A 144,179-nucleotide genomic window follows, 5' to 3' on the forward strand; every position below is an offset into this window, starting at 1 on the left:
CTACAACCCTACTGTACACCTTTGGGATGAATGTGAACGCTGACTGCACCCCAGGTCTCCTCACCTCACCTACATCAGTTCCTGCCTTTACCAACACCCCCGTGCAGCTTCAAAAATAAAATAAAAAAAATAGCTCAAATCACCACAAGCACGTTCCAAAATCTAGTGAAACAGTGAATTATACCAGAGAATGGAGAGGCAATGTGATATTCAAAAAAAGCATCTATGAATCTTATGCTCAGGTGTCCACAATCTTTTGTCCATATAGAGTATGTTGGTGGTGTTATATACATTAATACATATACAATTGTATTGTTGTGTTTAAAAGGAATAACAGTGATTAACGAGTGAGTTTTCCAGACCCAGTTGGTCATGCAGTGTTATCGTGTTACTCAGAGTAATCCGGGCCCGAGCTCTCGGCTGATGATGGTGCGCGTGTAAGCTTCGAGTCTGTCAGTATGAGCCTACAATATGTTAGCAGTTCTAGCAGAGGCGCAAGCCATCCTGTAGGTCTGCTGTGCGCTCACTAAAGACTAGCTGCATTTTTGTTACTTATCTGCAGTCAGAAAAAAAAATGGAACCGGGTTGTGGAACCTGCCAGGCAGGTAACGGACGAACACAACATGCACGCACACACACATACACACACTCGCACTCGGAGTGCCTGTCCTGCTTCGTCTTCTCCTCGTCAAACTCTTCGCCGGAGAACTCCTGCCTGATTCACAGGGGGATTATGGGGAACATGCAGCGTGAGTAAACTCGTTAATGCCATAAGGAGAGGATAGCTAGGAATCTCGGACTCAAATTCGTTATGGTTCTGAGAAATCCAGAGCGAATCGAGAGCTGTGTGTTTCTCAAGGAAACTAGTGCATGGTGGACCTTAAAATGTCTCCGTATAGAAACTGACTAAAGGATGGAAGTAATGAGGTTTTTTTTTAATGCTCATGTTTGCAAAAAAATATTTTTTTTTTTTACCTTTAAGAAAAACACAGGTGTTTCGAGTTGTGTATTCATCGCTTAAGTACTCACGGAGCGTGCGGCCAGGCTGAACGCGTGTTCTTGCAACACTAAATTCTACTTAACACTCACTTGAACCGCAACATGCAACGATCTGAATGCGTCAAAGAAGATGAGAAAATGTGTGCATGTGCACAAATTAAAGTGCACTTAGCCAAACAAGTCTTCAAATCAGACGTACTTTTGATCTCTCCAGCAGAGCTGAATCACACAGCCTGCGGATGAGAAGGCATAAAGAATGTATAAACGAGAAGGCGTTTGTGCCGACACTTTTAGATCTGTGCTGAAGGTAATGCTTATATCAGACAAATTTGAATGATGAGATAATAAAGCTTTCTTTTCACTCCCCCCTTGAATATTTCTACTCTAAGGTTGAAGTTGTAAATAGTATGTTTGGAGGACATTAAACGAAAAGGATAATTAACGCTATTCTCTCAGCATAGTCGTCTCTGCAGAATTCACTATGTACAGTTCTAATACTGTTTTTGAAGCCTAGCATGTCTTTGGGCAATATTAGCATGGATCCGTGGCCAGAATATATTTTCACAATTCTCAAATCTGATCCGTCAGAAGTCATTGAACTTGATTAACAGCAGCTCGGACAGAGGTTCCTGCTGTAGCATGATGTACACCATTCTAATAAACGATTGTTTCAGAAGATTGTTTCTTAAGACGGAGAAAGGATGTCCTTTTAAGGCAAAACGATTACACCAACTAGCATTTCAATCTGCTGTGCCTTGCAAAAGTGTTTAGACCCCTGACCAATGAACTCATGTTACCGAATTACAAACAGTGCACTGCAATTACATTCTGTTCAGTATTTTACTTTAAAACAACAAATCTTTTTAGGTTATAGTGCTTTTTTTTTTTTGTTGCTTTTTTTTTACAAGATTTTTATGAAAAATGAAAAACCGAAATATCTTTCTTGCATAAGTATTCAGCGCCTGTGATGTGAAAGCTGCCGGGTTACACCAGTGAAAGAACTTGTCTTAATGACAACACTATTACTTTACCACTGGCATCTACCCGTTCCTCATCACAGTTGCTATCACATTTTCTGAATAAAACCCCCATTGTTGAAAGATCAGTGGTCAGGCTGTGAGTAAAAGTGTCAGGAGTTAGAGAAAAAGTAATATAAATGCATAGGGAATGAGAACAAAATAATAGCCAAATGTTTGAGTTGGATCAATAATCAGGAAATGAAAAAACTTCACCACCTTATCCAGGGATTTACAAAATATTTTCCAACAAAGTCACTTTAAAATAATTGAAAGGGGTCTGTACCAGTACGGATACAGGGGACAATTATTTGTATAGCTGTTTATTTTTTTATAGGTATTTGTGACTATAGCGGTAATTTGTAATCATTATCAAAACACTGAATAACGCACCTGTAATGAAAATAAAAGCCCTCAAGCTGAATTAATGTTTTTCTTCTTCTTTTTTTTTTTTTTGTTCTGACCAGACTCTCTAACACGTGTTAGCCAACACATTGCTCTTCTTCCTCATCTAGTGCTGTATAATGGCCCTGTTTCTCACCAGCAGATGCTCTAATGTGTTCGAGGCTGTAAATGATGGCACTTTTATAAGCAGCAGCTTTGAGTCTGTGAGTTATGTGGCACTGTAACTCGTAAATACAACAAATAAGACATTTGTTTAATGTTTGATTCTCTCCCTGCTTTCGAATAATGGCGAGACGGTAGGTACGAGCGGACCTGTGCGCGAGCAGCGGGTTCACACATCGTTTCATTTTATGCTGTTTCTTTATTAGGGAAAGCAAACGAGTTCCATCTCAAGGGTCCTAGGTTGAGATAAAACGACAAAGTCAAGTGCAATATATAGTAGACATAAATAAAAGAATACTGAATAAAGTAGCAAGGGAGCAGCGTTGCAGTGGATGGTTCATGTTTAGGGACATGAACCAAAATAAATTGCCATCCGTGTCGTCTGTTCCTGCTCAGTGACCTTGTCATTTAAGCCATGTTATATTTAGGGTAAATAGTGTCGCTTTGTGACCTGCTTTAAATAAATTGAGCTCTCTGCAGACCTAACAGGCTTCTTAGATAGCCTTGTTTCTACTATTGTTACCACTATTACTACCACTACTACTACTGTTACCATCACAGCTACTACTATTACTATAACCACCACCACTACCATAAATTACTACTACTACTACTACTACTACTACTGTTACCATCACATCTACTATTACTATAACCACCACCACTACCATAAATTACTACTACTACTACTACTACTACTGTTACCATCACATCTACTATTACTATAACCACCACCACTACCATAAATTACTACTATTACTACTACTACCACTACTACTACTGTTACCATCACATCTACTATTACTATAACCACCACCACTACCATAAATTACTACTACTACTACTACTACTACTACTGTTACCATCACATCTACTATTACTATAACCACCACCACTACCATAAATTACTACTACTACTACTACTACTACTGTTACCATCACATCTACTATTACTATAACCACCACCACTACCATAAATTACTACTATTACTACTACTACTACTACTGTTACCATCACATCTACTATTACTATAACCACCACCACTACCATAAATTACTACTATTACTACTACTACTACTACTGTTACCATCACATCTACTATTACTATAACCACTACTACTACTACTACTGTTACCATCACATCTACTATTACTATAACCACCACCACTACTATAAATTACTACTATTACTACTACTACCACTACTACTACTGTTACCATCACATCTACTATTACTATAACCACCACCACTACTATAAATTACTACTATTACTACTACTACCACTACTACTACTGTTACCATCACATCTACTATTACTATAACCACCACCACTACCATAAATTACTACTATTACTACTACTACCACTACTACTACTATTACCATCACATCTACTATTACTATAACCACCACCACTACCATAAATTACTACTACTACTACTACTACTACTACTACTACTACTACTACTACTACTACTACTGTTACCATCACATCTACTATTACTATAACCACCACCACTACCATAAATTACTACTATTACTACTACTACCACTACTACTACTATTACCATCACATCTACTATTACTATAACCACCACCACTACCATAAATTACTACTACTACTACTACTACTACTACTACTACTACTGTTACCATCACATCTACTATTACTATAACCACCACCACTACCATAAATTACTACTACTACTACTACTACTACTACTACTACTGTTACCATCACATCTACTATTACTATAACCACCACCACTACCATAAATTACTACTATTACTACCACTACTACTACTGTTATCACATCTACTATTACTATAACCACCACCACTACCATAAATTACTACTACTACTACTACTACTACTACTACTGTTACCATCACATCTACTATTACTATAACCACCACCACTACCATAAATTACTACTATTACTACCACTACTACTACTGTTACCATCACATCTACTATTACTATAACCACCACCACTACCATAAATTACTACTACTACCACTACTACTACTGTTACCATCACATCTACTATTACTATACCCACCACCACTACCATAAATTACTACTATTACTACTACTACTACTACTACTACTACTACTGTTACCATCACATCTACTATTACTATAACCACCACCACTACTATAAATTACTACTATTACTACTACTACTACTACTACTGTTACCATCACATCTACTATTACTATAACCACCACCACTACCATAAATTACTACTATTACTACTACTACTACTGTTACCATCACATCTACTATTACTATAACCACCACCACTACCATAAATTACTACTATTACTACTACTACTACTGTTACCATCACATCTACTATTACTATAACCACCACCACTACTATAAATTACTACTATTACTACTACTACCACTACTACTACTGTTACCATCACATCTACTATTACTATAACCACCACCACTACTATAAATTACTACTATTACTACTACTACCACTACTGTTACCATCACATCTACTATTACTATAACCACCACCACTACCATAAATTACTACTATTACTACTACTACCACTACTACTACTGTTACCATCACATCTACTATTACTATAACCACCACCACTACTATAAATTATTACTACTATTACTATTACTACTACTGTTACCATCACAGCTACTACTATTACTATAACCACCACCACTACTATAAATTATTACTACTATTACTATTACTATTACTGCTGTTACCACCTCTACTACTACTATTACTACTTCTGCTATTACTTCTAATACTATTACCACCTCTACTACTACTACTACTATTACCACCTATTATTACTAATAAATAGGCACTCTGTGTGTGGGCTGAACAATATGCACATATGAATCTTGTGGTCAGGTGTCCACAAACGTTTGTCCTTAAGAGGTACTTAATATTAAAAATAAGATGGTCCAAGTTGGCACTATCAGGAGTTCTGTGCCACTACTGTGAATGAATGTTGATTATTTCCACCAGTTCTGATTTTTGTTGGGTTGTTGGGGCATATATATATATGAACAGTCTTTACAGGTGTGTGTGTGAGAGAAAAAGAGAAGGAGAGAGAGAAAAACTGCTTGCTTGCCTGTTTGTGAGCTGAGTGGGGTTTGTAGTCTATCATTTAGAAAATTTGTCAGAGTAAATCATCAGTCCTGCGTACAAGATTTAAGGTGTGTGTGTGTGTGTGTGTGTGTGTGTGTGTGTCTCTACCGTCTGAGAAAAAGGGCAAAAGAAACATATGTATTCATTCCAGCTTTCAGCTTGAGCACCTAAATACATTCAGTGGAATGTGTTTTGTGCCTGTGCTTGTATTTAATGTGTGTGTGTGTGTCTGTGTCTGTGTGTATGTGCAGGAGGAATGCCTGCTCCTGAGCAGAGCCCTGTGTCGGAGGAGGGCCTTCTGCTGCCAATCAAAGATCAATTAGCCAATCACAACATGGCATCTGAGAGCACCGCCAACAATATTCTGGCTTCTGTCAAAGAACAAGTAAGTACATTTTCTCTCTCTCTCTCTCTCTCTCTCTCTCTCTCTCTCTCTCTCTCTCTCTCTCTCTCTCTCTCTCTCTCTCTCTCTCTCTCTCTCTCTCTCTCTATCTATCTATCTATCTATCTATCTATCTTTCAGAAACACACACACACAGTCTCTCACTCACTCACTCACTCCGAGCTCCAGTCTCGTCTTGCACATCTGCATTGCACATTTACTTCAAATTAAAGCCATCGTCTTCAATATTTGCTCCACGGATCTCCGGGGATCAGTGAGTTACCATCACGACTTGATTATTTCTTTGGTTTCTTTGGTTGTTTTATAGATATTATAGGTATAAGTCTGATTGGCTGCTCACTTGAATGGATCGAGTTAATGTCATGCTTCTTTTAGGAAGTTCTTTGTTTTTGTTTTTTGTGTTTTTTTCCCCTCACTAAACCTCATTCCCATAACTGCTCTATATCTGTAGCTCCCAAACTACAAAATGAATTCACTGTTGTCCAAAAGATTTAGAAAACAGTTTGAGTGGTTTTTGGGTCTCTGGGTGGAAATATTAAAAAATAAAAAGGTGAAGATGTGCATAAATCAGTAGAGGTTTAAATTTGTCTGGAGTGAAATAGCAGCTAAGGAGAAGGAATGAAATAGCATGTCATGAAGCCAGTAGATTTATTTTTTTTGTTTTGTTTAATTTATCGTCTTGTTTGGAGAAGTCAGGGTCTTTGTGCGTGTCTTTGTGTAGAAAGTACTTCGCTCATGGATTTGCGCAGAAACTCCGTGAACCTGTTGTTTTTGCTGGATTTGTGACACGAGCGGACGGCGAGCTCCCGTTCCGAGCCGCACCCTGTTCATAAATCCCGTGCGGCTGCTGTTGGTTTTGGCCTGAAGGTGACTGGGAAAGGAAGAGAGAGTGGCAGCGGCGTTGTGTGTGGAGGAAACTGTGACTAAGGCTGCCTGCTGCTTTTAATCCAAGTCCCATCTTATTTACTCAGACAGGGGTGGGGACTTTTTTTTTTTTTTTTTTTTTTTTTTTTTTTTTTTTTCCCTTTCCCTTTTTAAGACCCGTCCTTCCTCTCTGACGCTTGGCCAGATTTCCTGTTGTTGACTTGCAGTGTGTCGTCAAGCACCTGGACATGTCACTTCCTCTATCCCTGGGAAGCTGCTCTCCATACTGTATGCAGAGAGGGAGGGAGAGAGAGAGGGAGAGGAGAGCAGTGAAGAACAGGGACATTGAGCACCATGGCTCCCGGGGAATTCTTGTCTTTCTCTCTCTCTTTTTCAGACTGTAAACTAATCTCTTTCAAAGTTCAGCGAGGGCTGAAGTAAGACCCGGCGAGGAGGGGGGAGGAGGGGAGGGGTAGGGGGTGTGGTGTTGTGTGATGAGGTCTCTATGCGAGGAAAGGGAGCGCTACAGTGTGCGTTTGCTTTCTTGGTGCGCTTTCGAGAGGTTTTGCTGTGCGATCCTTTGGACACTGTATGCAGTGCGCAACCAGACTTGAGTACGGCCAGAGTGAGTCTATTTTTAATCTTCTGTTTTTGTTGCCTTCCACTGCATTCATTCTTTCCGATACACACACACACACACTCTCTCTCACTCTCTCTCTCTCTCTCTCTCTCTCTCTCTCTCTCTCTTTCTCTCTCTCTGTCTCTCTGTTCAATGCCCAAAAATGGAGTAGTTTCTCAGGATCTCTGCTTGTGCTTTTATATAAGTGTGTGTGTGTGTGTGTGTGTGTGTGTGTGTGTGGAGCCGATCCACAAGTGTTATGTGGGATTTATTTGGAACTCTGCTCCTCAACCCTGCATGTGCTGCTCGTCCACTGGTTGACAGGAGAGACTGTAGTGTGCGTTAAGCTGAACAGACATTATACAGTTAATCTCTCTGGGTTTTTTTTTGTTTTTGTTTTTTGTTCCTGCCACTTCGGCTTTGCGTCTTCCGCGTCCGCAGAGCACTTCTACTGCTTCTTTTCCCTTCCAGAAAAATTATGACCTGATTCGCTGCAGTTTTTTTTCAAGCTAACAATCCGAATTTTTCATCAAGTCGGCAGATTTTCTTTGTTCATAAAGGAGAGGTCTCAAACCACCAGGTCACAACCAGTACCAGGCCGTAGAACAGCTGCTACTGCTACTGGATGGCAAGAACATTCTGGGGCGGGGAATGTTTCTGTGCATCTTCTTTTTAATTTTTATACAACAAACCAGGGTCATTTAACAGTATAGAGTTATTTTGACCAAACAAATAACTGTGCAGATGTTAATCCTGACCTTCCTCCCTTACTTTGCCATGCCTCTTGTAAAATCTTCACTATTTGGAGATTTCTTGCTTGTGATCCGCTTTATCCCGGAGCAGTTCAACAGGATTTAGGTGACTGTTTGCTCACTAAATAACACATACAGAGGTTGGCCGTATGATTCGGCTCATTTTCTTGTTGCATGGTGAATTTGGTTCCAATTAACAACGGTCCAGATGGAGTTGCCTGGCGCTGAAGTATGGAATGGAAGTCATTTTGGATCAGTTTTCCTTTCACCTGGAATAAGTCTCCAACTTTTCCCTGCCTCAAAACAAGGCCCAAACATTAAGCTTCCACCTCCATGTTTGGCTGTGGGTGTGGCGCAGCGTGCTAACATCTTCTCCCCTGTTCTCAGTTTTATATAACGTCTACTGTTAGAGACAGAAATGACAAATTTGGACTCACGTCTTCCATTCATTCCCTGTCAAATTCTTCTGTGTTTTTGCCTTTTTTTTTTTTTTTACGAATTTAGTTGCATGTTAACAGAAGGAAAACGTCTCAAAAATAAAACTTTTGATGGGCACTGTGTTTGTGTGACCGGATGTGGTTGAGGATTGTTTATATAAAGCCCCAAAAGCCCCAACCACCGTCCAGTCCGCGAGAATATTTTTCAAAAGGAAACTGGTCCATGGTGTTTGGATACCCCTGGTGTAGAGCACCAGGATTTGGTTGGAAAGTGGGCAGCAAAATGAATTTGTGTATGTTCAGCAGTAATACATGGTGTTTTTCTTTGCTACATTAGTAACATAACCCAGGGCAAATGTTTATCTTCTCTGAAAGACACGCTTGTTCTGCTTTGGGGTATATCTGCTCCAGCCCAAATATAAAATCACGTCCAATCAGCCAGCTTGAGTAATAAAAGACTAGTGTAGAGGAAGACAAATATTCACCTCAAATTCTCCAACACCTGTTGCTTTATCCAGATGTTTTGCTTTAAAAGGTTGTGAGTGTGACTCTGGCGCTTATAACCGATTCAAACTTTGATTTGAAGATGAGCTTGGAAACTTCCTTCCTCCTATTCAGGCTTTGCTTCATGGAAAAGAGCTTTAGACAGTGCTGGATATCACTTTTATCCCATCACAACAAACACCATACTGCAAACCTTTTGAAGCACAATGACGCGATCAGAGGCGGGTATTTACCTCGTAAACGTAATAATGACCACCACCTTTAACTTGAACAGATTTTTACCATCCAAAGATCTTTGCAGCCTTGTCACAATAGACAATTAGTTTTTTTTTATTATTATTTCCTTTTTATATTTTATACCCGTATCTGAAGCATGATGAATTATGCAGAGGGCTTTTTTTAATCTTAACAAATCACATCCGATTAATTTCCCCCAATCATTCTTCAAATCTTTCTGTGATTACATCACTTTATAATGGTGGATAGGTCATTCGTGACATCGTCACTGGCTCTCGGTTCCAGATAAACAGCATTTTGGTTTCACTAACTAAACTGGTTCAGCAGAGCAGAAACTTTGGCACACTGGCATCAGGAACAGCATGCCATTGCAGATGGTTTCTCTTGTTATGTAGGACAGCCTTTTACCATCAACAGCTTGTTGAATTTGCACCACTTTTGGTCCTTGGAGGGTGAAGGTTAATACATGGATCATCTGAGACACATGAAGCCAGACAGCTGTATCAGTCTTCAACCAGCAGTTGATCACAAGGCCGCGTAACACCCTCTTTAGGAAAGCCCAATTGCCCACGACTGGCCAGTGTCACTGTGATTGACAGGGGAGAGGGGAAATATGTCGTTCCACCCACCCAGATATCTTTTCGCTCGCTGCCTGTTAATGGCATCGTCGTGATTCGATTTATTTATTTTATTTTATTCATTTTTTGCTATGATGAATGTTGCTTCCTATTGGGGCTGCAGAAAATCTGGAATCAGGAAGAAAGTTCTCGTGAGTTTGCTTTTTACTTTATGCAAATATTAAATTTTACATAATCAAAGGCCTTTTAGAGCGGAGAAGACGAGCACCGCGTTCTCCTCGCTGACTGTTAATTAGCAGCGTTTAACGCTTTTAGTTAAAAGGTCTGCATTCTTTTTTTTTCCTTTGCAGTGCCCAGTGTTTATGTCTGTGTTTAATGTCAGAGTAACCTTGGAGACACCGAGGGAGAAACGGGTCTGATTGTGTGAAGCCGATCACACGGGTGTATTGCGAAACGCTCCTTTTAAAGACGGCTGTAAAGTAGGAGCACTCGAGTGCACATAAAGTACCAAGTGCTGTCGGGTGAATACCGGCGTGCAAGTTCCATTGCAGCGACCCTGTGACGGCCTCCCACTGCGCTTTCACTAACACGATGGATAAATACGCTCACCGTGGCAACGGCCACGGCACAGGATGCACCGCTCTGCCCCGGAGCCAGTCACGACCTCGGGATCACCGGCTCGAGAGCAGCATAGATGGACAGTGTAACAGATAATGTAACAAACAGAGGGGATATAAATGTAATCATTAAAAGTAGCCGCAATTATTAGCAGATGACTGGAACATACCACTGTATTTTACATTACTGTATTTATTGCAGTTCGATTCAGTTTAGCACTTTTAATAATGAGCACAAAGCAACTTTGTGGAATATAGATTACAAATATAAGTGTAACTTTAAGATATTATTATTATTATTATTATTATTATTATTATTATCAGATAACTAGTTCATCCCAAATGACTGAGCCAGTGGCAGGGGTGGCAAGGAAAAGCTCCCTGAGATAGTATAATGAAGAAACCATGAGAGGAGGGAACCCTTCCTCATCAGGGACACCAAATGTCCATTTATTATAGTTCCATCATTGGGAACTACAATAGTTGTGGTTATCAAATATTCACTAATGGACACTTGATTGTTTTGAATATAAAAGATGCAGATTGTATATCAGTGATCGTTTCTTTCCCCAACAAAATCTGTTACAGATCAGTTCTGAAGGCTATGTGTATATAAATACACACCAATCAGACATAACATTTATAGCCACCTGCCTAATATTGTGTTGGTCCTCCTTTTGCTGCCAAAACTGTCATGACCCCTCGAACAATAACAGCATCAGGATCGGAGCACACGGGCCAGCCTTCGCTCCCCACGTGCATCAATGAGCCATGGACCACTTTTGATAGCAACTGACCACTGCAGACTGGGAACAATCCCACAAGAGCTGTAGTTTTAGAGATGCTCTGACCCAGCCTTCGTCTACACTATTCTACGTCTAAAGCGTTTTGCGATGCACCGTATTAGTGTGGACATGGCCCCAGTCGTCTAGCCTTTACAATTTAGCACAAGTTGAACTCGCTCAAATTCGTACGCTTGCCCATTTTTTCCTGCTTCTAACACGTTAACTTTAAGGACAAAATGCTGCCTAATATATTCCTCCCACTAACAGGTGCCGTGATGAAGAGACTATCAGCGTTATTCACTTCACCAGGCACAATGTTAGAATCCCATGTTATTATTGTACACATTATATGATGATCACAGTTTTTTTTTTAAGGCTTTCCAGCCTGCCTACTGTTTGTTTATTTCACATTACTTATAATATTTGTTCTCCATTATAATCACTGTAAGCCACTGCCAAATCCAAATCCTTATTTTGCCTGGTAATAGAAGTCGGCTTGAACTTCAGCCACACCTGAATTCCTAACAGAACTAACAATACATGTATCTCTGTGGTATCACCACACCACATACCCTGAACTTCATGCCCTAGGAAAGGAGAGAGAGAGTGTGTGTGTGTGTGTGTGTGTGTGTGTGTGTGTGTGTGTGTGTGTGTGTGTGTGTGTGTGTGTGTGTGTGTGTGTGTGTGTGTGATGTTTTTCAGTCAAATCTGAAAAGCAGATTCTTATAATGGGTCTCTGCATTACCTATTTTTAGTTCCTTTGCTTGAAGGGGGTGGAAAAAGAAGAGACCGAGAAACTGGCTGCTGTGCTGAGAAGCTTTAATGCATAATTACCCCGGCTGTAGTCGTAGCTAAGGAGTACAAAGAGACTAGTGTACAACATCTCTCAGCTGCTTGTCCACTGCAGCCCTATTTTATTACATGAGATCTTCACCTTATGGGCAAAATGGTCCATAATACATGTTGAGTTAGAGCATATAACCTTTGCTAAACAATTACAGACGTGTGTGGATGCACTGCGGATCGGCCGAGTTCGTTCCGTGATCTCGGATTATAACTGTATGTTCATGACTGATGACTGGGGACAAAAGTGTGTCAGCACCCGAACTTGAGATTCGTATGTGCTCTGTGTGCATCAAACCGCTTTAGAGTTGACAAATACCAGCTGGTGGTCTCGGGGCCTGTTGTTTTGGTCTGCTCCCAATAGCGATTGTTCTCACCTGCACAAAAGGACCACACAGAGAAGACAAACACGCCAGGCTTCGATTCAATCAGACTAAATGTTCCATCTGTGTGATCTGTCCTAGTGAACTAACAGATAAGCGCGGGGAAGTGATTCACTCACAGTTTTCATACTTGCTGTATTGATTTTTTGGTTTTGAATCTTTACTCCCCTCCCCCCCTCCAAAAGGAGGTGTTTAAATGCCTTGTCTTGTTTAAGTTCAAAATGGTGAACTATGAACTCTGTTTAAGATTGCTCCATCACACACACCTTTCTTTAGGTTCAGAGGTGTAGGATAACGCGTTTATCTGTGTTCAACAGGGTCCTATTGAGAAACGCCTAGACGCACCTATTTCATACACGTGAGAGAGTAATCAGTTTATCTCAGTTACACAGGATGTGCTACGGCTACAGGGCTGTGAGCTCTCGTACCTCGAGTCATTCGGTCCGAACGAACGTATTCTACAACAGAGGGGACTGTATGAGAGTAGACGTGGGGACCTTCTGACATCCGAAGATAATCAAGTCATTAGATAAACTTTTATTACACCGAAGTTAATTATTTTCCAGTTTCAGCGTTTCTTGAAGAATTAGATTCCTCTTCTACCTAAGCAACCTGGAGGCTATTGCAGATTTGACTTTATTAGCGAGCAACAGGTCAGAATGTTTTTGCGGGACAAATCCTTTCCGCTTCACATTCACTGTATACCTACCAGCATTTCTTCTCATGTCTGTCCCTCCCACTATTTTTGAATTCAGGTTAATAGGAAATACAAATGAAACGTAAAAGCACCTGTGTAGGAACCTGTTACACCAAAGACAGAGTCATCCTTTTCTTTTTTTTTATTCATATACACATTTCTTTGAATGGGCCGTTTGGTGAAGGAATGACGCCATATTTAAAAGAGCACATGAATGTGAGAGACTTTTGAAACAGGAACGAACCAAGACGCCGTTACAAAGCGCGGCGATAACTTTTCCCCTTTCAAAAGCATATTTCTCAGCTTCACGACCACCGTCGAGTAAAAAAAAAGTGACGAAGCATTGACTATCCTTTCGATATCAAACCTTCATTATACATAAGTTCAGAGTAAACAGATTTAGTTTTTCTTCCCTCAGCAAGGAAAAGCATGTTGAAATTCGAGTCTTGTGGTGATCATCCTGTGTAGATGTGGCAGATAGGAAACAGGTCCAGAGACACCGGAGTATTTCATGTAAACGAGCACAGCCGTGCGTTCGGTCCTGTCTGAAGTTCAGAACAACCCAGATAATTATTATTATTATTATTATTATTATTATTATTATTATTTCTGTCTGCTTTGGATTCACACTGTTTATAACTGACTAACCTCAGGTGGGGCACAGTCAGGCTATTAAACATGCTCATCTTTCCTCACTGCTATACACAACAGCTTCACTCCATTTTGCTTCTTCTCCCTCCTCCTTTCACTGTTTTTTCTCTCGCTCTCGCGCTCTCTCTCACACACACACTTTGCTCGTTAGAGACGGCACATTTAACCTGAACTCTCTCTAATCTCTCGGTTGAAGCAAAGTTATGTGTTTCTTGTTCCACCTCTGGGGAATTTTCCCAGCAAGAGATCATTGTACTTGGAATGTTTGCAGAGCTGTGTTTCTTTCTCACACTTGTGTGTGTGTGTGTGTACAGTGTGTTCTGTACAGCATGGCATTCCAGGGACTTGACTCTCTCTTGTGCAGCTTGTATCTACATTTACATTTATGGCATTACGCAGGCCCCCTCATCCAGAGCAATATGAACTAATAATCTTCTGAGGAAAAGTCCAAGGAAGTGGTACCGCAGCTGTTAAGACATCTAAGCAAAAGGAAGTAAATAAATAAAAAAAATATCGTCATTGTACTATTGAGAGGGCACGACACTTTTCCTTGACTTCCAGTGTAATCAGAGATTTCTTCCACTCGTGGCTGGGTGTGTTTTTATCCGATCATCAGCAGATCACAAGGCCGAGCTTTGATCATGGTGTAGTCCATAGCCAAGAGTCTACAAGAGCACAATCTGGGACGCTCTCCCGTGCCTCAGAGGAGTACAAGGTAACCACAGGTTTTTGAGCGTACTCTAAGCTGTCGATTTCTCCATCGACTTCCAGCCCAAAAAGCACTAGCCGGATGTGTGCGCAAGTTTCTCCAGCCCATATTTGCTGGCTGTCCGTGCCTAAATGATTTGAAAATAGAAGTCAAATCAGAATGTAAGAAAAAGGGGCATAAAAAGCCATCAGTAAGCATATGAAAGGAAAAGTCTCAAGTGCTCGAGTTTTTACTGGCATGACTGGTGCGGGTCAAACCAGGTCACTAATTACGGCTAAGCTCAGATTCTGCAGCTTTTATCTTCACCGTGCGCTCTGGACCGTTTCAGCTCAGCCTGGCTTATGGACCACTGACCATTAAGAAAAAAATAAACCCTACTCTGTGTACAATGGGAGGAAAAGGAGATAATTTAGTTTTTGCAGTGAAAACATCATAATTTTATTACAATGCAGCAGCTGGCAGGGATGAAGCTGCGTCAGTGTCAGTTATATGAACACCGGCCAGTGGGAATTCGTTTAGCAGTCTGGGTAGATGGAGAGACACAACCAGAAAAGAAATGTACACATTTTTTGATGTTGCCTGTGGCTTTAGCGATTCAGCATGTACCTAGCACTCAAGAATGAATGAACGCACGCACACACATGCACATGGGAGCTGCAAGAGCTGCAAGAGCTGCACATGGTGCATGTTAATCTTAAGAGTCGACCTGTTAGTTCGGAGCTGCAGGTGGATGTGATGGAGCAAATATAAAGAACAGATTTCTGAGGCTAGAAACATTAATAATAAGACGAATGCAAATGGGTGACGTTTGGGTTCCAGATCTCTAGATTATACGTCCGACTAGTATCCCATTATTTTAACCTTCACTCTTCTGGAAAGATGTTCTATTAGATTAGATTTGTGCTCATCAACCACAAGGGTGTTAGTAAAGGCAGGTACTGATGTAGGTGAGGGGTTCTGGGGTGCAGTCAGCGTTCACATTCATCCCAAAGGTGTTTAACAGGGTTGAGGTCAGAGCTCCATAGCAGGCCACTCATGATCTTTCACTTCAACCCATGTAAAGCATATAATCATGGAGCTGGCTTTGCATACAAGTGCCTTATGCCTTCAACTTTTTTGGAACGGGGCCGGGAACGTCAGAGGCAGAGATGAGTGCCAGAACGTGCTAAAATTTCCTAAACATCTTGATTTTCATTTCTGTGCCTTTTTACCTTGAATTCAAAACAATAATTTACTTCCATCTATTTACTCTTGGCTTTGTGTACTTTATCGTTTTGCTGGCATTCTGACTATTTCACAATAAAAGAAAAAAAAGGCCAAGAGTTTTATTTTGTAGATTGGTTTAACCTTGGAATTGTTTTTTATTTTGTTTAGTTTTTTTCTTAGTGCTAAGTGAAAAATGGCTCAAAATAACAGATCTATGAAATGTTCAGATCTATAAAATGTTTTTTGGTCTGCAACTGTAGTAGATTCAAAACAATGTGTTGTTAGATTAGTTTTGTGTGCTTCTTTGTTCCCCGTGTTCTTTTTGTTTCACAGTTTTACTGTGTACTGCAGGAACTTCAAATAGTAGCCCCTCCTCCAAAATTCCTGTATTTGCATCGAGGTTTCTGATTGGCTGTCGTATTCTGTGACGATCACTTTTCCTGTTGCGTATTTAGTACCTTAAGAGTCCTAACACACGTCTATTCCCTGCAAATAAAACCTTGCACGGTGGTATAGCAGGATTCTGATTGGCTCACGAGTCTGTGTTACTGCACGAGTATGAGATTTCCCATGTATTTGTGGGTTTCCTCTGGGAACTCTGTTTTCCTCCATGCCAGTGTTTTTTACTTTGGCCCTTGTTGTAAAATGGTGTCATCTTCATGCCCTGTGGTGAACTGCCATCCTGTCCGGATGCATCATTCGTTTCTCCATCATCCAACAGTTATATTTTACATTTATAGGAGATTTAGAGCAAATGCCAGTTATGAAAAAAATTTACACATTGTGATGTTTTCCATTTGTATTTTATAGTTATTGGACAATTATTTCAATCAGGCACGATTAGGCAGGGATTATACTCAGTCATTATATTCCTGAATGATGTAACTGTAATCAGTGGTGATAATGGTGAGCGGCGCTTAAATAAAAACGTCAAAAACAGTCCTGCGGTTGCTTTCCTTCACGAGCTCCACGTTTCGGTGTTTAAATTGTGTTCCTTTGCCTACTGTGGCCTATTTATTTTAAACCTGCATACGTACGAAGCATCGCAGGTCTCCAGCATGCTGTAAACCCCTCCGGTCTGTCATGGCAGCAGGATCTGCTCTGAATCAGCAGGATGTTATTAGCTACCTGCCCATTTTCCCACCTCATTCTCTACAGTAATAGTAGCCCTGGGCTCGGTGCGTGTTCTCCCCCGCCGGAGGAGAGAAATAGGAGCTCCGTGCAGCGTGGCTAACATTTCCCAATGCGCCCCGCTATCGATCTCTGCGTGTGTTCCAGTGCTCGCGTTGAATTGCGGCGCCGGCGCGATTGCACCGCCCGCCGGGGCGAGAGGCATTCTTCTTTCTTCAGCAGAGACACGGATTGATTTCTGTGATGCTTCCTCACAGCGGGTGACTACAGCACCATCGTCGCCGTCGTCGGCGGATAATAGGCCCTGTTGTGCGTGATGGGGGAGAGGGCAGAGACAGGAGGAGGGAAAGGATGCGAGACAGGTGGATGTCGGAGGCCGATGGAGTGGAAGACGGCAATGATGACTGGTAGAAGAGGAAGGACGGACATGCATAATGAAATAAAAAAATAAATAAAAAAGCCAGACGATGCCTTTTCTCTCTCTCTCACTTTGTTTCTTTCTTCCTTTGAGTGAGCAGGCTGGTGACAGGCTCTTTATTAATGACATTTTAATGATCCAGAAGAAGCACATTGTATCCAATCTGCTCTCTGGGCTAGAAATGTCTGTTTAGTACCTTAAGAGGACTACGACATGGCTTTATCTCTTCCACATTGGTACAGCAGGTAAAATCACCACCATATAGTTTCAGGGATTCTGATTCACTCATGAGTCTGTTACTGAACAAGTATGAGATTTTTCCATGTTCCACCCATGTTCAAGTGGGTTTCGGCTGCAATCTCTGCTCTCCTTCGTGATAGTAAGCAGATTAGCTGCTTTAATTTGCCCCTTAGGGTAATATCATGTGTCTACTTGGTGCCCTGTGATGAACTGAGATCTTGTCTATACACACACACACACACACACACACACACACACACACACACACACACACACCTCAAGTAACAAGTATCTTTATTTTCCTTTTACAAAATAATTAATGCTCTTTCAAGTGCCCTAAAGCCGAGTCTGCAGTCTGACTGAACAATACGAATTTGACTGTGCTGTATTGTATATTTGACAATAACCCCCCCCCCCAAAAAAATCTCTCCTTATAAAAAAAAACACCCAATTAAATAGATAAATACATATATATTTATAGTTTCTAGACAATGATATGTTGGGTGGCAAGGTAAAATTTCTTGCTGTTCTTTCATGTCCCGAATCTTGGATTAGCACCAAGTTTACACTTTTCCAGCGCTTTCAGTTCAAAACCTTCCTCCAGGTGTCATTTCCAGCATTGGCATCATTGCTACTTAACGTCGGTATGCAGATACCACCGTTATATCCACACATATTGATATGTGGAAACCAAGGGCGTTTTACAGCTCGAGAAAAAGTCAATTGCAAAAGGCAATATCAGCTCATATCACTTTGTGTTTTCTTGTATGTTTAGGTGATGTGGCATTTACCTTCTTTAGCCTCAGGGTTCAATGTTTCTCGGTTATATATTGACCTGGAGCTTTGTAACATTCTTTACCGTGTGTGTGTGTGTGTGTGTGTGTGTGTGTGTGTGTGTTTGGGTTGATTTCGTTCATGATTGGTTGGAGTCGAGTTTGCAGAGAGATTTGAGTAATGGAGACAACACGAGGGCTGTCCGACAGGTTCAGGGCTTTTCTGAGAGGAATTACAAACGGCCGCTTCTTCACATTTCTTGCCAAAAAACCTGAAAGCTTTCTGCCTGTCTTTTTCTCTTTTTCTCTTTCTCTCTTACACATAAACAAACAGGCCTTATATTGGCACAGGCAAAATTTTATCCCAAGCACTTCAACTATGTGTGTGCCGGAGATATGATGGAATCTAAGATACAAAAGGAGTAAACAGAGACTGCCTAGATAAGTAAGTTCACTTATTGCAACTGTTCGTGTGTGTGTGTGTGTGTGTGTGTGTGTGTGTGTGTGTGTGTGTGTGTGTGTGTGTGTGTGTGTGTGTGAGAGAGAGAGAGAGAGAGAGAGACTCTTTATTTTTTTTTCTTATTTTTGTAATGGTTGTAAATCTGCGATCTGACAAAGATCAGTATCTGTGCTCTATTGTCATGTCCAGCTGGGAGCTTTACTGTTCTCAGTCCAGCTGTTTATTCTTTCTTCATATCCACCACTGGTCATTTTTACATCAGTATTCAGCCTTTTGTGCGAGTTAGATTATAAGCAATTACTCCTTTCTTTTTCTTTCCACTCTCTCTCTCTCTCTCTCTCGCTCTCTCTCTCTCTCGCTCTCTCTCTCGCTCTCTCTCTCGCTCTCTCTCTCGCTCTCTCTCTCTCTCCCCTGATAGATGAGAAAGTTAGGGGTAGCATGGGCACCTTAGAACACATCTTAGATGGACTTTTGGAGAAATATATTTAAATCGGTTTAAAAGATTAAATCGGTACAAATGTAATAATTTGAAAATAAAATCAAAATAACGGACAGATTTATGTAAATAGTTTGCATTTGTTGGACCCAATCTGAGTAATACAGATGTGTATATAAGCGTGTGTGTGTCTGTTTATTACATAAATATGTGAATATAAAATTTTCTAAAGATATGATCTACATAACTGTTGTACTTATTTCAGCAATGTCTCTATTTCTTCCATCCTTCATTCATTCACTTTACAGCGCACGCCTGATCATATTTTAGCACACTACAAACCATTACTAAGTTGTGAAGCCACAGTGACACTGCGCTAACTCTAGTTTCTTTCTTATACCCCTGGAATTGTCATGTATGTTTTCATGCAAACTGTGAACTTGTTCCTCTACTAAAACATGAGCACTGGGTGGAGCAGATTGTGTATGAAATGCAATCGAGGCAGAGGAACATGAAACGCTTAATGCTATTAGTGCAAAATGTAAGTCAGTAGTAACTTTATATAGAATTTGTGTTTCATACGATCACTTTTGGTGTAAAACAATGCCAGCAGTGTGGATTCTTCTTAAAGGTAGAGCACATTAAGGAAAAATCCGTGCAGGAATCACTGTACTTTTCAATGTGGAAACTATTAAAATCATTCCTATTGTGTATTGTACCTCACTTTTTTAACTGTTGTTTTTATTAGTTTGTTTGTTTGTTGATGATACCCACAGTTGGGTTACATTTAGAGCGTAACTCTGCATCGCTGCAGGTTAGATTTTTGGCAGCTCAGCTATTTCTTTAATTGAGTGAGCGTTTAAAGCTTTCCATTCCAAAGAGACTAATTAAACCGCCTGCAGTATGTTCAGTCTCAGACCGGACACGCGCTGACAAATAAATCAAGCAGAGATTGAACGCTACCAATCATTACCGCCTGAACGTTCACCTCATTATGCTTTATAATTGACCTGATGCATTTGCCAAAGCAATTACTGGCATGCGGCATTTTTTTTTTTTCCCCTTTCCTCCCTTCCTTCATTTCCAGCAGCGATGAAGGATCATTTGTGCGCCTCCGCTGGGTATAAAAGATGCTACGAGGTTATCGCAGGTACTGAAATGAGAAAGGGAACGGAGGAGAAACGGACACATAAGCATAAGGTATTAGACGTGCTCACACACCAGTCTATGGAAACGAAGTGTCTCCAGCATCACTTGGAAGTTTGAGTAGATTATTCAGGTCCATCAGTGGGAAGACGGAACACTGCAGCCTTTTCCAAACTTCCTCAATTCATAAATTCATTCCGCAATTCATTTTTGTTCCTGTTAATTCATAAAGATTTTGCACAAAATGACACACACACACACACGCATGCATATATATATATATATATATATATATATGCATGCGTGTGTGTGTCATTTTGTGCAAAATCTTTATGAATTACACAAGCATGAAATGTATTTGCTGGCCTTTGGAGTGTCCTTGTGTTATTAAAATGTTATTCTCTCTCTCTCTCGCTCTCGCTCTCTCTCTCTCTCACTGTAAGGCATCTGATTACAGTGAGACTGTCATTTCTTAGACGAGCCTCATTACCACTCAATAAACAAATATAAATGTTTACGTTTGATTCCCTTTAAAGCCAAATCACATGCATTATCCCTAGAAGCCTTTTAATGAAAACTTTTAAAGATTCAGCTTAAAGCCCCTCATGTCCCTCATTTCTTCTCTTCCTCTTCTGTTTTTCCTTTCCTCGAGTTCCATTTCTTTTTTTTTCTTTTTTTTTTTTTCTTTTTTCATTTAATCAAACTTGGATTGCGTTGCTAATTAAAGAGGAGCCGGGCTGCTGTCCATGAAGTCTAGCGCAGTTTCATTCACTGGCTGTGCTGAGAGAGTGCTGAGGCATACGGAACCATGATATACCGTCTCTTCAGGGCCTTTTCGCTGACTCATAGATGATGACGCTGTGGTTTTTTTTTTTTTTTTTCCTTGATCGGTTAACATGCTGATCACAAAAGACACACACTTTTCTTTATCTCCACTGAGAATTTATTTTTATTTTTTTAAACCAGTTCTGACTTTCCTTCTTCTCATCAGTGTCGCTCGCAGCTCTCTCTCTCTTTTTCTCTCTTTCTCTTTCTCTTTCTGTCTCTCTTTGCATCACTTTTACCATCCTTTTCTGTACTTTGATTCCCCCTCTATTTTTCTTTTTCTTTTCTTTTTTCATACACATCTCACTTGCTTCTGTTCTAATCGATTCTCATGTAGTAGTGACTCAGAAAAAAAAAGAAGCTCTTTTGAAAAACACCCTGCGTTGCCAGATTGATTATCTGTTTGTGACAGAACACTTTTGTGTCTCGTGGGATTTATGTCGCCGCCCGTCCTTCATTATAGTGACGCACGCGGCGCTAATTATCACCGGACCGTGGAGCTCTGATTGTGTAGGGCCGAAGCTGTGGCGTGCAATCTTCTCAACAGCTTATCAAGAGGCATTATGGTCAGTATAGCCAAATGCAGTCGAAAGCTTTTACTCTAATAAACCCTCTCGCATGGAATCAGGCCACATAAACTGGAAATCACCTACAGCTTGCTTCTGCCATTAACCATAAATCTCTCCGGCAGTCACTCTATAAAAGATTTCTATTGCACTACAGATTGTAAAAATAATAAACGGTAGCGGCGTAACTGTACAGGGAAGTTGGCTATAGTCACCGTGTGACTTTTTTTTTTTTTTTTTTTTCCCTCCTCAATTTGGCTCTTTCTGATTTTGACAGTGTGCATCATTTTTTTTAAATATGCATGTTGAAATAATTAAATAAAATCCGCATGAAGTCTGAGAGATTCTGCGTCTGTTTTTTTGTTATGTAAATGAATACATACAGTAAATGGACAAGGTTTAAAGACATCTGACCACAAGATTCATCTGTATTTCCTCCACATTCACTGTAATAATAAACTGTTCCACTAGATTTGAATGTGCTTGTGGTGATTTGTGCTCATTCAGTCACACCCACTGCGTATGTTTTCATTGTTGTGAATACACACATTACACATATAGTCCCCATTCGCTGGTAATAACCTCCACTCTTCTGGGAAGATGTTCCACTAGATTTTGGTGGTTGCTTGTGTAGATTTGTGCTCATTCAATCACATGGGGGGTGTAAGTAAAGGGGGATACTGATGTAGGAGAGGCGAGGAGGCGTTGGACAGGTTTTGGGTCTCCTAGTTTAAGTGAATAGCAAATGTCAGGCAACCACCTCCATATACATCCTATACAATTGTGGGAACAGTTTAAGGGAGAATCACATATGGCTGGAAATGTCAGGTGTCCAAATTATTATTATATTAGATATTTTCTGTATTAATACAGAATCCGTTTACTCTTTTCCGTCATTTCGTGCCCCATCCGCCTGTGCACTTGACCTCGTGGGTGTCAATAAATGCAAATGAGCACTAAGTGCAAGATACGCACACCAGTATGAAGAAAATGGCATGGTTTTGTATGTTTTCATACAATAAATAAAAATAAATAAACATCGAACGAAGGCCAACGTCAGCATTTATCTTTTTTTCCATGGTTGTCACCGTCATGTTTCTCGTCACAAAAAAAACCGCATCATGAATCCCGCGATAATGAGGATCCGCGCGTCTTCTGTATTTTATAATCACTCAACACCACAACGAAGATCCACAGTGAAACCAGACGTCACAGTGAAGCCGGTGGCTGAATAAAGACCCTGATTAGAAGAACAAGGATGTAATCAAGACGAGCGACAAGTGCAAACCGCCGAATTATTCAAAATGTAAAGCATATAGAAAGGTAATAAACCTTCAACTGTGGTTAGACAACATTTGTTGCCGGAGAGAACTTGTCCTTATTTATCTTCTCTCAGGCAGAGGAAGGACTTTAAATGAGACCGATTGGCGAAACATTCGCATCATTTCACCGCGTGTGTAAAGTGGCGCCGTGTCAGCAATCTGCGGGGTTTGTTCGGGTTTGGTCGGGGGACACACCTGCTCCTCTGGTACTTGGTTGTCAGATAGACTGCAAGATTTTCCATGAGTCTGTTTGTTGGCAGAAGTGAGACTGGGAGACATGGATCAGCGTGTCCGGTCCGTATTACTGTAGCCTGAGGATGTGTGTGTGTGCGCAAGTGTAAGACAGCGGTGCAGATTTCTTCTCCACTATTCTCTGCAACTCTCTGAGCTATCTTATCAGGATTTCTTTTTTTTTTTTACAAGCCAGAGAGAGTCTGTGTGTGCGAGTGCCCTGACTAGACTGACAAAAACTGCCTTCAGATCTCCACTTCACCCTGTTGGAATGACTATCAATACACCCAAGCCGTCTCTCTGCAATCTGCGCCGCGGCTCTTGATCTTCAGATCATGAATGAGCGTCTCGCTCATTCATAGCCGTTAGCACTTTAACCCAGTGGAACAGCTGTAGCTCATGGCATTGCGATCGTGTTTTTGTGGACTAATGCTGATTAGCATATCAATGCAGCGATGAAAGGCGTTTATTCCAAACCTAATGAGAGGGTTAGGACACTTATAACACTTCTTCCACTGGTGCCTGTTTTATAGCCTGGGGCTTGCCAGTGGCTGAAGGATCTCCACTCAATGCCCAGCGGTCTGGCAGAAATTAATTTTAATGGCGTTCCAGTGATCACAGAAGCAGGTCATTACTGTTGACATCTCTAAGTGCTGTCACAGAGCAATTTCGAATCATTTTCAGCTCTCCACATTTCTCCCAATCAGGTTACACTTCTTCCACACATGTCGCGAGCGATATCCCACTGTATCCGGATTTTAATTACAACAAAATCAAAAAAGGAGCCTGTTCAAATGAAAAATATTGAAACCTATGTTTTTTTCCCCTTCACATCCCATTCCAGCTTTATCCTCCGTTAGAATTTCGAGAAAAGCTTCCAACTAGATTTCTGGAGCTTTGTGCTAGTATTATTAAGGAGATTCAGGGTGCAATCAGCATTCATCCCAGTCCAGCCCAGAGGTTTTTAGTGGGCCTGAGGACAGGGATTTGTTCAGGACACTCGAGTTCTTTCACTCCAGCCGTGATAAAGCATGTGCTTATAGAGCTCACTATGTGCACACTATCGTGCTGGAGTTCCATTAAAGATCAATTGTAACGCTACAGCACCCAAACACATCCTGTATCATCACTTTTTGGGAAGGAACCACGTGTGTGTGTGTTGTGTGTGTGTGTGTGAGTGAGTGATGGTCAGGTGTGCACAACCTTTAGGCCATAAAACGTTAGGGCATATAATACAGTATACGCATGCTTTGAGTATATCAGTGCATGCTGCAGTGGGAAAAATGCATTGCGGAATATTGAATTTATTGTACATTATTGATCAAGATTGTGCCCAAATTCGAGCGAAATGCTTTTATTTATTTATTTTTGCAAAATATGATTGATTAGGCGCAAAGAAACTCTTCCTATCGATAGCAGTGTGTTAATTTGTTTGAAAAAAGCACTTGATTTCACTCGTGTTCATCCGTAGGGGTTTTGTGTATGGATGCGTCGGAGCAATGCAGCACACCATAACTGTTCCAGGTCATTTAATGGGTGCGTGTTTCACGTTTACGGCTTTCTCTTGGCCGGATCCTGGACTGAAACCCTCCGCGATCCAATAAAGAGGCGAGTGAAGCTACGTGATTTGTGTTGAGTGTTACCTGCTCTCAAAGGCTTTCAGCAACAGATGACTACACTGATCAGCTCATCTCACAAATAAACACAACTTGTCAAAGGCAGAAATCCACTTAAAACAGAGTACACACAGACACAAATAATTTGCACATGTTCATGCATGGTGCACTAAACAGCCTAGAACACTAGCATGGTGACTGATTAGACTGTTTTGGCCAATTATACACCTGAGATCTGTGCTGGAAATCTTGCCAAATGAATCCAGTGCGATCCAGTAATGGGATTCAGTCCTGATTGGAAACGCTTCCGTTTCGTTTCCCACACTGTGGTTGCTGCCACTAGGTTGCTGATTATAACGCTGTCTCACTCAGATAAAGCCTCAGGATGTCCAAATAAAGAATTGATAGTAAAGCTAACACATAGAGTGCAGTGCTATAAATACCTGCGGGCTTAACACTCACCCTGTTTCTCCTCTTATTTCATTGATTTACACCTATTTTTTTATTTATTTCTTTATCTTCATAGAAGTGAAGGTCATCATCCCATTCTTGTACAGTACTGTAGGGTTGCAAAGTGGTGGAAAACGTTCAGGAATTAATGGGAATTGATTAGAAATCTGGGGAAATTTCGATAAATTGTATGGTATCCAAACATAAATATAAACATTTTGTTCGTTCATAAGCTGACATGCATGCAAACTAATACAGATAAATAAAATTAAAAACAACAAATAAATCGGCATTTCTGACGACTTTCTGGCTCGAGAAATAATGTTATGTTCTGGAGGAATACACAGTGCATGTAGAGGGCGTGGTTTTAGTAGCTGTGCAGTAAGTGTGCCCCGTACATGCGAGTGATGAATGTGGAAATTCAGCTGAAATTGCATACGATCTGGTTGTTTTAATCTGCAATTCAGTCAATTCCTAGCTCATTCCAGTTAATTCCCACATATTCCCGTTTAATGACACGGATCGTTTCAAGTTTTAAAATTCCTGCAATATTGCAACCCCAGTCACAGCAAGGAAAAGTGTGTGCTTGCTGTACGATGATGGTAATGCGCAGGCGCCATTCTGAAGCCAGAAAAGTGTACACTGTTGCACACTGTATAGCAGGCTCAAGCCATCCTTTCAAATCCCATCATCTACTTGCGCAGAGTTGTTCAGCATCCTGAACAGCAACAGTGCCGGGGTTTCTGTCACCCATGCGTCATCTATGACAACGGACAAGCGTGCGACTCGGTTAAAAATAGTCTCTGTGTGGAAACCGGCACACAGTTTGCTGTCCCTCCGTGCTTTAGCTTCAGACTCGGGAGGTGGGAGCTCTGGCACAAAGAACGAAGACGGGATGGTCAGAATTGCAGGGACGCAAATATTGTAGCTCCGGTTTGATTTCCTGTACAAATGCTAATAATTTCCTAGAAAGTGGTTGCTACTTAACTGTTAACTGCATTAGCATGAGTGTGTGTGTGTGTGTGTGTGTGTACGTGTGCGAAGTGGATGATAATGTGCTTGGTGGTCGTGGCAGTGTGGACACTGCGCAGATGGGCAAGCCGGAGGGAGGTCACTGCTACTTTCTGTTGCCAAAGCTAAGCAAAATAAGGAAGCGTGGGCGCACCCCCTGGCATGCGCACACAAACACACATTTACACACACTCGCAAAGTAACCTGCTTCTACCAGTAATAAAGGATTTACAATAGAATTGATTACTCGGGTGAAGGTGATTACTGTGATTAGAGCTAGAAGAGGAGGTCAGACTGTAAAATAGAAAGACTTGAGCCATGGCTTCCTCACAAGTACATTGAGAAGCTGAGAAAACTGAACGCTATCCTGTGATTGGTATTCACCTCCTGTTGCGCATTTTGTTGACACTACACTTCAGAGGTCTGGGTTACGATCTAGTAGCAGGCTGTGGAAAATTTGCCGACAGGTTACTTGAATGTTCAGCGGAAAATAGACGTTTATACTGTTATTTTATTAATGTGTGTTTTGCCCTTTAAGAGCCATTATTCAAATATACGTACTGCATAACTTTTAAAAACTTGCAAGAAGTTCAGCTAATTATTAACACGAGTTAATAAAAGAGGGGTATATATTCCCCCTTTCCCTCCCCCATATGGTGTACAAAGGGTGGGAGACTGCTGCCATACTCTACAGGCCGTCATAGATCATCTGAGCTTCGTGACATGGGCCAGAACTGGGGTGTGGGCGCAAGGATTAAAATCATTCAAACGGCCAAACCACCCACTGAACTGTTCAAGATCTAAGACTACCTAATGCGTCTTTGAAGACTGTGGGGGTTTTTTTTGTAGTTAATCAATAGACCCAGTATTATTTCTCTCTGAGTTTTTTTTTTTTTTTACTCGGGTTTAATTTCTCAGATTTTTTAAATATTAATTTGCCTAAAACACAAGTTTTTTTTTTTTGGACCCCGAAATGAACGTGCTTTTGTATTTCATCACTCAACACTCACATCATTCCCTGTTTAGTGCAGGCCTAGGGTCCTGATAAAACCGATCACCCGAAACGTGTGTTTATCTGTAAAGATTTTCGAATAATATTTCAGAATAAAAACTGATTATTAAGGCTGTTGAATGGCATTTCATTTCCTTCCCTTATGCCCTGCAGTCAGGAAGTGATGTATTTGCGATGGAAATTTTATGTATGACTTTGAATAAATAGACTGTACGTTTTTTTTTTCAATCACACCAGATTTTTGTTTAGTCTGCCGGTTATGATTACATTCTAAAAACGAGCTACTTTCATCTTGCGATCTGCTTCCCTGTAACGTTTCTGCTCCACAGCTCCTAAATGCCGCAGTGAGAGATGCTGCCCATTGGGCGTGTGAGTACAGTACAGAGCAATGTCCTACTGGGGTGCTATAGTGTTGGATGAGGGGGTTTTGCCATATGGCTCCGCTCAACACTTTGTTGCAGACGCTGCTTTCAGAGGCTTCCCGAAGCTTCTTCTTTCCGTATTCGCATTATTCCTCTTGGATTGTGTGTGTATGATGGATGAAGCACGCATTGCTATTACATAAGACAAGTGCAAAACCTACAGAACAAAGCACTAAGCAAAGAGGACACAAGACCCCTGACCTGAACTTTCAAGGGCAACAACATCCACAGTGAGACAAACTGTGATGTCCAAGGTGAGACTGGAATTCTTGTTGTAATTACATTTGACAAGAAACAGCTGTGTGTGTGTGTGTGTGTGTGTGTGTGTGTGTGTGTGTGTGTGTGTGTGTGTGTGTGTGTGTGTGTGTGTGTGTGTGTGTGTCATGTCCACATTTACTTCCCATTTGTTGTTATAATAAGCTTCAATCTTCGGGGAAGATGTTGCACTAGATGTCAGAGAGATTCAGCCACAAGGGTGCGAGTAAAGTGAGGTGCTGATGTACGATGAGAATTCAGAGCAGGCCAATCAAGATCTTTCACTCCAACCCACGTAAAGCATATTTTCATGGCGCTGGCTTAGTGCACATCGGCATCGCCGTACCGGAACAGGTTTGGGTTCCTTAGTTTAATTAAAAGGAGACCACATCCAGACAAAGCTTTGTCAGTTTGGGGAAAAATCACACATGGTAGGAAGATGTCAGGTGTCCCAATACTTTTAACCCAAAAGTGTATATTTTAAAAAGTAAGTGGGGAAAATGACAGGCTTCATATTCATACTCGTTTTATTTACAGTAGCGCACATTGTTTTTATTGTTCATTTTTGAACAATGCAGAGTTAGGAATGTAGTGAACAGACTTTAACCTTATTAAGGCTTCATGAGTCGTGCAGTCGAATAGTCGTATTAATACCAAACAGCAGGAATGTGTGGGAAATGTTATCGTATTCGTATCGTATCATATCGTATTCCTTGTCGAGTGCCCATTTGTAGAAATGTGGTATTTGCATCCTAATTCTCCCAAATTAAGTAGCCCCTATTATTATACGAGCAGCAGTTTTTATTTTATTAGAGTTATTTGAGGTGGCGTCACTTTGGCTTGGCCCTATGCAGGGTGCTGAGAATATCTTTGAGGCCCAGGATGATAAATGTGAACCATTTTGCCCATCATTTTGAACCGTTTCCTAAAGAAAAATGACCCATTATTCAAGAAGAATTGGTCCACTGGCCTGCTGAGAGCCTGTATGAGACAGCTAAGATTTAAAGCTCCCCTTCGATGATTTCAGAGGAAATTGCCCATTTAGTTGGCATGGGGGGGAGGAGGGGGGTAGATTGACAGTTTGTCTAGTGGTAATAAAGCAGCCCAGTAGTTGGAGGGGTCTGTGGTTTAAATGCCAACAACTGCGTGTTCACTGCACATTACTGAGCTGTTAATAGCGCCAGTAAGTTACTACTTGATTCATGCGGTCTTTGATTGTTGGATAGCGAGAGGGGAAGGATGGGATCAGTCATATAAAAATCGGGGTTCGGAGTCATTACGCCACATGAGGGATTGTGGATCCCATTTTGTTCAGTATTTAGATTCAAGCAGACAAAACTACTCAGAAACATGAGATTTTGGACCAAAAAAAATCTGATGCGCTCCGATAGCTCAAAGAGTAATTAATTTAAGGTTGTGGTGTCGAGGGGCCTTCCTCCATCTCAGTACCATTAGCTTTTGAGCTAATCACACAGGGTATATTAGCCAGTTAAAGAAGTCAATGTAATTCGTAAATGTACTTATGAAGCTTTTTTGCGTAGCTCCACTTTACTGAAGTATTTCAATTTAACTTCACTGAATTTCAAAATATTTTCCTTTTCGCTTAAGCACATTTAGCAAAATCCATCGTTCATTTTTCTTTATGAGCGGATTGAAACGTAACCCGTTGAACACGCAGCAAGCCACCAATCAGTGACCTCGTTTTGATTGTTGCTATGTGTTATCTACTTCACCAACATACAACGTTTTAAAAGTAATAAGTGACGGGAGAAACTCCTGATTCTAACTTGCCACAGCACACATGGACTTGTTTGTGTAAATATATATATATATATATATATATATATATATATATATATATATATATATATATATATATATATATATATATATATATACACAGTACAGACCAAAAGTTTGGACACACCTTCTCATTCAAAGAGTTTTCTTTATTTTCATGACTATGAAAATTGTAGAGTCACACTGAAGGCATCAAGGGCTATTTGACCAAGAAGGAGAGTGATGGGGTGCTGCGCCAGATGACTTGGCCTCCACAGTCACCGGACCTGAACCCAATCGAGATGGTTTAGGGGTGAGCTGGACCGCAGAGTGAAGGCAAAAGGGCCAACAAGTGCCAAGCATCTCTCGGGGAACTCCTTCAAGACTGTTAAAGATTATTTCAGGTGACTACCTCTTGAAGCTCATCGAGAGAATGTCAAGAGTGTGCAAAGCAGTAATCAAAGCAAAAGGTGGCTACTTTGAAGAACCTAGAATATGACATTTTTCAGTTGTTTCACACTTTTTTGTTATGTATATAATTCCACATGTGTTAATTCATAGTTTTGATGCCTTCAGTGTGACTCTACAATTTTCATAGTCATGAAAATAAAGAAAACTCTGAATGAGGAGGTGTGTCCAAACTTTTGGTCTGTACTGTGTATATATATATATATATATTAATTTTTATTTTTTAAGTAGTTTTTGGGCTCATGATCATTTTAATAAAAATTTATCTTTTCACATAAACGGAGTTGATTAAGTAAAGAGTCTTGTGACAAAAATGACAATGGGAACATTAGAGCCATAATAAATCACAGTACTTTGGATACTTAAGTACTTTTGAATCAAATACGTTTGCACTCTTCTTCACGTGAAAGGTAAATGGGAGCACTGGAGTATGTGTACATGGTTCCTGTACTTCATCCACCACTGATAATAGCATGAGTAGGGCTTTATTGTCAATTACAATACTTCACTTTATAATACTTTCTTGTCCATTAAACTACAACTTGAATTACTGCGCCTGGAGTTCAAACACGATCCTGTGTACATCTGCGAGTCAGGGGTGACCTTTATAGTGCTCTGTGGAGTCTCAGCGAAGCAGCAGGGAAGATGATGTTGGACTGTTAAACAGAAGGTTGTGAGTTCAAATCCCAGCACCAGCACGATGCCCCTGCTGGACCCTTGAGCAAGGCCTCAACTGTTTACTCGTATACATTAGTTAATTGCCATCTGACGTCATAAAGCGCATACGTCGTCCAGAAAAGGAGGACGTACGAGTGTATTCCAGAAACCTGTGTGGTTTCCAAATGTCTGACGAGACGCTGAGGATGTTTTGCATTTCCTGAGGAAACTGGGCTGAATGTTTCAGATTTCCACAGAAAGCGTCGGCGGCAAGAGAGCGAGAGAGAGAGGAGGCGAGTGATTAGACAGGGGATGAGCGGGAGCGTGAAAGGGGGAGGAAAAGAAAAGACGGAGTTGGGGGGTGGAGCGGTACACACACCGCAGGCAGCACTTTTGTCCCATACACACCCGTACATGCTCACACACGCACACACACACACATGCATGCTCACACAAGCACAGCACAGGCAGAAGGGAGAACAGAAGGTGAGTGGACGAGCGGAGTGAAAGAGGTCTAACTTGAGTCAGTTCTGTCTGGTCCGCCACGTACAGCGAGGTAAGGTAGCGCACGTGTGCATGTGCAATCTGTTTTTCGCTATTCTAAATGGGACATTACAGATGTGGTGCTACGGTGATGATCAGAGTGGGCATTTTTTTCTTTTTTCAGTCGTGGAAGACATTTGTAGAAGTTGTCTGCGTGTGCTGAGACGATGGCGTGGGCGGGGGAGGGGGCATTTGAAGTGTTTCGCTATAATTCTGTTTTAGAAAAGCTTCAGTAATCAACATTGTTACTAAAAAAAAAAAAAAAAAAGCATACCCGTGTGAGACTGTGCTGGAGTTGTGTACTTGAGATCAGCACCGTGTGCAGCCTGAGCTATAAAGTGCGTTTCGATCAAAGAAAAATCAGGATGCACTTAAAGAACAAAGTGTCCCAAGTGTACATCAGGCACCATGCCCCAGGATCTTAAAGTCAGATATGCACCCGTCTGCTTTCTCAGTCCCACTCACTCAGGACATGTTTGATGTCTGATGTTTTCTTCCAGGCAAATGAGAATCAATATAGTTACATCCGACTGCATCCAGTTTTAGTTTTTTGTTTTTCTTTAGTAAAGTCACCCAACATTTTGCTTAATGTACCATTCAAAATGACTGAAGTTGAAGCAATCAATAGACTTTCTATCCTCAATGCACTTGTTTTATGGGGGCAGCCATCTTGGAATCCCCCTTTTTCCTTAGTACACACCGGCATCATTCAAAGTTTCGAAGTTATACCACAATTTGGTTGACTTCACATGTGATGTGGTCCAAGGTATTTTATTTACGCAGTTGCTCTAAATATGTTTCTATAGTAACCATACCCAAAACAGCTTTAACACAAATACTGATTGGTTAATGCAGGAATGTGTGTGTGTGTGTGTGTGTGTGTGTGTGTCAAGAGAAACTACACAAAGTTTTCGTAATGAAATTTGAGCTTCATTAATTAAAAAGGTACTTCCCTCAATGTATTGTGTTTCATCAGCTAATGGGGAAAATCCAGAAGCAACGAATATCTGCCATATCTGGTCAACTTTCATATCTAATACAACAATTATCTTTAAGCATGGATAATAAGTGATTGGAGGACTTCGATTTTTGTCAATTCATTTCACATAAAAAAAAAAATAACCCACAGGATTTTTACTTTTCTGCCCCCTGGTGGACATATTCATGTTCACGTACAATTCTAAATCAGACACTTTAGGATGCACCCGCAGTGCATTTCCACACACATCTGTAACCGACTTCATGATGATCAAAGGTTTATAGCTCGTGTTGATTCACTACGTTTTATGAAACAGCAAGGCGTACGAGTCACGTTTGGGGGGTCCTGCGTGAGCGACACGTGTCATGTATTTGCAATCGCGTGTCCTTTACTCCCGGAAGGTCCAGGAGAGAGCTCGAACTGTAAACAGTCTTTTCTTATAGCATCTTGAAGATAAAAAAAAAACTCATATAATGCAACACAACATGATACGAATTGCTGAATGAACAGACCGAATCTCTAACTCACAACTACACACGTGTCCTGAGTCTTTTTATTTATTTATATTTTTCTGTAGGAGCTCCAGTTTGAAAGGTTGACCCGGGAACTGGAGGTGGAACGACAGATTGTGGCCAATCAGCTTGAACGATGCAGACTGGGGGCGGAGTCACCGGGAGCTGCAAGTGGCAGGTAGTACACACACACACACACACACACACACACACACACACGCAGCATGACTCTAGTTCTAGTCCACAGATCAACAGATGCCCTTTTACTGTAAGTCCTTTTCTCTTTATTAACCCGAATCTCAGAGATCAGTATATTCATGGATTTATTGACTGCTGGCTTTCTGCAGTTTGTTTTTGCATGCAGCTTTTTGAGCAAGTGTTTCCACGTTTCCGCACACTCTCGTACAAAGTAATCCGAGTGATTTGAGGTTCATTTCTATACACTCAGGCTTTCATCGTCCTCATGCTGCACTATAATTAGTCTGATTGCACGTAGCGAATCAGCGGGACGGAGTGAAATGTAGAGATTTTTTTCTTTCTACTTCTCCTTCGCTCGCATCTTAAAGCTTTGAACGCTTTGACCCCTCTCTTTCCCTCAGACACCGAGGCACACGCTCCTGCGCTTTGTTTTGAACAGTGGAGCGTCGTCATGCTGATGCGGTGATCTTGCTCGATTCTTGCACTGATGAATCGAAAGGCTGGTCATCACGCGTGCTTGTGTAGGCTGCTGTGTATCGTGACCTGTATATATGGTCATTTTTGGGCTTTTCATTCGGTCATCAAGTCTCAGCCGATCAAGACGTCGGTGTGCTTCTCTCGTCTTGTGTGCTTTTCAACGAGTGCGGTAGTTTTGAGGCGTATACTTTTATAGGATTATGTGTGGATACATGTGGAATTTCAGGAAATCGGCTGGGAATAGAGTCTGTCAATTGCATTTCCACTCAATATCTCAAGCTTCCTTCACCATGACCACGAATCAATCCTCAGCTGCTGATATCTTCTGCAGGCGAGAGGCGAGATGGGTACAATGATGAGAGAGAGAACTAAACCGATGTTATGGTGTGTTCGAGGGCCTGAGTCTTGATCACTTAAACTCTGTATGAATCAGGGTTAGGGGAAATGTGTGGCTATAATAATCATTATCTTGATGTGCTGTACTGTGTGTGTGTGTGTGTGTGTGTGTGTGTGTGTGTTGGGGCTAAAAGTGAAGCTCTAAATGAGACCCAGTCCTGATCATGCAGAGTCAGGTGTGTTTGCTGTGTTTTTGCGTCGGTGTTTAAGCGTGCGATTCTGGGAATCTGCAGCATATCAGAGCCCTCAGGCCCCACTTTTTTTCCACCTGCTCCACACACACACACACACACACACACACATAAAAAGAAGCAATAAGGGCCAGAGACTGATATGAGAGAGTATAATCAAAATCCTTAAAAAGAAAGTTGAAAGTTGCTTTCGATTGGATGAATATAGACTGTTGAAGTAACGAGTAGCCGGATTGATGCTGTGATGGGAAGACGATGGAAAGAGTAAGCGCTAGGGATTAAGAAGTGCCTGTTGATGAAGAGAGAGGAAGCGAGAGCACAGACTGGCCTTCGAGCGAATTCTAAGCATAACCTTCCACGTCTTAAAGCAAGCGTATGTTTTTTTTTTTCTGAGCATTTTTTTGTACTAAGAACAGACTGAAAAATTGGTATATATAATACTAAGATATGATTTGTAAACTAAGATATAAATATAGAATTGTAGTAAAAAAAGATATTGCTGCTTTGGATAAGCAGGACTTTGCAATATTGTTGCATACGCGAGCTAAAAATCCTTCTGAACACGCGCCAGTAATCCGGAATACTATTCTCGTTTTCACTTCAGCGATGGACGTTTGGGGAGAGAAAAAGGGGTAGGATTCGGCGCAAATCAACCGTCTCCAGATCGTCACTCGTGCAAGTGGTGTCAAGCTGTTTAAAGAACAAAAAACCCTGGAGTATTTCTTTAACCTTTGTGGGCATGTGTGAACGTGAGCGAGCGCTGTCCTGGCCGTAGCGCTCACCACTGGCTCTGCTTCAATAGGCCATTCAGTGTACAATGGAGCCCCATCAGAGCCTCATGTCTGCCACCACTTAGGCTTTTATGTTCTTTTGCCTCCGAGCAATCACTCGCTCCAACACACACCCCTGAACCTGAACTGCTCCACCTGCGTAGGTATGTTTTTCCCGACTGCCTCGGTTCTCACGCGGGGGCCACTTATTACTTTAAACCCGGTAAACGTGTACTTTATTCGTTTCTCCTCGCCACTCGTATTATCATGCGCGCATAGCGCAGCCTCGCCGGCCAGTTAACAGGCTGTTCACACCTCCGCTGAATAGCAGTAAATTGCCAGCTTTTCATTTGGGGCGCTCCAGCAGAGAGGAGACCTCACAGCCTCTGCTTTTTAATTTGGACGTAAGCTCGTTTGCAGTAGCCAGGGGCAACAGGCTGGACGGCTCCAGTACGCGCATAGCAATAACACCCTGTTTAAAGGTTACTGCAAGAGCGGAAGCTCAATCAAATACAACAGCAACGTGTCCTTTTTAAAAACTTATTTAAGCTACTGTAAGTTTACGTTTCTCCTACAGGTGATATTGGAGTAGTATTAGTATCTGTTGTTACTGTAAGACCTCCTATACATATGTTTTGTGCTCATTTGAGACAAAACATTAAGGCAGACACTTTTCTCCACTCGTTCCTACTCAGTTCTTACTTAGACGTTCTCATTTCCTTAAGCATTTTTCCCCCGGGTTAAACATGAACATGGTGAATGTTCACATCAAAGGTGAACATTTAGTTTCTCTGCACTGCATGTAATCGTCTCCTCGGTACGGTTGAAGTACGAGAAACGGTCACGTTGTTCAATTCCAAAATTGTGATCATTCACAGTTATTCATGGAATCGTCTTAACATATAGAACCCTCTGAATCGAAATGGTGTATTTTTTTTTTTTTTAAGAATGAATGTTAAATAATAAAGGAGCACATCACAACACTAAGCAACCAAATCAGCAATGTATTCCTAAAACTGGGAGGATTTATGCCATTTGCCTATTTTTTATTTATTTATTTTTTTTTTTATATAATAGGAGGAGGAGTGTTAATGGGTGGTGTAGAGGACTTTATTATGCTAAGTGCAAAGTTGTGCTGTATGTAGGTGTTTGTGTGCTTTGCTGCTTTTATAGACGGACTCAAAGCAGATTCGCTGTAACCTTGTGCTTTGTAGCACTCGTGCTCTTGAGCCTTTGCATGCGCTCTTTTTATTTCAGTATACTGTTTTTGTGCTTTCCATTCATTCTCGGTGTCTCTGTTCCCGTGTAGGCAAAAATGTGCAAATGGTTGTGGATGCGCGGCCATGCGGTTCTTCCCCAACGTTTGTAGCACCCGGTTGCATTAAAAGGTCTTTGCATGCCGTCGATTTGTTTATATGCTGTTGATTTAAAGTGTCCACTACAATCTGCACTGATATAAAGGCAGCACGCGTCTATAGCGTGTGGACACGGAACAATCACACACGTATGTAGTTATCGTGGGCAGACAATTGTACAGATATTCATCGGATGGTGTAACATTGCAGTTTCTCTTCAGCGGAATGAGAAACCTGTTTCAGCATGAAATCAGCTCCATGAAGATATATGTATAAAGCGTGGTAGAACTTGAGTGTCACCTCTGGGATAAACTGGAACAATGACCCATTGTGGCGCATTCCTCCATTCAAGGTCTGATTTCACTAATCCTACGCTCCAACATGTAGTAAAAAGCATTCCCAGAAGAGTGAAAGCTCCTGTAACCGTATTCTGGAATGGGATGTTTGCCGAGAACATATAAATGTAATGGTTACGTTTCACATCATGGGCGTGAAACTGGGGTTCTTTCAAGAGGCCTCGCCCTCTTTTTTTTACCAATCTCATTCCCCCAACACGAGAACTCTGGTCTCCCAGCATGCCCCCAACCCCCGCCCCGATCAGTAGGTGACGTATAAGAATACCCCTAACTGTTTACATGCTGCTGTGGCTGTTTTGCACATTATAACGTAGGTTTACTGGCGGCACTGTCGTGTGTTTTGTGTATCCGTCCTACAATGTCTCGTATTGTCTCGTTTCACCGCGTCAAAAAAGCTTCTTGACTTGATTGTCAGCACCCTGACACTTCTGGCCGGATTTGGCGTTAAGGCAGATGTTTGTCTTTTAGTCCAAAGTGTACGCCATGAAATATAAAGTGCAAACATTCAACAGCGTGAGATCCATAATCACGAGTCTTGCTCGTTTTTTTCCGCCTCGAATTCGCACGATAACTGTCGATTTGCCTTCCGGACCTATTATCGCCCTTTATCGCGCTCCGAAATGAACATTTCACAGCAAGAACAAAATATAGCCATATATCCCAGGCCGCTCGTGCTTCCCGAGACAGAGCGGCGCGGTGGAACACGACGTCGGGCAAAATTGCCATGGCGGTATGTTCTCAGCCAGCCGTTATCTCACCCATCCCTGCCCACACAGGGAGGTTTTTCACCTCAGCGTAATTATTATCGTGCTTGTGTTCGCCTGTTTTATGGCTGCTCGCAGGCAGGACTCAGAAGGCAGGGAGGCGAATGCTTTTCATTCCCGGAGCCTGACTGAGACGGAGAGTTTAAGTTTCAACGCCCCGTGTTGTCACGAGCTCTCGTGAAGGTATTTGCGTTGTTGTGTCTATCGTTTTTTAGCTCGTCCTCCGATTGGTAGACTATTATTATTTTTTCTTTTTCGGTGCGATAACAGTATCATCAACCTTGATGCACATAACACCAGTCGTTTCGTCCGTAATCTTTTTTCCAAAGACGCAGCGTTTAGATCAATTGCACGTAGAGTTCCAGTTGATTTCTTTCCTTTTATTAATCCTATTTCTGTTTCTTTCCTGCAGTTCCTCTGAGAAGTCACTTCACTGGATACCCACAGGTAAAAAAAAAAAAAAAAAGAATAAATAAAATGAAAAATGTATGTCATTTAATTAAATTGTGTATATTTATACATTATTGTGAGGTTTATTTTCAACGTAGGTTTTCTTTCATGCCAAGTCACGGCACGCCTGATTAGAACAGAAGTAAATACATTTGTCTCGACGTTCAATCTTCTATTTGATTATCTACTCAGGGCTGCGGATATAATAAGAGGATGTTCAGGATCGGATCGAATCAGGAACAACTTGACTCAATTAGCATTAATGCTCGGCTCATTTCGTAAGACATCCGAACAATAATATTATTGTGCAGACCTTGAGGTATCCTTATAACCCCGTGTCCCATCATTAGGCAGGAAATGGTTTCAGGCTGACAAATGTGGAGGAGACTTTCATATTTTTCCTCTGTGAAAAGATCAGAGAGAAAACGTGATATTCTGAGTAAAAAAAAAAAAAAAAAAAAAGATTTCTGTGAAACGGTGGAGAGAAAAATCTAATATCAGTTAATAACTGCCAAAAGTAAAACGTTTGCCCGAGGGGGAAACAGGGGGAAGTGCAGAAAGCGGGTTCGCGCGATAGAAGGAACGAGCCGTAGTATCGATTACGCTACTGCGCGCCATCGCTAAACAGATTTATACTCGTACGGTTGCAAATGAATCAGGGCGCCGGGGACATTAGCATTAGTTGCACGTCGTTGCCTTTGTTTAGCCGCGTAATAACAGTTCATACTAAGTAGCGCCGTGGGTCCTGTATTTCACTGACGACGGACTGAAGTCTCAATAGTGTAACCTCTCGAATCTCACTGCTATATCCATTCTAATATTAGTTCTAAAACGGACATTTGGGCTGCCGGTTCAAATCATTTCCTATGTCTTCTGTCCCTTAACTTTCACCTCCCTTCATGTCTAATTAAACATCACTAATGTTAGACCTGACACCATGTTGCAGAAATGCCTCAGCCTGCAATTAGCAATAGTGTGAGAAAGTCCAGTGAAATGAGACGCTCTGCAGCCTGGCTAGAGAAACAAGTGTCAACTTTAGTGTCATTAGAATTGTAATTATACGTTTTCATCGGCTTGTACAAACACAACACTGCTCTCTCAAGCTTTTGTTGAAATTCATGGCACCCAGCTGTTGGAATGCGCTCAGCTAATATGGCCACCACCCACACGGCTGACTGTGAGAGACTGTGGAGGGTGGATTAGCAGAGAACCTTGAGATATCTTCGATAAGAAAACCGACCCACACATAACAGAACATATTGTTCAAAACAAAGCACCGGCCCATGTTTGTCCCGCTTCCTGTAGTGAAACCAGCGATTTATACGGAGCAGGAGCGCAGGGCGAACTCTTATTTATTTCGCTATTGAATGTGAAAAGAGGAAAGTCATATCGCAGGTCATTTTCATAGTACACATTACACTTAATGGGCCACTCCAGACACTCCTTTATGCTGATTTATGTCCAAGTCCAACATGGAATGTAATGGCTTCAACTTCTTCTCTTTTTCTCCCCCACTGGGTTTGAAAAAAAAATAAAAGGATGGGCAGATTCTTTTCTTTTCTTTCTTTTTTTTTTTTTTGGTCATCGATATAGTGACGATCGATGGTACAAGTGTCATGTAAAGAATGCTGAACAGATGCAAATGCAGGTTAAGAGATATGTTTATTTAACACTAGGTAGGACAAATCCAAAAACGAGTTTCATCGATTCACAAACAGACTAGATTCGAGCCAATAAGATCAAAAAGCAGGGACCGAAACAGATTCAAACAAAGTATCACGGCTTGGCAATAGTCAAAGAACAAGAGACAGTGGGCATGTTACTGTGCATTGTTTTCCTGAACGAAGGAACTTATATATATATATATATATATATATTGTGTGTGTGTGTTATAGAGCACAACTGTGCTTAATCAGTAGGATGGAGAGTCACAGCGGGAAAGTGTGTGTTCTGGGAGTCCTGGGCATCCATGTTTGAGGGCTGTGGCGTCTGGTGGGAATTAGCGTTCAAGTCGAGGAGTGGCCTGGCAGATGCTCAGATGCTTGCATTTCACATATCAGGGGATTAAACATCCAAGAAAAGCTGAAACTCAACTAGGAAAAAGTATTCTGTATACAAGAAATACCAGCTACTTGCTGCTTTGACTCTCAATAGTGTGAGTGGGTAAAAAGGTATTACAAGTACGTTCAACATTTGCTGCATTCTTGTAAAATCTCTTGTAACGTCTCTTACTTTTGGTTAATTGTATGGAGGCACAGATCTGGGGAAGGGTACTGAAAATATTCTGCAGCTTCGAAGGTCTCAATGACCGCAGTGGCCTCCTTTATCCATAAATGGAAGAAGTTTGGAAGCACCCGGACTCTTCCTAGAGCGGGACACCCGGCCAAACCGTGCGATCGGGCGAGACGGGCCTTAGTCAGGGAGGTGACCAAGAACCCGATGGTCACTTTGAAAGAGCTCCAGTGTTTCTCTGTGCAGAGAGGAGAACCTTCCAGAAGAACAAACATCTCTGCAGCATTCCACCGATTAGGCCTGTAGGTAGAGTGGCCAGATGGAAGCCAGTCTTCAGTAAAAGGCACACAACAGCCAGTCTGGAGTTTGTCCAAAGGCACCTGAAGGACTCTCAGACCATGAGAAACAAATATTGAACTCTTTGGGATGAATGCCAAAGATCATGTCTAGAGAAAACCAGGCACCACTCATCATCTGGCCAATGCCGTCCCTCACTAAAGCATGGTGGTGGCAGCATCATGCAGTGAGGATGTTTTTCAGCGCCAGGAACTGGGAGACTAGTCAGGATCGAGGAAAAGATGAATGCAGCAATGCAAAGAGACATGCTCGATGAAAACCTACTCCAGAGCGCTCTGGACCTCAGACTAGGGCGACAGTTGTAACAGGACTACTACCATAAGCACACAGCCAAGATAACACAGAAGTGCCTATGGGACAACTCTGTGAATGTCCTTGAGTGGCCCAGCCAGAGACCAGTCTTAAACATCTGAAAATAGCTGTGCACTGACACTCCTTAGCCAACCTGATAGAGATTGAGAGGTTCTGCAAAAGAAGAATAGAAGGAACTGCCCAAAAATAGTTGTGCTATGCTTCTAGCATCATATTCAAAACGACTTGAGTGCCAAAGGTGCTTCAACAAAGTATTAGGCAAAGGCTGTGAATATTTCTGTACATGTGATTTATTTATTTATTTTTTATTATTAGAATTTTTTCAGGCACCTTGTTATATAGCACTGCCTTAATACTCCTCTGATGCACAGGTTGTTGCTGGGATCCTTTGCTGATCGTTAGACACATGGCACTCCTCCATCTTCCGCTTGAGGATGCCCCACAGGTGCTCAATAGGGTTCAGGTCTGTGGACATACTGGGCCACACCTTCACCCTTAGCAAGGCAGTTGCCATCTTGGCAGAGTGTTTGGGGTCATTATTATGTTAGAAGATGGCACAGTTTCTAAAGGAACTGCATCATGTTCTGCTTCAGAATGTCACAGTACATGTTGGAATTCATGTTTTACCTCAAAGAAACTCCCCAGCACCAGCAGCACTCATGCAGCCCCAGACCATGATGCTACCACCACAATGCTTGACTGTAGGCCACACAAATGTTCTCGGTGCTCCTCACCAGGGCGTCTCCACACATGCTGGACACCATCTGAGCCAGACATGTTTATCTTAGTATCATCAGACCACATGACATGGTTCCAGTAATTTATGCTCTTGGACAGGTCGTCTTCAGTAAACTGTTGGCAGGCCTTCTTGTGAGCCAGCTGCAGAACAGACTTCCTTTTTTGGATGACGGGCATGCAAACCAACTTGTCGCAGTGTACTGCGTATGGTCTAAGCACTGATGAGCGGACCTTCTGTTTCTGCAACCTCTAAAGCAATGCTGCAGCACTCATGCGTCTGCTTTTTTAATCCTGGAGGACTCAACTCTCTTAACTGACCCTTGCGAGGTCCGTTCCGAGTGGAATTGCAGTGTCCAGGGTCATACAGTTTCAGGGTGTTACTGATCTTCTCATAGCCTCGGCCATCTTTGTGTAGAGCAACTATTCTTATTTGCAAATTCTCAGAGAGTCTTTACCATGAGGTGCCATGTTGAACATCCAGTGGTCAGTATGAGAGAATTGTACTCAAAGCACCAAATTTGATCGGCTCTAATACAAGATACAGACATGTGTATGGTCCTGTCAAGCAGACAAAAACATCAACATGATGAATAGGATATGTGGTTTTGCCTGGTACAGCTATTATCACTCACTCAATTTTGTTGCTAGTTATTTAGATGGCTAAATAATGGCTGTATGTTGAGTTCTTTTCAGAGGACAGTAAATCTATACTTCTACACAAGCTGCACATTGACTACTCTAATATATATCCAAGTTTCATCTGTATAGTATTGTTCTTTGAGAAGATTTACAAAAATAGTTGCTGAAATGTGAGGGCTGTACTCACTTTTGTGAGATTCTGTAAACTTTATATTCATTGAAAACTCTTCCCTTAGCCTTCTGCATCCAGAGAGTGTGAATTTGTTGTTTCTATACATTTAGCTGAAATACTGCCTCTGCCCTGCTTCTTGTAAAACTCGCCATAGATTTTCTTCACTAGTTCAGAGATTTCTTTCTGCCCTTTCACCCCAGAGCAGTTCAATAGGATTTATGTGCAGTGGCTGGGCAGGAAATTTCATGCCATCTTGGTTCATTTCTTTCACCCAGAATAAGTCTCCAACATTCCCTGCTTCAAAACAACCCCGAATTATTAAGCTTTCACCTCCATGTTTGACTGTGAGAACGAGGCAGTCTTCTCTCCTGTTCTCCCTCATACACAAGTTCTTCTGTTAGAGCCAGAAATGCCAAATTTGGACTGATGTGTCCCCAGAACTTTCTTCCTGCCATTCACTGTCTAATTTTGTTTGTTTTTTTATCGAGTTTGTTCCTTTTAAATAGATTGAGCATTCAGGTGTCTCAAAAACAATAAAAGACCCGCCCTGTATAGAACTGGGAAGTTAGGAAATTAAAACTATGCAGTAAATGGTAAGCATACATCCTTCTAATCATTAAAAAAAAAAATTTAATGTAAAAACAGACAGTGATCATTTATCAGGTTAAAAGCGCACTACACGCGAAGAGAAATCCTGCCTTGTTAAATCCTCCATGTAGATCGTTTTTGCAGTGGCACCATCTGTCTCAGCCGCAGTCGAGATTTTGAGTGAGTCCAGTCTGGCAGCGATAAAGCACAATAACCAAGTAAAAAGGCTTTGGGCCGATGTCGGTCGGAAATGGCTGCACGAGGAGTTGAAGACTTATTTGTAATAAATTCCCGTATGCTTGATTACAGCACACCATATCAGCCATATGCTGGGAGCTCATCTCATATAACAATTTGTTAGCTTTATGACACAATAATTCACCAGAAAATCTCACACGCTCCTCAAATGGCTCCTTTTCCATACAGGCTAAAGTCCCTTTTTCAAGGATTAAGTGTCCATAGAAGTCTGCTGCATATTAGGTCGGAGTAATAATCCGGGTTCTGTGTGTGTTTGTGAGGAGAGGAGGTGACGAGGAAGCTCTTCAGACCCAGACCCTAACCCTAGTTAGTCAGTCAGAGCCTCTCGGTCACAAAGTCCACCGATTTAAGCAAACATCATGCTAAACTTGCACACATACACTGTTAATAGTCTGGCTATAGGTTCTGCCGTGAGCCCCATGAGACGGAGCTGCATGACATCGCAAGGTTAAGAGCACCGACAGATTCGTGCGTTTTTGCTCGGTCGGATTAAAAGATTAGTTGATTAGGAAAACTGTTTGTCTTCTAATTGTTAGCCACAGCCCTTGACTTTGATTATCTCCGCCGTTTTATTTTCGTAATCGGCAAAGAAATTCGAGTGGCGTTCAGTAGGGACCCAGATGGGAGAAGTGCTCCAGAGAAACTGTGGCTAATACTAATACCTAATCAGCTCACACAGTGTGCGCAGGCTATTTCATTTAAAAAGCTGGTTAAAGATGAAACAAATAGGATTTAGTTCTTCAAAACCTCCTTATGGCTTATGATACTTCCAGGCTTATCCTGTGACTGGCTATAATCTCAGCGTGTACCCAAAAGCTTAAACATAAGGTGCTTACATCCTCTGAGGCCAACCCATAACTGTTTTCTTCATTCCTGCTTTTTTGTTGTTGTTATTTTTTTCCATAGATGTGTCGAGTTCCGCCGATGCCAAGCCTGTCAGGGAGCAGCTGTCACTGTGCTCACCGGAGCAGAGCTCTCTGCACGAAAGTGAGGGTCCGTCTGCACACGACACTTCTGCTCAGGAGCCACACTGCAGCTTACACAGGAGAGGATATCGCATTAGAACCAAGAAAATAAACGGAGCTGTTGCAGCTTAAAAGCACAGTGCAGTTTCCACAGTTTCCCCACCGCACACTAGTTTCATTACTCGTTTGGCAGGCAGTTTTATTTTAAGGGAGCGAGGCTACGCGCCAATGACTGTAGTTCTGAGCGCAACAGTGACTCTGGGGCTTGGATATGAACTCCCACTTTTAAGATCACTATCTGCTTCAGTGTGTTTTACAAGAACTCGCAAATTTTCAGAACCGTGAATTATCGGAGGATGACTGTAGTACTATTTGGGTTTTAAAAGAAAATAAAGTACATCATAAGAGTCCTGTAATATAGAAATATATAATTGCTGCTTTAAAGGTGCATTAGGTAAGATTTGTCTTTTTAATTCACGAATAGGTCTACGTTTGAATGATTCTCGCTCGTGATTATCAAGCCCCGCCCCCAAGATCTTCAGTGCCCCGTAGAGTATAGAATCTATAAAATGATTGACTGGACAGAATATTCTGAACACATACACACATTCAGGACCAGAAGTCAATTTTACAACAGGCTCTCTCAGCCAATTTATAGACCTTTACCAAGGCCACAGCTTTGTGTGTGTGTGTGTGTTATTTTTATTTTTAACTCCTATTATATCCTCCATGTCATTTGAATAATTAAACAAAAAGAAAATCAACTTTTGCTCTTTTAAAAACACAAAATTTGTATTATTGCTTCAGGGGTAACATAACAGCATGTTCATATCAATATCTTAAATCCAGTCATCTTCATGTATGCAAATGTATAATAGCAGATTCTGAGGTTTCATCCAATCTAATATTGTTGCCTTGCGATAAAAATCCTTTTGTAATGTTTTTTTCTTTTCCCCATCGTATTGTGTGATAGCCAGAGGTCTACACCCCTGCTGTTTACAGCCGTGCCGTCTGATTGTAAACCTCGGAATTATTTTGTTACACAATTAAAGCACTGTTTCCCTTTAATGAGAAAAGAACCGAAAACATGTTTACGCATTTATAATGGAAGTCCAACTGTGTTTTTTTGGGGGGTTTGTGTTTTTATGTGAAGCGCATATATTGGTACACTACTTTTAATATTTGAATCGAGGCACTAGAAATATTATTCAGCGGTTTATTTTTTCTCCTTCATAAAAGAAGCGTGTAAGGGTTGCAGTTTCTTCTTTTATTCTCGTTCTTCTTTTATTTGTTTGCTCTGACCTTTTCTCAAAGCTCGAGAATTTGTTCGTCTGTTCTCGTTCTCGTCCGTGCGGTGAATCGGGCCTCGTACACTATTAGTTCCTGAAAGCACTTCGTAGTCACCCTGGATATCTGCCTTACAAATAAAGCAAAAGCTCTAAGGTTCTGCAGATCGCTGAGCAAGCTTGCATATCTCTCCCTCGCAGGGTCTGTCGAGAACTCGCGCAGTTCCACTCAGATGAACTCGTATTCTGACAGCGGCTACCAGGATGCAGGCAGCTACTTCAACAGCCAGAACGTGGGACGGACCGACGTGCGGCTGCAGCACTCGTACACGGGGGGCGGTCCTGTTCCCGGCGGAACGCTCATGAGGAACTCCAGGGCAGAGGGACAGGCTTTCACCCAGGTTGGAGATGTTTCTTTAAACAAAAAAATCAATAAATCACATATAGCTCAGTTTACCATGTGAGGAAAAGTGGAATGGATGGACATATTAAACTCTAGAGGTAGATAGAAAACAAGTGCTGATAAATCAATTTCTGAATCCAAGATGAGCCCAGGCTTCTTATTTTTACCCAGTGGGAGATTCAGCCTTTATTATGGAACCCTTTTACTAAACCCGGGCCACAGAGAAAATCAGGTTATTATCCAACATACGATATCTAGAGACACTCTGCAGTGCTCTCTAAGGAAAACGATCCATAACTCGTGTATATAGAAGACCAAAATGCACACTGCACCCTGATGAAGCTTTTTTATATTTTTATTTATTCATTTGTTATGCTCTGGAACTGTCTCAGAGTAGAGTAGCTCGAGCGCAGGGTTTTTGTTTGGCAGCTCTTTCCTGCAAAGTCCTAATCTTTATTTTATGTTGCACCTTTTTCAAAAAGAGAGTGTTGGGATTACTGGGCACCACAGTGCTGAAAGAATCCATGGTACTCTGGGGGGATGCAAGCAAACTGGAATTAAGGCTTTGTAAATGGGAAGTCGGATTTTGTAGTGGTTTGATAACCAGTGTGGGCTGGTCTGTGTGAGAACTCTCACCCTTTTGGATATATTGGAGTGTTCAGGCAATAAAACGAAAATCGCTGCAGTCAAGAGGTTAGGAAGGCATGGCCTAGGGTTAGAGTGTCCTTAGAAAGATTGCTGGTGAGACAACAGGCGTGCAATTCAAAGATGGTGCTTAAGTTCCGAGCTGCTTCCACTAAATCCACATCAGTGCACAAATATAAACCCCTTTCGAAATTAAATCCTTTGATGATGATGATGATGATGATGATTGAATTTAAGGTCATTAGAAGGCACCCAATACTGAGGCTGATGTATGCAGGACAGCATTAGATGTGCTTCTTGTTGTCCTCATAACAATGAGAACTAATGCTGTAGTAATGAATGATATGGCCCAGGGGGAGCATGTAGATTATGAAAAGAAGTAGACCGTATAGAGATCCCCGAGGGACTCCGCTGAGTAACACGAGCTGAAGAGGGTTTGTGTTTGTTGATGGTAATGAAATGCCTGTTGTTGAGCTCGGAGGGAAACCGAGGTGAGAGCAAAATCTATGGTGCGTAAATCTGAGAGCTGCGTAAGAGGAATGTTATGTGAGATAGTATCAGATCAAGGATTAGATTTGATTCGATTCGATCCAAATTAATTGTCGTTGTACATGTTACGGTACAAGGCAACGAAATGCAGCATCTGACCAGAAGTGAATAGGTAGCAGCATAAAATATTTACATATGTACAGGCTGTTAAGGCTATTATATATATATATATATATATATATATATATATATATATATATATATATATATATATATATATAAACAATAATATAATAAACAGTACACGGAAAGTGGATTATATACAATGAGTACAATGGTCATGGATAGTGAATAAAGGTGATATTGTATACAACAGAAGTCTTCAACATTTTTCAGCTCAAGGACCCCTCTAGGCGACATGGGGCCGGGACCCCATGATACAATGTGTCATAGTCACTGATTTTAATAGAAGCCAATCATATTACACTAGTTCTATTATATTAAGACAATTGGAACAATGTTATTGTTGTCCATGCATCATTGTCTGTATATTTTCAGATTTTCAAATTTTTCAAAAAGATGTATGCCTCATAACATTTACATGAACTTCAGTTCCAAATTTTATGTACTAATTCTGATATTTTTTTAATTAAATATTTTTATCGTTGATGTTTTAACCCATATTTTTTTTTTTCCCGAAACAAAAATGATTTGTGATTCAGCATTAATTGCAATACCGGTGCTGACCTCCGGTTGAAGAACAACGGTATACAGTGTTTACGTAAAAAGGGTTATATACATGTGTGCAAAATGATATGGAGAGTGCGTATAAAAAAGGAGGCTATTATATACAGTATGTGCAGCGGTTATAATAATGCGATCTCGAGTATTAGAGTATACATAAAGTACATTATGAACAGTGTAGCATAGAGTAAGGTTATGCAGATTAGAAGAAAACTCCTAAGAACGGTTGTGGAATTTTAGGAATCTAGATTGGAAAGGTTCCTACAAATTCTTAGTTATGACATGCGCTTGGACATTTTTGGTTCACAGGACGGAGATTGAACGTTGGCCTATAGTTGGCTCAATCAAACTTCTTTCAGAATTTGTGTGATAGTTGCTGCAAACAGCATGGACAACCTAAGTGTGACTTAATTGCATTAACACTTGCCATCTTTTGTTCGCTTGTGCCCCCAGATGTCGGGAGGTGTCAGCGGGGCGATCCCGGGACGAGCCATGCGGCGTGTGAGCTCAGTGCCATCTAGAACGCAGTCACCCGCTTACAGCACTAGCATCTCTCCCTCGCGTGGGTCTTTGCGGGCATCGCCGGGCAGTGCCTACGGCTCGCCCGTCGTAACCGAGCCCAAACCGCTGCCCAGCATCTTCTCCAGCAGCACCCTGCCTAACTCCCAGCGGGCCAGCTCTCCCTTCTTAGCCCAGCGAAACTCGCCTTCCACCCTGCGCAGGATGGGCTCGGCCACCAGTGCCGGCCGTACCAATTCGCCCTACTCGGCACGTCTGGGTTCCCCGCTTAGCATGCCAGGAGAAGAAGCACAAGCAGCAGCAGGTTCTTCTCCGGTGCGAACGGGGATGACGGCCGTGCCGCAGCATTACGGGTCAACATTGACGAGGACGCTGCTTCACGAGGGCTCCGATCCCTACAGCACGCACTCGTACGAGATCTATGAGAGGATGGTGCCACGCCCAGACAGCCTGACAGGTGTGTGTGTGTATGTATTGTTTTAAACATGTTCCCTTTTATGAGAGTATGACTCTTGCTATGGATTCTAGTTATGTGATCGGTCTAACAGACCAAAAAGTCAGGTGTCCCAATACATTTTGTCCATATGATGGGTTTTCATCCCATATCTTCATCTCGGCTCCGCTTCTTTTCCCAGCGTATCTCTAATTGCAGGCTTTCCATTCCGAGCCCAAAATTTGGAGAAATAAGAAAACCAAATCTGTGCACAAAATAGCGCAGTGGATGACTGTTTTTCCGAAGCTCGCTTATAAACTACATCCGTATACTGTAAATGTGTGTCAGAAACATAGATGGCAATTGTTCGAGCTTCAGAACTGATTTAGTTTCCCGTTGTCTTTGCAGCCATATGTCATTGTTGGAGTTAAATGAATAGGGAGTTAAAAGCATGTGCCACGGGGGAGAGTAGAGGAGCAGCGCGAGGATGATAGAAGCTTTGCTGCGGCTGACAGCTCTTATGGGCAATTTATCCATAAGCGCTGATGGATAGGTCTGTTGTGGTTTCTCGGCGTGGGCGTCTGCCTAGAGCTTTAGAGCTGACATTTCGAAAGCTTCGCGGAAGTGAATTTTCTGTGACATGGCAACGCTCCTGTCCGTTCTTATTCGCCTTCCTCCTATTTTTTTTCTTTTCTTTTTTTTTCTTTTCTCTTTTTTTTTTTTTTTTTTTTAACTTCCGCACCAATAGGAGTTTAATTTAAAACCTGCTGTGTGCCAGAGCCTATGAGTCAAGAATCTCTGCTGTGGTTTCGCTTTCCCTTGTGCCAAATTATTTTTGCTCGCTCAGAAAATTGCTGGCCATTGTGATAAGTTTTATCCACTGATGGCCCACACAGTCAGGGATTATTTTTTTTTTTAGACAGCTAGTGGCAGGCTCGGGCTTTAGAAAAAACACAAAACACACAGACAAGCAGGATGGTGAGGTAAGTGACAGGAGGCAAGGGTGGCTCGGAAATACAGATTTGCCACTATGAGGTGATGCATCATGCCAAATATAGTATCGACTGATTTAAACTCGCCTGTCGGTAGTCGCAGGCTCTACTTCTGCACAGAAATATGCAACTATTATATGAATACAACCTATATTCATAACAATGATTAATATAGGGCAGGGGTCACCAACATTTTTGAAACTGAGAGCTGCTTCTTGGGTACCGATTAATGTGAAGGGCTACCAATTTGATACACACAGTTTTCAGTTTGATCTGAAATAACATATTTGCTTTAACTTTTATTATATGTTATTATTAATAATTAATGATATTCATCTATGTGAATACACCGATCATGTTAATGATTTCTCATAATAATTATCAACAATGATTTAACGAAGTAGGAAACGGCTATTTTTAGAAAAGGCCCCTGATATTGGGGGTATCAGAATCCTGATTAGTATTTAGCGCTACGATGCTAAAATGGCAATGTTTTAACAGTCTAAACTTTAATCACTATAGATAACCTGGGGATGGTTATTTTATTGTCTATAACAGTATATTAAGAAATGGAGTTTGAGTGAATGACTGGAGCATATCTTCACAATCCATAACGCGTTTCTCCGAAAATAAACCCCAGCGTGATTTTTCACGGTGCTCCTAATAAAAGCCCTGCCCTGGAAATAAGTTAAGGCCGTAAACTGGCATTATTTGTATTTATTTTTTTACAGCAGTACCACAGGTCTATGTATTGAATTCGAAAATATTCCCATTAATATAAGAAAGAAAAATCTTACCGCTTTCTATAAAGAGAAGAAGATGGCCGTCCAGATGGTCTGGAAATAGCGAGCAGAGTATGATAACCTCATCATTTCCTGTTAGCTGACGACTAAGGTGATGATAATGAGAGCAATATGAAGTGGATAATATATAGATTTTTGTACCATACCTAAATAAATGTCCCTGTAGATTGTTGTACATGAAAATACCTCATCCCCCGAAAATAAGCCCTACTTTTTGAGCAAGTTTATATAAGACTCTGACTTATTTTCGGGAAAACACGGTATCTACGTCTCCAAGCCAACTTAGTTTGGTGGAGGAGCACATATGGTTGGGAATGTCAGGTGTCCCAATACTTTTGTTCATACAGTGTAAAAGATGTGAAAGATGGACTCACCTTCCACCTTGTTGAAGGTGAAGAAGTAACCCTGTCTTTCTATGTTCTCCTGGTCTCTTGCTTGCATCCTGACCTCCAGTTAGAAATGTGAAACCATACAGGAGAGGACTTGCCGCTTCCAGCCAATTAATCCCTGTCTTTCTGAACAGGAGCTCATTTTAAAGGAGGAGTGGGTGAAAGGATGTGTGTCACATCAGAATGTAAACCTTTTTTTATTTGTTTTGTTCTTAAAGGCAATGATGAATAGTTTTTTCTCTGACTGCATGATTTCACACTTCTTGATGATATGCACAGTCATGTTTTAAACCCTAAAGTACCGCCACCGAGACATTTATTGATGAATAACGGCTGAAATTGTTATTTTTTTCTGTTCTGTGTGCGTGTCTTTTGCTGCACTCGGATCTCTCCAGACGCCTTGATCGATGATGTTCCAGGTGAAAACGTCTTACCTTCTTGATGTTTCATTCAGTTTTTGTATGTGTGTGTTTTTCCGGTATACTCATGCATGCGCAGTCGTTCCATTTGTTCCTCCATTATTCCTCACTACATGTTTTTTTTATTTTTTTTTTTTATCCGTCATTCGACTTTATTAGAGTTTCACTAGGAACCAAAGGTGACATAAGTCATGTCTGTTGTATTCTTTTTTTTTTCTGTTTAGCTCAAGTTTCATACTGCATTCCAGAACATGATCTACAGTATGTAGGAATAATATTCTAGAACATGTTGTAGCATTCGTATTCTAGAATTAATGTTTGTAGGATTCATATTCCTGAACATGGTGTAGGGTTTACATTTCAGAGCATGATGTGCGGTATGTAGGATTACTATTCTAGAACATGGTGTAGGATTAGTATTCTAGAACATGTATGTAGGATTAGTATTCTAGAAAATGTATGTAGGATTACTATTCTAGAACATGGTGTAGGATTAGTATTCTAGAACATGGTGTAGGATTAGTATTCTAGAACATGTATGTAGGATTAGTATTCCAGAACCTGTATGTAGGATTAGTATTAGAAGAATATGATGTACGTATGATAAGTTTTAATGGTACAGGGTTTACATTCCAGAACATGATGTACAGTATGTCAGATTAATATTGTAGAACATGATGTATGTAGGATTTGTATTCTAGAACATTAAGACGTATTAGTATTCCAGAACCTGTATGTAAGATTTGTATTCTAGAACATTATGTAGGATTAGTATTCCAGAACCTGTATGTCGGATTAGTGTTCTAGAACATATATGTGGGAATAGTATTCCCGAACTTGTATGTAGGATTGGTATTAGAAGAATATGATGTACATATAATTCCTTTTCTAAAACTTGACATATGTAGGATTAGTATTCCAGAACCTGTATGTAGGATTAGTTTTCTAGAACATGTATGTAGGATTAGAATTAGAAGAATATGATGTACATATAATACATTTTCTAAAATTTGACATATGTAGGACTAGTATTCTGGAACATGGTTTAGGATTTAATCCGTCATTCTACTTTATTAGAGTTTCACCAGGAACTGAAGGTGACATAAGTCATGTCTATTGTACTAATTTGTTATACTGTTTAGCTCGAGTGTCATGTTGTACATAGAAACACAGTGAGGGAAATAGGACTCACTCATACATTCCTCACTCTGGATTGAATCCGTTTCGGATTTCTCTGGCAGTGGTAATTGTGTTCTTGACAGTTACAGATTTTGCTCTACACACGAGCTGCATTGTCTCCTGTCACCTTGTTGATTTAGCTACAGCTTTACTGTAGCTTTACTTCACTGACGATGGCTTTATGTGTGTGTGTGTGTGTGTGTGTGTGTGTGTGTGTGTGTGTGAGAGAGAGAGAGAGAGAGAGAGAGAGAGAGAGAGAGAGAGAGAGAGAGAGAGAGAGAGAGAGAGAGAGAGAGAGCAAAAAAGCTGATTCTTGCCGGGCAACGAGTTGCTGACATTGTGCTGATTTATTAAGTGCATGACAAATCACACATGAAAACCCTGTGCATGGCAACCCAACAAACTTTCTTTCTTTTTTTGTCTTTCTTTTATTTTGTCTTTCTGTCTTCCCAATTTATGTTCCACTCACTTTCACAAGCCTTTTTCATTCTCTCACCTCTCTTTCTCCTTTTATTCATCTCACTTAATACTGGGTTATTATCGCTGATTGGGTTATTGGCAGTAGAGTGCCACTTCTATTTTCCCTTAAGAAATGTCAGATCTGGATGAAACATGTCCTGTCACGTGTCATGTTCCATTCTGGCTTCTTGGAACCTGGACAGACAAAGAACTCTGACTGTGATATTATTCTAATATTATATTTCTGAAGCATATTTTGCAAACTGCAGGCCGCCATAAGCTTTCCAAAAACGGTCTTTCTGTCTTTAAGCAAATTCCAGTCAGCTGCGTCTAGTTGAGTGTGTGCATTCGTTTACTGGGTCTGTGTGCCAGGCGATCTCTGCCAAGAACCATCAGCAGATCCTTCAGTAATAACTAATGAAGCTGGGCCAAATGAGGATTTATTAGGCACAGTACCAGAGCTTTGCCCTGCCATTGACTAAACTTTTCTACTCTGAGCCTGATCATTACACTCGGATCTCGATGGCCAAGTTGTGTGTGTGTGTGTGTGTGTGTGTGTGTGTGTGTGTGTGTGTGTGTGTGTTGCACGTGAAACATTGTCGACGAGATGGAGCGTTGCACCATGGCTACCTGCCGTTTGCTGTCGTTGTGGCTTTGAGTTGGCTTGGAGATGCCTACATATGCTCCGAGCACACTGTTACCCAGGCACTAAAATGCCCAGAGTGCTTTGCTGTGCTTTTTTAGGTAGGTCTTTAGGATTCCAGAAAACATATAAATTTTCCTAATTAATCACTGTTGATGTGTGTGGCCTCTTCTAGGATAACTCCGCCCCATCCTGTGCTTACTATATGGTTTCATGAGGATGAAAATGATGCAAGTCATATGCACGTGACCCGAACAATAATCAGGGAGCTTTTAGAGTGATCTGCAAAGGGTCTATCATTTGTACGTATACTTCACATGTATGTAGCTTTAAATGGTAGAAGATATTTGTGATGTGAAAAATGTCACCATGATGAAGGATTATTAAGGATATGTTCTCAAACAGAGCGCTTCAAGCGGGAAGGATCAAAATGGTGTGACAGCCTTACAGTGTGAAATAAAATAAAGGGTGGTGAAAAGAGAGGGTCTCACAAAAGTGCTGTGTGGAAACGGTCACGAACGCTACAGAGCAATCAAGAATCTTGTGTAGAATAGGTTTCTAGATCATGCTGTTTTATTCTCGAGCAGACTCATAATAATCTGGAACATAGTATGTGCATGATTAATATTCTAGAACATGGTGTGGTATTCATATGCTAGAACATAATATATGTACGATTAATTATCTAAAACATGGTGTAGGAATAATTTCCCAGAACTTGACATATGTAGGATTAACATTCTAGATCAGGGCTGTTAAACTCAATTGCACAGGGGGCCAAAACTCAAAGCACTCTTTAGGTCGCGGGCCGAACAGGATAAACATTTATTGAACACACTAAAACTAAATGTTTTTTTTGTTTTTTTTTACATAAATATGAATGAAACCAGACAGGAATATTATTCCAGAAAAAATCCACTTAAACTTTAATTCAAAATATTTTGCTCTCCATAAAAATATCTCCTGTCGAAATTATACAAATTAGAAATATGACCATGCTGCAAAAAAACCTTGAACAAATCAATAAAAATTGTGTTTTAAGTAAACGTTAAAACAACAAATCAAAACAAACCGATTTCTTTGCTCTTATGCCATTTTATAAAAAACAATCTTAAACTTTAAATAAATTAAAATATTTTGCTCTCCATAACAAAAATCTCCTGTCAAAAACCAGACGTCTCACACCTTCATCATGCAGCTCATTAGAAACTCTCCCTCAGTAAATAACCGGCTGATGTGACTCTGATTTTGTGATTTTGCTCTGGTGAAAAACGTCTGCTGAAATGTCAGATTCTTCTTTAACTCTTCTACTTTCTGTATCTTCTGCTCTGCATTCAGGTTTTTCAGCTTCTCCTTATCTTTTGTCTCGTAGTTCCGTCTTAGATTAAATTCCTCAATTACAGCCACATTTGCTCCACTAATAAAACACACGTGTTTACCGGCAGTGTCAGTAAACATCTACTCAGAATCCCATCGGTTTTAAAAGGCTCTGTTTTCAGAATCAACTTTTCCCTTCGCCATTTTGAAGGGCTTCGCAATAACTGTACAATAGGGTTAAATACATCAACAGAAGCTCGACTTTATTGACGCTGGAATGTTTCCAGAAAGCCTAGCGTTTGGTGAGGCAGCTGAAGCGCTGCATTATGGGATCTGTAGTTTGTGTTATCAGTGCTTCATATCGCCGGGACATTAATAACAATAATAATAGATCTATATAAAATCATCTCGCGAGCCAGATATAATTGTCGGGCCTTGAGTTTGACACGTGTTCTAGAACATGATGTATGTAGGACCAGTATTTTAGAACATGGTGTAGAATATACAGTGAGGAAAATAAGTATTTGACCACCCTGCTATTTTGCAAGTTCTCCCACTTAGAAATCATGGAGGGGTCTGAAATTGTCATCGTAGGTGCATGTCCACTGTGAGAGACATAATCTAAAAAAAAAATCCAGAAATCACAATATATGATTTTCAAAATATTTATTTGTATGATACAGCTGCAAATAAGTATTTGAACACCTGTCTATCAGCTAGAATTCTGACCCTCAAAGACCTGTTAGTCTGCCTTTAAAATGTCCCTCCACTACATTTATTATCCTAAATTAGATGCACCTGTTTGAGGTTGTTAGCTGCATAAAGACACCTGTCCACCCCATACAATCAGTAAGAATCCAACTACTAACATGGCCAAGACCAAAGAGCTGTCCAAAGACACTAGAGACAAAATTGTACACCTCCACAAGGCTGGAAAGGGCTACGGGGAAATTGCCAAGCAGCTTGGTGAAAAAAGGTCCACTGTTGGAGCAATCATTAGAAAATGGAAGAAGCTAAACATGACTGTCAATCTCCCTCGGACTGGGGCTCTATGCAAGATCTCACCTCGTGGGGTCTCAATGATCCTAAGAAAGGTGAGAAATCAGCCCAGAACTACACGGGAGGAGCTGGTCAATGACCTGAAAAGAGCTGGGACCACCGCTACACTACGACGTTATGGTTTGAAATCATGCATGGCACGGAAGGTTCCCCTGCTTAAACCAGCACATGTCCAGGCACGTCTTAAGTTTGCCAATGACCATTTGGATGATCCAGAGGAGTCATGGGAGAAAGTCATGTGGTCAGATGAGACCAAAATAGAACTTTTGGGTCATAATTCCACTAAACGTGTTTGGAGGAAGAAGAATGATGACTACATCCCAAGAACACCATCCCTTCTGTGAAGCATTGGGGTGGTAGCATCATGCTTTGGGGGTGTTTTTCTGCACGTGGGACAGGGCGACTGCACTGTATTAAGGAGAGGATGACAGGGGCCATGTATTGCGAGATTTTGGGGAACAACCTCCTTCCCTCTGAGCATTGAAGATGGGTCGAGGCTGGGTCTTCCAACATGACAATGACCCGAAGCACACAGCCAGGATAACCAAGGAGTGGCTCTGTAAGAAGCATATCAAGGTTCTGGCGTGGCCTAGCCAGTCTCCAGACCTAAACCCAATAGAGAATCTTTGGAGGGAGCTCAAACTCCGTGTTTCTCAGCGACAGGCCAGAAACCTGACTGATCTAGAGAAGATCTGTGTGGAGGAGTGGGCCAAAATCCCTCCTGCAGTGTGTGCAAACCTGGTGAAAAACTACAGGAAACGTTTGACCTCTGTAATTGCAAACAAAGGCTACTGTACCAAATATTAACATTGACTTTCTCAGCTGTTCAAATACTTATTTGCAGCTGTATCCTACAAATAAATAGTTTAAAAATCATACATTGTGATTTCTGGATTTTTTTTTTAGATTATGTCTCTCACAGTGGACATGCACCTACGATGACAATTTCAGACCCCTCCATGATTTCTAAGTGGGAGAACTTGCAAAATAGCAGGGTGTTCAAATACTTATTTTCCTAACTGTATATTCTAGAGTGTGATGTGTGTGGGGATTAATATTCTTGAACATATTGTAGGATTAACATTCCAGAACATAATATACAGTATGTAGGATTAATATTCTAGAACATGTTGTGGAATTTATATGCTAGAACGTAATATATGTACGATTTGATTTTCTAGACCATGGTGTAGGATTCATTTCCCAGAACTTGACATATGTAGGATTAGCATTCTAGAAACACGATGCATGTAGGATCAGTATTCTAGAACATGGTGTAGGGTTAACATTTCCGAACATAATATACAGTATGTAGGATTAATATTCTAGAACATGATGTAGAATTACGTTCTTTAAGATAGTGTAGGATTGATATCATAGAACGTGCTGTCGGATTCTGGAGCATTCTGTAATGATTCCTGCTTCGATTTGGTTGAGGTGGCGTGGGCACAAGAGCATGAAAGTGCACCTGAACAATGCTTTCTTTCTTTCTTTCTTTCTCTCTCTCTCTCTCTCTCTCTCTCTCTCTCTCTCTCTCTCTCTCTCTCTCTCTCTCTCTCTCTCTCTCTCTCTCTCTCTCTCTCTCTCTCTGCCTTGCTCTTGCACGTTCTTATCCCCTTTGTGTTTTTCATGCTCTATCGCTATCTCTGTCCTGCTTTCTTCATCCCTCTTTTCTCATTAGCTCACCCTGTCTTCATTATCCGTGAAACTGTTTGTTCCTCTGCACTTTCCCAATTTTCCAGTGCTTGTAGACTGAAGCTTCAGCAGGATTGCATGGAAAAACTCATCACATCTTTAGAGAACCTTGTGTGTGTGTGTGTGTGTGTGTGTGTGTGTGTGTGTGTGTGTGTGTGTGTGTGTGTGTGTGTTCCCTTGTATTTCAATGCAATTCAATATAAGACTCTTATAATTTCATACAGCCACAGTCAGAATATTAGCAGTAACTGTTCACACGGCCTTTGAAACAACACCAAACAAACTTTTCTTTTTCTTTTTTTGAGATAATGTGTCAGGGGAGTCTCCCACCGCATCGTGGTTTCCATGAAAACATACTTCGCCTAATAGTCTTTTTTTTTATTATCTTGTGTCTGTGAGGTGTTTCTTGAGTTAAGCTTTTATTGTCATTTTAGCCATATGTAGCTGACGCAGTACACAGTGAAATGAGATGCCGTTTCTCCATGCTGTTGGCTTTGCGGACGCAGCGTGTGGTGTAAATGTCTGTGACAGCGGGGAGACGTCCCGATTCCTTCGTTTTCCAAGTTAATACAGTGTTCTCTGACCCTCGGCAGTTTGTTTAACAAGTTATCGATAGCAATAACGAATATTCCTGTGCCCATGTGTGTACAAACACATTCATAGAATAGAACAATAATTTCTTTATTTGCCCAAATTAAACCCACACCGAGTTTACGAAGTCCTGCCTCATCAACCTGTACACTGTAGCGTGTTTTATTGCTGCCTTGTCACAGATATAAAAAAAAATAAGATATTTTAGGCCTTAAAAAGTCCTATATTAGGTCTTAAATAATGCAATTTTCTGATGTCCATGCAAACTTCAATGCGCATGCATTTTTTTTTTTTTTTGTTTCCTTGGTGTTGTATTTTTTTTTTCCACTAGTATTCCCCGTATTACGAATAGAAATTAGACCAACATGCAGCAGCCAATCAGTTTTCTGTTATTAGTGCGAATCTCTCTCGGATTGTACCACGGTCGTAAAACTGATTTTATTTTTTAGCTATGGGGAAAAGAATGAATTAGGGCTTGATCAGGCCAGTCGCTAACAATGTATGTGTGCGTGAGATTTTGACGTCGTTATATAGGTCATAAATTTTAAGAGTCTTAAATTTGACTTGGTGTTTGTGGCACCTGAACAAGATTCTTTTTTGTTTTTTTGTAATTACCTCCACACTTCTAGACAGATTTCGGAGTGTGCTTGTGGGGATTTGTGATCATTCAGCCACGAGGGGCGTTAGATAAAGTGTGAGGAGGTGTTCCAATTCATCTCAAAGGTGTTCAGTAGGGTTGGGGTCAGAGCTCTATAGCAGACCACTTAAGATCTTTCACTTGAAGCCATCTACACCGTATTCATATTCATGGAGCTGGCTTTGTGCACAATGGCATTGTCATGCTGGAGCAAGTCTGGGGCTCCTAGTTGTGTGGAGTGTGAAGGGAATGGCACATGATCCTTCAACTTTGTAAGAACAGTTTGGAGATGAACCACATATGGCTGGAAATTTTTTTTTTATTATTTTTTATTTTTATTTTTATTTTTTTACAGGGGACTGTATATAAAAAGAGTGAGCGTTGTTTCTCACAGCCCTCGACTGCACTGTTCTCTGAGTCTTGCCGAGTGACACTAAAGACCACGATCAGTAAACCTTCATGTTAATTTAACGTGTTCCGTTTGAAGAGTGTGTGTTTGCAGGCGCCGCTAAACCGCCCGCTGTACTTCTGCTTGTGTCCCTCTGAGCTCTGCCTCACATCTGGATGGAAAAATAGTATAATTTCAGAGCTGAAGCGATGCACAGTATCCCTCTGGAAAACGAAAAAAAAAAAACACACACACCGCAGTCTGCTGCGTCGACTTACAGTCGAAAACCCATGTTTGATTTGCTTCATGCACAGATTCTCTCCGTCACTTTCACCCAAACAAAAATGCAAACCCAGCACTTTGCTCGGAGCCCAAAACGCACGCACAAAACACACAAGGCTATGATTTAAAGTGCATACGCGTTACCTCATCCGGATTTTCCCTGGCAGATGAGAGCGGGGTTGAATGGTAGGGTGCCAGCAGTTACTGTTCTTCTCTTCAGCTAAAGACACACAACCACATTGTGGTGTTTCGGTTTTTCACTGTGTCACTTTATATGCATTAAAAGTGTATGTCCCAGTATATCGGCGCACAGCGTTCAGTAAAAACGCACTCGGAACCTTTGCGTCAGATTTTCCGTATAGAGATTTGGAAAACCTCGCAGCTCCACCTTCCGAATTTTAACACGGTAATGTATATTAATGCTGGTGTGCAGTCAGAGCAAACGTGTCTTTATGATCAGGGTACGTATAATTAACTTACTTTTCTTCCCAGGTTTACAGAGTGCTGAGTGCTGGTATTAGCGTATCAGCAATTCCAAGTCTAGACAAACTCAAAATATGTATTCCGTGCCTTATTATTGGCCCTGCTGTATAATGAGAATTAGAGGCTTTTAAGCTGCGTTCTGTCTGAGAGGGAATCGCTGCAACTTACGCAGTCCGTCTAGCTACAATTCCTCCTAACTTCTTCACAGCTAAGGCTTCAACTTAAAATAATGCTCTTTTCCTTCACTCTCCAAACCTTCTGATTGCAAATGCCAGGTGTATTTCCTACACCGTCCTCTCTAGACTCTGCCTGCAGGACAGGATCTGTAAAGTCAATATTATTCTCACCGTCTATTTACTTCTTAGTCATACACTCCCAGTCACTACCAGAAACCAAAAAAAAAAAAAACTGGATCCAGTGTGTGAAAGGGAACTGCCCTCTCTCATCCTGTGCCAACCGATTGTCCTCGGCAGGTCTGCGATCGTCCTTCGCCAGTCAGCACAGTCATCATGGAGCCGATCTGCGCTCGACCGTGAGTCCAGACCGCCACATTGGACCCATCTACGAAGACCGGGCCTTTCACGGGCCTCTGTACCGCAGCCCGAGCCACATTACGCACTCCCCACTCTACAGATCACCTTCAGGTACTCATCTTAACACGCTCGCCTTCCTTTCTGACAGAGCAGCCCACCTCTTTCTGACCTTTTACATCCTGATTTTTTTATTGGGAATGTGTATAAAAGCTCTTTGTGGCCTGTTAGGATTCAAGCGGTTTATCAGTCAGCATTACTAATGAGTAATTACTATAGATAGCAATAATAACCAGTTGTATCAGCTGCATTTGAGGACTTTGGTTTAATGTGAAAGACTGTAAGTGTGTGGTTTAGTGGACGGTGTGTAGGGTGGGCGGCAGGGTGGGAGTCATCAGCATGTCATTTCTGTTTAGGTGAGGAATGCAGCCCTGAACCGGGGTATGCCGACTTTAGGTGTGCTAAGAAGATTGCTTCTAATCTCAAGGGTGGCTTTTAGAACCGGGCATATTCTACTGTCATTCTTCATGTGTGGGTATTCATAAGCTTTTAAGCCACTTATATGTGTGTGTGAGAGAACGAGAGAGATTGTTCTCAAAGACTCGGGTGTCCCATCACTTCTTTATCTCCCCATTGAGAACACTGCGTTCTTCAAAGGCATGTATTTCCTTGGCCTTCAGAAAGAGCAGGAGAGACCGAGGGAGATCTCGCATGCAGAAGCAAGAGCGAGGGATAAAAATATAAAGGAAAAGTGCAGGAGGTCCACTGTCAGAGTGTTAATAGTCGGCGAGTTTTTGTTCTACCTTCAAACCGGCAAGCCACGAACGACATTTTCAGGCTAGAAGACGAAAAGGGGAAGAATAAAAAAAAGTGCTTAATCCTATTAAAAATGACTTAAATGACCACCCCAAATGTTCGGCTGCAGTAAGCGCTCCTGTGCATTTACTATGCGCTTAAAATGGCACACTTCCTAGATTTATCACGTCACATTGTGGTTATCTTGAGTACCAACACCCATGCATGCATACACTGGTGTCAGTGAAACATAGTGGTGGGGACTGTCCAAGACATTTGGATGGTGGGGAAGACAAACCAGATACACATGCTGTAGTCGATTAGAATTTGGATATGGGTTTGCCGAACAGCGAGTCTGAGCATTTGAGTGTAGCGTGTGCAAAACAGAAGCAAATCTGCGAATTGGCTTTTTATCTCCTGCTCTCTCTGGAGTGTACACTCCAGCCTCCCCCGTCATACCTGGTAGGTTTGCTCATAGGAAGTCTGGAGACAGCTCTATCATAAATACATGCAATATGTTTGTGCTCAGCTACATCACTACAGAGAGAGAGAGAGAGAGAGAGAGAGAGAGAGAGAGAGAGAGGAAAATAAAAGGTCATTCAGGTCTTCTTAGTAGGAAGCACCTCAGTGCAAATAATCCATTCAGATCCCCGAGTGCTCTTTTTTGCGCCGCTTCTAAATGAAATCTTAATAGCGCTCTGCTTTCTCAGATGTCCATTCCAGCAGCTTTAATCATCGATGTTACCAATCGCGTTGTGTCGGGAAAAAAAACTGCGCTCCGACGCATCGAAGGCTAATTGCGGTTTAAACCAGGAAGGAAGAGACCGTTTTCCTTCGAAGCTATAAAGCATGCAGAAGCTTAGCGATGAGCTTGTTCTCCTATAGCTCCCATAGCACCATCAAATGCAGTTTGCCTAACAGCGTCAGTCGCGTCACTTGCTGAAAATAAAAAAGAAACGGTCAAAACAGCGTGTGAGGGGGAAAAAAAGAATCAGCTCCGGCTTCAGCTTTATGATGGGTGGCACCGCACGCAGACGGATGATTCGGGGAAGGAAAACGTCGACAGAACGAGCGACTAAATCGTTCTTCCGCCCGTCGCTTTTTCTTTTATCCAGATAATCACTTTTGGAAGCCTAATGTGGAACGTTCTTTCCTTGAGAGCCATGACAGGACAATTCTTCCCACATTCTTTAGTGCACGACTGAACTCTTACTATCTTTGCCCTGGGAAGAAGAAGAAAAAAAATATTTTTCAGCCTGAGTGCACTATGCAATTAAGGCTTAATTCGAAATAAGATCCAATCAGAGGCAAGTTAATGGAATTAAATGTGCTAGTTCATCTGGGTGATGCTTTCATGCTATTTCAGCCATTTGTCTCCAGTTTAGGGGGAACGTTTTTTTTTCTGGTGGTACCACTTCTCTTGTTAAATTACCTTTTTAAGCATAGTAATGGACTCAATAATACCAGTGTATAATAGTGCAAGCAGAACTATTTACAGTGCCACCAACAATGTCTCTCACAGTTTACTGTGCGCCGGTATCAAAAAGATTTTTAAGGCTAGTTTTGTAACACGCCAACAGATGGCAGCACAAGGTGGCGCACACAGTCACAGGCAGCACCGACCTTCATAAGTCAGTGTGCCAAAGGTCCTGTGTACATATGGAGCCAGATTTGCCTCCAGCAGGCTTCTCCCTCTTCCAGAAGATTGATCCGCTTCAAAAAGCAGACTTCTGGGAAACATTCCAGAGGTAGCAGGAACGCCGGGAGTGCCGTATTGCTGCGCAAGGGGACCATTTCAAAGTCGATCGTGCGGAAACACAGATAAAGTACAATCTCGTAAAAAGAGCTAGTCTCAAAACTTTTTGATAAACCTTCCAGGGATTATAACGATAAGTTGTTATGAAAATGCTGGACGGAAGTTGAGCCGAAAAGGGAAAAACAAGTAATTATGTAGGACGGATGATTCAGCCGAGCTGCTCACAAACTAAATATTTAACGAGACTTGGCAAAATGGAGCCCATTCCCAGTTTGTCTGTGTACAGGTGAAGAAAGTCAGTGTCGATCGGCGAAGCCTTTAATACATGTGTGCAGAATTACCAGTGCTACACAGCTACTCTGTACATTTCCTCTGCATGGAAACAGTGTGAACTCGCTGGCAAAAAGTGCATCGTGTTTACTACGGGATTGAACAGCACTAATGGCTTCCAGATTGACGGTATAACTGTGTGTGTGTGTATATCTTGAAAAGGCTGTTAAATCCCAGACATCCATACTCCCACTCGTGTAGACGCTCTTTCACCGTCTGGGCTTTTCAGGCATTTTCTCACACATCTCTCTTTTTTTATTTATTTAATTTTTTTCACTAACTCACTCACTCACTCTCTCTCTCGCTCTCTCTCTCTGTCTCTCTGTCTCTCTGTCTAAAAAGCAAAATGCACATTTTCACATTTTCATGTATTCCTCTAAGGCGTAGGGAACCTGCAGAGGAGCGCCAGTCAGCGCAGCAACATGACGTACCAAAGAAGCAACAACTACACAGCGGTGACGTACTCGGACCCGTACCGTTCCGGCCCGTACCGATCCTCTGAGGGAGGCTTCAGTCGGCACGGCGTCAGCATCGACGACGGAGCCGTTCGCTCTCCGTCCATTGACAGTATTCAGAAAGACCCCAGGTAGCAACACGTGTTTCTGCTCTTTGCTTTTCCCATTGCAATATACAATTTTCTTTTTTTTGTTGTATGTAAAACGTGTCGGACTTCCGATTAGAAGTTTGTGAGTTCATATTCCAACACCACCAAGCTGCCATTGCTGGACACTTGAGCAAGGCCCTTAACCCCTCACCTGCTCAGCTGTTTAAACGAGATGCACTGTATTGTCAAAAAGTAATAATATAGTATGTGCTTTTTAAACATCGCATTCCACATTTGGTCCCAATTGTGTCTTTATTTAATTGTGTTCATCAGAAACAAGGGTGTTAGTAAAGGCAGGTACTGATGTAGTTGAGGAGGCCTGCGGTGCGTTCACATTCATCCCAGGAGTGTTCAGTGGGGTGGAGATCAGAGCTCTATAGCAAACCAATCAAAGCATGTCAAACAGATCATCATGGAGCTGGCTTTGTGCACAGGGGCAGGGCAGCATGCAATGCAGCAATAAAAAACATTATTTATTATTTGTTGCTGCCAGTGGTCCTGTAGTGAATTTTTATCGCTGAGGGAAATTTACAAGTGATGGTCACTGCATCTTACTGCCACATTTATTTTCAAAGACTCCAAGATATTGATGAATCAATATAAAAAAAAAGTGTTCAATCCTGGAGGACTTCTGGTCTCTTTGAGAAAGTGCAGGAGATGGTGTGTGCTTATCTAAAAGCGAAAAGACAAAAAGGACGAGCTCCATTTTTTGGTTTATAAACCTCAAGAGATTGGTGTTCAGATGACTGTTTATCATTCTTAGTAAGAGGTTCTGGTAGCAATGGTTGTAAGAGAGAATACCACACTTTGGGCCAGGCTTCAGGTTGGTAATGGTATCGCACTACTATGTTTGCACAAACAGTTGTAAAATGTGTGTATGCGTGAGGATAAGTGATGCTGCAGTTGCTTACAGGGCTGTTTTTTGCCCGGTGCTGACTCAACACGTCGTATTTCCTCCACTCACTCCGGAGTGTGCTGGGCAGGGGGCCAAAACTTTTAAACACTAAGCCTCATGCCTGGCTTCTTTCTGTGGACTTCCACATCGCTCTGTCTCTTCTCTGTATAGCAAAGCAAGACATCCACAAGTGTGTGTGTCTGTGTGTGTGTTTTCTTCTCCCTTTTCTTGACCCACACGCCTCAATTTCCCTGACCTTGCACAGCGGGTGTGCTGTTCACACTCTTGTGTGTGTTGACAGAGGCAGGTGGCAGCAGCTACACACATGCAGTTTTTTGGACGGACACACACACACACACACACACACACACACACACACACAGCTAGAGTGAGAGAGGGTACAATGGTCGAGGAGAGATTTATAGATTGTCAGACTAAGTGCTCCCTGGGGAAGCGTGTGTGTGTGTGTGTGTGTGTGTGTGTGTGTGTGTGTGTGTGTGTGTGTGTGTGTGTGTGTGTGTGTGTGTGTGTGTGTGTGTGTGTAAACCAAAGCAGGGTAATTTTGGTCAGAACGTGCCTTCTTAGTAAAGTCAGCCTGTTTTTTCCCCTAACATGTGCTTCCTGTAGATATTTGTACACAATTTACACTGAGTGACTGAGTCATCCATCATCATCTTCTTCTTCTCTTCTCTTCTCTTTTTCTACATCTCTTCATCTTCTCCCCATCATTTCTTCTCTCCATAATTTCTCATCTTCCTCTTGTCTTAATCTTATTACGGGATCTCTTCATCATTATCTTCTCTCCATCTTCTCTTCATCTTTTCTTCCCATCTGCTCTCCTTTCATCTCTTCCCTTTTTCCTCTCATAATTTTTAAGTTGATATTCTTCTATTCTCCTGTCTTCTCTTCCCTCATCTTCTTTTCTTTTCTCTTGTCTTTTCTTCCCTGATCTTCTCTTCTCCTCTATTCTCTTCTCGTCTCATCTCTTCTCTTCTCTTCTTATCCCTTTCCTCACCTTCTCTTCTCTTCTTTCCTCACCTTCTCTTTTCATCTCTTCTCATGTCATCTATTTCCTCACCGTCTCGTCTCGTCTCGTCTCGTCTCTTCTCTTCTCTTCTCTTCTCTTCTCTTCCCTTCTCTTTCCTTCCCAGTAAGGATTTAAATTAGAGTAGATGCAAATAAGAAGCAAAATATAGAAACTAGGTGTTTTGGGGTTTGAGTTAAACAGTAAGTGAATTGGTGCACTGCATGGTAATCTAACGTTTTGTGGCTGATGAGACATCATGTACAGTACAGTATATACTAGTGGCGGGTCGCTGAGTTAGTAGAGGACGAAGACCCGGTAACCAGTTCACAGATTCAGTAATATAACGGCAGAGAGCTTCATTGGTTCAGCAGCTATGGCTATTTATAGAAGGAAAACAAGTTTGCCAGTAATATTGAGCAAATTTCTTTTCGCTGATAATATCTCCGGCCATTGTATTGCTGAGATGGCACCGTTAAATGTCAGCTCTTGGAGAGGATTACGGGTGGGGAAATAGTTTTTTATTGCATTTGAGTTGACAGACAGTTTTGAGTTCCCACCAACTGCTTGAATTTCTCTGCTACTGCCACGAGCAGAATTAGTGGAGGAGTTGTTGTTTTTCATGGAAGCATGCACACAGAGAGGTAATTTTAATTCAGATGAATCGAAATAGCCGAAATAGACAAATAGAGGGGTCTAAGTTTAGCTTTGTCAATCTTTATTCTGGGTGTAATTAAAGTGAAATAGTTCCAACAGACTCCTGTTTATTGACACACTGCAACTGCCTGTGGTTTTTATTTGATTTTTTCACTTGTTAATATGCAAAACCTTCACAGGACATACTCATGTATATGCACATTTTTCTTATTTAGGGGGGGTAGGGGCCTCAAAATTCTTAATATTGTGCGACCTATAATTCTAGTTCACCTCATGGTTACATCTATGGTACTCATGCTTTTGGATTCCGAATGTATGCGGACACCTGACCATAAGATTTGCTTTTTGAACCTCGCATTCCACATTTAGGCCCCTTTCACTGGTCCACTCTTCTGGGAAGATGCTCCACGAGATGTTGGGAGTTTACTTGTGGAGATATTTTCCATATGCGTGTGATGTACTGTACTGTGTGTCCTCGATTGTTTTAACGTCACATACCGTATCGATTGCCTCACTCGTATTCACGGTCATGCACTATAGCTAATCTTGTGCTTGATTGCTATTGACCGTTGTGCAGATAAATCAAAATGACCCGCACATACTGAATCAGCTCATGACCCTCAAGAGGGTTTAGTGTTCAAACAGCCTAATTAGGTTTAGCATGTCTTATTTCTGCTTGTGTAAGAAACCTAATGATGAAAACCCTGATGAGGACCTTCCACAACTCCTCATACCTCCTGCAGATGTTGCTCTAGGAAGTAGGAAATCGAACACAAAGACCATAGCTCAAACCAAACATTTCTGGCAATATGACTTCTTGAGATTATCTAGATATCAAACACCAAAACCTCTTGACATTTTTAACCCAAAAGATCAAATAAATGTACATATTATAGTTACAATGAAAAAAAAAAAAATGACACTGCACCTTTTACTCAGGCTTGGCTAGCTTCACCCGCTCAGTTGCCAGATCAGGCAGGATCCCCTGTGATAGAGCTATTTTTATTCCCTTTGAGCCGGTACAGAATGGCCTTCTGTTTGGAGTAACCATTTGTCAAAGTTACATTTCAGGGCTGGTCGTAGACCGAGCGTCCACTACACGCAAACACTACATCACACTCTGACACTCCCCGGTCCCTGTTGTGAACAGTTTCTTTTCCTGTTATTTTCACACTTGTTCTTTGTGATTCTGGATTATCAATTTGTGCAAAGTGCTATGGGAATGAATGATTTTTCTAGACAGTCTGTTCAGAAGGATACTTCTATATTTATGATTTGTTTATTAATAATAATAATTTATCTACGGCGAGAGTGGTAAATACCTACTTCATATATTTCATGCTCCAGAGGCTCAGATTTTCTTGTTTGTTGTTTTTTTTTTTTTTTTTTGGGGGGGGGGAACATTTCCTGTTCATTTGTATTTAAAGGAAGTGTGTGTGTTTTTCAGAGAATTTGCATGGAGGGACCCAGAATTACCGGAGGTGATTCACATGCTGCAGCATCAGTTTCCCTCTGTGCAGGCCAACGCTGCAGCTTACCTTCAGCACCTGTGTTTCGGTGATAACCGCACTAAGGCAGAGGTAACACACACACACACACACACACACACACACACACACATATCAAGTGAATACTGAGAACCACTGAAGTATTACAAATGAAGGCTGTTTTAAAACACACATCGTTTTTCAGTTAGTCCATACACACACACAGCGAAAATACAATCATCATGTATGTGTGTGTTCTGCAAAATTCCAAGTTCCATGCTTGTAGATATCTGATCCCCACCCCATTCTTAGAGCTCCGAGCGTGTGAAACTCTGACTCCGCCCTGAGCTTTAGAGATTTGCTCGGCCAGACTTTAGGATATTGCTTTTTTTTTTTTTTTTTTTTTACACACCCCCCCCCCCCCCCCTTTTTCTTTTCTTCGTGAGCTGCGTTTCTCTCGATCACCACAGCGATACCAGCGCAGCAGTGTGCGTAAATAAATCACACACTCTCTCTCCCTCCACACAACTCGACTGATCCGATTTCTATGCCGTATTTGTTCTCGCGATTCCAAATAACACAGATAAATACACAATTTCCCGAACATTAGCCTTCACTCGGTCGGATCGTTCTGCTCGAGAGCGCCGCGTGTTCCAAAAGAAAGGCCAGATGTTTGGATAGCGATTATCTTTGCACGCCATTGTGTTCCAGGGTGAAGTGTTCACGCCGTTTATCTCTAACGGCGCTCCCGGGGAGCCGCACTCCAAACCCAAATTAAACATCCTCTGGCACCCGGTTATTCCTAAAGACCTTTGCGAATCTCTTGACCTTGATTAACTCGATAGGCCTCTCAGATGGAGGTTGTAATGAGCGTAACTCCCCAGGCACGCCGCTTGGTGGATTCTGCTTTATGCACGCGGTCCATTTCGATTACAGCCACAGTTACCGAAGCCAACATTTGCTTACCTCAGCATGCAGACTGTCTAGAAAATACGTATTGTGTTGTGCTTGCTTTTCATTACGCTCTATCACTTATAATGGTGATAGCTCATGTGAGGGGAATGTGAACAGAGCTGAGAGTTGACATGCACTCGTACACGACCTGCCTTAAATAGTCCAACTGTTTAACAAATGTATCTATATTGCACCATTCTGTGCATTCAACTTTCTTCCGAAGCCCTGGATTGTGTCCATTAGAGCTACAAAGAGCGGGAAAAAACAGGGCCGCTTCTTAGTTCGATTTTGGTTAACAACAAGCAAGAAGATGAACTGTGACGAATGATATCTTCTTACACCCTCGCAACAGACAGACAGACAGATAGATAAAACTTTGTCATTGCATAGTACACGGCAATGAAATGCATTGTAGCATCTACCAGAAGTGGAAATTGACCAGTGCAGATCAATATGCAAATATATGTACAGCATGTAATATACACTATATTGACGAGTAAAGTTCAGTTCAATTATCAAAAAAAAAAGAAAAAGGCTTGGACTCTATGAGCGAGGCTTCAAAGTTTAAAAAGGTGCCCACATTTCTGAAAGAAAGGAACTTATTTATTACTAAATCTGTACTAACAAAAGTTACCTCACAAAGTCAAAGTGGTGATGGTCTTTTCACACTCAAACGTTGTGCACAATATTCGATGCCTAAATGTTTTTGTTCATTACAATTATTAATTAAAATATATTGAGTGACAAAAAAATTATTTAGCCGTATAAATGTACATGTAAGTTTAAATAGAATATAAAAACAATGCAAAGTATAAAAGTATAAACTATAATGTATAAAAAACTAATATAAAACAGTATATAGAATGTGCAAATATTATAAAAAGAAATGTAAATAAATAACATACTGTATAAAATGAGGAAGTCATGACTGTGTTCATTATGTCTCCAGTCCACTCATCCCTGCTCATTTGTTCTATTAAAACGTTAGTAGTGATTTGATCTTACACGTCACTCTGTGTCAGGTGTGTCGGCTTGGTGGGATCAAGCACCTGGTGGATCTCCTGGACCACAAGGTCGTGGAGGTGCAGCGGAACGCGTGCGGCGCGCTGAGGAACCTGGTGTACGGAAAAGCCACCGACGACAACAAGGTCGGCGTGAGAAACGCCGGGGGCGTGCCGGCTCTGCTCCGCCTGCTGAGGAAGACTGTGGACGCAGAAGTACGAGAAATCATCACAGGTGAGTGTGTGAGAGCGTTCTCCGGATCCGAGCCGAACCCGGCCGCTTTCGAGCGAAATGTGTGCACTCGTCAGCTCGCGTCCCCTGTCAGCATTGAAGCATGCAGTCTGTCTTTCCACTTAACACTTCGGCTTCCTTCCGTCTGCCACGCACTCATTATAAATCACACACTGTAACCAACAAGTGGCTCACAATTCCCTTTTCTCCCTCTGTCTGTCTCGCTCTCTAACTTTCTACTGTCCGTTTCTGATTTTTTTTTTAAGAATCCTAGGTGCTTCTCCTCGACCGCGTTGCTTGGATACTGACCAACAACAGCAATGCACTGTGGGATCTCAGGCATGCTATGGACAATACACGCAGGCACAGTGAGGACAAAGCTAACATTCATATTTACTATAAGTGCTGTGTATCCCATATAAATCATACCATAGCGTGTCTGAATCCTTTATTCTGATTGGTCAGAGGATTTTTCCGTAACCACACGGCCCAGCTAATATCGATGCGTTATTGTTTCTATAGTAACAGCTCTTACGCGGGAACTCGCACGTGGTCTACAGAAAGAAGAAAAAAATCGATATCGACATATTGTTGAAGTGTTGAATTTCGTTAGGAGCTGTTTTATTTAACGTATCAGGTGACGATCGCGCAGTAAAGAGGAGTTCCGGGTTTCTTTGTGAAAGAGAAGAAGAAGAAGAAGAAGCAGTGGCAAAGAACAGCTGCTAGAGCACAAGTAAAACTATAAACCGACAAAAATGTGCAATGTGATGTTCATTAATAAACCACTGAACATTGACTTCAGTATAAACCGAATAACACACTCCGGGGAAATGTCCAGAACATAGAAATATGTATTATTTATTACTCATTCGGATGTTAAAAATACTCTGATTCGAGTCTCGCGTTCCCTCGTCCGTGTTGCTTTTGCATCGCAACGAAGACTTCCTTAATTTATTTTTTATACATAAACAGTGCCTATTATTTACAGTAAGGTTCTCCCCTGGTGTGATCCACCCTTAGACACACACACAGCACAGACACACAGCCGACCGTCTGACCGGCTGTTCGTATCTGCAAGGTCTAATGATCTATTTCAGCACGGCGGGACTCAGCGGCTACACCGGAGCGTCTGATTCATCAGCGTCTGAATCAGACCTCCCCTACCATCCTCGCTGCTAAGCCCGCTTCTGTTTGGGTTGCGTAAGGCTACCCGAGTCTCAGATGTGCCAAAAATGGCTGCGTACCTGTATCGTCTCACACGCCTTGCCTGAGAGTTTGTGCCAGAGGACACAAAACTTCTCGCAGCACCAGGCAGCGTCCTCTGTGCACGAGCGCAAAGTGAAACACACTCGCACCCCTCTAGCGCTTTAAGCATCGTCTCATCCTGCAGTGCAGCAGATGCTGAATTTGTAGAATCGTGACCTGTCGAGTGTGTGTGTGTGTGTGTGTGTGTGTGTGTGTGTGTGTGTGTGTGTGTGTGTGTGTGTGTGTGTGTGTTGTTTCAGGCACAGTCAATATCAATTGGGAGTGGAGGATTATTAATCACCTGCTTCAGCATACATGGTCACCTCCCTTGAGTCTGAATCATTTGTGTGTGTGTGTGTGTGCACGCGTGTGTGTTTAAATTTCCTTTGAGAGTTTATTCACTAGGATTATAGATAAGCAACCCCTGTAGGCACTACATTTACAAATCCTTCTCTCTCTCTCTCTCTCTCTCTCTCTCTCTCTCTCTCTCTCTCTCTCCCTCTCTCTCTCTCACACACACGCACACACACATACATACTTGAGTATTTGCGTCTAATGGCGTAACACTGCATTTGAATATTGACAAAAGTTATCGAGTTGTCTCTTTCCCAAAAAAATCATTTAAATATTTACTAATAATAAGTCATCCTATTTTTTGCTAATATATACTGTAAATGCAGGTTTACGTATATTTACTAGGCATTTTGTCTCTGACTTTGTCTGAACAACACCGCTGATTGCAGACTGCCAACTGTATGCATAAGGCAAGAAAAAGTAACCAATTCTCTTGCCCTCCGTACCGGATCTCTGACAGCGGTCTGTCCCCTGCTCCAGCAGCTGTCATTAACGCCGAAGTGATTAGTTCCGACACCAGCGCGTGTCACGCCGTGTGGCTAATTCGGTGGATGACGGTGCCATTTCCAGCAACTGCACGGGGGCAAGAACCCCAGCGTCACCTTAGGATAGTTTCAGCCAATCAGGGCAGAGAACGCATCCAGACCTTCCTGGGTTTTCTCCTCAGCGGCTTATTTAGGAATGACACTGTGCCGTCTGAGAGACTTTCTAATCATATGCTCGTCTGGTGGTTTCGCAGCAAAGTCGCCATTTCCAGACCGTAGTCTCTGCTGATTGTCTAACTGATTCCACTGCAGTCGTCGTGGTGACAGACTGCACAGTGTGGCGTCAGCAATGCAGTAATATTAATTCATGGCCTCTGACGGCTGTGAAAAGCAGTGTGTGTAATTGACAGTCGGTTGTGTAAGAGACACACACACACTGAGGAATGCATTTCAGGGTAAACATGTTTGTGACAACTGTTTGGGAAGTGTGACATGTGGCCTGGCCTTGACAGACACGACCAATGCTGTCAGTCTGTGTGTGTGTGTGTGTGTGTGTGTGTGTGTGTGTGTGTGTGTGTGTGTGTGTGTGTGTGTGTGTGTGTGTGTGTGTGTGTGTGCGCGTGTTTTCCCATGAGTTTCATCATGTTGTCAGCGAGGAGAAAAAGGTCTTCATGCTCTGTTCTGTTTAACAGTAGCAAACACGGGATAAGGCACAGATGTGCGTACAGACAAACAGAGGACAAACAATAACGTTGCATACGTATGTGTCCATCAGAGAACCTATCCCACGCATGTACATGACTGTTGCACAAACAATTTCATTGAAGTAGAAGAACAATGTTTTTGCTTTGGTAAGTGGAAGGTCAAGCATCTTTCACTGTGACCGTTAAGCACAGAGGCCACGCCTACTGCCACTGAGACTGCATCCACGTCCGATCATCTCAAAAGCCACACCTCCTTCACTGTAACTGACTGGCACAGGAACCACGCCTCCTTTAATGGAATTAACTCACACAGAAGTTACACCTTCTTCATTGCGACTGACAGACCAAGAAGTCAGTCCTCCCTTAGTGCAATTGACTAACATTGAAGCCACACCTCAGTACTGTAATTGAATAACAGCAACGCCACACCCCCTTTAGTGTAATTGACACAGAAGCCACACCTCCTTCATTGAGATTGACAGACAAGACAGGCCATGCCTCCTTCACACTTTGTAGACTATACTCTTAACCCTGACTACCATCTGTGCTGCCTTTTTCTTTAAAATGTTTGTTTTCAGTCTCCTGAGGGATGGGGAATGTTGGCCTTTTTCCTGAACTCATAATCAGAGGCAGGAGTGTGTGTGTGGGTGTGTGGGTGTGTGGGTGTGTGGGTGTGTGGAGTAGGTAAACGCCCTTAGCATGTCGTCATTTCATTTTCCCCAGTTCTAGCTCAAACCTTTATCTCATTAGAGTTGAAGAAGGCAGACTCCGGCACTTTCTCCTTCAAAACATTGTGTTTCTTTCTTTAACTCATGTTATTTTTGGTGTCTCTTTCTTTCTATTTATCTTAGTCTCTCACTTTAACTCATTTCCATTCATTTTCATCACTTGACGTGCTTCATGGGCATGAATGAGATGAGATCGTGTAGCGTTAGACTGATAATATTGAAAAAAATCTGATATAGAAATAGAAACGAAGGACGGAAAAAAAAACCCTGAAATGGATTTGTGATTTGATAAATAGCACCCATCATTGAAAAGCATGCACTGTATATGTGTGTAGAATGTTTCTATACATTAACTCTTTGAAGCTGTATGATGTTTCATACAGGAATAGATTGTTTTATAAGCAGATAAGAAAAACACCCTGTTTCTATACAAACACACACACACACACACACACACACACACACACACACACACATATATATATTCACGGTGCAGGCTTCTTGTCTCTCTGAGCCCATTAACTGAAAGTACTTTACAGGGAGACACAAACCAGAGCCAGAGGATTTAAGAGCTCACCAGGGAGCCATGGGAAGAAATTTTCCTGCCCACACACACACACAACTTTTGAATTTATAATACATCACCTAACTAAAGAGATATCACCTATACAAGCTAATCTTATGTCCTGTTGAGTTTGGTTATTTTGGATTTTATTCATTTTTTTCTTTTTTCTTTTCTTGCTGGAGAGTTGAATATTTACATTTGACTTCAAGGCAGGATGTTCAACAATGTTGAAAAGGCACAGACATCTTTTGCTTGTTACGTCTACAGATTTATGCATGCATGCTGTGTGTGTATCAGGGCTGTCAGTTCCTTTGAAAGATTTTATTGAAATTGCATGTTAACTTGGTAAAGATCAGGAAGAGTTTCTGTTGCCATTTCTTAATGTGTGTGTGTATGTGTGTGTATATGTATGTATGTGTGTGTGTGTGTGTGTGTGTATATATATATATATATATATATATATATATATATATATATATATATATAGTGTGTAAGTGAGAGAGAAAATTCCATATTATCCTCAGTGACAGTAACTTATCTCCCTAACTTATCTCCCACTCAACTGCCGGAGCTGATGCACACTGGCTAATCCAAATCAGGTCACAGCAACACACACGCGCACACACACGCACACACACCTGATCTGCCTCATTTCCGGCCACTATAAACAGGTACTCATGAGAAAAGAGGTGATTGAGTAGGACACAATTGGGTACGTCTAGTTTTTCATGAGACACATTCCGCTAGTCAGCCTTGAGCTGACACCTCAGATTTAATCACTTGCGTAAGATTGGTTGTGTGTGTGTGTGTGTGTGTCTCCACATGCCTCACTGTTCTATAAAAGACTTGAGCTTAAGCTCAGACAAGGAGGCTTACCCAGTATGACCTTTACATGTGCTGTGTATTTGCTCAGATTCGTACTTATATTTTTTTTTTTCCCCCCTCGTTTCTGACCCTCTCTCTTCTTGTATCCTCTCTCTATGCAGGGGTTTTGTGGAACTTGTCCTCCTGCGACGCTGTCAAGATGACAATCGTCCGCGATGCCTTAACGACCCTGACCAACACTGTGATCATTCCACATTCGGGCTGGAGCAGCTCGTCCTACGACGACGACCACAAGCTCAAATTCCACTCGTCACTCGTGCTGCGCAACACCACTGGCTGCCTGAGGTACACACGGTCCTGCAACTCCCCCTGCTGGAGCATTCACACACACAGTCTGCACAGACACATACAGCGCAGGCAATGTTATACGATAGGCTGAAGTTTCCTAGTAGACCTCGAAGAGGATTAGAGCAATTGATTTGACATTTGCAAGTGTTGAAATCCTTCTCCGAGTCATGAATAATTGCGCGGTTATGATCTGATTAGGTATTCAATTAGCCGTACAGAATATTCAGCGCATCATCAAACTCTAAATACCAGTCCTTAAGGGCAACAAATGCAGAAAAAGATCCTTCCAACTTTACTCTAAATGTAGTTGTCTTGATGAGGATGTGTTTGGTGTTTTGAGGTAACCAGGTACATACAGTGGCTGTTCAACTTTCACTCTAATGTCACAAGAACACATGCATGTCCCTTTAGCTTATAAGCAACGACGGCAAAAACAAAAATCGCCATCCAAACAGTGTTTCCCGACAGAAAAAACCCATATCGGGTTCCCCTCTAATCTGATCTGGGGCATAAGATTTGCTTCCTACTTGTTAGCTTTAGTGCAGAATAAAAGAAGCACCGTCGAGACACTGAGCATGGCTGCGTTTGTCGGGGATATCCGTGTAAATGAAACTTCTGACAGTGCAGTGTGTATAACCAGATGCCTGACGGATCTAAAAAAAATTATTTAGTAGCCAAACTGCTTTCAACGACTTTAAGATTAAGAACAAACATGTATCACTACTCACCAAGTAGCACTCGAAAGCTATTGCCAAGCTCGTATATTACATGTGCAATTTTAGACCCAGGAACACGCACACATGCAGTGGCTTTCCTTTTTCCCCGTCAATTCAATCATTGAACCCAGGAGCTTTCGCACACACGCGTGTGTGTGTGTGTGTGAGCTTTCATTACATCTCAGATATGAAATTGCGCTGAGGTGGTGACCCCCGTGGTGCTTGTTGCCATAGGAACCTGAGCTCAGCGGGAGAGGAGGCCAGGAAGCAGATGCGCTCCTGCGAAGGGCTCGTCGACTCTCTGCTCTACGTCATCAAAGCCTGCGTCAGCACCGCCGACTTTGACAGCAAGGTACACACACACACACACATGGACACACACCAGTTAATATCATTCCAATACATTTTCCAAAGAGTAACAGATGATAGGTTGCTTTATTCTGACACCTTTATACTTCAACTTTTTGGGTTACTAAAATGCTTCCGAATCAAGTTTCATTCTTTTCGTGGGATTTTATATTCTTATGGACATTTCAGCAAACTGTGCAGTGTTAATCCTACGTACACTTTATTTTTGTCAATGCAAATGTTTTTTCAGCATTGACCCATATATACCCTTTATATGGAGCACATCTGCTGCCGCATAGGCACGCACTGCAGGGGGGGGGACTTTTGATGTAATAGAAAACTTAAGCTTCACAGTTGAACACCAAAGCATTCAAGGCTTTAAGGCAGGCTCGAATTTCTACTTTCCCGTGTCTTCCTGCCTTCTGCTAGTGTCCTGCATCTCTATTTCCACATTCATTTTGATGTGGATCCTCCTCCCTCCCAGCACGCACAGACATGCTGAATTAAAGTCATTTGTTCAGCTCCTGTCTGGTCTCCAGCTTCAGCACCGGAAAATAAGACAGGTCCTTTTGTGAAACAGAAATCGAGAATGTTCATAGTGGAGGCCAAAAACATTTCTTTTACTTCGATTGACCCTTTTTTTTTTTGGTCCAGTACTAAGGGTTACAGCTCATAGGTGGGGACGGCAGCAGTGTTGTTCATTGCTTAATGGTTATGCATGTGGAATAAAAAGCTCAGTAGAAACAAGATTATTCTTTTTTTTTTTTCTCTCTGGGTTTCTGGTAAGGGAGGATTTAGTATTGCTTATGTTCCTGTATGTTTGTATTTTGTCAACAAGTAATAGCTTTAATTTTGTCACGATGCAGAATTGATTGACTTCTGTCCTTAAGCTCAAGATTTTCACTCAAAGAGCATCTGAAACCTTCCTGACCTTTTCCTCGTTTGCTCGCTCAGATTGTGGAGAACTGCATTTGCACTCTGAGGAACCTCTCGTACCGGTTGGAGCTGGAGATGCCGCCGTCACGCCTGATAGATAATCAAGAGACGGACGGGTTGCCGGCAACAGAGTCACCAAGTAAAGAGGCAGACCACAGCTGCTGGGGGAGGAAGAGGAAGAAAAAGAAGAAGGGTGTACAGGAGGAGCAGGTGAGCCACAAGAGAACACACGTTCTCCTACTCTCTGTCTGTAATTTTCCCATGAAGCAATATAGTGCATTTATGCCTATCAGAGACACAATGATATCGCTTTAATACACTGTTCTAATAACAGGAAACTGGCATGTATCTGGAATCACTAAGACGGCTTGGCTTGTATACGGTCAGTCACATTATTCAGGAATAATTGCCTTGGCATACGAGGTGGTATCAAAAACTTTAGCGCCGTTAACAAGAAAGTACTTTATTTACTATTTATTACGGAACTCTTTGATACCACCTCGTATCACAGCACTGAACACAGAGTTCTGCAGTCTGTAGCGTGATGAAATAGAAAGTAGCCCACAGAACCTGATAATGACTTTATTACCCATTACTAAGTAAATTAATTAGAAGTCCTGTTCCGCCAGATTTTTGCTCTTCGGATCTGATCTATACAACACTCTGGCAGGCAGCAATACGAAAATCTATAAAACAGGCCCACGCACATGTTCTCACAAATGTAATGTCCGCTGTAACGCCTTTTTTAGCATGATAGTTGCTCCTAATAGGAGTTAAGGATTTGCTGATAATACAGTACTTGTGTGTCTTGTTCAGTGGGACGGCGTGGGGCCGATCCCCGGTTTCTCCAAGTCTCCCAAAGGAGCCGAGATGCTGTGGCACCCCGCAGTGGTGAAGCCTTACCTCACGCTACTGGCCGAGAGCTCCAACCCCGCAACACTAGAGGGGGCCGCCGGCTCACTGCAGAATCTTTCTGCCGGCAACTGGAAGGTACGTCGTGCATTCGAGCACAGAACACAAACCGTGAACAAGATATCATATGCAGATTGTCGATCAGAATCAAGTTAATCCCTTCTCTGTCCCCGTAGTTCTCATCATATATCCGTGCGGCAGTGAGGAAGGAAAAAGGCTTGCCCATCTTGGTGGAGCTGCTGAGGATGGATAACGACCGCGTGGTGTGTTCTGTGGCCACAGCGCTCAGAAACATGGCCCTGGACGTCAGAAACAAGGAGCTGATCGGTCAGAAAGCACCTTACGATAATGTTGACGTTGTTTAAATTGAATTTGAAATCGAAACGACCACTAAATATATATATAAATATGCGTGTGAAACAGGGAAGTACGCGATGCGGGACTTGGTGAACCGGCTGCCCGGAGGAAGCACTACTCAGCTGTCTGATGAGACGGTGGCAGCCATTTGCTGCACGCTCCACGAGGTCTCGAGCAAAAACATGGAGAACGCCAAAGCTCTCGCCGACACGGGAGGCATCGAGAAACTCGTCAACATCACCAAGGGACGTGGAGAAAGGTCCGCTCGGTTCTCGCTCGGTTCTCCCTCCCTCTCTCTCTCTCTCTCTCTCTCTGACACACACACACACACACACATGTTAATACACTCGGGCTTTGATGCTTAAATGCATCCTGTTTAGTGCTAATTAGACAGATTGGAATGAAGGCGGTGACTGAGCGTTAACATCATGAAGCTAACGAACCTTGCTAACAGTGCAGCAGCTGTAGATGATTGATGGCGCCTACGTTTGGCTGTGCCGTAGGTACTCGATGAAGGTGGTGAAGGCTGCCGCGCAGGTGCTAAACACACTGTGGCAGTACAAAGATCTGCGCACTATCTACAAGAAGGTGAGTGAGAGTGCAACTGTGACTTGATACCCTGCACCACATGAACGCTGCACTTTGATGCATCATATTTGTATCAATAGGACGGTAACACCAAAAGTGCCATTGAGGAGATACTTCAGGTGCAAGGGATCAACCATACGTGGCCTTTAGTCTTCCACGGCCACGCTTAAAGAGCCAGTATGAGTGTGTGCCTGATGTGTGTTTGCTGTTTTGTACAGGATGGATGGAATCAGAATCACTTCTTGACTCCTGTGTCCACACTGGAGAGGGAGCGCTTCAAATCTCAACCTACGTTACCTTCCAACTCCCTGCAGATGTCTCCAGTCAATAAGACAGGTCCGTGTGTGCGTGTGCGTGTGTGTGTGTGCGCGCACGCCTCAGAGCAATACAGCTCAGTGGTGAGCAAATCAGAAGCATGCAGCTCAAGTCTATAAAAGACACTTCATATAGAAGCTTTTTATGTTTGTGCTTTGCGACACAGAAACGATTCCACAAAACAAACAGCAGTGACAGCGAACGTGTGTGTGTTTAATCAGTAACAAACAGAATGTGTGTTTCCCCCGCAGCGGGCAGCACCACTTCGTCTCCAGCCGTGTTGGTGATTAAAGAGCAGCGCTCTGATTATCAGCGGACACAGCCACCTATGCAATTTTATAACTACCAAGGAGACAGCGGCGTGCATAAAACCCCGTACACAGGTATGGCCTAAGCCGCTCAAAGCATCGAGCAGCAGATTAACTCGGTCAGGATATGAAGTTGTCTCAACTGTAAGATTAGATTAGCCTATGAAAGGAGTTTCAAGCATTTGAGCGATTTAATCGGCCGTAACATCAGATACGAGCTACAACAATAGTCGCTCACATCAGCCCCGTTCCTAGCTCTAATAAGACGCGGAAAAAACAGCATGCCGCTCTAGCTCAGTGATTACAGTTCCGAAAACAGGGTTCCCACACGTTTCCAAGAATCGGCTCACTCAAATGTTCACCGCATCTGAAAACAAGATTATATTCTCCTGAAATCAAGTCATCTATATTCCGAACTATCATTTGTGAACATCGTTTCAGTGCATTAATTAGACGTCGCAAGAGTCTTTTTATAGTAAGCATGAGCACATGTAGACGTTTCCACACGCCTCTCCCTTCACATTCGGTTACATAAAAAAATATATATACTTTTAACGCTGCAGTTACAGACACAACAAACAGTCTATTTAATAACGATGACTTTTAATTCGTCACTTTTCCCAGAAGCATTTTTAACAGGAAGCTTCAAATCAGACTGTGTTCTTTGGGATCCGTTTTTTCTAGCTGAGTTAAAATAAACACTATATAGCAGGGGTCCCCAAAATAGGGCTCGCAGGCCAGATACGGCCTGCCCCCGCATTTGAAACAGCCCTTTGAACAAAGCCAGAGACATATTTTGGAAATGTAATTTTAAATATATTTTTTTACTCATAACAAATATGTATTTTATAATAAATGCTGTCATTTACCGATACTGAAATCTATACTGATCTATACTTCCGGCTTCCGGTCCGCTGTCATTACAAGAGCGGCCTCTAGAGGCGAATCACAGATGCCACGTGCTGTTTGTTTATGTTGTGTATATTATATTTATTGTTTATAATTTATTAATGAATATATTTCTATTTATTTAATGTAGCACATTTTCATGATTCAGTACTGTTTTTTATTTTTTTGTAATAAAGTTCAGTGCTATTTTAAATGGAGTGATTTATTTTATTTTTTTCCAATATCCATTTTAAAAATGATCGGTGGATTAAGCAGTTATGGGCAAGTACGGTCCAACGTTTTGGTATCGGTAAAATCCAACATCGGTTGACCGCCAGTTTTTAACCTAGCCTAATTATTTTTTAGATTTACCCACTAACCGTATGCATAAGTAAATGTTTTGATTTCAATAGCAATGAATATGAAAAACGTCATTATTATAGTAATGCTGCTGTTTTAGTAGGTGATGTATCTCCAGAAAAGTGATGCTCTTCTGTCTGTACGGTGCAAAACAAAGGCAAAATAAATACATTTTAAATCAATACAATCTCTAATACTGGTAGTCGCTCTGGCCCATGTCATTTTCTGTTACAGACCGACCAAACCCTCACAGAAAAGAGATTTGTGGACCCTTGCTATATTCTGTCCCAAATGTCAGCTATTCAACATTCCTTGTTGAATAGCCTTAATGTAGCAGGAAATCGTAATCATAGAGAGAGTTTATTTTGTGCTTTAAAAACTACTAGCTGTACCTTCACTACTGACTTGAAATGGTCTGGGAACCTGGGTTTATGTCTCATTTACTTTATTTAATTATTATTATTCATTTACTATATTATTTATTTATCAAAACTGTGTCTCGCTGTGTTTTTTTCAGGGTCGGTGAAATCATCTCCATTTTATCTCAGCTCTTACTCCTCACCCAACAGAGATGAATCCAGGAGAGGCCAGGTAACCCCCCCCCCCCCCCCCCCCAACACACACACTTACACACACACACACTCACACACACACACACACACACACTCCAAGTTTCTTGTACCTAAAAATTCGCCTCAATTGCTGAGTAGGAATGAGTTCACTTTTTTCCTAAACTCCACCAGGGGGCAGTGTGAGAAAACTAACGATGCAGAACAGCAGTTACCAAATCCTGTTTGGCAATTTCACATTTTCCATTACAAATTATAATTTAATGACAGTGTGCACCCACGCTGGCATGCACTTCACAAGTTCATGCTACAAAAAAACAACAATTTTCAGATCAAACCCATCAGCATGTCGTCTGTACACATGCATTAATAGAGATTAGAGGAAAATCTTTTACTTCTGTACACACCACAGAATCTTAGATATAAAGTAATCATCTTTTCTATTTAAAACAAATGTTACAGCATTCCTGGAGCAGCTGATTTACTGTTACAGCTGGACTTATACTAATCAATCAGTGTCAGGCCATGTTTTTGGATTAAATGTATAAAAATAATATGGATTCATTTTAAAGTATTTATTTCATTTGGTTCGTAATTAGATATTGGCTATTTGTAAATATGTGGGTTTTTTTGTATCGCTTAAAGAAGTGATCAGGCATTAAAAAAAGCAACTCCTTGGGCCTTGTAAGGATCGAGATCATTTTAGTACTCTGTCTAGAATTGTACCTTTTGTGAGATGCGAGACGTATGTAATAAATACTAGCGGTAGACCGATTTTACCGATAGCTAGGTTGTACTGAAGTTCATTAAAAAAAATTAAATAAATACTAAAGCGTGAAAATGTGGCAAAGGAAATAAATGTATATAATTGTATCATTAATAAATAATGAATAATAAATATGATACAGCACTTTCTGTGCACCGTGCGCTCTTCGTGCAGCACGCAGTCTCTCATGGAAAAACAAACAGCATGTAACGGCAGCGATTCGCCTCTAGAGGCCGCTCTTGTAATGACAGCAGTCCATTAGCTGGAAAAAAACGATCAGCATGGACTATCAGTGGCGATGAACTGGTTTTGCCTCTAATAAATGTATATCTAAGTTAATATAAGGTTATATTTGGCTTTTCAGTTTCTGCTCAAGCAAATCCATCCAACACATTTAATACATTTCATTAATATATTCAATTTATTTTTTTATTTTTTTATTTATGTATCTGAAATGTAGCTGTACATATCGAGCGTTACACGTGCGTTTCTTTTCTTTGCCAGCAGCATATATATTATGCGGACGAGGCCGCACGGAGGGGCTACGAGCCGTATCGGACGTACGTGCAGTCACCGCAGGGATACGATGACCCCTACTTGGAGGAAACAGTGCAGTTCTCAACTACAGACTACCCCACACAGCCTCACACACTCAAAGCCACCACCAATTATGTAGACTTTTACTCGAGCACACGCAGAGCCTCTTACCGCACTGAACAGTACCCGGGCTCACCGGACTCCTGGGTATAAAGACACGAAAAAAATGAACCGACAGCATCCTTAGTACTGTGTCTGATTTTAACAGAGATGGATTCCGAACGTGGCTGATGGGAAAGATGGAATGATCGAAGCCAAAGAAGGAAAAGAAGCAAAGTGTGTGTTTTGTCCATGGCAGAAGAAAGAAAGTAGAAGCGGTGTGTGTGTGTGGAAGTGTGCGAGCGAGTAAATAAGTGAGAGTTCTGCTCCGATTTTATTTTCTTATGGCAACGCAGGTGACAGTGGAAGCAGCACGTGGATTACAGAAAGGTGTTTTTTTTTTTTTTGCATCAGAGAATCAGAGAGAAATGATGTGTATGAACTCAGACTGAAATCAATCATGAACTTATACCTGTATAAAAAAAAAACAACAACAAAAGATAAAGAAATATTGCTAATAATGATGATAAATAATGATCTTAAGAAGTTAGTTTAAACAGAGGGAACAAAAGTGTATACGTACGTCTCGTCGAGATTGTGAACGCCACTGAGTCTTGTACATTTCCTTCAGAACACTGTAAATACGGAGAAGAAAATGCAGCGCCACATTAAAGAGATGTAGAAATCTATAAATATAGCGAAAAGGCGGCAGAACCTGGCACCACGATATACAGCAGTCTATCTGAAGTAATAAAAATTCATCTTTGTTTTTTAGAATTCTGCCTTTTCTTTCTGTGTGGGTTTGTTTTTTTTTGTTTTTTTTTTCATTTCCATTAAATGGGTTTTGTTTATTTTAAAGAGATCCTTAAAAAAAAGGATGTATGACTGGTTGAGGTGAAGGAGAAGGCTTTGTTCTATGTCATTGACTATGGATGGGGCTGACATTTATAAACTGCTCTGAATTCAGAATAAAACAGACCTGATCATTCATTTGAATATTTTAGAATCATATATTTTTGTCAGCTAAAAGTACAGGTACACTGTATAGACAAAATATGCGCATGTGGACGCATCACCTTTTTTTTTTTTTTTTTTTTTTTTTTTTTTTTTACATCCCATTCCACATTTACTCTCCATTACAGAGTATTACAAATGAAATTTAAGCCCTATATCATTACATCAAAAACACATTCATTTTGGCCTTATCCAAGCCCTAAATACTGTTACTACAGATCAAGGTGCATAGAGAGTAAAACAGCGAGATAAACATTAAAAAGAAAGAAAGAAAAAAAGAAAGAAAGAGTCGATATTAAGTTAAAGGTGCCATACATATGAGGTAGATGTGATAGATATGAAGGTAGTGTAAGAACAGAGTTAAGTAAAGTGCGAGTGCAGGACCCCACTTTAGAAGCAGGACGAATGTAAAAGCATCTAAAGAGCTTGGCGAGATCGCATTAAAAACGGCGAGGATGATGAATATGTAGCAGAAGACTCTGAGTTAGAGCACTGGAATGAATATGTGATGAGATGACACCTCTTGACACCTTAAATGCAAACAGTTCTGCTTTGAGATGGGCATGATTTCCATTTGTTCTGTATGCAATGAGCACTTGCTAATTTCACTGGCCGAAAGGGTCCCGTGTTACAAGAGCATTTTAGTACAAAACCATCTAGTGAGTGTAACAGGCTCGGTAAATTGGAGTGAACGTGAAAGGAGAAAAAGCTGCGAATTGTGGAAATATTCCACTTCCGTCAGGAGCGAAGGCAAAACATGGCACAGTGTAGCAAAGTCTAGCAGAGTCTGAAATCAAGCAGTAAAAACCAATAGGAGCTTTAATTAAATGTAACCCTTTTCTTCCCTTTTTCCAAGATAACAAGATGATCGACATTTATATCTATTGTAACTTCTAAACTTGGACTTAATTGTCGTTGTAGTAATGCAACGAAACTTGTTTGGTAGCTCTGAGATCAGCAGCACAAAGAAAATTTAAGAATAAAAGATAATTGCACTAAAAATATGACTATGTACAATGAAAAATACAGTATGTGAAGTGAGACTTGGTGCAAACAGTGCAAACAGGAATATCGGAAATAAGGAAATGTTGCACAAGTTATACTAATAACAATAAGTGCATCTTTAATAACTAATGAAATGCTTTCAAATGCTTGTGTATAAAAGTGTTGTAGTGCATTCACACACAGCTCAATCTGAATAGTCACACATCGGTTTCATACAAGCTGCAACTTTCAGTCTTTGTTACAAACTCACATGTAATTTCAGAACATTCATGAATTTTATTTTATTTTGTAACAAGATGACATTTTCCCCCCTGTTTCAGATCCACGTACAAATGTAAAGATTACCTTGTACTGGTACTTTACTGTAAATGTACTGGTTGATTCTGGGTTCTCTGGTTTCTCCTCTACATCTTAAATCATTCTGAAAGGCTGACAGGCTACTTAGCAAGTGTGTGTGTGTGTGTGTGTGTGTGCACACTATGTCATGTAACTGATAACCCATGCAGGTGTCATTGCCCTGAACCAGGGGTTCTACGGATTAAATTGAATCAGGAAAGGGGATCTCTATTCAGCTGCATGCTGTAAATGAAAAGATGATTATGACCAAATATAAAGCTTTTTGACCCAAGAAATACCCATTGTCCCCCCAGCTAAAACTACTGGACGTGCAGTGGACACTACATGTTCACGTGGTCATGTGTGTCTGTTTTGAGGGGAGGGGGGGGGGTGGTTGTTAAGTGACAACTGTAAATTAGCGTGGTTTCGTTCGAGAAGGAGTCGACTCTTCATTTGAATCGACTCTTACAAAAGGATGCAGGTTACTCTTGCAGTGTAGTTTATTATATATTTAAAAATCCATAGATTAGAAAAATGTTTTCATTATATAGTTAGGTAGATAAAATATATGGCCTAAATCACTGAATGAACATCGGCGAGCTGTTTGAGAGCTGAAAAAGTAAACATGCGATGTTCCATCAACATCCACTTACTTTCACTTACTTCCGCTCTTTGCGTTTGATGATTGTGTAGTTCCGGTAGTCTGTGATTGGCTCGTCTCTGGGTGACGCCCCGCCCCCTATGTGTCTGCCTCCAAACCTGTACGAGGAAGGAGGAAGTGGAGCTGAGCGCCGGTCAGTGGGAGACTCGAAATTAATTTTACATTGAGGTAAGAAGCGTTTCAGTACATTATAATTATCACGTTAAAGATTAAATCTGGTTCTGTATCACTCGGGATTCATATTTGGTGTTATTTAGTGTTGGGCGGTCCGCGTGTTGCTGTTATAGCTAGAACAGAGTCCAGGTGACATTGGGTGAATCTCAAACATGAGTACGTGTTCATTTACATCCTACTTAGTGTTTTTTATTATCATGTTTCTGGAATTAACACGCACCTGGACAGATGCTTTGTGTTCACACATGCTGCTGTTATAATGTATTATTCACTCCTATCTATCCATCCATCCATCCATCTATCCATCGTGTCTACATATACAGTCATATGTGTCTGATCTATCGATCAGATCTGTCTGTGTCTAATCCATATGTCGTTGGTCTAATATCTGTGTCTGCTTCATATATCTAGACATTGTTTAAGTTTCTATGTGGTCTAATCTCAGAGTGTCTAATCTATATATGCATTCATTGGAATAGTCTCTGTGAGGTCTAACCTCTGCATATGTCTAGCCATCTATATACACAGACATTGGTCTAATCTTGCTATTTGTTATTCATATGTACTGTCATTAGATTAGATATGTGGATATATATGTATTAGTGTATTCTATGTGTCTAATTCATATATAAAACCATATCTCTATTCTGGGTGTCTAATTTAATATATTTATATTGCTCAAGCCTCTGTGCCTCACACATACAGTATCTGTATATTCGGATATACAGTTGAAGGTACAGTCGCAGGTTATTGTACTAGTTCAGCTGTCGGATTCTTTGAGTGGAGATTTGAGATCAGATCGCAGGTAACTGTAGTATCTGAGGTGTGGTTCTTTTGCCACATGCCTTGTTTTTCCAGTCAAAGCAAACACTGAAGCCGGAACGCTGCCTGTCTGACGTAGGTGGATTTTTGCTCTTGAGTCCTGAAATCACATTTTATTGACCATGCTGGTGTCTTTGGCATTCACTCAAGATCTCTGATTTTGGTGCTCTGAGTGCTGCTGGTGTAAAAAGAGCCAGAGTTCATAATTCACGTTCACATTATTATAGTGATTGACCTTTACCTCGCTGGGATTTTGGTATAGCTACCATTTGGTTCAGCTGAGATCTTGTTCCTGTTATCAGAGGCATGTATTGAAGCGTGTGTGCTTCAAGCGTATCAGCCCGAGTTTCATCATCTACACAGTGAAAATCAGCGGGACTTTATTAACAATCAATTATCATAAAAATGGGCCAGATATTTCCTGAAACTATGAAACTATCCGTTATAACACCATTCTGCTAATTTTTAGATGCTTTCCTAAAGCTAAATACAAGGATTGCACAGTGAATGACTGGAAGAAGGTTCTCTGTACAGATGAGTCCAAATTGGAAGATGTTAGCAGACTAATTTGGGGCGGGGATGGTTGGGTTGGGATTATTCCGTCTGAAAGGAATTCAAAACCAACGTGGCTTTCAAGCAATGGATTGCGACTATTTGGAACCACCTTTACCATACAACAAGACAATGACCCGAGGCTTACAACAGTTGGCTGGAGTGTTTTCTATTATCAAATAATCTGCTCCATCACTACATCTAAATCCTACTGAACTGCTTTGGGATGAACTGGTTCACAAGGTCAGGAAATAATCTCAGAATAGTGAAAAACACCTTTGGCAATTTTTAGAAGAGGCGAAAAGTATTTCAGCTGAATGTTTGGAGAAACTGACTGTGTGGATGCTAAGAGTGTGTCATGCTGTTATTCGTGCTGAGGGAGGATTTTTCTCTGAAATGAAAGTGCAACATCTGCAAATGTATATATTTGTTTCTTCAAAGCAAATTTGATACCAGGTATATTACCAGGTTTGTTGCATTTAAACTAAAGGAAATTTATCATATAAGACTGGGTGTCTCCTGTATGTATATATAAAAGACTGGGTGTCTCCTGTATGTATATATTAAAGACTGGGTGTCTCCTGTATGTATATATTAAAGACTGGGTGTCTCCGGTATGTATATATTAAAGACTGGGTGTCTCCGGTATGTATATATAAAAGACTGGGTGTCTCCGGTATGTATATATAAAAGACTGGGTGTCTCCGGTATGTATATATAAAAGACTGGGTGTCTCCGGTATGTATATATAAAAGACTGGGTGTCTCCTGTATGTATATATTAAAGACTGGGTGTCTCCTGTATGTATATATTAAAGACTGGGTGTCTCCGGTATGTATATATAAAAGACTGGGTGTCTCCTGTATGTATATATTAAAGACTGGGTGTCTCCTGTATGTATATATTAAAGACTGGGTGTCTCCTGTATGTATATATTAAAGACTGGGTGTCTCCGGTATGTATATATTAAAGACTGGGTGTCTCCTGTATGTATATATTAAAGACTGGGTGTCTCCGGTATGTATATATAAAAGACTGGGTGTCTCCTGTATGTATATATTAAAGACTGGGTGTCTCCGGTATGTTTATATAAAAGACTGGGTGTCTCCTGTATGTATATATTAAAGACTGGGTGTCTCCGGTATGTATATATAAAAGACTGGGTGTCTCCGGTATGTATATATTAAAGACTGGGTGTCTCCGGTATGTATATATAAAAGACTGGGTGTCTCCTGTATGTATATATAAAAGACTGGGTGTCTCCTGTATGTATATATTAAAGACTGGGTGTCTCCGGTATGTATATATAAAAGACTGGGTGTCTCCGGTATGTATATATAAAAGACTGGGTGTCTCCGGTATGTATATATTAAAGACTGGGTGTCTCCTGTATGTATATATAAAAGACTGGGTGTCTCCTGTATGTATATATTAAAGACTGGGTGTCTCCGGTATGTATATATAAAAGACTGGGTGTCTCCTGTATGTATATATTAAAGACTGGGTGTCTCCGGTATGTTTATATAAAAGACTGGGTGTCTCCTGTATGTATATATTAAAGACTGGGTGTCTCCGGTATGTATATATAAAAGACTGGGTGTCTCCGGTATGTATATATAAAAGACTGGGTGTCTCCGGTATGTATATATAAAAGACTGGGTGTCTCCGGTATGTATATATTAAAGACTGGGTGTCTCCTGTATGTATATATTAAAGACTGGGTGTCTCCTGTATGTATATATTAAAGACTGGGTGTCTCCGGTATGTATATATAAAAGTCTCCGGTATGTATATATTATATAACCATGAATTACTGTTTATTACACACATAAGCCGAAGAGTTTCACTGTGTTGAAGAAGAAGGATGTGTCTATTAGCATAGTACAATATAGACAAAGGGTAAAGGGCAGAAGTGCTTTCGTATTTCAAATGAAATAAGTAATGGATTAGAAGGTCGGAGCTGTAATGGACTAGCGGAGTGTATTCTCACGTCACACTCCGTGATCCCGGGATCGACACTCCCAACACTTGCGTGGACTCTATAGCAATACTGCGCACACACACACACACACACACACACACACACACACACACACACACACACACACACACACACACACACACACACACAGCTTACCACAAATTACACCCTTCATACAAATAGACTGGTGTGATTAATTGTTCAGTCTTAGTTCCTTGAATGTGTCACATTGTCATATGTATTTGGGGTTATGTTTAATCGTTTATAAGGAAGTACAGGAGCAGGCTGTTGACATTTTCAGCTTCCCAGGTATATAAAGCCGTAAATCCAAACGCTATCGATGCCAATTTGCTGAGGGCACTGGTGGTGCAGGATACAGTTGGCCACGCATGTATAAACTGACGTAAAAATCCAGAGATGGATGTTTTGTGTGTGAAGAAATTATTGGCGTAATAAAAAAATAATTGGACCATATGTGCATCATATGCTGATCAGGATCCACCTGACCCTAAATAGACATGAAGACTAAAGAATAAGGACTAAAGTAAAAAAAAATACAAAAAAAAAAAGCATTAATAAAAAAAGAAATGTTGAATAAAAGTAAGTAAATAAATAAAGCTACATCCTCCTCAACTTCCTGGTTTGATTTAGAAGACTTTTGATCTCTAACCATCTCTCTCTCTCTCTCTTTATCTTCAGGAAAGCGAGTGATGTCCGATGGACCCTTTTGACGTGGCATCATGTCTCTTCTTGATGACTCCACAGGGCCGTGCGTGTCAGAGCTGATTTCTGTGATTCCGTTCATATCTTTGTAAAGCCAACTCACTGTCACGAGCAGCCTCCACCATGGCTCCTGTACCGCCTGGCATCCGCTTCCTGGCATCCTTCAACCGGGATCAGTGGTCAGTCCTTCTATCTTTCTATCTTTCTATCTTCCCATCTATCTTTCCATCTATCTTTCCATCCATCCATCCATCCATCCATATATATATATACATACAGTGGAACCTCGGAGCTCGCGAGGGTTAGGGACCAAGACCGGTCGCGAGTCCCGAATTTTCGCGACCTTTTGATACGCCCCTTCCAACCCAGTAAAAACCCAAAGAACACTATACGAAATCGATTTAAATGAGTAAATAACACTATTTCACTCCATAACACTTAAATTATTAGACTATTTTAACAATACTTTATGTAAATTAACAGCAATTACAATGCTTAATTAAAAAAAATAAAGTACAGGTACAGTAAAGTATGCAGTAGAGAAGTACAGTATAATAATACATAATAAAAATAGTTTTAAAGCATTTTTTAGAAAATTTTAATGAGATAAACAAATGTTAAAACTAGCGTTTTGAGCAGCTTGCGGTTGCTCACGAGCCGATCTGAATGAGAGTCGCCGGTCGGAATGAAAGTCGCGAGCATGCGAGGTCACGAGCGCTGAGGCCGCGAGCTCCGAGGTTCCACTGTATGTATATATATATACAGTACAGACCAAAAGTTTGGACACACCTTCTCAATCAAAGAGTTTTCTTTATTTTCATGACTATGAAAATTGTAGAGTCACACTGAAGGCATCAAAACTATGAATTAACACATGTGGAATTATATACATAATAAAAAAGTGTGAAACAACTGAAAAATGTCATATTGTAGGTTCTTCAAAGTAGCCACCTTTTGCTTTGATTACTGCTTTGCACACTCTTGACATTCTCTCGATGAGCTTCAAGAGGTAGTCACCTGAAATAATCTTTAACAGTCTTGAAGGAGTTCCCCGAGAGATGCTTGGCACTTGTTGGCCCTTTTGCCTTCACTCTGCGGTCCAGCTCACCCCTAAACCATCTCGATTGGGTTCAGGTCCGGTGACTGTGGAGGCCAGGTCATCTGGCGCAGCACCCCATCACTCTCCTTCTTGGTCAAATAGCCCTTGATGCCTTCAGTGTGACTCTACAATTTTCATAGTCATGAAAATAAAGAAAACTCTTTGAATGAGAAGGTGTGTCCAAACTTTTGGTCTGTACTGTATATATATATATATATATATATATATATATATATATATATATATATATATATATATATATATATATATATATATATATATATATATATACACACACACACACACACACACCATATTTAACTGGGATCAGTGGTCAGTCCTGTTATTTCTCCTTTTGCTGTGTATTAAATCCTGTTGGATTGAATAGAACCCTGTGGTGATCACTGATTGGTCTTTGGGGACAGTGATGATCAGGAAATGGGCACGTTGCTAACATTTGCCCCAAAAAAGTCATTAAAGTTATTTCCTGCTAGGTTTTGCTTCACTTTTTTGAAGTAAAAAAAAAAAAAAGTGCCCCGGTGAAGAATAGCGAATAGTGATTGAAGCAAAACCCGTCGTTCTCCAGTCTAATTCTCAGCGTTTATAATATCACTGCATTACGTGTAAGCGAAGGCGTCATTATGTTCTCAGGAGACACTTATGCATTGTACACACACACACACATGCTGATACGACTGTTACGTAGCTGTGCACACGGAGACGAACGTTGCCCCTGAGACGAGAGATCTCGAATGTGATTCAGCTTTCTTGCTCTTCGCTGCACTTGGTGTTCTGCTTTAAGCTGGGCGTGCGGTTGTTTCGATTTCAGTTTGGACATTTTCTAATCTTTGATACTGAAAGTTTTTATCCATTATTGTGTTACTGCAGCGTCCACCGGATAGATACCAGCACACAGCTCCAGGGGTCCCGCTCAATCTTTGGGTTAGTGTCTGTGTGGAGTTTCACATATTCTCCTGGGTTTCATTTTGGGTTTCCTTTATGTTCTCAGGTGTCCTCTTATTGTCCAAACACACACACACACACACACACACACACACACACACACACAATTAATTGCTCCCAGGTGTAAATGGGAGTTTCAATGTGTGTGTGTGTCATCTATCATTTCCAGGATCCGGATACCCCACCACCCTAATCATGTTCCTGTTCATGAATTAATTATTAAACTGCATAAGTAACTACTTAGTGTCTCATTTTTGTAGCTCTGTAACGTCTCAAATGAAATCTTCTCACATGATTACGTTTAATTTGGTCATTTTAGTCCATCATGGGTTTTTAGTTTGCAGTGTACCGATTTTCCTCACAAACAACCTCAATAAAAGTGCCTGCAGCTGCCAATCCCAGCACACCTGAGAGTAGTACTGGAAGTAAATGTGAGTGTGAGTCAGTTCTAGTGCTGTTCATAGAAATGATCTGTGTAAATCATTTCGAGAGGTAATAATCGGAGCGTACGATTTACTCCATTTCCAGACCGCTGTCAGATTTGAGCTGATCCCGAGTCTTGTTTGGAGAATAATCAGGATTTTACAAGGTACACTAGGACTTGCATCATTCCTGCGAATGTGTCCTGGCTGTAGGTGGACAGAGCCGCTTCAGTGTGACACATGTCGTGTAGATTGATATAGTATTTATAGCCTGGTGTACTTAACACACCCTACAAACGCACCTGTAGCACAGGGGAAGTACCCACACCACAACTGACCTTGTTAAAGCACACAATAATGAGCATTCGAGTCATTTGCACAAGTATATACATAGAGAATGATTGTCCTTGAGCAACTGTTTAGTTGAAGAAATAGGAATATTGCATATATACACTACATTGATGTATGTATACAGTGGGGCAAAAAAGTATTTAGTCAGCCACCATTTGTGAAAGTTCTCCCACTTAAAAAGATGAGAGAGGCCTGTCATTTTCATCATAGTTACACTTTAACTATGAGAGACAAAATGAGAAAAAAAAAAATCCAGATTATCACATTTTCTGATTTTTGAAGAATTTTTTTGAAAATTATGGTAAAAAATAAGTATTTGGTCAATAACAAAAGTTCATCTCTATACTTTGTTATATACCCTTTGTTGGCAATGACAGAGATCAAACGTTTTCTGTAAGTCTCCACAAGGTTTTTACACACTGTTGCTGGTAGTTTGGCCCATTCCTCCATGCAGATCTCCTCTAGAGCAGTGATGTTTTGGGGCTGTCGCTGGGCAACACGGATTTTCAACTCCCTCCAAAGATTTTCTATGGGGTTGAGATCTGGAGACTGGCTAGGCCACTCCAGGACCTTGAAATGCTTCTTACGAAGCCACTTCTTCGTTGCCCAGGCGGTGTGTTTGGGATCATTGTCATGCTGAAACACCCAGCCACGTTTCATCTTCAATGCCCTTGCTGATAGAAGGAGGTTTTCACTCAAAATCTCACGATACATGGCCCCATTCATTCTTTCCTTTACACGGATCACTCGTCCTGGTCCCTTCGCAGAAAAACAGCCCCAAAGCATGATGTTTCCACCCCCATGCTTCACAGTAGGTATGGTGTTCTTTGGATGCAGCTGAAATCCTGCTTTTTTGTAGGTGACCAAATACTTATTTTCCACCATAATTTACAAATAAATTCTTTAAAAATCAGACAATGTGATTTTCTGGATTTCTTTTTTCGCATTTTGTCTCTCATGGTTAAAGTGTAACTATGATGAAAATTACAGGCCTCTCTCATCTTTTTAAGTGGGAGAACTTGCACAATTGGTGGCTGACTAAATACTTTTTTGCCCCACTGATACATCATACATCAATATATGATGTATATATACATTATATTGATAGTTCCTATCAATATATATCAACATAGCACTATATTGATGTATATATACACTATATTGATAGAACTATACTTTGTTTATTATGGAGTGGAAGTTGTTGAGCCCTTTTGTACTGGAGGTTGTACAGTGAACGAGTTCATTCTGAGGACTGGGTTTAGTCCATTCTCACTGAGCTGTGAAGCTTGGCCGTGTGTTAAACTGTTTGCTTTGGGAACACAGGCTATGTGCTTTGCTGAGTCAAGAGTAAGTGTGATACAAGACTAACATTTGCATGGTTAGTAAAATCTCCCAGAGCTTCCTCTGAGAGAACATGGTCTTGGCCCTGAGCAAAAGCATGCTGGAGATGGCTTTTGACTAAGACTAAGAGGATGTGTGTGTGTGTGTGTGTGTGTGTGTGTGTGTGTGTGTGTGTGTGTGTGTGTGTGTGTGAGATGTGTGCATATTTCTACAGATTATGTGTGCATATTTCTAAAGATTAGCAAACTTAAAAAAAGGAATAAGAAATAAATGTAGGTTTTCTCAAAGTGTGACTGCCATTATATCAGGATATCAACTAAAAAATGGTCACAGCAGACAGAAACCTGTTCTCTGATATATCATTCAGTGATTTTATTGTACTGGAAAAAGCTAGTCTGCATTGCCATCACATGTAATGACTAATATACACTCTATTGCCAAACATTTGCAGACACCTGGCTATAAATATGATATGTGCTTTTTGAGGATCGCATTCCACATTTAGTCCCGATTTGCTCTTATAATTTTATAATTTCCTCCACTCTTCTGGGAAGAACTTCCACTAGATGTTGGATTGTGCTTGTAGATATTTGTGTTCATCAGGCACCAGGGTGTTCATAATTTTATTCATTTATTTTTTTGCTCTTTTTTTTGTATTGTTTTTTTTTGTTGTTGTTTTGTTTTGTTTTGTTTAGTTTTATATATTTATTAAAATTTTTTGCCTTTTCCAGCTTTACTTTTAAATATTTTTTTGCTGATAATGTTTGACATGGTTGCAAAAATGAGCACGTTAAGAAAGAGTGTGAAGACAGAATGCAGGGTCCTGAAGGAGTTTTGTCAGCACAACCAGCTGCACTGCGGTTTGTCATTACCACATAGAGCTTACCCAATCTTCCTAAAGACTTTATCTCAAGAGCTCAGAACGCATAGCCGGCTGCTATGCTTACGCTATTCTTACGCTTTTGAGGAGGCCTCGAAACACCACCGTGCACCAGTATCGCCTGCCTACACTTTTACTGAAAAATATTTACATTCATCAGGAAAGCTGAAATGTGTCTGGTTTAACGGCGTTCCATATTTTCTCCTTGTGTGCTCACGGGTTTCCTTTGTGTTCTCAAATGTCTCGAAAACACACTAGCAGGTGATTGGTGAATTGCCCCTAGGTGTCAATGAGTGTGTGCTCAATGCCCTAGGATGGATTAGCATCACACTCTGTGTTCCCAGAATATATCTATATCCATCCTCAGCACCCCGTCTCACTGATCCCTGAACGTGCTTACGGACAATAAATCAATAAACATCTTACTGTGCCTCATATTAGCCTGCTAAAGACTGATTTCTCTTGTCTGATCAGAGTATTTGCAGTCCAAGGTTTAAGCAAAATATATACCATTTCTTTTATACATCACCTGCCACTTTTTTTATTATTATTATTTAGTTAATGATTTATTTGAATTAAAATCATTGGCAGGGGCTGTGTGTTTGAACAGAGCCTTATTTTGTTGAGTAATTCTATAGTTTAGTCGTAATTTTGTGTGTGTGTGTGTGTGTGTGTGTGTGTGTGTGTGTGTGTGTGTGTGTGTGTGTGTGTGTGTGTGTGTGTGTGTGTGTGTGTAGGTACAGAGCTTTTACATTCGGCCTCACCTTCCTGCTTTACACCAGCTTCCACCTGTCCCGGAAGCCCATCAGCATTGTAAAGGTAACACACACACACACACACACACACACACACACACACACACACACACACACACACACACTTGCACTTTGACCAGACTGATTTCATTTTCTGTACTTCCATAATCATCTGAAATAAGATTGAAGATTGTCGTGGGTTCACAGTCTTGTAACTTTGTAGAGAGACCGCTATACCTTTATTTCAATTTACAAAACACCAACAGACGTAAATGCTAACGACATACGCTCTATTTTGACAAAAGTATTGGAACGCCTGACATCTCGAGCCATATGTGCTTCTTCCTCAATAATAGGGTTATAATAACTGCAATTGTGGACTTAATATGGAATGGAATGTTCAAAAAGAACATGAATTTTGTAGGTCAGGTGTCCACAAACTTTTGCTCATATAGTGTGGCAATATCATAATATGATTCTCAAGGGGAGGAAATATTCATGATTGTGTTTCGGGCAAGTGTTACCTTAAAAGATTAACCGATTTCATAAAATAAACATATTTTAATATATAATATTTTATATATATAAAATAATTGTATTTATATTTTTTGTTGGGAATAAATGAACCCCGAAAGAGAGCGTGGAAAGTTTGATCTGTAATCATTTGCATTTTAAACACATTTGCGTTTTATGTGCCACCGATTACAGAGTTTGTACATTTTAAGAGCGGCTTCCAGTTGTTTTATAAACAATTAAAAATATGAGAAAAGAATGATAATGATATCCACAATTATCGAGCAAATTGTAGGATAATTGATCGCAATATCCATAAAATCATTGTACAGAATGATTTGCAAAAGCAATGGTTCTAATTGCCTTTGCATAGCTTCCTAATTAAAGACACGTGCAAGGCAGTCCTAGGGGCCAGCGTTATTCCGTTATCTACAGCTGCAGTGCTGTTTATTCTGTTTAATATCAGTGTGTGTCTTTACCAGGAAACACTTGTTCCCACTTTTCTGATTCACAATAACAACTCATTTCAATAAGTGCCGACTCTGATTCATATGATTAATGTGTGTGTGTGTGTGTGTGTGTGTGTGTGTGTGTGTGTGTTTATTTGCTTAGAGTGAACTCCATAAGAACTGTACACAGGTTAGAGAGGTGACGTCTACTGAAAAACATAGCAGTCAACGGCCCATTATGGTTGATATAAACTGTAGCTGGAAACCTTTTGGTAAGTCTCTAGTGTGTGTGTGTGTGTGTGTGTGTGTGTGTGTGTGTGTGTGTGTGTGTGTGTGTGTGTGTGTGTGTGTGTGTGTGTGTGTGTGTTTATTCCTATCTCTATCTATCTCTCACCCCTCTTTCTTTTTTGCTTTCTCTCTTTTTCCATCTCTTTCTCTCTTTTTATCTATTTATTGATATACTGATCTATATATATCTCCCAACCCCTTCTGCTCTCTTCCTCTCTCTATATATATTTTTTCTGTCTCTTTCTTCCATTTATACCGCAACAGTGTGTAAATCCTGACCACTTATGATTGTATTTAAATTGACAAACCCAGTTAGTCCCCGTTAGCACTTACGGTGTCGCAGCTTGAAGCGGTTGTTTCATCACCAGCACATTTAGAGAAATAACAAGATGAAGAACTCACGTCATGTGTGAGAGAAACCAGAAAGCACAAACAAAGTCCTTTGTTCTTTGTGGCGGGAATTTTATTATGGTAACTAATTAAGTTACAAAGTGCCGACTCAAGAGAATACAGTACCAGAAAACTTCTTCACCCCCATCTGAGAATCCCAGAGTGCTGTGGCATTAACATATAGGACATTTCGTGTTCTTTGTCTCTCCGTACACTGCTCATGATTGGTTTGTGTATATGTGTATGTGCAGATAAAGGAAACTACAAGCAGCTGTTGGGGGCGATGGACTACTCGTTCCTATGTGCTTATGCTATAGGCATGTACCTGAGGTGAGAAGATTGGCTTCTGATTCAAATGCGTGGCGATTTGGACAAGTTTTGTGTGATCGGTGCATTTGTGTGATCGGTGCGCACCTGCTTACATCATACACCATCTTTCCTCCCATCCAAACCTAAAGAACTAAACTGCAGACATCAAACATGGAAAACACTAAGTTTTAATCATTTTACAGGCTGGTTTAAAGCTGTTGATTTGAGGTCTGCATAAATTCACACACACACACAAACACACACACAAGCTGGGGTCAGAGAGTTAAGAGCCTTACTTTTACCGGGGCTTGAACCCCCCGATTTTTCCGATCAGGGATGGAAGATACACTATATGGACAAAAGTATTTGAACATCTGTCTTTTCTAGCCAAATGTCCAATGTGGTTTTTACACACACACAAAAAACTGTTAGCACAACGTTGAAGGCACACAACTGTACAGGATGCTTTTAAAGGTGGTAGCATGCAAGTTTTTCCCGTCATTTGAACTCCGAGACCCAAACCTGTTCCAGCATGATAATGCACCTGATCTCAACCCTACTGAACCCCTTTGATTAGAACACTGACTGCACCCAAGGGCTCATCCCCCTACATCAGTAGCTGAAATTATTAATGCCCTAGTGGCTCAATGGGCACAAATCTCCACAAGCACACTCCAAACATCTTTCCGAAAGAGTGGCAGTTACTATAACAGTAAATGTGGAATGAGATGCTTAATAAAACACACACCAATCTGTGGTGTCCAAAAACCTTTTTTTTTCTTTTCATATAGTGTATGGGTAAAATGCCATACGAGACTTCTGCCATACATATACATTAATATAAAATATCATTTTGATTTAGAAATTACTGACCATACACATAACATACACTATATAATGTCAAAAGTATTTGGTTACTGGTCATAATAACGGTATGTGGTTTTTGAGCATTTCATTCCACATTTAGTCCCAATTTGCTCTTATTATTCCCTCCACTCTTCTGGGAAGATGTTCCACTAGAGTTTAGAGTGTGCTTGTGGATATTTGTGTTCATCAGACACAAGAGTATTATGAAAGACAGGTACTGATGTAGGATGAGGAGGTCTGGGGTGCAGTCAGCGTTCCAATTTATCCCAAAGGTGTTCAGTGGGAATGAGATCAGAGCTCTATAGCAGGCTACTGAAGATCTTCCTCTCCATGTAAACCAGAGCTTCAAGGAGCTCACATTGTGCACAGGGGCATTGCCATGCAGGAACAGTTTTGTGTCTCCAAGTTCAAGTTAATGCTAAATTGTATTAAAGAGCATCTAAAGACGTCCTAAACAATTGAGTGCCTTCAGCTTTGTGGTAACAGTTTGGAAAAGAACCACGTATAGCAGGAAAGGTCAGGTGTCCCAATACCTTTGGTAATATAGCGTTTCTCGATATGATATCATTGTGTTGTTCAGTTTCACAAACACACACATTTTTTGTCTTCCTGTTTGTTTGACCATGCCGTGTTTTGTTCGACATTTCCGCCGACAGTGGGATTATTGGCGAGCGCTTGCCCATCCGTCTCTATTTAAGCGTCGGGATGCTGACCAGCGGCCTCTTCACCTGTCTGTTTGGACTCGGATACGTCTACGACATTCACAACCTCGGATTCTACATCTTTGTCCAGGTCAGATTCCAGTTCCTGCCAACATTATCTGTTATGCATAGATTTAAAATGCATTTGTGAGGGTGGCAGAGCTCTTTTTTTTCTTTCAGCCAGAAAATCTGACACAGAAATAAATAAGGAAATGGGCTGTGTTTATTATATAGTTATTTGTTATATATTTTACATATTCATTCTATTCCGTTTCATCAGTATGCTTTTAATCTCTCTGCATGTAAGTGAGTTTCGAACCACAGTCAAGTGAAACTGCTTATAAGGAGTGTATAATTATGCACAATAATTTAGCATATAAGCATCACAGATCAGTGCGTAACCTGTTACATAAACAGAAAGCAGAATAGGGAAATGTAAATGATTTCTATTATCAAACTTCTGTCTTTCTTTCTCTCTCGTGTTACAGATAGCCAACGGAGTGGTGCAGACTACTGGCTGGCCCAGTGTGGTGACTTGCATTGGGAACTGGTTTGGCAAGGGCAGGTGTGTAGTCATGTGTAGAGCTGAGGCAGTTCTGTAATCTTCAAATCTGTAATCTTCACTCGTGATTTCTGTTGGTGTAAACAAGATCATTCCATTGGAAAATAAGTGTGGCAGCCATCATTCACTCTATTTTGCCCCACATGGTCCTTGACCTTTTGTGCGTTCATGCTAGTTTGGGCTCAGATTTCAAATGATATGGAATGAAATCTATTTATACAAATATAAACATTGGCCTTTGTAATACAGGTTATAATAAACTAAGCTCTTATTAAAAGTACATATTGCTAAGAATAAAAACAAAACATTTTTATAACTGCTTGTTTCATTAAGGTATAAATATAGAATTGTAAGTGGTTGCTCAGGGGTTAAGATGTTGGATGTCTGCTCTACCCTCAACCCTAAACATTAGACGCTGCATGCCATGTAAACATAATGCAGTATTGATGTTCTTTACTCGTTTCACTTTACTACGTAAGTGAAAATGATACACAAGTATGGTTAGGATATCATGGTGGCATTCAGGAGACTCTAGATCAGGTTTCCTGGTGGTCTAGTGGTTAGGATGTGGCGCTCTCACCGCTGCTGCCCGGGTTCGATCCCTGGGCAGGGAACCAACCCCAGTAAATCTTAGTGCCAATCCCAAGCCCGGATAAATAGGGAGGGTTTTGTTAGGAAGGGGATCCAGCGTAAAAACATGTGCCAAATCGAACGTGCGGATCACGAATACGGATGATCCGCTGTGGCGACTCCTAATGGGAGAAACCGAAAGAACGTTTATTCAGAAGACTCTAGATCACTTTCTGTTGAATTCTTTATGAATGAATTAGTCATTATATATATTTATTTTTTTGGATCGTTTTTCAGGCGAGGTCTGATCATGGGACTGTGGAACTCTCACACGTCTGTTGGAAATATCCTCGGTTCTCTGATCGCTGCGTACTACGTGTCATCTAACTGGGGGATGTCATTCATCGTCCCTGGCATCATCATTGCAGTCATGGGCATCATCTGCTTCCTCTTCCTTATTGAGCGTGGGTGGTGTTGTCAGTTTGCCTGTTCGATGTTGAATGTTCTTCCCTTTTTATATGAAACAAACAAGCACCCTATTGTGAACACAAATGAAAGAGATTTTGACGTTTTTGGTTTTGAATGTGTGTTTTTTTCAGACCCCAATGATCTGAAAGCTGCCACCACTCAAAATGTCATCAGTGCTCCCCAGGTGAGTACACGCTCTCTTTCTGCTTCCGTGTGTGTGTGTGTGTGTGTGTGTGTGTGTGTGTGTGTGTGTGTGTGTGTGTGTGTGTGTGTGTGTGTGTGTGTGTGTTTCATTTTGTGAGAGTGTGTAAGTGTGTTAATTCTACAAAAGAGGATGGTTAGGATATCATAAGTAGTCATTTCAATCGCAATCGTTTCTGAGGATCATGTGGTCAGGACATACGTGAAAGAGCACACAAGCACACGTCGTTATGTGTTTTCTAAACTCTGTGTTTCTGGCAGAATTTGCACAAAAGCTGGAATGGAGTAAACGGCCGGAAAGACTTGTACCTGCAGTACAAACAAGGAGCAAAAACCCAGGTGAGGTCTCCTGCATTGTCACCTACATTAAACGTTTTTTTTTTTTTTTTTTAGATCACATCGTTAACTTTTATGTGTGTGTGTGTGTGTGTCAGAGCTCAGATACAGAGCTGTTGTTGGGGCAGGACAGCGCAGGAGTGTGTGTTCCTGTGCAGCAGGTGGTCGTAGTGAAGAGCGAGGCAGAGCCGGGTGCCATTAGTTTCATGGGAGCTTTACGCATACCGGTCAGTGACATCACGCACATACATTATAGGGGCAAAAATTTGTGAACATCCGATCGTAAGATTCATATGTGATTTGAAAATCTGGGGTGCAGTCAGTGATAGAAGGTAAATAGAGAATGTAACGCTTCCAGATCCAAAGACATTCGATAAAGTTGTGTGTCAACTTTGTGGAAACAGATTTATGGCTGGAAAAGTCAGGTGTCGCAATGCCTTTGTTCATATACAAGAAAAAATCCAAACAATTAGTTACATTCAAAAATGTGAACAAATTCTACACATTATGATCAAATGATAGCAAATGTCATCAGCATCAATCCATTTATGCATACATCTAACATGATCCCAAATTCCAGAATGCATCCATCCATCCATTTCTCATCCTATCCATCATCTACCCAATATTATCCAAAATTCCACAATCTTTCTATTTTAAATGATGTATAATTAAAAACTATCTACATATCCGTTCAGTATGATACCAATTTCAAAAGTGCATTTATTCCTCCCTCTCACCCCCACCCACTGAGAGAACTTTTTTAGACCAACTTCACCAGCCATTCCTCACTAAGCTACCACCATCGATTTATATATATATATATATATATATATATATATATATATATATATATATATATATATATATATACCCACTATCTTTACAAAAGTATTGGGACCTTTCCTGCTATATGTGGTTCTTTTCCAAACTGTTACCACAAAGCTGAAGGCACTCAATTGTACACGACGTGTTTAAATGCTCTATAATAAAATTTTGCATTTACTTGAACTTTGAGACACAAACCTGTTCCAGCATGGCAATGCCCATGTGCACAAAGTGAGCTCCTTTAAGATCTGGTTTACATGCTTTGGAGAGGAAGAGCTTGAATATCCTGCTATTGAGCTCTGATCTCATTCCCACTGAACACCTTTGGGATAAATTGGAACACTGACTGCACCCCAGACCTCCTCATCCTATATCAGTACCTGCCTTTCATAATACCCTTGTGTCTGATGAACACAAATATCCACAAGCACACTCCAAAATCTAGTGGAACATCTTCCCAGAAGAGTGGAGGGAATTATAAGAGCAAATTGGAACTAAATGTGGAATGAAATGCTCAAAAATCACATACCGTACTTATGACCAGTGACCCAATACTTTTGGAAATATCGTGTGTGTGTGTGTGTATATATATAGTATTTGATCAGAATTCTTTCCGCTTAAAATGGTATTGTGTGTTTACTGAATATGGTACAAAATACTCAACTTGTGTTTTGTGTGTGTGTGTGTGTGTGTGTGTGTGTGTGTGTGTGTGTGTGTGTGTGTGTGTGTGTGTGTGTGTGTGTGTAGGGTGTAGTGGAATTCTCTCTGTGTCTGCTGTTCGCTAAACTGGTCAGCTACACATTTTTGTTCTGGCTGCCCCTCTACATCACTAAAGCAGGTACGAGTGTGTTTGGAATGGGGTTTGTCCGTAATACGTCACTGGAATGTAGAGAACCTTCTTTTCATTCCATGCAAAACTACACAAGCGTGTCTAACTGGTTTTATGTGGTATGTCAAAATACTCAGCAGTTTCTGATCGTATTGTTGTGTTGTGTGGCACAGCTCACCTTGATGCAAAGAAAGCAGGAGATCTCTCCACCCTGTTCGATGTGGGAGGGATTGTCGGTATGACGAACCACCCGTGCTTTCTTTAAGTCTTTTCAGCAGTGGCCAGCCACTTTTCACTGACTGTGTGTATGTGTGTGTAGGTGGAATCCTGGCAGGTGTAGTCTCAGATAAGATGGGAAAGAGAGCAACTACATGTGCTGTGATGCTGCTTCTGGCTGCTCCAATGGTATGTATCATTACTGCACCCTGGCGGAAGTAATTCACAAAAACATGACAAAAAATAAACATTCTCACCACAGATTTATTATATGATAATGTTAAAAAAACATATCTTCAAAGGAATCAGACTCAAAAGGGAACCCCTCCTTATCTGGGTAAAACAGAATGTTCTTTTATTGTAGTTCAATCATTGCTGTGGTTATGAACAGTTTACTGATGGAGACCTTGTCATTGGAGCAAAATGTTTATATTAATTACAATATATTCAATCATTTAAACAGTCAGTTAGTCTCATAAATAACAACAGATTAAGTGATGTTATAGGAAAATAATCCACGACAGCATGGTATAATGTGTCCTGACATGAAGCAGAAATTCAGCTTGTCTTTATACCAGAAAGACGTCCACCCTCAAGCTGTTCCTTTCTCATGAAAGCATATCAACCCTTATACATACAATTTTTTATCCATTTATTTAATAGGCTCAGGTTATGTGGTGCATCCATCATATGTATTTACAGTAGGGCAGTCAAAACGAACACGTACATAACGCATTAACGCGAATCCGTTTTAACGCCACTGATTTCATTATCGTGCAATTAATGCAGCTCGCATTTCTGCTTGACCATTTTTATTTCAAATATAAATAAATAAATCTAAAACGGGCAAAATTTGAACCGTCGACCCAGCACACATCTATTCACAACGTCCTTTCATTACACAGACATTAAAATAAAGAAATAAAGTCTCAATTCAACCACCGAAAACCGCCAAGGTGCACGCATCCGGCAATTAAAACCGTCCGTGTGGAAACATAGCAAAAGTTTCGTTTGGTGTCCTGATGATTTACATCATTTAAAACACCATAATCACTTTAAAAAAAAAATTCTATTTTGTGTTCATGCTCTATGTTGAGGATGGTTTCACTAATAATAAACATACATTTGCATAAATGCATCCATATTTGTTCATGTTGATTAATTAAAGAGTGGAGAGGATTAAAAACTTGAAAGTGTTGATTTAAGGTACATTTACGACCGATAGAAATGTGCGATTAATCACGTTTAAATATTAAAATTTAATTGACAGCCTTAATTTACAGTTAATGTACTGTACTATCATATCCTTTTAAGAACATAGCTCTAAACCAATGATCCTGTGAATGTATAAACAAGACATGATATACAGTATATGGACAAAAGTATGTCATTCAGCTCCAAAGGTTTTAGTAAAGGCAGGTACTGATTTAGGTGACATGAGGAGGCCTGGGGTTCAGTCAGCGCTCCAATTCATTTCAAAGGTGTCTAATAGGGTTCTAGAACAGGGCATTCAAGATCTTCCTCTCAAAACCATGTGATCTTCAAGGAGATGGCTTTGTATACAAGAGCACTGTCATGATAAAACAGGTTTTGGTCCCCTAGATTAAGAAAAGTGAAACTTAAATGTGAACACATTTTCCACATATGGCTGGAAAAGTCAGGTGTCCCAATACTTTTTCCCATGTAGTGTAATAACGACTCGTCATTGTCTTGTTTACAGGACGAAAGACATTTTTTTAAAAATGCTTCCCGTTTCTACAGTATTTAAAATGCTTAAACACGGTGATCATATTGTTTAAATACATCTTTGCATTTTGTTCTAGATCTGCATTCATGCTCGAGTTAAACTATTAGCGTCAATTTATCCAAATTACACTGTATTACACTGTAGTAATTAATATTGGAATTAAACTAATTGCTTTAATAAACGAGATGCTATGAATGAGTCCTTTTTTTTTTTTTACTGCACATTGTATTGCACGATGTGTTTATTGAGATTTTAATCTACACCTAAACACTCATAGTCAAGTTTATCAATAGCAGATTTATTATATTAAGACGTCTGGTTGGACTCACTGTGATAATAGTGATTTATGTCTTTTAGCTTTATGGCTTTTCGATGATGAGACAGTTTGGTCTGGGCCCCACTATCGGTAAGACTTTACTCCACTTCCTCCACTATCTATAATCCGTCAAGTGCTTTAGAACTGGTTTATTTAACATGATTTAACGATTCATATACTAGACTAATTATTTCAATCTGTTCAATAATATTTTGCATATTTTGACCTGTTCGCTCCAACATTTGTTGGTTTATTTGTTTTGAATTATTACAGTTTAGTTTAAACCTATTTAACTGAACAAGTAGTATTGTGTATTAATTATAAACACAAAATACATATAATTACTTATATTGTAAGTGTATATATGAGTGATTGATATATATATTATATTATATTATATTATATTATATTATATTATATTATATTATATTATATTATATTATATTATATTATTATATTTGTCAAGGCTGATCCAATTACCGGTCTCGCAAATCCAATTATAATATAATATAATATAATATAATATAATATAATATAATATAATATAATTTAATATATTTGGAATATAAAAAATTCTACTGCATTTTCTTTTGTTGAGATATATTAATTATATTACTATTTAATGCTTTAGTATATTTCATATATTTGTTTTTCAAGGTTTTTGTGAAAAAGTTTAACCATAAAGTCACAGATCATCTCCATTTAGTGCCCCAATGTTGCATGTATTAACATGGACATGATATATGAGGCATATCATTATAAGTGTGTCTTCTATGTACATGCAAAGTGTTTTTGTTTTCTGTCTGTAACCTGTAAGCTGATGGGCTGTGTTGTGTGTCGTAGGCATGCTGCTGGTGTGTGGAGGCTTAGTGAACGGACCTTATGCCCTCATCACGACTGCTGTGTCTGCTGATCTGGTGAGTGTGTGCGATTGTGTGTGTATATGCATTTGATACACTCAGAAATCGTTATTGCCTCTGTTCTTATGCATTAATGCTGAACTATTTATTTGTAATTACAGGGCACCCATAAGAGCCTAAAAGGCAATGCCCGTGCTTTGTCGACAGTCACTGCCATTATTGATGGCACAGGGTCTGTTGGTAAGTGTGGACACTGCTGTTATTAATCTGAGTATATTATTTTAATCCTGTATTAAGTGTCCCTTAGAAGAGTGTGGGTTCCTTTTGAGTCTGATTCCTCTCATGATTGCTTCTTCAGGGAGTCTCAGCAAAGGATTTTTTTCTTTTCTATTGCATCTGGTTTGCTCGATTGAGAACTAAATATGCCTTTTGATTTTTGTAAAAGCTCAGTATGTAGTCTATTAAAGTCATATTTGACTTGGTTTATTGGAACCCATTTGCAAACATTTTCTAAGCAAACATTTGAAAATGGCTCAATTCGCCTCAAAACACACATTTCGGGTTGCAAGTGTTTGCTCTTTGCTCTGAGAGTTCTTCAGTTTAAAGGTTTAGATACTTTACTCACAAATTTACCTTTGTAGTCTTGTACACTTTGTTCTGAATATACATTTGTTGTATGCAGTTGCTATGGAGACGCAAATTCTACGATTTTATGTAAATTCAATGTTAAATAAGTGAATAAAGGATCAGGTTTTTACTACGATTACTGCATTTCAGCAACTAAATGAGATTGCAAGCATGGAAAATGTTTAGTCATCCAACCGAGTCCAGGAAAAGAGGACTGATAAACATGCTTTAAACTGTTATTGACAGAGGTGATATTTTAAATACACAATTTTTTTTAAGCTACTCATAAAGAATAGAACTAGTTTGAGTTCCCTTTCGAGTCTCGGTTTCTCTCAAGCTGTCTTTAAGGGTGTGTCATTGCCACTATGTGTCTGGTTGCCTCATTAAGGATATCTGCACACATCTGGATTTTTGGTAAGCTGCTCAGTGGCATTGTTAAAAGTATGGCACCAGTAAAATGGAACGGAAGTGAAAAATTATTTTTTAAATTCTGAAAGTGTGTGTGTGTGTGTGTGTGTGTGTGTGTGTGTGTGTGTGTGTGTGTGTGTGTCAGAATTGATTTTAGAAGTGTTTAAAATACGAGTCATTCGATTTTCAGTATAGGTTTTCTGAAATCATGCCGTATATAAATTTGTATAATGAAACACACAATACAGTGTCGTATCTGTAGACATTTTCCACGGTAGCAACTGTTTCCCGGCCTGGTACTGGGTGGTTGGGGACCTCTAATGTGGAGCTTATGTTGTATGGGGAGATTGTAGTTTAGTAGTCACAGCATTAGACTTTGGATCTGAAGGTAGCTAGTTTAAATCCAGCCAAACCAATCACCACTCCTGGCCCCCTGAGCAAGGTCTTCAACCCTGTGGCTGCTCAGTTGTATGAATAAATTAAATGTAATTCACTCTGGATAAGGGTCTCATAGTTTAAGTGCTTTAAGTGTGTCACTTCCTTTTCCTTGTTTACAGGTGCTGCAATAGGCCCCCTACTGGCCGGGCTGCTCTCTGCACAAGGCTGGGATCAGGTCTTCTACATGCTCATGACGGCAGACTTTTTTGCACTACTGGTAAGTATTAGCATGGCTTAGCTCAGATATCCGTGCAGCGACCTGTGACCCATTGACTCGTTTATATTATGTGCTCTGCAGCTGTTGCTGAGGCTGGTGTTTAAGGAAATGAGATCGAACAAGAACCGTCCAAGAACCTCTGTAGAGTGAGTCCATTTTCATAGCAGAGCACAAATCTATTTAATCTAGATTGGATTGTGGGGTCTAATATGGTTATCTTTCTGTGTTCCAGGCTGAAGGAGCACTAAATACTTTGCACTTAATTGTACTTTAGGGGCTGGAGACTCTGCCCTCTACCAACCGGGACCACAGCTTGAATCCATTCACAGAACCAGACGTGAACCTCAGCTTGATTATGTCCACTGTGCTTTTTTCTGCTGCTCTAGCAGTTTAACAGGACAAAATTTGAAACTTGAAATCTTTCACGTAGCAGCACGTTTCAAGCCTGCCTTCTTTACCTTACCAGCCATATAGAGAGCTGAAGTCCTGCTCCCCTTACTGCTTCAAACCAATCAAGTTCTTTACACATTTACAGTTGAGCTGTATCCAATGAGTGAAGGAATCCAGCGAAATGTTCACTGCCTTCAATGTCCGTGTCATTAGGGTGAGTGTGCTTGTAATAGGGATTACAATCTTTATTTTGATGTCATATTTATTCATGGAATTCAGCAAACCTTTCAGAATCCACTCATTATTCAGAAATGTACATAGCAAAATGCAGTGTAATTTTCGTTTCAGATTTTTGGTTCAACTCTGCAGCCATTTTAAAGCTTAATTTATTTCTGAGTAGGAAAATATATGTCCACCATGACACTGTACAAAGCAGCTCAACCCTCAACTCAACCAGTTTCGCTGAAAGACGGCTCAGAAATTGTGTGAGGTCAGACAGATGAGACGATGGGAGATGGAATTGCTCCTATATATATATATATATATATATATATATATATATATATATATATATATATATATATATATATATATATATATATATATATGGGTTATAAATCCATTCATGGGATACACCTAATGGGCTTAAAAGATCATTGGCGAAACAAAAAAAAAAGATGCCATAATTGCAGCCACAATGTTAATGCCAGGTGTTAGAAAAGATGCAGAACGATAGCATATAGTATGGGGTGTCCAATATTCGGGAATAATGCGAATAATCAGTAAAAATTAAAAAAAAGCTACTTAGTGTAATGTTTAAGGCATAACACTAACTAGTTCCATTTGACATATTCATTATTGGGAATATTCTTTTTTGCTTTTTTTCCAGCTTATCTTTTTTATATCGTGCTCCTTTTCCTGCTGTCAGTAAACAGTAGAAAAGATTTCTTCTTCTATACCACTAAATGTCCCTTCTATCCATTCATATATGAGAAGATTATTATTATATTGTTCTCTGTTTACGTCTGCCTTTCTGGAAACCAAAGTCGAAACCTTACGTTATTTATGTACAAATATTATATTTGATTATTTAAATACTGTGTTTTAAATACTGTGGTCTGGAGCGCATTAAGGTATAGAGAGGTATATTACTTTTTTTTTGTTGTTGTTTTGGGTTTTTTTTTTAAGAACAGATGTGTGTTCTATATTGTAGCATCATAGATGACTTGAAGGAAGCCACTCATTTTCCTATCACCATGGAGACCCCCCACCCTCACCCCAAAAATTTTTTCTTTCGGAGAGGACACACTCTGCAAACATAAAAGAGAAACCCTTTGACTTCAGCGCTGTGATGATGAGCGATGCAATTGAATCCGTTTTGTCTGTAACTGGATGTCACATTGGGTTGAATGTATTTTCGTATGAGTAAGTTGCATCTGATTCTTTACTGGTGTTACAATGAACATGATCGTGCCTTGTTTTCTATTTTATCGCTCTGTATATGGGTTCGTTTTTTTTGTCTGTCATTTTCAGACTCCTTTAGAAACTCATGGCAGTAGCTGTGCTCGGTAGCCACTTTGTACAAACGAATTATACGAACGAATGTGAACAAATCACATTGTTAATAAAGAGGAATATCAACTGTTTTGAGTCTTTTATTGATGTAAAAATGCTTTTTTCTCTTGCTCATCCACAGCAGCTCTTTTCAGAGATTTGACTTCACTTGCCGTAGTACATCTTTTCCATCCAATGTTTATGTTAATCTTTCTGCAAATATTTGCTTAGATGGATGATAGTAGAAACACTGCAATATCTCAAAAACCCAGAACCACACTCACTATCCTATAAGTGTTCCTGCAGTGCTGAGTTATAGTACAGTGCAAAAAACCTGGCCTCCTGAATTAGTATTTGATTATAGAATTTTTGATGATGGTGGTGGTCTGTCTGCTTTTGTCTATCCTCCCTCTCCCTAGAGGGAGCTACTACAATGGCTGTTGCTTTAAAAATGCGGGGCTCTACTTGGATGTGGAGTAGAAACCTTAAAAGGATATAAAGATGGCTGACTTTCTTGTGCTAAATTATAATGTTTACAATATTATTTCAAAGGTTGTGGTTAAATTGTTTGTGTATAAGTGGGTTCTTATCGTATGTACACTGACCAGGCATAGATTTATTACATTATAGCATTGAGTGGTGGAGTGAATAACACTGATTGTCTCATCACAGCACCTGGTAATGGATGGGAAATATTAGACAACAAGTGAACATTTTTCCTCAAAGTTGATGTTTGAAAAGGGTCAAATCCTGATGGTTAGATGACTGGGTCAGAGCTTTTCCATAACTGCAGCTCTTGTGAGTGGTTCCCAGTCTGCAGTGGTCAGTGTCTCTCAAAAGTGGTCCAAGGAAGGAAGAGTGGTGAACCGGCGACAGGGTCATTTGATGCACATCTGTTCAGGCTGAGACGACCTACTGAAGCTCAAATTGCTGCAGAAGATAATGTTAATGGTCAGTGGGTCAGAACTGTTTTGGCAGCAAAAGCGGGATCAGCACAGTATTAGGCAGGCGGTCGTAATGTCTGGTCAGTGTATATTTTATTAGAGAAGCGGTAGCTCAAAGGCTCTGAGTTGCTGATCAGAAGGTTGGGGCCCCGAGCAAGGCCCCTAACCCTCTCTTTTTCTGGTGTTCTGTATAATGGCTGACCCTGTGCTCTGACCCCAGCTTCCTAACATAGCAAGCATTTCATATGTGACCAAAATAAATGCATCTCTCAATCTCTCTGTAAGTAGAGTGCCTTAGGGTGTGCATTATTGTCTTCATCACATTTCTAATGGTTTCAGTAAGAGGAAGGAAGTTTTGTTAGTGAAGGAACTGAGGTTTTGGACCAGGCCAGTTTACTGACTGCTGGCCAACTCCTGCTATGTACAATTTGTTCTTTAGTGGAAAGGAGAACCAACAAATGGTCTATTAAATGATGTGGCGGTAATGTTTAATGTGAAATTGGTACTAAATTGGGATTAGAAATGAACAATTTACAACCTTGTAAGCAAATATTAGACACTATTGGCTAAAAAAATCTAAACAACAAACCACTAGTCAGAATAATAGCCAGAAATGCACTCCTGGAAACCTCCTGTGTTACTGTTTACTTGTTTACCTTTGCTGCAGTAAACTGGAGGGAAACAGGACAATGGACTTATAGAATTTTCCTGCGTGCAAAATTCGAAATCATGACAATAATTAAAATGTTGGCTGGAAACACTGGAATGAGCAGCATTCCGGTCTGCTCCACAGGTTGAGTGTTTGAGTCTTCACCTAGAGGCAACATATCACACCAGGAAGCAAAAATACATGTACTTTGATTTACAACAAATGCTGTATCAGGTTTTTGTAGACATCCTGTAGAGCCAATAAACTTTCCCTGGTAGTCAGTACAATTAAATCAGTTGTTTCTGACTGTGGCTTGTGCAATATGTTTTCTTTGGGGGGGGGGGGGGGGTTTGTACATGATGTGAGAGATGAGTACTTGATATAACTGATATTGCTGACAGAATTCATCTCATCATAACCTAATTACATCAGGTACAGTGGGTATCTTGCCTTCTTGCAATGGATTCCACTCAAGTGCTTCTTTAATCTCAGTTATCATCTGCATTTCGCTTTCGACAACTCTTTTTCTGGCCGTCCAAACCTCCAGAAGCGAATTCAGAATGCAGCTGCATGACTTTTTGTCGTCTCCTCACTACTCCGTTGTTGTTTTTCCTACGCTGGCTTCCAGTCGCATCAGATCAGCAGTGATGCTCACCAAAAAAACAGACCAGCCCACACTATCCTGAAAGCACATCACACACCTCTGCACCATGCTGCCTTCAGGTTTGACTAGACCCACTGTTTCTCAAGATACCAGGAAGACCTGCATCAAGACTATGTCTCTGTACAAGCACACGATGGTCGAATCAACCCCCCCCCCTTTTTTTTTTTATAGCTTTAGCTCTTTTTTGTTACTATACCAACTAGGCCTTACATTATTTATTTTGGCATGAGAACAAGTCACTTTGACAAATGTATAAAATACAAAATATTAGTAAGTTCATTTAGTGCTTGAATTGTGGGTAAGCTGCAGTCCCCAGTAAGCTGCAGATGCCATCCTTTTGCCACATAAATTATACCCCCCTCTCCAAAAGCCCTCTACTGGACTCACACATACTGTCAAAACTTTACATACACATGTCTCTAAACTAAAGATTAACCCTAGATTATAAATGAAGAATCTATTCTTTGCTTGTTTTGGGTCGTTTTCCTGAGAAAAAAAAATTATAATCTCCTAATTGTCACACTTATACTTTCATTTAATTTCAATTAAATATATAAGTTCACTCCTAATGAGAGAGCCAGAGCCAGAGCCAGAGCCAGCTGTTAACAGTGGCAAGGAAGAAAACCCTCCTGAGATGGAATGAGAGGGTCTCTTAAGAGAAACCAGACTCAAAAAGAAACAAATGATCTGTCTGGTTGACATCCAATATCCATTTATTATAGTTCCATCCTTGTTGAGATTATTGAGAACTTTTCACTGATGGACACATGATCACTTTCTGTGTTATATTTCACATTTTCACATCTATTTAGTTTCATTTATTATTATAAATATATAAAATAATAAAATTTTTTTCATGATATTCACATACAGTTGCCTGTTTTTATTCTTTTTTTTTTTTTCATTTTCTTGTTATTTGACATGTGTTTAATTACTTTATTTTTGTCTGGGATTTCTACCCAAATCATTTATTTTCTGCTATTTACAAGATTTCTGTACACATGTGATTTTATTTATTTGTTTGTTTGATTGTTTATTATCTGTATTTTTCATTGTACAGTGCATCCGGAAAGTATTCACAGCGCTTCACTTCTTTTTCCACATTTCATGTCACAGCCTTATTCCAAAATGGATTAAATTCATAATTTTCCTTAAAACTTTACAAACAATACCCCATCAATGTACTTGTACACTGTGCACTGTACATTTTCACCCAAATTAACGATTCTTCATCGCATAGGATGTTCACATAATGTCACCTGCACTCTTTCGGTCTGTATCCTGATGAAATGCACCTTCACTATCTTCAGAATCAGATTCAGAATCAGGTTTATTGGCCAAGCGTGTTGAAACACACAAAAAATTCGGTTTCAGCTGTTGGTGACTCTCAAAAGTACAGACATAAATAACACGATACATTTAGCTTGGACTATACAGGACAAAACAGATACAAGTATTAAATAGGACACAATACACAGAGTATATGACAAATCACTAATGTACATAAAGTGTGAGAGTGCATGGTTTTGCAAATAACAATATTGTGTGTCACGTAAAATAAAAAGGCTACTTTAGAACTTTTGTACAATATACAGCAGCAACAGTGTGTTACAGGGGTGATGTGATGACTGACTGTTCTGATAATGCAGCACTTATAGATATGAAGCAGGGCATATAATTATGGTGAGTTATTAATGAGGCTGATTGCCTGAGGAAAGAAACTGTTCCTGTGTCTGGCAGTTTTAGTGAACAAATGTCTGTAGCGCCTGCCAGATGTTGTGTCCATTGTGTATAGGGTCAGTAGTGATTTTTCCTGCCCGGTTTCTGGTTCTTGTATGGTACAAGTCCTGGAGAGTGGGCAGGGGAGCGCCAATGCTTTTTTTCTGCTGTTTTAACTGTCTGTCTGTTCCTGTCCTGTTTGGTTGCTGCTCCAAACCAGATGGTGATGGACGTGCACAGGACAGATTCAATGACTGCAGTGCAGAACCATACTTCATTAATTGGTGTAGAAAGTATATCCTCAGCTGGGCCTTTTTCAGAATAGTGTTTCTGTTGGACTCCCATTTCAGGTATTGGGAATTGGTGGTTCCCAGAAACTTGAAGGTCTCCACAGATGACACGGGCTGTTAGATATTGTGAGGGGGAGTAGTGTTAAGGGGTGTTTCCTAAATTCCACTATCATCTCCAACACTTTCAAATGTGTTTAGCTCCAGGATGTTGTGACTGCACTATAGCACCAGCCGCTTCATCTCCTGCTCATATGCAAACTCGTCGCCATCTTGGATGAGTCCGATGAGTGTAGTATCATCTGGAAATGGAGAAATTTCAGTTGAACAGTTGTGTCACTGGGTGTGTAGTGTTAGTGGATCCCATCTTATCAGCAGACTCTAACGTGAAATACTTATGATCACGTGAAAAGTGTGGATTTATGTGTGGGTTAGGTGTGTTTTTTATTTTATTTGTTTCAAACCCAGAAATGATATTCGGATAAAACAAATACAGGGTGTATAATCTATGTATTATATATGGTTTATTATTATTATTATTATTAGTAGTAGTAGTAGTAGTATTATTATTGTTTTCTGGTGTTGTTTGTTTTTCATTTGATGGACAGAATAAAATCATGAAGACACGCGTTTTACACGTGGGAGTACCGAGGATGCAAGCCTCGCATAATTGTTCTCCCGCGCGCGCGGGTGCGTGTGTGCGCGTGCACGTGCGCGCGCGGTGAGCGCATGTGTGTGACACAGAGATGGTTTGAGTGCTCGATACCTGTGCGATATCCTGCTGCTGATCATTTCTTCTTTCCAGGTTGGAGTTCGGGCTTGGATAGACGCAGAAGAGAGAGAGAGAGAGAGAGAGAGAGAGAGAGAAAAGAGAGAGAGAGAGAGAGAGAGAGAGAGAAAAGAGAGAGAGAGAGAGAGAGAGAGAGAGATGGGCTCCGCGTCTTCCGCTTGCAGGATCATTTACCTGGACGTGGACGGCAGGATTCAGAAGGTAACCAGGAAGAATGAAACAATGATGGCACCTACTCTATTTTTGTCCATATTCTTATATTCTTTGCATTTATTCTTTATTTTTTATTTATTTATTTTTTTAAAGTTCCATGCATCATGTTCAGACCTGTTCTGTAGCTCCAAAACCAGGATAAAGTGAACGATGAAATGGAATTAGGTCATCATACATCTTTGTTTATGTGTATAGAGACAAGTGCATTACCTGCCTGCAAAGTGTCTCTCATTCATTCTAGCTTTCACAGCAATTTATTACTGTCAACTCATCAGTTATAGCAGCAATAATACAAATAATGTTTGATGCACAAAACAACAAATCATTGATCTGGAAATCAAAGAAAGTTATTATGAGATTGCTTTTCCTGATTACTGTAACTGTATGTCGGATGGCTTTTACAGAAAGAAAAGTCAGTGTTGATCCATTCAGTGTTGATGTGCTTCATAACAGGTGAAAAGTAGCTGAAAGATTTTTTGCAAAGACAAACCTGAAATTGTGAATTTCCCAGTTTCTGGCTTTTTTTCTCCATAACAGTGGACGAGTAAATGGTGGCACAGGAGGCTTCAAGAGTGCATTTTGGTTCGCTTATTTTTGTGACTCATTAAAAGCTTTATATTTTGCCATTTTAAGCTCGGACTCTCTTTTGATTAAGATATTAAACCAGGATGACCTGATGTTCTAACTGCAGTACACATTCACATTTGAGTTGTCCTGCTATTAAAGTGGAAACAAGCATGCATTTTATACAAATGTAATCGTTTACATATTTGTTGTATAAACTTCATATGCCTTCTTATGGCAACTTTTAAAAAAAAAAATTTTTTTATACCGTAGCATTTGTAATAGACAAACAAAGTAAATGATTGTAAGATAAGATTCGAAAGTGAAACTGTGCATATTATTGCCTTTGCAAATATATTCCTGTAGTGTATAAAGCACAGTTGTAATAGCAGGAGGTCACTAGCACGCAGCCTGTTAGATGTGCTTTAGAAGGGAAAACATTTCCAGTCATTCGTCTCTTGAGTCATTATGTGTAAATAAATAGCAAATAGTTTGTCATATTAAAGTATCAGCCAGAGATTAGTGGTTTGATCTAAAAATTTACATTGTGATTATTCATATTTGACATTTTTACATACTGTATATATATATATATATATATATATATATATATATATATATATATATATATATATATATATATATATATATGTAATTGGTGATATCCTGGTATACCATTTTAATTTCCGAATCTTTAGGTTAAAAACAGAAGAAACTCTAGTTTTGTTGTGTGTCTGTACGGTAAATCGAGTCATTCTTTTTACTGATCTGCTCTCTATGAGTCCCAGTCATCTCGTAAAGTTTCAGTTTGTGGCTAGTGGTAAGATATGAGATACACTTAGAGCTTTACGAACACAGTACTTGGTGTTGAATTGGGTTATTATGAGGATTAGGACCGCGTTATTACCTTCATTTTGTCTTTTTTTTTTTTTCTTTTTCAGTACTGCTTTCATACAGAATGTTTCTTTTGCGCACGGCGGCCGCAATGAGTCGGAACGATGCTGTCATCAGATGAAACTGATGTCATCGTGTGCTGTAGATTCCTGCTGATTCGCAGTGATCTTTATGGAAATGAACTGAGTATGATGCAAAAAAAAAAAAAGTCATTTTTACCACCTACAACTCCTCCTACAGTTCATCCAGGGTGGGCGAGTGATTAAAATATGCAAGAGGAGCTTTCAGTGTCCAGTAAATCTCTTGAAACCAGCTAAGAGAAAGACCTTATGTTGTATATTTTGTCCAGTTAATTTTATCTCTGTCATCTCAGACACAAGCAAACAGGGGACACGCGCTATAATGGCTACTTAAATATACAGAAATGAGGTAATGCTTTCTCATTTAGTGACTGCAATATCCTGGACTTAACCATTCTTCCAGTCTGGGAGCGTTGGGTGGGAGTTAATAGTAACTTCCACCAAACATGGTTCATATTATTTCATGTACATATAGGGGATGTGAAAGCATACGGCTTGGTCCCCCCTCTCGTTGTCGTTATCCAGTAGGCTGTAGGTTTGTTTCACTGTGTAAAGCAGCTGAGTGATTTGCAGGTTCCCCTTGTCCTTCTTTTCCTTCTGGACGTCAGTGTCTTCAGCTTACCACATTAATTATTTTCAGAAGTCATGGCATCAATTAAAAAAGCAGAAACTATTTAAATCAGTGCCGAAGTCACCTTATAAACAAACTCAACACTGTGTCTCTCACTAATACATTATATAATTATGATTACCGTATTTTCGGACTATAAGCCGCTACTTTTCTCCCACGCTTTGAACCCCGCGGCTTAAAGAACGAAACTCCCGAGAGAAATAGTTGTGAAAGGAAGTAGGAAGACAGTAAACAATGACTTTCTTGGTCGGCTACTGTTTAGATACAAGCCGTTGTAACGCGTTGAGTCTGGGTGAAGGTAAACTCACTAAAACTCCAGTTGCAACACAAATCATATAAGCACAGACAGGTTTCCAAAACTCGTGCTTTTTTATTTTTCTTGGCAACAGCATTACGGTTTAGTCAAAGAAACTTAGAAATGAGCATCAGAAAATAATAAGGACATATTCCTCGGTCTTGCACACATGCAGTAATAGCGGAAAAATGTGGTGGCAGGCTATTCCCAAAATACCGCTATGCTCTTAATGGAGCCACAACATATTTCACCCGTTACACCGTGTAACAGACACTTTCTTTGGTTAAAGCCTGAGTAAAGTTCATTAGTTTCAGTGTAGACTTATTAATGTTCAAAATAAAAATCTTTGTAAAATTTGGGTGCGGCTTATATATGGGTGCGCTTTAAAGTCTGGAAATTACGGTAGGTCCTTCTGGATAGAATCATCATTTATTGCATATTGAAACTCGAACATGTAATTAAAAATAAGGTACAGTTTATCTGAAAGCACATAGCCAATTATCAATTATTTGAAAAAATATAAAACAAATAAAATAAGTCCTTGAACATTTCTCTCCTGCTCGGTTTGGGAATCAGTGATTCCCAATCCTGGTCTGAGCATGTACCTGCTCTGCACTTGTGTTTTTCTTCTTCTAATCTTTTCCATTTTGACTCAGGATGTGTGTCTGGATAAAAGAAATCAAACACAATGGGTAATGCAGTTGTAGAAAATGGAGGGAAATGGATCAGAGTTACTGTGATGGTATTACTCATCTTTTACCACAATTTACATATATATATATATATATTATAGACAAAACACCTACTTATTATCCAATTAGAGTTACATTTTTAATGGTGTTGAAAGTCTAAAACGCAGGCTAGTTCCTGATATTTCTTATATTAAAAGCTATAAACAGTTGTTCCCCTTGCTATATATGTACAGAACTGAACTGTACAAAACACACACACACACACACACACACACACACACACACACACACACACACACACACACACACACACACACTCTCACTCAACTGTGTGTTACTGAACTGTACAACCTGAACTTAACACGCACTCATTACTGATCTTAATTCATTCCACCACCATGTATTTATTATTCATATTTAAACGAATTATACTGTTTACATGCTGGTTTTTTTTTTTTTTTGCACCTCTTGACTGCTGCTACTGCTGTTTTTGCACTGCATTGTGTTTCTGTTCACAAATACTTCTTGTTCATAGTCCTTTATAGTCCTCTTTTGCACAGTACTGTATAATCAGTATACATTAGGTGTACTGGTCGGTGCTATTTTGTATTTTGTGTTATGCGTATTTGTCCCTCACTGATTGCACTAGGTTGCACTCGATGCAATTTATGTAGCTCTATGGTGTGTGTTGTAGCTCTATGTTGTTTTATGGAGCACCAGGGTTCAGGAGGAACGTTGTCTCATTTCACTGTGTACTGCGTCAGCTATATATGGTAGAAATGACATTAAAAGCTTCTTGACTTGACTATTTGTTTTACTCTAAAAGGTAATGAAAGACCAAATGTAGTCTGTGAGAAAATCCTTTGCCTTAAAATTTTCTGAATGAAGACTCTGATCACTGCCGAATGTTTTTTTTTTTTTTTAATCTATCTATTTGTTTGTAGGGTTAAATATAACTAAATCTGGAAAGTGATGTCACAATATAGTATTAGAAGGCATCATACAATACTTCCTGCAGTGTTTTCTGTCTGTCTGTTATGTAGGTAAACGTGCCTCCAGGTGCAGCATTACTCCAAATACAACAAAGCAATCAGCATACAAATGTGCTCTAATGATCAAAAGATAGATAGATAGATAGATAGATAGATAGATAGATAGATAGATAGATAGATAGATAGATAGATAGATAGATAGATAGATAGATAGATAGATAGATGCAAATAGTGCAGATAAATATGTAGCATATTTACAGCATGTGATATATATGTAAGCATATGTACAGTGAATAAATATAAAGGCTATAGCAGTGCAGAGATGTGTGGACATTGTTAAGAAGTACAGATAAATGTTCTATGGCATCGATAGATCACAGAACTCACACACTCATACACAAGTGTGCTATCAAAGCTACATCTCAAGGGCCCTTCTCTCCTAAATTCACCAGTAATCACATGTGTACAGCAGACTAACTGCAAACCAAACTAGTTTTGACTGTAGTTTACTAAAAGTCTCAGAGCAGACTGAAAGACTTTTTCCTAAGACCTATACTGTAAGAGTATACAGTGCCTTGTATTGTTTTTGAGTGACATGTTCCTTTTGCTTATATGCAACAAACGAGGGAAATGAACAGTATTATTTTCCTGGCAATAACAGTAGGTTTTAGAAGAAATACATGCAGCTATGGCAGTTCTAGGCAACCATTCTATATTTTAACACCATGCAAATCTGTCTGTCAAAAAATAATATTGAGATTCCAAATGAACTTGTATATTTGCAAAGTGTGTTCAGTCTGTTTGGTTTGTGGGATTTCTGAACTGTAGGACTGTAGGACCTGGAGCTGTGTCCGTGTTGTCAACTGTCAATCACTGCAGTTCATTCTGCCTAACACACCTGCTGCGTCAAGAGCTCTCAGTCCTGACATTTACACACACACACACACACACACACACACACACACACACACACACACACACACACACACACACACACACACCTATACAAGCCCCATGACAGTGGGGTCCATGGTATGTTTTCTCTGTCTTTCTTCTCTTTATATTTTATTCACGACAGTCATACAGACAATCAGGGCTCTGTTTGTGTTGGTTACTCATTTATCCATCAGCTTGTGGCCGGCATATACATTATATTGCCAAGTTGTTCATAATTATAGTACGTCGTAAGTATGTCACCTGGTTATAATTATGGTATGTGCTTTTTGAGCATCGCATTTGCAAAAATAATTCTGATCAAATACTATATATACACACAATATTGTCAAAAGTATTTGGTCATAAGTACGGTATGTGATTTTTGAGCATTTCATTCCAAATTTAGTCCCAATTTGCTCTTATAATTCCCTCCACTCTTCTGGGAAAATGTTCCACTAGATTTTGGAGTGTGCTTGTGGATATTTGTGTTCATTAGACACAAGGGTATTATGAAAGGCAGGTACTGATGTAGGATGAGGAGGTCTGGGGTGCTGGAACAGGTTTGTGTCTCAAAGTTCGAGTGAACGCGAAATTGCATTATAGTGCATCTAAAGACGTCCTGTACAATTGAGTGCTTAACAGTTTGAAAGTAACCACATATAGCAGGAAAGGTCAGGTGTCCCAATACTTTTGGAAATATAGTGTATGTTGTGTCCTGCTTAAAAATGATCTCATAACCGAACGGCCAGTTTGCTCATGTTGTGTGACCTTTAAATAAAAAAACCCCAATTTTTTTGCCAGTGTGTGAGCTCTGAGTGTCTACATTGGTTTGTTGTCTCTGGTTAGTGTACATTTCGGGCCAGATAACACTGCAGTTTACCTGGGTTTGTATGTTCTTGTGGGTCATGTAGTTTTGTTTGTGTAGCGTCATAATTTGGTGAGGTCCGATCGTTCTTGTGTCCAGTGGTTCCTGAATGATTAGAATCGTCGCTCCATTCAAGTGTCGGCATTGCAGGGCTTTGTAGTGAAAGGCCTGAGGGGGTCACTGTGTTAAAGTGGAGGTAATATTTAGCAGTGATGTAAAGTATTTGAGTACTTCTTTACTGTACTTAAGTGCTGTATTTTCTAGTTTAACTTTAACTGTCTACTCAGCTACATTTATAATTCAATATACAGTATGTACATTTTTACTTCACTGTATTTTCAATGACACTGAGTGTTACAAATTACAGGTTGCACCTCTGTTGAAAAAGTCATTTAGGCTCAACACTCCCCGACCCCACCTCTGCTGCCTGTGAGTGACTTTCGAGCAAAGCCTCATTTTCACTCCAAAAAAGCGCTAGAATCAATTGCAAAAACTTGGAGAACTAGCTTTTGTGGAAGTTGAAAAAAACTATTGCCTTTCTCTGAGACCGAAAGGTGAATCAAATCACAGTCAGCTCTGAATATTTGGTTTTACTTTATCTAAAATGATTTACTGTATTTGTCCATTGAATACTAATGGTTCTCTACTTTGGGAAATTATATTGTCATTTCATTTGTTCATTAAAGATACATTTTTAGAGGTTGCTTTACTGTGTCGTTTTTCTGACCAACTTGTTTGATCTTTGTTTCATTCTGGCATGTTGAAAACATATTTAGCAACTAAAATTAAAAGTTTTTTTGATTTTTGCTGATGTGTCTTGGTATTAAGGACAAGCATCTTCAACGCTATGTTGAAGTACAGTGTACGAGCGGTTTTACTAGTAAAAATCTTTAGGAACATATTTCGGGAAGACAAGCATTTCTTTTGACGCGTTCGGTTCCAGTCATGCGTTCTGCTCGTCTCTCGTCACGTCTCTCCCCACGCTGAAATAAAGAAAGAAATTGTAGAAAAGTATGAACGCATACGAGCTCTTTGCATGTCTAGTGCAACATTTCTACTTTTGGAACGGATGAATTGCTTTTACATTCATTTTTATGGGAAAATTAACATGCGAGTACGAGCTCATGGGAACACGAGCGGTTTTCAGGAATGAATCTCGTACACCAGGGTTCCTCTGTATTTCACTCGAGTCTTATTGGAATTGTAATGAAGTTTGCAGTAAGGTATTAATGTTTTTTCTCAAGTATGAATTGCATGATTTTGTTACTCCTCTGATAATCGGTAGATCTTTCCAGAATTTTATTATCCTTATTATCAGAAAAGTGTCACAATACATCTTTTTTCAGTTGCTCTTGTGATTTGTTATGTGGACGAGTCAAACAAAAAAATCGTTTTAGGCTTGGTTTTGAATATATAGTCTATGCATACACAGGTTTTTATTTAACTTATTCATGCATATTCCCAACAGGTTTCATTATGCTCACAAATTCATTGTTTTTAGGGTGTGGAAAGGGAGAGAGCAAGAGGAGCAAAACAATAAAGCGAATGCCTGTCATTCCTACAAGGTTTAATATTTGGTATTGATCCGTCTTATTGATTAACAGTTACTTATGTAAACCTGACTCTTTTTTTCCCTCTCCCCACTCTCCCTACCTGTCTGTCTGTTATTCACTCACTCCCACCTCCTGTCTCTCTTTTCTTACTCTTCCTCTCTTAGTCAGTCGCAGTGCTACTTGTGTTCAGCACTCGCTTTTGTTGCTTTGTCATGCCTGTCCGTGCCATCAGAAGCACACGCTTAAATCTGATTGGTTCTCAGGGCACGGTATCAAAACGACCGATAGCTTATTGGCTGAGAGCACTCAACTTCAAGTGTAAACCAGAAGAGATTAATTCAGATCTCTTATTTGGAATTTGGCATGAAAGATGTGAACGTGCTGAATAGAGGCGAATACATTATTCACACATAAGATTGAAAAAATTCGAAGACATTAGATTTAAAGATATTACAATATATTCTGCTGAGAGCTCTGCGGAATTACAATTGAGAGCACTCTTTTCCATTTTGCCTCCTTTAAGAATTGAACAAAAATAAAATCCGATTATAGAATTATATGGAATTTGATTACTGTTTATTTAATTTTGGAGTCTGTTCACTGCGCACAAAGAATACGTGAAGAATGCTGATGGGTTGTTTTCAGTTGCAGGCTTTTTTTCCATGTAAAATGTTTAAATGTTAATATTTCTTTATTTTTAAACATAGTACGGACTTTATACAATTTGATTAGGCCTAATCAGATGCTCAACCACCCCTGCTCCCTGTTATAAAACAATGTTGTTTCTTATATTGAGTAAACCATTTCCTAAACGTTCCCAGAGACTGTTTTAATGTTAATGTAATATCTTCCAATATGTTGTACACTACGTGCTACCTTGCAACAGTAACAATGCATTGAATGATCTTAAATATACAGGACCAAGCTATACTTTTTATCATACTATTTTGTGTCACAAAAACACTTGAGCTTGCTACAAACTGAAAGACTCTGATATCTGTCCCTCTCAGTGGAAATCAATTATGACAGATGGCCAACCCTGTCCTCTGGGACACCAAGCCACAAGGGTTCCTTATCTGAGATTCGAGCCAAAAGTCAATGAGCTTGCAATTTTAATCCTGTGAGGTCCGAGTCTGTGTCAGTGTTTACCTGTGCTTATCTTATATTTTACATATTGGAATAACAATATACATTATGAGGTGATATCAAAAAGTTTCAAGACTAGTTCTGTTTTGAGTAAATATTTCCGGTCTCTTTTTTTAAATGTCCTCCTCTAGACAGCTTAAATCCTGGCAGTAGAACTCGCTATTGACTGTTTGGCCCCTGGGGATGAATTCAATAAACACAATGCCACAAATATCGAAAAAGATGATGAGCATGCACTCGGTCGAGCTGCGGACCAGCCTCACCTTTTCCGTCGTGGAGATGATGCGCTCTTCCACTGTGAAGACTATTGCTTCGTAATTATCCTCGAAAAGAAAAATGGGTCATCCATGGCACGCTGACAGAGTTCTTTGTAGACTTCCATGCGGTGGTCCTTCTGCTCCTGGGTCAGCAACACGGCTCATGTTCAAATCACACGTGAAGATTACCTGGACTGTTCCGTATGGCTCACTGACAGTGGCAGCAATGTTGTAGATTGTTTTTCCTGATTCTTGACGTCTTCCAGTGATGTTCTTCCGCTCTTGAAGCGTGCGTGTCACTGGAAACTCCCTACAAAACGAGTCTAGAAACGTTTTTGGTACCACCTTGTATTTTACAGTTTAGAATGCTAAGTTGGTACTACTTCTTGGTCTACATAATGCTCATAAAGGTCACTAGCCATGTTCTTTTAAAGGTTAGTAAGTTGACGTTGAAGTATAATACCTAGCTACATCATTTACTTTGAATTGAATAGGTTTGATTTGTGGTTTCATTCTTTAACTACTGTTCAGCTGTAAGAAAAGCATGTATTATTTTCTCCCTTGATTTAAAATCATTCATTGTCAATAACTGATAGAGGCTTATTGTCAAGAACAATGTACTGGCTAAGTGCTAAGTGCACCCATTTAGCATTGTTTGAAATGTGCAAAATACATTCAGATTCTTTTTTTCCATGTCATATATACAGAATTTGAAACTTCATGTAATCATGTTGCAGCTATATTTTTTACTTTTAATTCAATTTTTATAATGTATAAAAATTGATCGGGGTGTCAAACAGTTTGCAGTGGTTTGCTTCATTTAGTTACCTCAGGATTCGACTCAGATTTTATAGACTCTCTCCGATGTCTTAGAATCTGGTCCTAGTCCAAATTCATGAAGTTCATGTTCTTCACCAAAGTGTTTTATTTAAGTAATAGAAGGAAACTTGAAGTAGAATGCTTTGGTGTGTGTGTGTGTGTGTGTGTGTGTGTGTGTGTGTGTGTGTGTGTGTGTGTGTGTGTGTGTGTGTGTGTGTGTGTGTGTGTGCGTGTGTTTAAATAATAACTCTGGAAATGAACCTGATGTCTTATAGTGTATTTTAGCTTCAAGGCTGTCTAGTATAAGCTTTAGATCATTTTCAGGAAGGTTGTATAAAAGATGTGGTGTACCTGGTACCTGGGCATAGTTCATATGCTATAGTTTAAAGCTCTTATTGTGTTTTTTTTCTTCTTTCAAAGGCTCATAGCATGATGGTTTTATGAGCTCTGGTTTTATCTGTGCAAATAAAAATGTTGAAAATTGAATTGGTTTGCCAAACCAAATGGCATTACTCTTTGTGCCTTTAATAGGTGGTTTTCAGCCGGTTCTGTAGTCCCTGTGATATCAAGGAGCTCTTTTGCACAGCCACAGGGTTGCCCAGGTAACGTGTGTGTGTGTGTGTGTGTGTGTGTGTGTGTGTCCTTGTCTATCCTCTTTAGTTGAAGTGTTCCAATATTTAACATGTGCATCTGCTTTTGACAGAAATACATCCATTTCCCTGCTAGACTCCACTGGAGCTATGGTCTCCATCGACCCCACCATGCCCAGCAACTCAGAGAGGTAACCACCCACTGACTCCTCTTGCACTAGAACTACATTCCTATTCTTGATTAAAAAAAAAAAAAAGGATACTTTGAATGGAAATGCCAAAAGGATCACGCTTTATAAAATCTGCCTTGAATGTTGCCATCACGGGCACAATCAAGCGCCATTGTAATTGATCACATTACACAAAACTCATGTACAATACAACACTGGCAAATGAAAACAAAAGATTTTTGTATTTTTCTAGAAGAGCAGTTAATTGAATTGTCACAGGACAAAAGGGAAATGAAATGGAAAGATACTGTCTGTTCCAGAATTCATATTGCGGTCATCATGTATAATGTGACAAGTAATAATCGTAAAAGAATGCTGGGATTGCATGGTGTAAATTCACATTACTCTGTCTTTTTTGCGACTTATGTTACAGAAATAGCGTTTATACACAAAATGTTGACCTAACAATGTTTGCACCATTTTCCTAGACCAGCATTTAAATTCTCTCTCAGGCAACTATAAGACTGTGAATGAGTTGTAACTGTATATAGCCTCATCTCGTACACACTTACTACACTATTGATCAGGAGACACGGACAAAAAGAGAGGGTATGCGTCTGTAAGTGGAATATGTGGGCGTGTTTTAAGTAATTATACACTTTAAGGACAAAAGTATTGGCACACCGGACTTTTCCAGTCATATAAGGTTCTACCCCAAACTGTTACACAAAGTCTGCACAAAATGTCTTTGGATTCAGCAGCACAAAAATTTTCTTTCACGTCAAATTGGAGACTCAAACCTGTTCCAGCATGACTATGCTCTTCTGCAAAAAACCAGCTGAAGATATGGTTTACATGGGTTGGATTGGAAGATCTTGAGTGGTCTGCTATAGAGCTCTGACCCTCAACCCTACTGAACACCTTTGGGATGAATTGAAATACTGACTGCACATTTACATTTAGGCATTTGGAAGACACCCTTATTTAAAACGATGTACAAAATCGCTTTGAAGTCTCTATCAATGAATACAATGAGTGCCATTGCTAATGCCATTGTGGCTAAATGAACACAAAACTCCACAAGCACACTCCAAAATCTAGTAGAACGTCTTTCCAGAAGAGTGGAGCTTATTAATAACAGCAAATGGGGACTAAATGTGAAATGGGATGTTCAAAAAGCACATATGAATCTTATAGTCAGGTGTTTACAATCCTTTCTGTGTAGTGTTGGTGAGTCAATGATTGGGATGCTGTTTTTGTTATAATTTACAATAAAGCATTTAAGAAAGTACTCTACATTGAATTATTCCAACGGTCTCATTTCAAGAGGCCACTTTTCTGACATTTACTGCATTTTCCGTTTTGTGAGTGACAGGGATAAATTAAATGGGTTTTGAGTTTTCAGTTTAAGTAAAAGAGTTAAGTAAATTGACCTTTTTCTGAAATTGTAAAGAGTGACTCGTTGTTTTAAAAAAGCCTTTAACGAATTTAAAATATATTTTCTTTACACACAAATATATAGATCAGTCATAACATTATAACCTCTTGAAGGTAACGTGAATAACTGATTATCTCATTACAGTGGCACCTCTCAAGGGGTGGGGTGTATTAGACATCAAGTTAACAGCCAGTATTCGAAGCAGACATATTGGAACCAGAGAAAATGGGCAAAAATCTAAATGATTTTGACAACTGTTTAAGATACCTGGTGAGAAGATGGCACCAGGATGAAAAGGCAGGATGAAAAGGCAGGGTGATGCTCTGGGCAATGTTCTGCTGAGACACCTTGAGCCATGGTACTCATGTGAATGTTAATTTGATGTATTATCTATCTAAATGCTGTTACAGACCGTAATGCCAATCGTTTTTTAATATAGCAGCAGCCTCTTTCAGCAGAATGATGCTTCTTGACGGCAAACTCTTTCAAGAATGGTTTGAGAAACCTGCCAAGTTTAAGGTGTTGACTTTGCTTTTAACAACAACAGCTTAAAGGATCTAGTGCGTCTTGTTGCAAGATATAATGCACACCTTCAGAGATCTTGTGCAGGCCGGACCTTGACAGGTCAAACCTGGTAGCACATCCTGGTAGTCGTCTCTCTACTCATGTTAAACTTGAGTTAGCTCATCTGGTGCTTTACATGCAATTTCAATTTTGTGTTCCATTACACAACCTTTGTGCTCTATTTTGTTTCCGGCCTTCTTTTGTGTTAAAGAATATAAAAATACTTTTCTGAAGTCATTTTCCTAGTGTTATTTTCTCCTTTGTATAGAGTCTTTTGGGACACCCAGTAGAATGCTTGTGGTTCATAGATACTGCTATAATATAAACATGCACAAACACAAACACACACCTTGATTACTCATACTTCGCATAAACTCCTGCTTGTGAGACTTCTGTCTTATCCGAAGGTCATATTCAAAATGACTCTGTTTACATAAGAAATATTGTCAGGCATTCACATGCAGGAATGAGGAAGGGGCTCACCTACACGTAACAGCCATGAGTCATCAACACAGCGTCCCTGAGCCGGGCAGCAACAGTAGATTTAATCAACAATAATCACTCCCTACGGCTGAGACAGAAGCTAAACAGAGCGTTCGTACTGCAGGGCGTCTTTTGGTGTGACGCCGACTTCCTTTTAACCACCTTGTGTTTTCTGTTTTTTTTTAAAGGTCACCATTTAAAGTGCTTCCCCTCACTGGAGGACAGCTGGCTGGTGAGTTTGTTTATTGATGTGTTCATATATATATTTACGCAGACACACTTATGCCTGATTATTCAGTGTATCAGCCTTTATAAAATGCGCCACCTAACAGCACACACAAACACAGCAACAATGTTTTGAACAGCTGTAAAAATAAATGAATAAAAATAGCCTTTCGAGCCAACTATGTTCGACATAAGGATGCACATGCAATGTTTGAAATTGAGGGCATGTGCTATTCTAGATGGTCGCTGTACATAACTGTATACTATGTTTACCCTGAGAAATGCAGTACAATAAAAAGTACTGCATACTCAATGCTAAATGAGATTGCAGGTTTTGATATATGCTATACATTTACAGCTATTATTAAGGAAAAAAAAGGTTTTTGATTCAACGTGAATCGTGTAAAGATTAATGGGCAAAAAATATTAAAAGCATTAGAGTTTCTGTTATTTTTTTAGGTTCAGAGTATTTATTGTGGGTTAGTAGTTTTTGAGTATAAGAAACATTTAGTGGTTACTTTTACTATTTGTTTGTTGGGATTAGTCAGTGTATGTTGAGTATTAGGGTTAGTAGCTTCTGAATTGGTTTTAAATGTAAGGGTCTTTTATACATACACACACACACACACACACAAATATATATATATATATATATATATATATATATATATATATATATATATATATATATATATATATATATATATATATATATATATAGTGGTGGGCTGTCGGGGCCAGCAAAGCCTTCTCTGCTGGCCTAAACACTATCAGAAGCACTGACTGACATTTACAACCTAAATTCTAATATTTGTTTTAAGAAAACGTTTCTCTTGGCCGCACTGCTTCCAGTACGTGTATTTGGATGTTTTTTGTCCAATCAGATTTCAGCCTCTATGTGCTGCCATGACAATCTAAGCCGCCCATGGCCTGCAAAGTCAATACTGCCTTTTTACCTTAGTCCCAATAAGAAATAAATATTTTACTTTAACCAATCATATTTCATATTCGCCTCACAGGGTCAGCTAGCTGGCCCAGAATAGCGTCAGCATTTTTCCCTCCTCTGATTGGTTGGTCAGAGGGAAACTGTTACAGCTAAGTTCAAATGGCAAAACATGTCTGTAGCGCTCTGCACAAATTTATACATCTAAGTTAGAATTTTTTACGCCTACAGAGTAAGAGAAATTGATTTGGTCGCGGACATACTTAAAAAATCAATTTTCAAGAAAAGCTAGACATCGTGAGAGGAGGTCGGCCAACCCCGAAGCTAGCTAGCATGTCTCAACCCGGGAAGGGGTTAGTTCTCCACTTCCAGAAGAGTGAATACGAGCGGTACCACTGGATTACAGCCTCTGAGGAGCGGTGCAGATTATGAGTCTGCATCTCTGATGAGCTGGTTGTATTTTATTTAAATTTGAAATGTTTTTGTCATGTATTAGACAAATACTGATTCTGAACTGCTCCATATGATGTAGGTGGCACAGTTGTGGTTGTAGTGTAGAGGATTGGAGCTTATTGCTTTAGTAAAATAGTATTTACCCTCCATATGTGAAATGTCTCTTTCTCTCTGTAATGCCACGCGCTGTTATATTGCGTTTTTGTATAGTATTGATGGTTTCTATAATTATGATGGAGGTAGATTAAGTCGGGTACGTCCCCACTGAAGTCCCAGGCACCAAATGCACGGCCCACCACTGATATATATATATATATATATATATATATATTTGTTACATGATGTTGCTATTAGAGCTAACATGTATTATTGGAAATCTCATGAATAAATTCATATAAATAAGTTAAATGTGATGATACATATATTTTCATAAAACACATACAATTTATGATCTGCTCAAATGAATCTATAAGGGCTCCAAAAGTTATTAGGTATTTTAGGCTACCGTTGTAGATATATAAACCTGTGGTAAGTTGTAGATGTGCGTGCAATCAGAAGAGGAAGAGTGTTTATTATCCAGTAAAAAACATTGTTTCCGAGTGATTATGGGCCATGTGCTTTTTTTATTTGCCTTTTATCGCTAGAAGATTTAAAACTTTAAACGAATTAAAAAAAAAAGGTGACATTCATGGCAGTTAGAGTTGCACTTATGCACAAGCATGTTCGCACACATGCACGCACACACATACATACATACATATTGTGAATCATTATAAATAAATTATGCTATTCCTAACCCTAAAACTGGCCTGACATACCCTAACCTTGGTAACCTTAACTTTATTAACCCTGACCTCACACCCATCACCTCACAACTACAATCCTCACCAGTACCTCATTAACCGTGACTTCAACATATGGGCTCTTCTTTGTATACTTTTACAGAGTAAGAACTAAATAGAAACCTGTTGAAAATTTTTTCAAAATTGCAGCTACGTGTGATTTAATGCCTCATGATTTCTGTGTAGTGGAACCTTAAGCAACCGAGTGACCCTTAACCTAATGCTTTCTCTATCTATATGCCAATAGGAAGCATTTACTATTATTTGCGTCTCTCTCATTCTGCATTTTATTGGTCTACCTGACTGAACTTTGTCCACTGTGTCTCTGTGGACCAATCAGAGATCCGATTTTCGCGTATGTGTGTCGATGTACAGTGTGTGCGCGTGTGTGTGTGAAATAAAAGTGAGAGCCACCATTTACCTCCCAGCAAAGGATATCTCTTCTACACGATAAGGTGAGGTAGAAGAGACACTGTCTGCCTGTTGTCCTGTCCTGCCTAGTTACATGCCGCTTGTGTTAACTCTTCATCTCCACTGCATACACAATGCTTCATGTTCCCCCCAAAGGCGTCACCCGCACTCTGATGCTTTCCGCCCAGGAACTGTAATGCCTCTTCTGTTCCCGACGAGCCTCATTGTGTGTTTTTTTGACAGCGGGTGACCGTGTTTGCTGTTGTTTACTTTTGTAGATAAAGAAGAACTTTTTCAGAATGTACTGACTCAGGTAGCGGAGCAGTTCTCCAGGTAATTACTCCTCTTTGTCCTCTTTCTTTTTCTGTGCTTTCTGACTGCTAAGTGCATTGCACCTGCAGTGCAATATAGAGTACTGTCTATCCCTATCATATCAAACAGGAACTAGTCTGTTTCTAACTTTAGGAGATAAAGGAATTTTGTCTCTTCAAGAATTTTCCAGTGTCCAACTATTAACCTGGTGTTTGATGTACATCCAGTACTACTATGATATATAAGTGGGCCTTACATAAAAAGCTATATTTTAATATTTCTACATTTAAATTCTCAAATTCATTTCATTTTTACTGATCTATTGCCTTCTATTTTGTAAGGGTTTTAATTAGCTAGATGTTTCTTCACATCTCTCTGTATTTCTTAACCTTTCTCTTCAGGGCTTTTAAGATTAATGAGCTGAAGGCTGAAGTGACGAACCGTTTGGCCATGTTGGAGAAACGAGTGGAATGTGAGTCACATTGTTATACTAAACAGCTATATTGCAAAGGACTCACACTGCTGTGTATTCTGGTCCTGTGAGCCGACAGAAATAATATTTCTAATGATATTTGCCGTATTGCATCACTGCTCCCGTATCACAGTTCTTGGGTTTGATCCTAAACTTGCAGTAATGTATGTGAAGTATGTTTCCCATCTAGAGTTTATTCCTGCCTCACACCCATTGTATCCCATAACTGATTCTTGGATGAAGGTCTTTTAAATTTGATAGTAGTACAGTCTCTCTACACTGGAGCTTTGGTCCATAAATCTTTCAGTATGACATTGCCCCTGGGCACAAAGTAATGTCCGTGAAGACAGGGAAGTTAAGTCTGGTGTGAAAGAACTCAAGTGTCGTGCACAGAGCTCTGACCTCAACCTCACTAAACAATTTGGGATAAGCTAGAACTTCAAGGCCTGCTCACTGAACATTAGTGTTTAATCTAGTTCTCATGCCCACAGCCACATACACAAAATTCAGTGGAAATCCTTCCCTGAAGAGTGGGAGATATCAACACAGGTTTGGGGCTAACGGAATGGGATGTTCAATAAATATATATCGGGTGATGGTCACACACACACACACACACACACACACACACACACACACACACACACACACACACACACACACACACACACACCCCAATGTCAGTGTCACTGAACAATAAAAATACAAATAACAAATTGGTGATACTGGAGGAAGAGGTAATCAATCAATTCCTAATGAACTTGCAACTCAGCTTAAGCTTATCATGTAGAATGAAAAGGAAACAGAGTTTTGAAAATGGTAGAAAAATTGTAAGGTTGCCAATATCTGGGAATGAGCTTACAATATGTAAATTATATACAACTACAAACATGCTCATAACACAATAAGGACTTGTTAACACCTGTCTTGGCGTTTATGTAATCAGTTGATGTCTGTGTCCTTCTTTTTTTTGGGGTAGGTGTTAAACCTGGTGTTTAATCTGCATCCAATACTGCTATGATATATAGGTGTACCTAACGTAAAACAACTGTATTTATAGTTTATGAGATATAATGTTTATATGAAGCTTCAAGAGAGGAAGTTGGCATAGTTGTGCATGTGACTGGGTTATGAAACAGGATCAGAGATGTGATGATAGCACTGTATTGTCTGCTTACACACACTGGACCTGATAGTGGAGAGATAGTGATAATTACTGATTATTTACTGTTCCATATTCGCAGGATTTATTATCACAGTTAATCAGCGCTACATCTGCTCAGGTGTCATGCTCTTGGCAGTTTGGAGTTTGTCCCAGCTTGGGTTTTGAGTTCTCTTGATAATGTTTAACACAAAGAAAGCACTTTGCATTAATGTCTTAAAATGTGGATTATTTCAGGACTGTATTCTTTTGGGACTGTGCTATGAAGATGCATTATGGGCCTTGTACTGGTCAAACAGTAACTGTAATATTGACCCTGCAGAAAAGTTTTATAATAAGCATAGAGCATGCTAGCTATGGCCACATATAAGATATAGATGATTTATTCATTTGTTATTCTTCGATTTACTGGCAGGAATCAGGAATCTATGCATTTTTTTAATTTTTGTTGTCCATGCTATTTCAGAAATGTGTTTCCTATGCCTGCCAAAAGAAGGTTTAATTTAGTGAGACTAGCTATTGACTAGCTACCAGTATTCCAAAAACATGCTGTTGACAGTGGCCAGTTACATATTAGTGAGGCGTTAGGTGCTACCTCTCATTCACCAGACCAATACATATCTTTATTTTATCTTCCATTCCAAATGTTCTTTTCTGCTTTACTGCCTAGGCCAAGCCTATTGTTGAAAGCTATATGCTATATGCTCTCCTGGATCAACATGCATCCAAGGTGTTATGGATTATTAGAGATAAATTGTTTGTCCCCAGTTGTATTTGCATGTACATTCTGCAAAATCATGTATCTAACAAGCCTTTGCTTTGTGCATGTGGCTGTATTTTGAGAACAAATTGTGCATATGTTGTAGTGGTTGCTGGAAGTGAAAGTGCCTTACACTAAGTTGAATCATTGAGTACAGGTATTTTAATGGTTTATTCCCTTTAATTAATTAGTTTACGCTTGTTGAAAGCTCTGTTGTTCTGTTTGATGCTATACTCTGAAGCATAACGATGGGCTAAGCCAAATAATGAGCATTGATACTTATTTGAAATTATTTGCTGTAGACATACCGAGAGCTGAGCATGTGGATGTTGTTCCATTCAGTTTTTAGTAACTTTTGCGACCAAAATAACTTTGCCCCATTTATGTTTTCTAGACGTACTAAATATTAGACTCTGAAGTATTTGCTGCTCGAAATAGCCAAAAGAATTGTATATTCATTTATATTTCTGGCCTAGTTTGTTGCTTTTTTTAGTGTCCCAGTTTATGTATATAATGTTGCTAGACACTCTTGGGAGGCAGGGAATTAAATCTATAACCATTTTATTATCTTTATTCATTATTTTTTGTGTTTTGTTTTGTGTAAGAAACCTGAATGCTTAGTTAATACTTAGTAGAATCGAATCATTAGCACTATGCGTTTTTATTCTACTGTAAAATGACTTGGGTTATTAAGGGTTGAATGAATTATGATTTAAAAGAAGCTGTGATAAAGCATTGAATACACAGAACTATAAAGTGAGACCTTTCAAAAGTTCAGCCTGAGCCTGTTTTTTAGCAGGAAGAGTCTTATTTACAGTATGTCTTGCTGCTCTGAGTAAATAAGGCACTGCAGGTTCTCCTAGCACAGTGGAATTAAAAATCCTGGCAATTAGAGAACTGTGAATTTTTTTTATTTATACGCCAATGCTTTATTATAGGGCTCTGCTCAAGTAACAATATTTACATCTCAATTTACGATAAATGTCTGTTAATAAACCATAAGCAATTCTAAGAACTTGTAAATGTTCTGTTTAAATGTTAACTAAGGACAGCTTCAGGATAACTACCGTAATTTCCGGACTATTAAGCGCACCCAAATATAAGCCACACCCACTGAATTTGACAAAGATTTGTATTTTGAACATAAATAAGCCGCACAGTGTCTACACTGAAACTAATGAACTTTACACAGGCTTTAACGAAAGACAGTGTCTGTAACACGGCTTGTATCTAAACAGTAGCCTACCATGAAAGTCATAGTTCACTGTCTTCCTCCTTCCTTTCACAACTATTTCTCTCACGAGTTTTTCTTTTGGCATCGTCGTGCATTTAAAAATCACCATCGGTGAAGCTTTTCTCCCGATGCCGTGCAGCTCAGAACACAGGTGAAGTGTGTTTCATGGCCGGTTGTTTTCAGCGTGACAAATGATTCGCATTTCCTGTTGACAGTCCGAGTGAGCGACAGGTCAAACGTCAGAGGAACCTCATCCATATTTATGATGTGGTGCGGCCCGATTCAGGGGGAGCGCATCTGATTTAATATAAAGAATTTCATTGGTTCACCTGAACCCGTTTGGCAATTTCATTGGTCTTATGTTATGGGGCTCAGTTTTTTGGCATGAAAAAAACCCCCAGTAAAAATCCATAAATTAGCCGCTTCGTTGTTAAAACCGCGGGGTTCAAAGCGTGGGAAAAAGTAGCGGCTTATAGTCCGGAAAATACAGTAATACTTATTGCATGCTTACCTAAATTTAAGTCTACATAAATAATCATAAATTATATAAATGAATGCTAGTAAATGTTGATAACACAGGACTTCATGTATTATTGTTAATCTTAATTGTCCAACTTAACTGTTGCCACAATATTAATTTCAGGATTAGTTTATATTGCCTTTAGTTAAGATAAGCCTTAAATTCCTGGATAGGGCAAGGAATTCTTGCAAACAAACTTCTCAATTCTCAACAAAATATGAGATATCATATGTATTTTACCAAAATGGCATGTAAAACGTTTAACAATAGTTACAATGGATGAGCTTGAGCTTCAGGTTACTGCTCAGAAGTTTGGTGGTTTGAGCATCAAGCAACATTACAATTATTTCAGTTTTCAGTTGACCCCAATGTGCAGCTTTATGGCAACAATGGGAAGGCAATAATATGAGGAGGAAACCTTGAGAGGAACCAGACAAAAAAGAGAACCTATCCTCATGTAGATGGGCACAAATTTACACCGAATGTCCATTCATTATAGTTTAATCATCGCTGAGGCTATCAGATGTTCACTGATGGAGACTTGATTGCAATTCCATTCATGGCTATTGCAACCCTTAGCCACTGTAGCAGACTGTCTATATTAATTACAGTTCAGATCCGTCTTCATGATTCTTGAGTTTAACACTGCACAAGGATCTCAACCCCTTTAAATGTTAATTGTATAAATGAGAGAAAAGTAAGTCTCTAGATATAGAGACTATAGAGATATAGGTGTCTGGCAAATGCTGTAAAAGGCAACAGTGTGTTGTTGGTTAAAAATAATTAAATGTATCTAGTGATATAAAAACCTTGCTAGTTAAGTGTGTTTTACTCACATGGTAAATGTCATGCTTGATATGAATGTTAAAAAACTTTTTCAGACCTTTATATAGTAGATAATGTCCAAATTTCACCATGTGAATGGTTTCCCCAGCCACAAAGCTAACCAGGGAAAAAAAAGCACATCAGACAAGGAAGTAAATATCTACAAAGACCCTAAATAGATCATAAATACGTAGCTTTCGTTGTCTCAGAATAAACAGGGCATGTTGAAGTACGCCCAGTAAGAGTAATAATTAGGTGCTTGATGTCATCTGATGCTGTGGTGCATCCTGTCTGTGTTCTAGGTGAATAACTTGTTCTATCACAAGCTGGCCGAATGTCAGAAAAAAAAAATGATTGGCTATAAAGCAGAGAGTTACAGGAAGCTTCAATAGCTTAACTATTATATCCTTTTACTAGCCTGTGTGTATGTTATCAGATCATTCTGAGTTTGATTCTCCTGGTGCTTCTCTTTTAATAACAACATTTTTGTCCTGACACCACCCCTCTCTCGTATTTTCTGTTCCGTTCTTCTTACATTTCCATTTTTTTTTTTTTTCTTCTCAGTAGAGGGGATGAAGGTGGTGGAGATTGAGAAATGTCGCAGTGACATTAAGAAGCTGAGGGAGGAGATGGCCTCCAGGAACAACAGGTCTGTCTCTGTCCATAACAAACCTGTCTCAATCTCTACCTGTACTCTGAACTATATATATATATATATACATATATATATATATATATATATATATATATATATATATATATATATATATATATATATATGTGTGTGTGTGTGTGTGTGTGTGTGTGAATTATATATTTGAATTATATTTATATGCCATAGACTGTCTGCACAATGTACAGTGTATGGTTTTATGTGTGAGATCAATAAAGTTAGAATTTAAAAAGGGGAAATGTATTAGTATTTGGCTGAAAGTTACTGATTTATGAGTAATAACCAAAATACTACTATAATTAAGGATTAATGAATTAAAATTATACTTTGTCTAGGCTACAAATACAAAACAGAAAAACACTTTAGGGACCAATGAGGCACAAAACCCCAATCCAGACATCCTAACATGGAGAAAGCAATAAAACAGAGAGTCTCTGAGTTTTGTGCCACCCAGGACATGGTATTCCCCAAACACACAACAACTCTTTGTTCTTGTGCTACCGAAGCAACACAAAATGTGTTTTGAAAAATCAAACATCACAGCGTATATGATTTACAGAAATATAATCTGAAGTAAAGCAGCCAGACACATCAAAGTTTAAAACCCCAACGTATTTATTTATTAAAACATTTGATTTATTTTAGTATACTATCTATATTTTCTATAGTTTTTTTTTGTTTGTTTATTAAAAGAAATAAAACAGGGAAATTGAAGTTTTTATGTACTGGTCACTCACAAAGTTACTGCTTTAAAGCTCTGACAGTGGAGACCCCTTCCAATAATGTTAAATAAATCTGCTCACAGAAAACTTTTCCTTTTACTTTACCAAATTTACTATACGTATACAAACAAATCAAATAATAATAAAAAAAAAAAACGACAAAAAAATCCATGAAGACAGACTTCACTGCTACAGTGCTTCAGGGCTACAATTGCCTTTCAACAGTTTTTGCATTCAAGCACACTTCGGTGAACAGTTGATATCAATAATTATAATAAACGGACATTCTGTGTCACCCAGAGGAGGATGGGTTCCCTTGTGAAGTCTGGTTCCTCTCAAGGTTTCTTACCACGTCAAGGAGTTGTCTTGCTATTGTCATCATTGGCTCGCTCATTAGGAAAAACTTATAGGGACTAAATTATGAACAATTATATTCATAATCTAATCATCCTGCAAAGCTTCTTTGGGCCATGGGACAATATCCATGCTAATACAATGCTATACAAATGCATACATATTAATTACTTAAAAAAAAAAAAGGCACTGGGTAATAAAAATGTGCTTGTCATAATAACATATTCAAATGATCAGATTAATATAAACCAGAAAATTCACAAGATTTCTGACCAATCAGAATCAAGAATTTAACCAAGCTGTGAAATAGTGTACATGTGTTAAACTACATAAAGGTTTCAATCTCCTCAGTGTTCTCACTGGAGTGTACCGTCTGTCCTTTGCAGTAGTTTCCTGGATGACAACAAGAAGCTGACTCCTCACAGAGACGTGCCTTCATACCCAAAGGTAAAGCTAAAAAATCACATTTATATGTGTTATTCTAGCAGTGAATTTATGTTCGTTAACAATAATAGAGTTGACCTACCCGCAACACCTTTGAAAAATGATGAATAGCACGTTCATTATTGCTATATTTCACTTTTATTTTATGAAGACACTAATCCTGTAGATCTTTATGAGACAAACGGGCAGTTAGCCAGAAAAATATAAAAAGGTGCTGGACAGTTTGTACTCATGAATTTATTATGTTGCCAGTCATTTAACACTGCATATGTTTTATTATGATTTAAATATCTGTTGTAGCCACACACCAAGCGAAATGATGTAGAATAGCGATAAAAAGAAGAAAACTAAATCTGTATGGAACTGAACCCATCCACAGTGCTGGAGTTAACAATAAAACATAAATATGTGGTGTGCTACATGAAGCAATGATGAAAAGATTTGGGCATCACATAATATTGTCCTTCAAAAAAAAGAATCATTTCTGAAACATTCTTAGTTTAAGAATTGTTTATGATTCGCTTAAACCTATTACGAAGGTACTGTAGATTTTCGAAATGTTCACTATTGAAAAGGAGGTCAATACAACAAAACATAGACTGTTCGAAAACTGTTTGCAGTGTAAACACTAAATACACCTATCACATGATTTATAGAAGTTGTATAGTGTGTTTGTGTCATGTCAGTTAAGGTAATTACAAGATTATGGTTCAGAGAATTTAAGCTGTTCTTATTCTCAGGCACTAAAATGAATTATTTCTATGAAAATACACTCAACACCTTGTTCTCTTTCACATCCCATAAAAAAACACACACATTCTTTCGTGTATTCATTTGTTTATCTTCAGTAACAGCTTTAGCGTGTGAGTCCTGGGAACACTGAGCTTGAGTCAGGATACACTCTGTGTAATGACTGGGCATTATTCACACAATTAATGATAATCAGTTTAGCATGGAAAAAGCTCATTTGTCTGCATCTTTTTATGGACTTGAAGGCAGGAAATGCACGCAGCTATTGCAAGAAAAAAATGATGAGGACAACGATGATCGTAATGAAGAAGAAGTTTATAAGAGCATAGCAGTGACAAAATACATCGAATACTTTGGGTTCATCTGAGTCAAATAGAACCCAGGACAAATTCTGTTTAGACATTTTATACTGTTCCTCCTATTAAAGTGTAAAGAGAATTTAGCCTTTAAATGTAAATTAAGTGTAGGAAAAGAGTAAAGGAACACGGCTGGATGATTTTACTATCAAGCCGGAGGTCAGCAGGTGGGAGTCACCAGTATTTACACCTTTACTGGTAATAATCATGGTCTCTGAGATCTTTTGGTTAGGGATAGTCCTTGATGGCTCGCTCCCTCTCCCAGACTGGTTTTTCTGATATTATAATATATATATATATATATATATATATATATATATATATATATATATATATATATATATATATATAGTATAAGAACTTTATTCTGATTTATCTGATATAAATTTTCTTTGATTATGGCTTCAGTAGAAACCTTTTAAATGATGGAAAGCATGTAAAAAATATGATTTATATTACATGATTCCTGCATGACATGACCGCTATGCTTGTTAGCTTAGCGGGGAGCTCGATCTGTCTGTCTGCAGTACCTGCTCTGGCAGCAGACCATAGATGCCCTCAGAAAAACCCATTCCTTATGTCTGGCTGTGGGAATCCATCGAGGTAACATTCACTAACCCTGTGCTGCCTGTCTTACGCTCTTGTCTCTTGTTTTTCCTCTGTTTTCTTTTGGGGGTGCATGGTTGTGTACGTGTGTCCCTCTTTGTCTGGATTGCACGTGGGTCTGTGTGTAGTATCACCTGTCCAAAGAGACGATAGACGCATTGAGACAGCCGATCTTCGATGTGTGGCAGTGGGAACCTAACGAGGTGAGTCCACGGAGGCAATATATGATATGCAAACATTCTTTAATACATTAGATGCTAAATATTTATTCGTTCACAAAGAGTTTTCACATTATTTTATTAAATGCCATAATAAGTTAAGAGGTACATCTTAAGTAACAGTTACTGTCTTTTGGTTTGTTCATGAACAAAGTCACTGGTAGCTCTCTGATGTTAAATCTCTTTCTTAAGGGCCAAAAGCTATTGACTAAATCAAACATAAAACTGTTATAAATATACTTCCATTTTAAACCCAGTCACCTGTTAAATTCTCACTCATTCGCCATGACTTCACCTCCTATATACAGTTGATCATGCCCACACTTCCACAGTTCTGTTTATAACATCTGGCATAACTTTTGTTATTAATAACAAATAACGTTTTTCTGATATCATGTATATTATAGTAGCTATTTAGGTATTTGTTTTCTCACCAGTTTGTCTTTCTTTCTCTTGAAGTTAATAACCTTTTGAACAGTGCATGTACTATGAAAAGTTTTCTGTGGATAAATACATGTTGACTGATTCGGAGGGACTTCTTCCATACATTTTAAAGAAACCTTTCATTTTATTGGAACAAGAATCAGATCTAAGTGTTTATTAAATATTAACATTTTCTACAATTTGTATTTGTTTGTTTAAATGTGTTTTTCCCCCTAATGCATTAAATATGAACCTGTGAATTGGATTGTAGAATCTTGGATCAAATGTATGTACATCTGCTGAACAATCTTGATGCTGAGACACTTTTGAAATCTGATCCTGATAGATCTGAAATTATGATTCAAGATTTTAGCAGCACTTTTGTTTTATGGCAATAATCATCTATGTTTAAGATGCTTGGTGCAACACATTTTTTTTTAACATGACACACTACAATCTAAATAGATGAGTAAACTATTAAAGGTTTTAGTCCTGTCCTGCATTAATTAAAAAGCTTTAAGCCATGTGATCTAAGACTACCTAGCCAAACCTACAAACTGTCCATTTTTTTTTGGCTCTGATGGTTTTTATTATTTTTTGACGCTTCTATGAGTGAAATAACCTTATTTGACCCTCTGTGTGTTTTCTAGATGCTCAGTTGTCTTGAGCACATGTATCATGATCTGGGCCTGGTCCGAGACTTTAACATCAACCCTATTACACTGAAGAGATGGCTGGTAAGAAAACTTGCAGAAATGCTATTAAATAATAAATAAATAAATTCTTAAAATTCTATAGTATGAGCCAAGAGTAAAAACACTGAACTCTGTAAAAATACAGAGTAAAAACACTGACTAAGCTACACTTCTGTTGCACAATTATGTTTACATAGTGTACATATATTTATGTATTCTGGAATATATTTGATTGCATACATACTGTACATATATTTAAGAAATTGTCAGATTTATTTGCCTAAAAATACCTCAAAAGGACAAATGATATAAAATAAACAACTCCGTCTTAGTTAACATTTTAAAATGGCAATAAATGGCATTAGATTTTTCATATTATTTCATTTTCATAGTTTTTAAATTGCCCTAAGTGTAAATGCATGAACATACACTAACTGTTCACTATATAAGGACCAACTGTACGTTCATTCATGCATGCTCATGAAAAAAAGAACTTGGTTAAAACTCAGAAAAACATCATCCGGTCCTGGTCTTTTTTCCAATCTACAAGCACCCAGTTTGTATAAACCTGTACTAATTCTAGCCTCAAAACGTAATCTTTTTACTATTGTCGCTCATTTGCCGTAAGAATTGGCATACAAAGTTGCCTTTTTCTTCTTACCATAGTTGAAAAGAGTGCTTATTTGTGTTACTGTAGCATGTCTGTCAAATCAAACCAGTCAGGCAATTTCCCTATGACCTCTTGACCTCTTTCTGTATGATTTTCAGCATTGTCCTGATGCTTTATATTTAGATAATTGCATGAATGTACAAGTGTTCCAAATAAATCAACTTATTCCCAGGTTGCTGCTGTTTCGCAGTATTAATTAACAGATGTATAAATATAAGGTATGGCAATTAGGGCTGCAACTAACGATTATTTTGATAATTTTTTTTTTGTATTAATCAATTAATCAGATAAAAAAGATTTTAAATAAGCTATTTTGCTTATTTTAACTATATAAAACCCTTATTCAGGGTATTTATGTATAAAAGTGTACTGTAATTTCCGGACTATAAAGTGCACCCATATATAAGCCGCACCCACTGAATTTGTGTCTACACTGAAACTAATGAACTTTACACAGGCTTTATTGAAAGACAGTGTCTGTTACACGGTGTAACGGGTGAAATATGTTGCGCTTCCTTTAGGAGCATAGCGGTATTTTGGGAATAGCCTTCGCCGCATTTTTCCGCTATTACTGCACGTGTGCAGACCGAGGAATATGTCCTTATTATTTTCTGCTGCTCATTTCTAAGTTTCTTTGACTAAACCGTAACGCTGTTGCCAAAAAAAATAAAAAAGCACGAGTTTTGGAAACCTGTCTGTGCTTATATGATTTGTGTTGCAACTGGAGTTAGTGAGTTTACCTTCACCCAGACTCAACGCGCTACAACGACTTGTATCTAAACAGTAGCCGACCAAGTAAGTGATTGTTCACTGTCTTCCTCCTTCCTTTCACAACAATTTCTCTCGAGAGTTTATCTTTTGGCATCGTTGTGCGTTTAAGAAAAAAAAAGTTTGTGAAACCGGGAAAAACCCCGAGAAAATTTCATAAATTAGCCACTTCGTTGTTTAAGCCGCGGGGTTCAAAACGTGGGAAAAAAGTAGCGGCTTATAGTCCGAAAAATACGGTACTTAAAAAAATGCAAAAGCCACATGTTGAGTTAAGATATCTTTAATTTTTATGAACTTTTGTTTTTAATGGTAATTGCGGATGGCAAGTTGACAACCATGCTTTAAGAAATACACAGCTATTTTGTTTAGTTGTCAATATATAAGCATCTGGAATAT

At 39.9% G+C, this 144,179-nt stretch overlaps 3 protein-coding genes and 1 long non-coding RNA gene across 7 annotated transcripts in view; 3 read left to right on the top strand and 1 right to left on the bottom strand.

Moving 5' to 3' along the window:
• Positions 1 to 610: 610 nt before the first annotated feature.
• Positions 611 to 84,324, top strand: LOC310723995 (plakophilin-4-like). Its single transcript, XM_083537657.1, is given in 24 exon segments — positions 611 to 749; positions 5,971 to 6,104; positions 33,322 to 33,434; positions 38,176 to 38,210; positions 44,416 to 44,496; positions 45,962 to 46,161; positions 48,495 to 49,017; positions 51,573 to 51,596; positions 60,803 to 60,973; positions 64,122 to 64,326; positions 68,368 to 68,500; positions 70,384 to 70,597; positions 75,662 to 75,845; positions 76,799 to 76,916; positions 77,867 to 78,058; positions 78,665 to 78,838; positions 78,937 to 79,087; positions 79,184 to 79,376; positions 79,621 to 79,705; positions 79,924 to 80,041; positions 80,272 to 80,403; positions 82,094 to 82,167; positions 83,419 to 83,646; positions 83,648 to 84,324. Coding segments are annotated over 24 exon segments (3,546 nt in total). The 5' UTR covers positions 611 to 733; the 3' UTR covers positions 83,696 to 84,324.
• A 2,266-nt stretch (positions 84,325 to 86,590) lies between these two features.
• On the top strand, positions 86,591 to 110,802 carry slc37a1 (solute carrier family 37 member 1). Of its 3 annotated transcripts, XM_083537765.1 has the most exons (21): positions 86,591 to 86,731; positions 90,792 to 90,994; positions 92,803 to 92,856; positions 96,609 to 96,690; positions 97,752 to 97,860; positions 98,518 to 98,596; positions 100,099 to 100,234; positions 100,632 to 100,708; positions 101,573 to 101,739; positions 101,875 to 101,927; positions 102,206 to 102,283; positions 102,379 to 102,507; positions 103,856 to 103,946; positions 104,111 to 104,173; positions 104,257 to 104,342; positions 106,258 to 106,306; positions 107,060 to 107,133; positions 107,238 to 107,316; positions 108,669 to 108,766; positions 108,848 to 108,912; positions 108,999 to 110,802. In XM_083537765.1, exons 2-21 carry the CDS (start codon positions 90,939 to 90,941, stop codon positions 109,012 to 109,014), a joined length of 1,641 nt encoding a protein of 546 aa, XP_083393891.1. In that variant the 5' UTR covers positions 86,591 to 86,731; positions 90,792 to 90,938; the 3' UTR covers positions 109,015 to 110,802. The 3 variants fall into 3 exon arrangements, with proteins under 3 accessions (XP_083393891.1, XP_083393893.1, XP_083393892.1); XM_083537767.1 differs by lacking the exon at positions 92,803 to 92,856; XM_083537766.1 differs by lacking the exon at positions 86,591 to 86,731 and having other exon boundaries at positions 90,762 to 90,994.
• A 4,859-nt stretch (positions 110,803 to 115,661) lies between these two features.
• Positions 115,662 to 144,179, top strand: part of pde9aa (phosphodiesterase 9aa) — a 37,199-nt gene continuing 8,681 nt past the window's right edge. The window contains exons 1-10 of one of the 2 annotated variants that reach the window (XM_083537781.1): positions 115,662 to 115,964; positions 126,232 to 126,302; positions 126,404 to 126,481; positions 129,134 to 129,177; positions 132,098 to 132,152; positions 132,533 to 132,603; positions 137,669 to 137,753; positions 139,240 to 139,300; positions 141,138 to 141,212; positions 142,301 to 142,387. In XM_083537781.1, the coding sequence (XP_083393907.1) occupies positions 115,902 to 115,964; positions 126,232 to 126,302; positions 126,404 to 126,481; positions 129,134 to 129,177; positions 132,098 to 132,152; positions 132,533 to 132,603; positions 137,669 to 137,753; positions 139,240 to 139,300; positions 141,138 to 141,212; positions 142,301 to 142,387 (690 nt within the window). In that variant the 5' untranslated portion in view covers positions 115,662 to 115,901. The remainder of the gene's footprint in view (positions 115,965 to 126,231; positions 126,303 to 126,403; positions 126,482 to 129,133; positions 129,178 to 132,097; positions 132,153 to 132,532; positions 132,604 to 137,668; positions 137,754 to 139,239; positions 139,301 to 141,137; positions 141,213 to 142,300; positions 142,388 to 144,179) is intronic. The other variant, XM_083537782.1, reaches the window with a different exon arrangement.
• LOC310724126 lies at positions 132,472 to 137,657 on the bottom strand. Its single transcript, XR_014532963.1, has 2 exons — positions 136,811 to 137,657; positions 132,472 to 135,638 (listed from the first exon to the last, which is right to left on the bottom strand). It is a non-coding gene; the product is annotated as an uncharacterized lncRNA (long non-coding RNA).

Source organism: Silurus aristotelis, assembly GCF_946808225.1.
Source record: "Silurus aristotelis genome assembly, chromosome: 3".
Classification (NCBI taxonomy): domain Eukaryota; kingdom Metazoa; phylum Chordata; class Actinopteri; order Siluriformes; family Siluridae; genus Silurus; species Silurus aristotelis.

What these genes read in the sequence shown, in the direction of transcription:
- slc37a1 (XM_083537765.1), top strand. Translation starts at nt 90,939, where the DNA reads ATGGCTCCTGTACCGCCTGGCATCCGCTTCCTGGCATCCTTCAACCGG. An exon ending in GGGTCCCGCTCAATCTTTGG is followed by an intron (nt 92,857 to 96,608) that starts GTTAGTGTCTGT and finishes GTGTGTGTGTAG; the next exon opens with GTACAGAGCTTTTACATTCG. An exon ending in AGCCCATCAGCATTGTAAAG is followed by an intron (nt 96,691 to 97,751) that starts GTAACACACACA and finishes TTATTTGCTTAG; the next exon opens with AGTGAACTCCATAAGAACTG.